The sequence below is a fragment of the Lissotriton helveticus genome, chromosome 10 (genome assembly GCF_964261635.1).
Source record: "Lissotriton helveticus chromosome 10, aLisHel1.1, whole genome shotgun sequence".
In the NCBI taxonomy this organism is placed as follows: domain Eukaryota; kingdom Metazoa; phylum Chordata; class Amphibia; order Caudata; family Salamandridae; genus Lissotriton; species Lissotriton helveticus.
In genome coordinates this window covers 354,964,795-355,108,973 of record NC_136071.1, presented here as the reverse complement: position 1 = coordinate 355,108,973, position 144,179 = coordinate 354,964,795, and the positions used below count along the sequence as shown (strand labels likewise).

At 46.8% G+C, this 144,179-nt stretch overlaps 1 protein-coding gene across 1 annotated transcript; it reads right to left on the bottom strand.

The window, feature by feature from the left end:
- Positions 1–36,612: 36,612 nt before the first annotated feature.
- On the bottom strand, positions 36,613–123,947 carry LOC144783822 (uncharacterized). The gene is made up of 4 exons (XM_078662567.1): positions 122,620–123,947; positions 93,620–93,746; positions 69,153–69,263; positions 36,613–38,131 (listed from the first exon to the last, which is right to left on the bottom strand). Exons 1-4 carry the CDS (start codon positions 122,641–122,643, stop codon positions 37,032–37,034), a joined length of 1,362 nt encoding a protein of 453 aa, XP_078518693.1. The 5' UTR covers positions 122,644–123,947; the 3' UTR covers positions 36,613–37,031.
- Positions 123,948–144,179: the final 20,232 nt, after the last annotated feature.

Below are 144,179 nucleotides of genomic sequence, written 5' to 3'. Positions count from 1 at the left end.
GATTTCGGCCGTTACCGACCGGTATTTAAGAATTGGCATGTAGGGGCATAATTTTACAGAATCGGTAAATTTACCGATTCGGTAAATTTACTGATTCTGTAAAATACCGAATCGGTATTTTTACCGATTCTGTAAATCCCAGATGTAGGTGGGACTCTTCTGAGTCCCAAAGGCCCTACAAATTCGGTATTTTACCACCCAATCCAATTGGGTGTTAAAATACCGAATCCAGGTGTGCATGCATATGTGTGCATGCACACCTAGCCATGTGACAGACAGACATGCCCTTAGGGCATGTCTCTGTGCCACATGGCGCACATGCCTTTTTTTGGGGTGCCAGAGGGTGTCAAAGTGACACTCCCTGCACCCTTGCTGGAATCGGTATTTACCGATTCGGTAATTACCGAATCGGTATTTCCCATTGATTCCTATGGGCTTCACAGCCCATAGGAATCAATAGGAAATACCGATTCGGTATTTACCGAATCGGTAAATACCGAATATTAACTATTCGGTATTTCAACATCTGGAAATACCTACATCTCCCCCCTTCATATTTACCGATTCATAAATACCGAATCGGTAAAATTCGGTATTTATGAATCGGTAAATAACATTTACCTACATCTAGCCCCAAATGCTGTAATTCTTTGAAATAGCTCCATCATTTTGCACAGGTTTGGTCTGGCTGTGACGGGCAGTAGGCTTGATTTTTATTGATTATGCAGTGATAAAATTGAGATGCCTCATGGCCTCCTGTTTAGCATAGCCTCATCCACAATGTGAGTTTTCTTGGCAGGAAATGAGAAAAGTAATACAGAAGGAGGGGAGAAACCCTGACGACTCCTTTAAAGCGGAGGCTTCCCTAACATTAAATCAGTCAAAAACTGAACTAAATCTGTAACAGGTGAGAAGAAGTGAAAACCCAAGATCTTAGCTGAGGCTTGCTATTTGTAAAGATAGCCTCCTTGCATCCACAGATCTAGAAACCAAATGCCAGTGCATGCGCTGTCCCACCACTGGGGCCCTTGTGCATGCAACAGTGAGCATCTGAGGTCAGAAGATGCATCTCTCCCATAGTCATGAAAGAACACAACACCATATCCTTCTCCAGGCACAGACTGGGTCGCGCATATTAGGAATCCGCTACTAGTGCTGGTACAAATGTATGTCAGTAGGCAGCCCTGATGATCATGTACTCTCTCTCCTCTTCATGCTGAAGTCACTTGTAGCTCTCATAAATTGCAGACGAACACCGCAGAGTGGTTGGAGCAGCAATATTTAGAGAGTCAGAAGGTGCTAGCAGTGGGTGGGCCAGCTATGGAGACTCTCACCAACCCCTGGCTGTGCAAACATCCTAGAACCGGCCCTGATCACACCGTGGCAGCACATGGTTCTCTTCGCAGAGCTTAATTACTGTCACTTAATTGTAAAAAAACTTCGGTTCTTCAAACATGCAGTCTATAATGTTATAAAATAAAGAAATGGCACAATCGCACCAACACTGATTAACTAAGTATGGAGGACAATCAGTTCTCTTGGAGTATCTCCTTTAAGTACTGTACATCACAGTGGGGGATGGCAAAACTAACATTTTGGAAAGAGCCTGTCTTCTCGTTGTCTTGTCCAGGAGGGAGTGAGGAGCCCTACCCCACACTGGAAGAGACCAGCATGATACTAGAATACTGCATGCCCACCCCTGTGCCCACCCTGGTGGATCCTGTTCCCCCTCCAGTGATGGCTCCTGTCCCCCCATGTGGTGGCTCCTGTCCCCCTCCCCCCCCCCCCCGCCTGTGATGGCTCCTATTCCCCCTGTGCTGGATCCTGTCTCTGCCCTGGGTGGCTTCTGTCCCAGTCCAGGAATGGCTCACGCAGCGAGGGTGAAGTTCTTGATGGACCTCTTCTCAAAAAGGCTCAGCTCAAAATGAATATGAAAAGGTGGGCGAGTGAGTAAATGAAGTGATGGGTGGATGTCTGGATGAATTAGTGAAACGGTGAATGGATGAATGAAAGATTGAATTGAAAGATAATGAGAGAGGATGGATGGATTGATGAGTGAGTGGAAAGATGGAAGAGAGAAAAGGTAAATAGCTGGATGTATGGGTGGAAGGGTAGCTGGGTGGGTAAAAGGGAGGATGGATGAGTGAAAAGGTGGATGATGAGTGGGTGGATGGATGAGTGAAATGATGGATGGATTGATGAATTGATAAGTGCAAGGGTGAATGGATGGACAGATGAGTGAAAGGGTGGATGTAAGGATGGATGAGTGAGTGAAAGGGAGGGTAGATGGACAAAAGGATGAATAGATGAGTGAAGGAATGAAAGAAATGGATGAGAGAAAGGATGGATGAGTGATAGGGTCAATGGATGGATTCATGAGTGGATGAGTAGATGGATGGGTGGATGGATGGAAGGAAGGAATGCTAAGTGTAAGGGTCGATGGAGAGAGAAAGGGAGGATGGATGGATGACTGAAAGGGTGGAAGGATGAGTGACTGGGTGGATGGATGAGTAAGTGAAATGATGGCTGGATGGATGAGTGAATGGATGGATGGGTAGAAGAGTGGATAGATGAGTGTACAGATGTATAGGGTGAAAGGGTGGATGGATAATGGATGGATGAAAGGATGGATGAGTGAAATGATAGATGGTAGGACAGGGAGAGAAGGGGAAACCCAGAAAGATAGAACAATAACAAGTACACCAACATTATAGAAATGATCCCATAGCTGAAAACAAATATCTGAAAGAGACACGTTAGTGATAGATTCCTTACCTTAGAATATCCCCAGGCGTCAGACTGGATCCAGAAATTTTTGCGTAGCAATACCCCTGCGCGTCGGTAGGCGTCGTCCGTGGCTCCGCGTCCGTCGTCGTTAGTGCCGGAATGACGTTGTCGTAGTACTTAGACGCCGCCCATGCGCGCTGACGTCAGTTCTTCTTTTTTCAGCGCAAGCTAGCGCAGATCCGGAGAAGCTCTACCCCTAGTCATTTTTTGACTGAACTTTTTGATCTTTTGATCATTTCTTTCTTGAGTCTACGACTCTATCGGTGCCGGTAGGGATGCCCGGGTTCAAGCCCTGTTCGAAGTGCGACCGACTGATGTCGGTCACGGACCCCCATCGCCGGTGCCTGAAGTGCTTAGGCCTCGACCACGACGAACGCACCTACTCCGACTGCCTGGCCCTGACGTCGAAGGCTAGGCGGGAGCGGTCCTGCAAGCGGCTCGAGCCCTGGCAGTCGGCCCCGCGCCATTCCAGGTCCCGGTCCCCCGGGAGGTCGAGGGACCGGTCGCGGGGTCGGAGTCCCCGCAGCTCCGGGAGTGGACATCGGTCGTCGGGATCCAAGTCCTCAGGTAAGAGGCATGAGAGGTCGGAGCGGCATCATCGCTCCTCCGACCCACCCCGACGCTCGCACGATGCGGCCGGGGGTTCAGGCAACACCGCCCATGCGGCTCCAAGAGAGTCGCAAGCGTCGCCGCCTGCCCCACACCTTCGAGTCCCTGGGCACGGCGGGACACCGGAGGAGGTCGAGCGGTACCTCATGGCCATGAGGTCCCTCCCTCCTCAGCCGGGTCCCGCGGCGCCTCCGGGCCCAGCGGTCCCGGCTGGAGGCCCTAGCGGGTCGGGCGCTTCGGCCCCGACGCCGCCGGGTGCTTCGGCCCCGGCGCCGCCGGCGACTTCGGTCCCGGGGCCGCAGGAGCTCACCGGATCCGCTTCCGGATCCGGGGCGTCGCCGGTCGACCTCACGACTTCACCGGCACCGGCCCGAGGATGTCACCCCCGGCGCCCATTGTGGACGCCGTCCCCAATCTTCCCTTCGGTCCGACTCTGGCGCCGGAACGGCGCCGTTGGGCGCCGCTTCAGACGGCCTTTGGAGATTTTTATTTCCATGAGGAGGTCCAGTCTGTTGACCCTGAGTTACAGGAGACTGGTGACGGAGGTGATTGGGAGGGGTCTGAGGACCCTCTGGCACAGGAGTGTCAGTCTCAAGAGGACTGGACATATGAGCTTGGGGAGGCCAGTGGTATTGACACCTCGCCAGAAACTGGATTTGTCTCCCCTCCCACCGTGGCTACGGAGGAGGGGGCTGCTTATAGCGTAGTGTTGACGAGGGCAGCCAAGGCCTTGGGCCTTGAGCTCCCCGTTGCGGCCGTGAGGACTAACCTCCTCACTGAGGTTCTTAAACCGCAGGCAAGCTCCAGTGAGCCTCTGCTGCCGTTTAATGAAGCCTTATGTGACGTTCTTGTGGGCACTTGGTCCAAGCCCGCCACAGGTCCGCCTGTGGATAGGAACGTGGCCAGATGCTACCGCCCGGCTCCGGGCGACCCTTGCTATTTGTCCTCCCACCCCCGAGAGCCTGGTTATCCAGGCCTCCACTTCCCAGACCGCATTCCCGACGGCCCCGCCCGATCGGGAATCCAAGAGATATGAACAGTTCGGAAAGAAGGTGTTCTCGTCCCTGAGTTTGGGACTGCGGTCTGTCAATACCGCGTGTCTCTTGGGCCGCTACACCCACACCCTGTGGGACACGGTTGCGGACGTGCTGCCACAATGCCTGGAGGAGGTCCGGGCTAAACTCGCCCAAGCCCTTGTGGAAGGTCGAGATGCGGCACGATACTCTATCCGGTGTGGGCTGGATACCACGGACTCACTGGGCAGGGCGATGGCAACGACGGTGGCGGTTAGACGCCACACCTGGTTGAGGTCCGCCAATTTTTCGGCCGATGTCCAGGCCACTCTTCTGGACATGCCGTTCGATGGCCGTCGCCTTTATGGCGATAAGGCAGACCATGCGCTGGAGCGCTTTAAGGACTCCAGGGCTACGGCCAAGTCCTTAGGTCTTTCGGCCACGCGCCAGCAATCGGGTGCCTTTCGCTCCTTTCGTGGCCACGGAAGGGGCGTTCCCACACGTGCTGCCAGCCACGCACCGCAGAATGCCCGGCAGCACGGTGGCACCCGTGGAAACCGCCGTGGCGGCGGTCGGGGTCAGCGGCGAGGCCAGCCCACACCTCCCTCCGCAGCACCTGCTTCAAAACCTTCCTAGTCCGAGTTTTCAGGCCCATGTGTCGCCTGTGGGAGGCAGGGTTCCCCATCACCACTCCCACTGGCGCACTGTCACGTCAGACAGGTGGGTGCTGCAAATCGTCCGAAGGGGCTACTCCCTCCCCTTCGAGGCGACCCCTCCAGCCATCCACCGCAATTCCACCGCGTGTCGGGGGATCACTTGCAACTTCTGCAAGAGGAAGTCACGGCCCTCTTGGCCAAGGGGGCCATCAAGCACGTTCCTGGGCCAGAAGTAGGGTGTGGATGTTACTCCCACTACTTTCTGGTGCCCAAGAAGGGCAAGGGGGGCCTGCGCCCTATCTTGGACCTACGGAACGTCAACGGCTTCCTCCGACAAGAAAAGTTCAAGATGCTGACTTTGGCTCAGGTCTTAGCTGCCCTGGACCCCGGAGACTGGATGGTAGCGTTGGACTTGCAGGACGCTTATTTTCACATCCCCGTCCTGCCGGCCCACCGGCGTTACCTGCGGTTCACGGTAGGCCACGAGCACTTTCAGTTTACCGTGCTCCCCTTCGGCCTTACCAGCGCCCCACGGGTGTTCACGAAGGTGATGGCGGTGATCGCAGCTCATCTGCGCAGGTTAGGGGTGTCAGTCATCCCCTACCTCGACGACTGGTTGTTGAAGGCGGGCTCGCCCCAGACAGTCGTCAGCCACCTCCAGACTACGGCCGACCTCCTGCACTTGCTGGGGTTCTCCATCAATGTGCCAAAGTCGCACCTGTGTCCCTCTCAGAAGCTCCTCTTCATCGGAGCGGTTCTGGACTCGGCACAGTTTCGGGTTTACCCTCCCGAACAGCGGGTTCGGCATATTCAGGCTCTGGTTTCACTCTTCCAACCTTTATCCCGAGTCTCGGTCAGGTTGACGCTGCGGCTTCTGGGACTGATGGCCTCCTGCATCCTTCTGGTGCGTCACGCCCGGTGGCGGATGCGGGCTCTGCAGTGGGACCTGAAATTTCAGTGGGCCCAGCATCAGGGCAACTTGTCCGACCATGTCTTGATCTCGGAGGGCACTGCAAGACAGTTGCAGTGGTGGCTCACGGACCGCGATTGGGTCAGTGGCAGATCCCTCTCCCTACCCCACCCGGAGCACGTAGTTGTGACGGACGTGTCCCTCCAGGGCTGGGGTGGCCACATGGGAGAGGCAGAGATCAGAGGACTCTGGTCTCCGGCGGAGGCCCGGCTCCACATCAACCTGTTGGAGTTACGGGCGATTCGTCTAGCACTGAAGGCATTCCTCCCCTCTGTCCGGGGGAGTGTAGTGCAGGTGTTCACGGACAACCCCACCGCCATGTGGTACTGCAACAAACAGGGCGGGGTGGGGTCGTGGACCCTATGCCAGGAGGCTCTGCGCCTCTGGCAGTGGCTGGAACGTCAGGGCGTGACCCTGGTGGTTCAACACCTGGCAGGTTCTCTGAATGCCAGGGCGGACGAACTCAGCCGTCGGTGCATGATGGATCACGAATGGCGTCTGAGCTCGGACGTGGCGCAATGCCTCTTTCAGCAATGAGGAGAGCCTTGGTTAGATCTATTCGCCACCGAAGAGAACGCGCATTGTCATCAGTTCTGCGCGTTGGAATTTCCAAGGCGGCACTCGCTCGGAGACGCTTTTCGTCGCGAGTGGAGTTGCGGTCTATTGTACGCCTTTCCGCCTATACCACTTCTGCCCAGAGTGCTGAAGAAGATCAGGCGCGACCGGGCCCAGGTTATCCTTGTGGCTCCGGACTGGGCACGAAGATACTGGTATCCCGAGCTACTCAGCATGTCAGTCGATCCCCCGATTCGTCTGCCTCTTCGGGAGGACCTTCTGTCGCAGCAGCAGGGGACGGTCCTCCACCCGAACCTGTCCAGCCTCCACCTACAAGATTGGAGATTGAGCGGCGACAGTTGAGGCCATTTGACTTGCCTCCCGAAGTCTGTAATGTCATTCTGGCAGCCAGGCGTCCCTCCACAAAGTCGGTATACGCCTGCAGGTGGAACAGATTTGTGGCATGGTGCACAGCAAAGGCTGTGGACCCACTCTCTGCCCCCCTTTCTGAGGTTCTCCTCTTTGTTCTTTCTCTTGCCCAGCAGGGATCTGCTCTGGGCACTATCAAGGGGTACCTTTCTGCCCTTTCCGCCTTCTTAAGGCTACATGATCAGCCTTCTCTGTTCAAGTCCCCTATTGTAAATAGATTTCTTAAGGGCATCACACACATGTTCCCTCCTGTTCCCTTCGTGATGCCCCAGTGGGACTTGAACCTTGTTCTTACTTTCCTGATGTGCGCTCCCTTTGAGCCACTTCACAACTGTCCTCTTCGCCTTCTAACTCTGAAGACTGCTTTCCTGGTTGCCATCACCTCTGCCAGGAGAGTGAGTGAGCTCCAGGCACTTTCTTGTACTCCACCTTTCCTTTCTGTCCATCCGGACAAGGTTGTGTTGCGTACCAAGCCATCTTTCCTGCCCAAGGTTGTCTCGGCCTTCCACATCGGGCAGTCCATCACCCTGCCAACCTTCTTTCCGCCTCCGCATCCCTCTAAAGAGGAAGAGCGGCTCCACCGTCTGGACCCAAAACGTGCGCTTTCATTTTACTTGGATCGCACACGCCAGTTCCGGGTGGATGACCAACTCTTTGTTGGTTACGTGGGCGCTAAGAAGGGGAAGGCGGTACACAAGCGGACCATTTCCCGGTGGATCATCTTGTGTATCCAGGCATGTTACTCCATGGCTAAGAAGGAGCCCCCTGTTGGATTGAGGGCTCGTTCCACTCGGGCCACGGCGACTACTACTGCCCTGGGCCGGGGGGTGCCCTTGCAGGACATTTGCCAGGCAGCTACATGGGCCCCGTTGCACATGTTCGCACGACACTACTGCCTGGACAGTCAAGTCCGGAGGGATGGCTTCTTTGGCCGTTCCGTCCTCCAGGACTTTCTAGTGTGATTATTGGTTCGCAGACCCACCACCGGGGTTGGTATTGCTGGGGTATCTATTCTAAGGTAAGGAATCTATCACTAACGTGTCTCTTTCAGATGCACAAGTTACTACTTGTGTAACAATATATCTGTAAGAGACATTAGTTAGTGATAGATTCCTTACCGACCCACCCATCCTCCCCGTTCTGCGAACCGATATCTAGGGTTAAGGTCATCCCCTTTTAGGGCCCTAGTTTCTTGGCACCAGTGTTGGTTCTATCATGGCTCTGCGTATCTGGCGCGGAAAATCTGTGTATCAGAACTGACGTCAGCGCGCATGGGCGGCGTCTAAGTACTCCGACGACATCATTCCGGCGCTAACGACGCAGACGACGGACGCGGAGCCGCGGACGACGCCTACCGACGCGCAGGGGTATTGCTACGCAAAAATTCCCGGATCCAGTTTGATGCCTGGGGATATTCTAAGGTAAGGAATCTATCACTAACTAATGTCTCTTACATATATATCGTTACACAAGTAGTAACTTGTGCGATACCAAGTAAGGTGGGTCAGTCAGCCTGGCTTCCAGCATCTCCATGTCTCAGGCACTAGGTAAGAGCAGGGGCATCGCCAGGCAAGGCCACTGCAGACAGAGACTCCCAGCTTCCTCTCCCGGTGAAGTGGAGTGAAAATCACCAGTCAAGCCCTAGCAAGGGCCTATGCGCCCACAGCCTCTGACACTTCCTCACTTTGCTGAAGCTGGTGCAGAAGCGCCTTCATCTCTTTGCGGCTTTCGAAAACCGATGGCTTAATTAGTTCCTTCCCTGTTTGTCGTCAACGTCACGATCTGCTCTCTGCACCCGCCCCTAGTCTCTGCTGCATGCCATCAGTCTAGCCATGGGAGGCCCTGTGGAACCCAGCACGGACCGGCGCCTCCTCCAGCGTGCCGACCACATGTGTTTCTTGGTTCTATATTTAGGTCAACCAAAAGGGGTGGCCCTACTTATAGCAAACACTCTTCTCCCTCAGAAAGGTTGTGGCTGGCTGCAAGGCCCTTTATTTTTGGAGGGTAAGCGGAGAAAGGTCCTGGTAGATTCCAACCTGCATCTCTTCAAAGGATATAACCGACATGTCTTGTGTCGTTGCCATAATCATCATCTTTTTGTGTGAGTGGAGACAGGTGAGAATGTCCTGTGGCCATCCCGATCCAGTGGCTGAGCATCCAGACCTGTGAGTGTGATCTAGAGGAATATCTTTATCCCGTGACGCTGGTGCCACCTGCTTGAAGGTCTGTACCACTAAGTCCTCCAGTCTCCCCGCATCCGCCTGAAGTGGAACCCCCTTGATATGAATGTTTGAGTGTCTGGACCCGTTTTCCAGATCCTCCAGACGGTAGCAAAGCTCCTCGTTTCTGTCCCTCAGCTCCAGCAGCTCATGTGCATGGTTGTGGAGATCCTGCTCTCTACTGTCCCCCATTCTCTTCAGGGCATCTACGCAGTCCCCTTGGTAAGCTCTAAACAGCCAATAGGGCGGGGTGCATTGTATTTTAAAGCTTGGACATGTATTTTTACGTTTTAAGTGTCCTGGTAGTGAAAAAGTTCACAAATTCATTTTCACTATGGCAAGGCCTATCTCTCTCATAGGATAACATTGGGTTATCCTATTACATTTAGTAAGCGATAACTTATTTTTGTTTGGGAGTAGGTAGGAATGTCATTATTTGGTGTCTGAGGAATTGTAATTTAAATTGCTCTTTAGTGGTAAAGATGGATTCTAAGTCACTGTTCTGAAAATACAATTTTTTAAAAGTTGGCATTATCTTTTACTAACCATTTGGTTTGTGCAGCCTGTATCCTGAGTCACATGACAATCTAGTTGACCTGTGTGTATTCCTCTTAGGAATGATCTCACTAGAAGGTCTGGGTGTTGGAAGTAGGGGCCATCCTGGCTTGATGAGAGGGGCGGAGCCATCACTTGTCACACTTGCACTTCAAAGGCACCTCACACAAAGGCTTTTACACATTAGCCTATTGTGACGGCAGACAGACTGGGACCAAAGCAGGGAGTAAGGACATTTCAGACACCTCTGTGGGAGGAAAACTCCAGAAGCTTTTCCCACGTCTAAGCTGGCATTAGGTATTCCAAGCACTGGCATAGACAATAGGTCCCGCCCTTGGGACATTACACTTGTTGAGCCAAGCAGCACATTCTCCTGTCATCAAAGTTTGTGGTAAATTATTCATGATATACTGGTGCTATTACTACCAGGCATTAATGAATGTATTTTGACAATGTTGGCATGTGTAGTCTATGGCACTGGTGCTTTCCATTCATTAAAGTTATTAAAGACCGTAAACTGACTAGACTACCCAGTTTAAGGTAAAATATACTTTTTCTATCAGTCATTAATGCCCTTTAACAATTTTCTCATTTGCAATGAATGGCATGGGTGGCCTTCCATATGGCTATAGCCACATAGCCTCTATGGCACAGATGTGCTAATACTGCAAGTTATTTGATGCCCTCAAACTAACCAGTGCATGGCTGCTAATTTTCAGGGTGCCCATTAATTACTACTGACAATGATGCCCTTGTAACATCTGGAGATGCAGTTTACGCCTAGCACAGAACTAGAGTTACTAGTCCAGCTCTGTTGGTGATGGCGCGGGGGCTGGAAATGCTACAACCATCACTCCCACTCGATGCCTCAGCCAAGCACAGACCAGTTTTCAAAGAGTGTATGTGAACGTCAGGCAGAGAAGGCAAGAAGAGCAGGGTGTGCAGGCATATTCCATGAGTCCTGCACTATTGAGGACCACATTGTTGCAAATCGATAGTTAAAACGATAGGGGTAAAAAGATGAATAGGGGTAGACAGAGACAGACATAGGTACTACAGATGTTGAGTGGTAAAGGTGGGGTTACATAAACACACATAGTAGGACTGAAAGGAAACAACAGCCATACGTATATATTTATATTATGAGTCGGTGGCTGGATATTGTGTGGACAGAGAGATGCTGAAACAGATGGAATTCAGGTACAGTCATAAACACAACTAGGAAGAGAAGGGAGGTTTACAAATGTGTGGCAAGCACGTATGTGAGAGGTAGAGGGAGTGGTAGTAGACAGTGAGCTAGACATAGATAACTAGAGACCCAGTTACACACAAATAAATTGGAAGTCAGAGCGCGACTAGGGACTTTTTTTTTACTACATGGTGCCCCTTCCCCTCCTCAGCCGTGCACCACGACCAGTGCCCATTTACAACCAAATAGCTTCCTTTACTGCCACCCTAATCAACTTTTACCATCTTGCCCTGTGCCGTTCATCACTGAGGATAGAGTTGTTTTGCTCCCAGATCATTCCCTTCTGGCCTCTTCTCTCGTGCACGTTTTATTGTGGTTTCTGCCTTTGGAAGCCTTTCATTAACAACATGTGCTGAGAGTGGAAATCGAGGTCTCAGTGTCATGGGAAGTCCGTCACAGAGGGCAAATAGGTCTAGCATGCACGTGTGTCTCGTGTAAACCACAACATTTTGTTAAATGGCCAGTGCATATTATGTTAACCACGGCGTGCTGTTTAAAGAATGAACATGTGTCAGATACAGGCAGCCCCACTCAAAAATGAAATGGAATTGGGCATATGTTTTAGTGGTTAAAGTAAGAGTATCAAGGCGCTTTCAACACACGTGAAGCAGAATCACAGGCACAAAAAGAATAAGCATTTGCAATGCAATAGGTCTTGCATTCACGCACGTTTGAGCTATTGGCATTGTAGATCACAATGCCTTTTATTTATGTTTTGGGTTTTAAAACATAAATAAAAGGCATTGTCATTTACAATACTAATAGCTTAAACTTTTGCAAATGCAAGACCTATTGCATTGCATTAAAGGGCCTTTCTCGACTGCTTGTTAGATTGTAAATATCAGAGGAAGAGACCGGCCTGCGACGTCTTCAAAGTAGTGATGAACAGTGCAGTGAAGAAGATGTGTAAGTGTTGTAAGTTACACAGACACAAAGTGTGAAGTGAGAGTTACATATGATCCAGACTATAAACACTAACAAACCGCTCCAACACCTTTCCGTCTGTGATTACACTGTCACGGCTCAGGAGGAAGAGCGGGAGAGGGGGTCTATTTCCTGCCCTCTCCGTGATTTGATTGTGCAGTGTGGCATTGCGTAATGCCATTGCTGTCTTTGGCCTAATAAAAAAAACTCCAGCTCTAGTAGGGCCTTGCCTTCACCTCCTGGTGCTGGGCAGGATGTGCTTTATCGCAGGCTTGGAGGGAGGGAGGGATGGTCTTGGCTGCAGCTCCAGCCTCATACAGTGCCCCTGCTATTGCTAGTGAGCGAGAGGCACGGTGGTGGTGGTGGTATTGGTGGTGATGGTGGTGGTATTGGTAGTATTGGTGGTGCTGGTATTGGTGCTGGTGGCGCTGGTGGTATTGGTGCTGGTGGGATTGGTGGATGTATTGGTGGTATTGGTGGTGATATTGGTGGTGGTGGTGATGGTATCGGTGGTGGTATTAGTAGTGGTGGTATTAGAGGTCTTGGTATTGATGGTGGTGGTATTGGTGGTGTGCTGGTGGCATTGGTGGTGGTATTGGTGGTGGTATTGATGGTGCTATTGGTGGTGATATTGATGGTGCCATTGGTGGTGATGATATTGGTGGTGGTGTTATTGGTGGAGGTGGTGGTGGTATTGGCAATGGTATTGGTAGCAGTGGTATTGAATTGGTGGTATTGGTGGTGGGGGTGGTATTTGTGGTGGTATTGGTGGAGGTATTCATGGTGGGGGTGATGGTGGTATTGGTAGAGGTGTTAATAAAACAGACTTTTGAAAACAACCCATCAGGTGGCTTAGTGCAGATGACATGTAACACAGATGTGCTGTTGGCACCTTCAGCCCAGTAGCACACGATTATGTGCAACCTGGAATTCACATGACTAAATTCGCTAATCATTTCTAAATCCATTTTACTTGGGGGGAGGGGTTGAAACAGACACGAGATAATGCTGGGTTAAAGTGATTGAAAGCGGGCGCCTGTGTTATGGGCGGCTGTGATGCTTAAAAAAACACAAGCAGTTTCAGCGGAAGCAGCGCAAGTCCGGCCTGCCGTAAGAGAAATGCAATAAAGTAAATAGTGCTTACAGACTAAATAACAGGTCCCATGTAACAACCGAAGTAAGGGGCCAGTAGCCATGGGAGGTTACAGATGAAGATAAGGCCATACTAAGACACAATCTAATGAAAAATATGGGAGGAGTGGGCGTGGCTTCTCTACCATACTCTACTACAGCAGTCTCACAGAGTGAGCAGTGCATGTGCACTGCCGCTAGGCTCAATCTAAAATGGAATGTTTCCTCTACTTGTGAGCATTACGCATTTGGGTCTTTATTTTATGTAATTTTTTCCCTTTTGGTTTAAGCCACCATAAAGCCATTTGAAGGCATGGTAGATGGTTCCTGCAGCAATGTGTTCACAAGTTGGCTGCACATTCAGACGTAGGAAAATGCATTTTGACAGTTAGGCACAGTGTTCCCCCACTGATATCCCAAAGCACCTTTAAAACATGGCAAAACTTTCAGTTGCACATTCATCATCTCAAATCAGAATAAAAAATGCTCTATGTAGTCTGGTTCGAACTTCCACACTGTGACCTTGGGCAACCCTTTGCTGCTCTGAAAGGAACATTGGCCTCACAGATTGGATGTGTTAAGGAGGCACGAGGATTTCCTGAAAATACGTTAATTCAAGTTAAAATCTTTCCAAAAACTAAAACCTTACATTTTGTTGCAGAAAAAGTACAATATGAAGAGAATTTAGTCTGCGTGTAAGGGGGGGATGGGACACTCATTTTAAACAGGACTGGAGGAATAAAAAATAGTCTAGAAAATGTGGGAGGAATGTGCTAAAATAAAGTTTTATTCAACCCAACTGTACTGATCTCACGCCATCGATCTCAGAAGGATGAAACCCGAGACCATCTTTAGAATGTAAAGCTTGTGGCCTGCAAGGTAAAGAGTTCTCTGTAACAGGCACACAACCCACTGAACTCTTTTCGGCAACAGGGGCAAGCATAGAGAACAAAGGACAGCACTGTTTCACATTACACAAGATCAAAGCAATGGGAGTTCCGAGGATAAAACCGGAGACCAGGCAGGTCTCCGGTTGAAGAGCAGGCAAAGAACGGGCAGATAGGCGGGGCTTGCCTGCACCTTGTTGTATTCCTGCCAAATTAGGGGGCATATTAGCAAGAACCTCGTTCAAATTATCCTCGTTTTAGCGGCAGGAAACAAATTGAAGCTTCGGGTGAAAGCACACAAGCACACCCTTTACAGGAAGTTGTATGCATTGTGTATTGGTGAATCACTTCAGCGGCAGTGGCTTTGTGCCGCGAAGTTCGCTTGCTCAGTCTGCCTCCATAGGGGAGGGGTGGAGGCTTTGTGTCAGCGTCACTTCGGTGCACTTTCATGTCAGCCTGCAAAGCTTAATGTTCAGTACCACAAAGCATTTCAGCACTCAGGGGACAGAAACGCCGCTTCCAGGGAAATGAGGATCGGGGGCACATTTACAAGCCACTTGCGCCACTTTTGCATCATTTTTAGCATGGGAAAAGTGCCGCAAAAGTAGCGCAAGGGGCTTGTAAATCTGCCCCCAGTGCGCACCGAGCCGCTCTCTGAAAATGTATACTATGACAGCAAAGCAGTGCCGTGCCCCAGCGAGTGGCGAGGAGAGGGGGAAAGAAAAAGGAGTGCATCGAAACAAAACATCTGACCCAACAGCAAAAGGATCCAAGTAGCAGAGGCGGTCGCCAGGCCTGGAAGAAAAGTCACAAGGCGGGACAAATGTCCAGTATACACCCATGAAAACAATGGAATTTTTAAAGGCAGAACAAGCAACCAATAGAGAATCAGTGAGCGTGTCAAAGTCTACAGAGGGATTACATCATGCCTTGCAGAGCAGCATATGCACAGTGGCTCTAGGCTCGACCTAAAAACTGGACCCTCCGCCCACCTATACAGTATACTCCTGGACCTGTGGATACTGCAAAAGAAGGACTGCCCTGCTGTCTGAGAAGGTAGACTAGACCTGCACGCTTCATCCTAGGCTACCTGAGTGACTCCAAGTGCTAGTTAGCGGGCCTCCTGTTCTGAGCTACAGGGACAAAACTAGCTCCAGAGGCCTTCCTGCTACTGCCCAACTGACCTCTGCTGTAGTTAGTGCCTGATACCAAGAGGTGCTTCCCAGGTCCTGAAACCTTGGTGTGACATCAGCTAAGCTCCTCCTAGAAAAAATAGAGGAATCCTGAAGTTTTGGGCTCTTTGCAACCACAAACTAACCCGTTCGCACCAAGATATTGCAGACCACCAACACAAAGCTTGGGTGAACCTGAAACTGTACTACAGCAGCTGCCAGCAACGACCAAGATGGCAAGATCTGCACATTGTGTTACAGCATCGACATCCCAGTGACAACCAACGCGAAGCCCCAGCACTGACCATCTGTGATTCACCACAAGCTCTTGGCGCTACAGCAATGACCACCCCCAATGCCTGGCCTTATCTTCTCGCTACAGCGAACAACCATCTTCGATGCTGTTCCTGCTACTTGCTGCCTCCTCCACTGCAAACAGGGAGTCTTCAAACTGGACTTTGAGAAGGTAATTTTTTCAGCTATTCAAACCTGGTTCCTGTATCCGACTCATGCTCCAGCATGGTCGGCCTGAACTTTTGACTTCTACCTAGTCTCACATGACCAGATAACGCGAATGGTGCTTTTAGGCACTATACTTACCTTAAATGTTTGAAATTGCATATCTCCGGTCTACTTATTGTTTTTGTTTTGTGTCAAATAGTTCATTACATTTTACTCTATTTTTCTAAATTGATGTGGGATTTTTCTTGTGTTGTGTATGCTGTTTGAGTGTTGTACAAATGCTTAACGTATTGCCTCGAAGTAAAGCCTGACTGCTTTTGCACCAAGCTACTAGAAGGTTAAACACAGGTTACTTTACTGACTTTTTGTGGTTCACCCTGACAAGGATTGGGGCTGTTTCCTGAGAGAGGCTCACAACCCTCCTCAACCAGGAACCCAATTTCTCACTGAGAGCACAACACTCCTCACCCAGCAACCCAATTTCTCACAGAGAGCATTTTGAATCTCTCCTTGCGTAGGAAGACATTGAGAGGACATAGGTCTACAATAGGGCATAGGCCGCCATCCTTATTTGGCACCAGACAGTACCGGGAATATTAACCACGGTCTACTTCTGATGCAGGTATCCTATAAATGGCTCTGTTGGCCAAATGAGTCTGCACCTCCTAATGGAGCAAGAAGAGGTGCTCCTCCATCAGCTGATCTTAAACTGGTGGCAGGGTTCCCAGAAATGGAAGGGCGTAACCCGTTATGACAATTTGAAGCACCCACTTGCCTGATGTTATTGCTTGCCATTGGGGCAAGTGATGCCTGATACCTGATGACAGAATAACTGTGCTGTGTCGAAGGAGGACAAAGGGGCTTGGAACCTGCATCAGCCGCAGAGTCAGGGGATTGAACAGGATGCTGTCTTTGAGTCCCACGTCCTGTATGGAAGCTGTGTCCACAGCCATGAAAAGGCTGGGAAGCCTGATGACCTTGGGGGTATGACTGGTATTGTGGATGTAGCTGAGTGCCCCAGTAGCAATGGAAGAGACAAAAGGAGGAGTGGGATTGGCGCAGTGCCAGGGAGGATCCAAACAAACTTTAGGTGACTAAACTTTAGTTAAAGCGCTTGAGCACTGTATTAGCCTTATCTCAAAACAGGAGCGAGCCATCGAAGGGCCATCAGAAACGACTAGAAGACCCCCGCTAACCCAGTTCATCTCAGCCAGATGTGGCAGCAAAGTGCCACCATAGAGGCGATGGCCCTACCAGCAAATCAGTGGTGTCTAATACATACCAAATGATAAACTTTACAGCATTCCTGCCATCAAGACTGGCTTGGCTGAGTATGACTCTGGTCTCCTCCAAGACCATGGGCAGCAGCACTTGTGCTACTGTCTCCTAAAGGATGTGGGTGTACTGGCCCAAGAGGCATGGAGCGTTCACTGACCGCAATGCTATACTGGTGGAGGAGAAAATTCTCATCCTAAAGGTGGCCAGCCTCTTGGAGTCTCTGTCCAGAGGAATGTTAGGGAATGCCCTGGATTGAGTTTGGCAGCTGAGGCCAGCACCACCAAGCTCTCTTGAGTCAAGTGCTGGGTGAGGAAACCTTGGTATCCAAAAATGGGGTGGTGGCAATGGACAGTCATCCTGTGCCCTAGAATCCCTGTGCAGGGCTTGCCATTCATTGAAGGGAAGCCGGAACTCAGCAGAGGACAGCACCAGTATCAGGACTTAGGTCTTGACCTGGATGGAAGAGAGTTGCAGGTAGAGGGCCTCTGCTGCCCTCCTCACTACCAATGCGAAGGATGCGCTTTCCTACATAGCAGAAGGCCAAACCAGAATCTGGAGATGTGCCCAGTCAACTCACATCTCCCAGTTCCTTATACCAGTTGTCCTCATGCTAGGAGTGGGTCTGTTTATCAAGTGGGTCATGGAACTGGTACCCGTCATCATTGCCACCCCCAACACCCAAGTCTGCACTGGGTCTGTCAAGGAACAAGAGAAGAGTCTCCAAACTGGGTGGTTGATGTGGTTCAGTTGGCACCGGGGACGTCGTACGGTACTCGGGCAGGACACTGGACTCCAAGTCATCAGGTGGTTCTGACGATGTTGTGAGGACATGCTCCCACGTAGTTCTCCGCCTTGATCCTGGAGTCAGTGCAGATCCAGAGGGCCCAGCTGGCTTTGGGAATGGACGTACCAACGCTATCCCAGCTGGTGCACCTCTTGGGTCCAGGGGGCCAGAAGGCCCACCAGAATGTGTCGGTGGCCCAAAGAAGGAGTTCATAGCCAGATAGAACTCCCTAAGTTAAGCCAGAATCAATGCAGCTTCAGGTAATTCAAGGATGCGGGGCCAGCCCTGGCCTCTGTCTCTGCAGGAGGAGTGCAGGAACAAGGCATAGAACCGCGAGGTCGAGAGGGGGACGTTGCAAAAGACTTCAGTGTTTTTGTGCTTCTTGGACTTACCCAACTTAAATAACGACAACGTTGATTTGGATGACGACCACATGCTAGACGGTTTCAGTGACAGAGCCCATGATCTCCTTTTGGATCGGGAAAGGCATGGTGCAGCGCCACTAGGAGCTTCATGGCTCACTCCCAGATCGCCTTTAGGTACATTACCCGACAGTTGGTGCAGGCCCTGAAGTCGTGGTCCAACTCCAGGCACCAAAGGTAGACCAAGTAGGGATCATAAACAGACAAGTCTGTGACATTCCCATCATGGTTTGAAACCTGCAGGTTTATTGGGGGACATCTCCCTTGCAGACTGGGAGCAATAGCTCAAAACAAGCATTGGCAAATGTGAGAGCTATTGGCTTCGGCAATGTGTTTTAGCCATTATGTACACCAGTCTGGCTGCTATTCAGCAAGGCGAAAAGTGAGTGGCGTGGAGAGGGTTGGGGTAGGGTGGGGTGGGGCGGGGTAGAGTGGGGTAGACTTGCGTAGAGTGGAGTGGGGTAGATTGGATTGAGTTAGACTGGAGTGGAGCAGGTTGGATTGGGGTAGCTAGGAATAGGTTAGATCGGGGTAGAGTGCAGTATATTGTGGTGGAGTGGGGTAGACTGGAGTGGAATCATGTAGACTGGAGTGGGTTACATTGGAATTGGTTAGGTGGATTATAGTGGGTGGAATGGAGTGGGGTAGTTTGGAGTGAGGAAGATTGAGTGGAGTGGGGTACATTGGAATGTAGTGGGGTAGGTTTGATTGGGGTAGATTGAAGTGGATTGGGGTTGATTGGAGTGGGTGAGTAGGGTACATTGAAATGGAGTAGATTGGAGTGGAGTGGGGTAGGTTGGGTTAGAGTGGAGTGGAGTGTAGTGGATTGGGCTAGAGTGGACGAGTGGGTTAGATTGGTGTGGGTTAGATAAGAGTGGGGTAGATAGGAAAGAAGTGAAGTAGAGTGGAGTGGGGTAGACTGGAGTACATTGGAGTGAAGTTGGATAGAGTGGTGTGGGTGGATTGGAGTGGGGTTGACTGGAGTGGGGTAGATTGGAGTAGGGCTGATGGGATGGGGTAGATTGGAGTAGCGTAGTTTGGGGTGATGTGGGGTAAGGTAGATTGAAGCGGGTGTGCTGGATTGTGGTGTAGTGGGCTAGTCTGGACTGCAGTGGGATAGATTTGGGTGGCATGTAGTAGACTGGACTGGAGTGAAGTGGAGTGGAATGGAGTGTGGTTGATTAGATTGGTTAGAATGGAGTGGGTAGAGTAGAGTGGAGTTGGATAGATTACAGTGGAGTAAAATAGAGTAGGGTAGATTGGGTGGGTTAGAGTAAGGTAGTGTTCAATGGAGTGGGATAGATTTAAGAGGGATAAGTGGGGTAGATTTGAGTAGAATGGGGTAGATTTTGGAGTGGGTTGGATTTGAGTGGAGTGTGGTAGATTTGAGTGGAGCGTGGTAGATTTGAGTGAAGCGTGGTAGACTTGAGTGAAGCGTGGTAGACTTGGGTGGTGTCGGGTAGCTTAGAGTGAGTTACAGTGGAGTAGATTAGGTGAATTGGAGTGGGGTAGAGAGGGGTATATTGTGACAGATTGTAGTGGGGTAGATTGTGGTGGAGTTGGATAGATTGAAGTGGAGTAAATTGGATTGGAATGGAGTGGGGTAGATTGTAGTGGGGTAGATTGGAGCAGAGTGGGGTAGATTTGTGTGGAGTGGGGTTGATTGGGCTAGGTGAAGAGGAGTGGATTAAAGTTGAGTGAGGTTTGTTGGATCATGGTTGAGTAGTGTAGATTGGATTGAAGTGGGGTAGAAAGGAGTGATGTAGATTTGGTGGGATAGATTGTAGCGGCATGGGGTAGACTGGAGTAGCCTAGCCTCCTGCTTATCGTTCAAATTGGTGACAACATCGATCAAGGTCACGCTGTCAGTGAAAAGCACTCAATCCTGTGGCATAAAAGAAACAGATGAAATTGATGCCCAAGTTTTCAGCCTGACCTAAGAATTATGACAAATGTTTAATGACATCGGCTTTTTTGAGAGTGTCTACGCAGATTGAAAGCGCAGCACTATTGGAAGAATAGACCTTTAACTATTTGTCTCCCCTGGCTCCAAAATTGCGCGACCCATGAGAAGTGGTTGCACAAAATGTAAACAATCGTACTACATTCGAAGATAGTGAGGTCCTGATTATCAACAACAGGAATCACTTGCCAACTAATGAAAAAGAAGAACACACTGGGTTTTTTTAATCGTCTGTCCTGAAGAAGGTGCCACCATACCTTAAGCACCGAAACGCGTCGACAAAGGACTGATCTTATTGTTTGTATATATTGAATATGTTGATTGAGTAATTTGTGAATTGCTTGCCTGACTTAATATTTAAACTTGAATCGTGATTAACAGTGACTCTGAGTTAGAATACCGTAACCCGGAATTGTTAGAGAAAGGTGTTAATATTGTACCAGAGCACTGTACGTTTATACCTCAGAAATATCTCACAAATGTTTTAATGACTAATGATTTGTTTTAATAAAATTAATCTTGAGAGATTTTTAATCCAAAACTTAGTGTGGTGTTATGACAACATTTAGTGTCACAGTCTAAAAACAAAAATTATGTAATTGATATGTAGACCTATTGGTCACGATTATGAAAGCCTAATAACACAGAAAGGAAACATTTTTTGCTAGACTGGAGTAGAGACAGGTGGAATAGAGTGGAGTGAAGGGGCTAGCAGGTAGATTCATCAACGAAAAATCGGCTCGCAAAGGGCCAGATTCTCAGAATCTGGCCCTTTGCGAGCGCAATTTTTGCATTTGGGATTCATCATCCCAAATGCAATAATCGCTGTTAAAGAATTCGCATTTTTGCGAGGAATAGCATTTAAGGAATCTCTATTTGAGATTCCTTAAATGCAATTCAAGAAACATTTAAAAAATTGCGATTTCGCAATTTTGGGCCGCTATTTACCGCGAAGTCAAACCTCGTGGTAAATAGCGGAAACTTAGAAAAATGCACTTAAGTGCTTTTTTCTAAGTTGTTTGTTACACACACACATGTCCTTGGGACATGTGTGTGTGTAACACCAGCGTCCAATATCATTTCAGGGGTGCAACAGGGTGTCCTTTGGACACCCCTGCACCCTTGAAATCGCAAAATCAAAATGCAAATCACTAAAAGCGATTCGCACATTGATATGTCTTCCCATTCATTCCTATGGGCCTTTAGGCCCATAGGGATGAATGGGGAGTTATTCCTTATTTGCGAATAGCAATTAGCTAATCCCAAATAAGGAAGCTGTAGGACTCGCAAAAAAAATGATATTTGTACATGAATCCCCTTTTGCGAGTCTGTAATAGCGATTCCTTAATAATCGCTATTACAGACTCGCAAAAGGGGACTTTGATGAATCTAGGGGTTAGAGTGGAAGGGCGTGTTTTTTCGAGGAGTGAATGGTGTGGGGTCGACTGGTGTGGCATATCATAGAGGGAAGTGAAATGGCATGTTGTAGAGTGACGTGGCATAGAGTGGAGTGGTGTAGTGTGGAGTATGCATGATGTGGTTGAGCACTGCTAATACAAGCGACACATCTTCGATTGAAATGACCATTACATTTGCACTGAAATACGGTTTTACTGCACACAAATGATAATGTGTGCAAATGTCATCACCTAATGTATTGATCTGTTTTGATCGTATTTAAATATTTGTTTCCACCACACTTCAGAATTACAACAAAAAATGTGCTTCATTGGTACAAATTCTGATAGATTCTGCAACATAAGCACAGTTCCTTTTTGTGCTACAAAAAGAAAAATCATACACCTTTCTCCTCTTACTCAGTAGGATTGTCATATACATTCTCTCACTTTAAAGTCAGAAAGAAAAATGAACACCAAGCTTCCTCAGTATGAAAAAGCTTGACATTTGACCTCTGCCTTTGAATGCCCATCAAATTTGGCAAGAGAAGTTTAAGATTTAAAGGCCTGGTTGCAGAAGGCGAGTTCATGGAAGAATATAGTAAACAAGGTTTGGGCAACAGGAGTGATGAATTTCAAGCTGGACAACCTAAAGCAAATAAAGCCAGCAAATAGAAATGTCTGGTAGGATGCGACCTAAAGAGTTGACGACAAGGAGGTAAAAAAAATGTCTACGGTCGTTCTCCGCATTCACACTGTTGCTGCAGAAAGAAGGGAACTGACCACAGCACACCGGAGTGGCACTTACATAGGCACTGCACATGCCACTTATGACTTTGCGACGTTGACCCATCAACGCCACCTACCGCCAAGCAGAGGTATTGGTCAAGATTTTCCAGATTCATTCTGATACCTGGGGATTAATCTAAGGAGAGGAATCTGCGGTTAGAAGTCTACAAGAAACACATTTCAGTAAGTAAAGCCACCAATACACGGTTCTATCTGGAATAAGGTAAAACGATGGGCTGTAACTCTGTACATAAAATACACTCAGACGAGGACTAGACACACTGCAATATGAGCATAAGTGGCAAGAAAAACTGTAACTGGACTAAACGGAACAAATACATCTAAGAATTTTTTTTCAAAGCCTGTCACACAATCAATCACCTGGATTTCTTCACAGTCATAATCAGTGCAATCGTAAAAAACTTTGTGACGCCCGCCCCAATTTCAACAAATGTCTATTGTAATTCCCTCAAATCCAACACATACTTACATTCTCACTTTCCTCCTTTCAAATACTGAGTCTTAATTGAGTTCAAAATATAGGTATCAGAATCAAAGCTTTTAAAGTGCCTTTTTAAAACCATGTATCACAATAAACATGACTTTGACACATGCTGTTACCCTTCCTTAAACAACTCTTTGAAACTTTTAATAGCCATAGATATCACAAACCCACTTCAAAGTTTATTTAATGGTGAGCGAGTTAACAGCTTGAGCTCTCGGAAACTACTTATCAATCACCAGTGTGACTTTACAAGTGCAGGATGAAGTGAAAAAACACTTTAGAGGAGCACCCCCCCCCCCACCCACCACATCTTTAATCCTCCTTGATCTGACAGCAAGTTGTGACATCTTTAATCGCCAGATCAGTGGTTCCTAAACTTTTTAGAACCACAACCCACTATTTAAAGCAACAAGCTTTCGCAACCCACCTACCTTTAATGGACATGAAGCATTGTGTGGTAAACCATTTCCATTTTCAGACTGCATTTTTTCTACTGAAATGGCCACTAAATTTGCATAGACATACAGTTTTACTGATACTATATAGAACACAAATGATAAAGATTGGAAATCAGATTTCTGTAAGATTGTATCGTGTGCACCACCAAGTAAGTGTCTAATTTGTTTTGATCCTATTAACCCCTTCCGTGCTCCCGTCGGCCAACGTCCGTCACAAGCACTACCTTGCTAGTGCTGCGCACGTCCGTTGGCTGACGCGGCCCCGCCCACTCGTGAAAACTGCCGCACCGCGGCGGAATTCGCACCGCGGTTAAGCGGTTAAAATCTCTGTTTCCAGTAAACTTCACAATTACAAAAAAAGTGCTTCATTTTTGCTTTCCTAACTGTTGGATGCATACGGTTTATTTACAGGTATTTACACTCTGTAGTGTATTGCAAAAAACAACATCCGACATTATCCACTTTAAAAACTGCTCTCACTTGGGAAAAAGAGAAACAAAAATAAACACCAGTCCCTATGTTAAAAGAAGAAAGCAGCCTGACATTTGACCTCTGTCATTGAATCAGGGTACATGTGAGAAGTGAAATACAGAATTGAAAGGCATCTTTATTTCATTGCTCAGACTTTCAAGCCCCACCAAATCATCAGCTTGCGATCCACAGTTTGGGAAACACTGCACCAGGCCATGCTTGAGTGGCTTGAAATAGTCTTGCATAGATACAGTTATACTTGGCCAACCATGATCACCAAATCCTAACAAGCACTTGCCATTTCTCCATGAAAAGCTAACTTTGAGTTGCCGAAGGTGATTGTTGTAACCAATACTGTTTAACATAAATGTGCACCCTTCATCCCAGCATGCTGACCAACATTACTTTTAATTCCAAAAGTACATGGATGATACCAAGATCCACATTCTACTAGGAAGCAAGTCAGGGAACCAGATCATATCATGTAATGTTTGTTGTATGAAGAAATCTTACTTTACCTGAACGGGGGTCTGTTTCTTGTCAGCACAAACAAAACAGAAACAAGACCATGTGTTTGGGAAAAGCCTCAACTACAGACCAAAAAGTAGAAAACTTAGGGACATATATACAAGGGGATATCGCCACCAGATCATCACTTTTAGTGACGTTCTGGTGGAAATATTCCCAACTCATTATTGAAAAAGCGGTGTAATGCCAAGTAGCCTGGCCTAACGCCGCCTTGTAAAGAAGGCCCCTTTTGATGCTTCACTTAGCGTGAAAGGGGCGTGCAAAGGGTGTTGCAGTGGGCGTTCCACTGCAACACCCATTGCTTTTTGATGCTGCTCATATTTACAAGGATGGGGCAGCGCCAAAAACTAAGGCCAGGTAAAACCTGATCTTAGGATGGCGATACGAGGAGAAAGTATTAATTTCTCCTCATATTTTGCTCTTTCTATGTGTGCAGCATTCGGCAGCACACATAGAAACAGCAAATCGCCTTTCAAGATTGTTTATGTGCAGAAAGGTATTACTTTCTGCACATAATCCCTCCTGCAGTACAGGCAGCCTTGCAACATGGTGCATGGGTGCCGGCTCTGGCGCAAGGCAGCTTTTTTAGCACCAACACTAGGGGAAATGCAGAGGTGTATGGTATTTTTGTAAATACGGCACATCCCTGCGTTTAAAAAAAGTCTGAGCACGCCGTTACCAATTTTGGAGTAACACTGCACTCTGACATTTTATTGTAAATATCCCCCTTAGTGCAGGGTGACCAGAATTTTAAAAACTAAAAACTGGGACATTTTCACAAAAATAGAAGAAGGACTACAATTTTACTTCAAGCGATGAGAATGCTCCTCAGCAGAGAATTACAGAACAGGCAGTAAGAACATACATAAAATGCAATTTTTAAGCCCAGTAGCTTGCCTGTTAATTAAATTGCTTTCTTGAAACAACTGCTCAGTATCCCTGCTTTGTAAAACATAAAAGACACCTCCCACCATTTTCAGTCGATCCTCTTCAAAAACGGGGACATGAGCTACATTTTCTGAAGTTGGCTGGGACAGATGGTTAAAAACAGGGATTGTCCTGGCCAAACGGGGATGCCTGGTCACCCTACCTTAGTGTTCTGTTTTTCCAGGATATCAGTAATTCTCTCTTTCCTAAGTAAACACAGTGGTAAAAGGAAGGAACCTACAATCGAGCATGACCCTGAACATTCTCCCCCTGCTTCAGTCCACAAGTAGGTTGCAACCAATTACATAACGTCAAGTAGGGCTTGTGTCACTGCAACATAAATGAAGAGAGAAGCCAATAAAATAAAAAAAGAGAAGCAAAACTAAGTAGCCAGGATGTTTTTCAACATTAAGAAACAGAATCAAATAACTCCAAGCTTGATATAAGTGACTGTGGCTTTTTGGAGCAAAGAAAACAGTAAACAATAGTGTGCATCACCACAAAGCTTTCTTAGTGAAGTGCCTAAGGTAGCAACTGAAAAAAACACATACCCTGCATTACATCCCTGTCAGAAGTCTCCTGTCCAAACATTAATGCAATTATACGGGCCAAGGCCAAATGAAGAAAAAAGATATAAGAAAGGATACAGCACCTATTGTTGCTAAACACGCTTAACAAAGCATGAGCAACGAAACTAACTAATTTGCTGGAAAAACTTGAAAACACCTTTTTCAGACTATCCTGCCGTGACTAGTGGGTCACAATGCTTCACACCTAAAGGGAAATGAATTGACTCTTAACATGCTTGTCTGCTACAGGTAAAACTCCAGTCACACGTGAGACAATGTACAAGGTAATAGTCCCTACCTCTGTATCTTGAAACCCTTCAGTTGAGCTTTAAAATGTGTTAAAATCCCAATACTGCCACTTTTCAAAACACTCAAATAAGTAAGCTTTAGCTGCACCATGTGTCTGTTGTAGGTACATACCTGTGCTGAGCATACTAGAGACTTACAGACATTACTCCTGATTGCGATGAGGATTGATTTGAATGTTGGGCTTCCTTAAGTAGCATGCATACTACATCACTTATTGAGAGTTTTCACTGTAATCGTGGGTTGTATTAGAAATTGCAGATTTATGCCCTCTGTGCAGCTTTATCGTGCCAGTGCAATAATACAGCCATGTTATTTTAATACTTTATATTTGCCTCTGAAAAATGTACCATGTGGTGGTCTAGAAAGGAGCTAGGACACAAAAACATATGGAGAAATTAGGTGTGGGGCTGTGAAGCAATTTGTGAGTTGATCACAAATGCTATTCTCTATGAGTACAACTGATGCTCGAAGAACGTAAAGAGTGATGGTGTTTGCACAATTCAGGACTGGAGGCGAGGATTACGCTGTATTCTCTCTTCACTTTATTAACAGCAGCCATTAGGTGAACAGCAAAAGAGACTTCATTTCCCAAACATCTTAGGGAAAAGTGAACGTTCCAACAAACAAACCATGTCCAATCAAATGATCCACGACCCCTTGATAGTCCTCTGTTGCTGCCTCCTCTTCCTTCGCTGCTCCGCAGCTTAGTTTAGTGCCTCCATCCTTTGGCCTCATTATTTTTTGATTTATTACACGTTTATTGTGAATTTTGTTCGGTTTTCACTAATTTACTAACTGCTTATATTTGCCAATATTGAGCGGTAGAAGGAAGGCTAGTCGCTCCTCCATGGCCGCTGTTTGTTTTCTGTAAGCGTTGCGGCACCTGGGGCCTTGCGGTGTGGCCTACCGGCCACCAGAGGGAACCGCAATCTTAATATCCCACTGAGCACGTGTTGCTACCCCGCACCGGCACACGTCTTAATTGCCTCGAAAATAACAGCGCAGCCAGCCAGGTGCGCAGCTTCTGCTTGTAGTGCTGTGCCCCATAAGCCTGGAGCTCCTACACCCTCAGGAGGAGTATGTAGTGTCAGCGCTTAGCACGATTGTTGCCAGTGAGCATTGGGACACTAGTCCAGGTGTGTCCGTTACCCCATTGAATATAGGGGGTGTGTGGTGTCCTGCACGGCCTAACAAATCTGTTACTATCCCCTGGAATGCCATACAGTGATGGGAGACCCCCCCACCTGATAATCCCTCATTGACTGGCCGGAGACCCCAGCTCTGATATGACAGACTGCACTATAGCCTTAGGCCTGGATTACCGTCCCCCTCAATAATGGGTGATGTGGAGGAGGCTTACCAGGAAGAGGATAGTGTCACCTAACTCCCCACGTATCTTTTGTGAGGTCGTGGACGCCTCTATTTCGAAAGTGGTTCTGCAGGTGGTGCCCGCTCCCCCCGGAGAGGAAGTTGCTGCAATATGCAGAGCATTGTTTCAAACCCTTCCCTGGGAGGGAAGGCCCCCTAAGGCTTACCTCCAGGAAAGCCCACCCCACCAGTACCGCTCCACAAACATAAAAGAGATCCCGTGCCCTGCGTTGACCTCAACACTTTTGATAGATTGAAGCGGGCCTTTATGGACCACATTCGACCTCTGCCCTTGGCTTCCAATGAACCTGGACTTTCAGGTTGCAACTGACACGGTCCTCATTTTCCTCCTGTCCACCCATGCCCCCACAAGGGTTTGATTCTCCCTTAGGCGTAGATGCTGAGAACGAGCCAGGGTTATGGCCGTGATGCCCCTCCTCCCAATGACACCCAAGACATGTAGACGGACAAGACTCCCATGCCCAACTCCGACAGCCGGAGAGTTTGGTGTACCTGCACTCCTCATAATAGAACCCGACAGGGAAAGTTGCAGCTTTTGCCGAGGGTCAGCTTTGTAAAACGCTGGATAAAGAAGTGTGCAACTGCCTGCGTGCAGAGTGCTCCTCCCCGCCCTACGGAACAAGGTGGTGGTCACACTCAACACTGATGAGCGTATGGCTACCTTTCTGGGTAAATTCATGCACGATCCCAAGAAGGGGATCGATCGACCCTGGTGAGCTTGCCAGGACAAGCTTCTGGGCATCTCAGGTTGGCTGACTCGCATTCTAGATATGGCGAAAGCGACACGGCATCGGGGATCTGATTTACCCTGAGATCTCATCAGGCTGGGCCCAAAGGGCCAATATCTTATTAGGGAAGGCAAACTGCGCCATCTCCACAAGCGGCACCATTCACTCCACATCAAGTTTGACACCATAATTGAAGGACCTCGCCACATCGAAGGCTGTCCCTTCTGCCCAAGGGGGTTGTTTGGTGACCCATTTGTCCGGGAGTTAGGAAAGTTCATCCAAACCTTCAACTCACTGGACAAGGCACAGGTGTCAGTAAAACAAATTTTTACTCTGTAGGATTTCTCCAGGACTGGCAGAAGCACGGGGCGTTTGGCTGCTGCGACCATCACATAGCCTCTAGCAAAGGATACAGCGCCAAGAGGGGGCAATACCAAGACACCTCAGTTTGGCAACTTTAATCCCACCAGAGGAAACCCCTCACATCGAGGCATGAGAGGTGAACACCGCGGCATTGGCAACCGTGGAGCCAATCAAGGTGAGTGTTCAGCCTTTCCCTCATCAGGCTTTGGGGGCAGACTTCAGAAATGTGTCCACAACTGGGAGGCCCTTACCGCAGACTCTTGGGTCCTTCAAACAGTACAGGGATTCCACATAGAGTTTTACGTCTCCCCTGTCCAGGGATGGTCCCCCATTCCTCTGGTTGTCTATCTCACTCATGGCAAGCTAGTGGACGTGGAGGTATTGGAATTACAACGCAAAAAGGCCATAATACGATCCTCTCCTCAACCAAGAGGCTTTTTGAGTAATCTCTTAATATTGGACAAGAGAGGGGGCGCCCAACACCCGCTGATCAATCTGAAGGAGTTCAACAAGTGGTTGGTTTACCGCCACTTCCAGATGGAGAGCATCCATCTATAGTGGGATTTCCTTCTCCCCAACAATTGGATGTTATGTTTGGACCTCAAGGGCACCTACTTAACCATCCCAATTTTTCTTCCTCACTGCCATGTCCTCCACTTTCATTGGCGAGGGGATACGTTTGAGATCGCCACTGTTCCCTTCGTTCTGTCGTCTGCCCGGTTGTGCTTTACCAAGGTAATGCGCACAGTGGTAGAGGCTCTCAGGGCCCAGGAGTTTGCCTCATCATATTCCTAGGTGACATAGTCCTTATGGATCAGTGTCCTATGACCCTCTTGCAGCATCTTCAGATGACAGTCTCTCTCCTGGAGTCCTTCAGCTTCATTATAAACCAACAGAAGTCAATTCTGGCCCCATTTCAGTCACTGGTGTTACAGGGGTTTGTAGTGGACTCGTGCCGAGCCACCCTCAGTCTTCCCTCCAGGAAGATGATCAAGATCAAACACGAGCTGCACCGTCTGGCAGCCAGATATTTCACCTCCCTACCCAAGATAGAGAGGGTGGTAAGACTTCTGTCATACTCCATCCGAGCTATTTTTCCGAGGCTTCTAAACTATTGTGTCCTCCAGCAGTTGAAAGCCTTTTCGTCTCAGTAGAGGCCTCACTTACTCCCAAATGGTCCTTCCGTCGGAAGCAGCTCTAGAGAAAATCCAGTGGTGGCTGGCTCATATGGAAACCTGGAACGGCCCAGATATGGTCATGGAGTCCCACACCAGTGGCACAGGTTGGGGAGCAAGACGTGGGGATTTCTCCACTGGCGGTCCATGGTCTTCTCATGTACAGCCCATGCACATCAATTGCCTAGAACTCTTGGCCGGATCGTTCACTGTCCGGTGCAGGAACAGGGGTTGTGCTCGGTGCTGTGCCCTCCCCGAGATGGACAACGTAGCAGCAGTCCACTACATAAACCACCTTAGGGCCCCTTGATCCAAGAACTAGTTGGATTTGGCCCAGATGTTTGGGGACTATTGCCTAGCGCATCAGATCTCAGTGTCAGCGGAACATCTCCCAGGAGCGGTCAATCAGGTAGCCGACTGGCACTCCCTACACCTCCAGGATGTGAGCCTTTGCTGCTTACACCTATCGTTGTTACAGGCCCTTCGTGGCAGATGTGGTCCTTTCACAACTGATCTTTTTACGCCCTGCCTGGACCAGCAGCTCCTAAAATACTTACCCTAGCGGCAATGGACACTTTCCTCCAGTGGCGCCTGCAGGAAAAGGGCTATGTCTTCCCTGCGTTTGCGATGATCATGCGCCTCTTAGCCCAGGTCCGATGACAAGTTGTGGACCTAACCTTGAGGGTACAATAGTGAGTGTCAGAAGGGTGTGTTGGTTGGGTTCCCTCCCAAAAGACATTGATGGTGACTTAGAACTGGTTAGATTTAGGCAGAGAAACATCGTCCCATATCTGCGTACCTGTGCACCCCAAGTGGGTAATGGCCCAATCTCCGTCTGGGATCTGCATGATTTTTACCCTAGAATGTCATCCATCCCCACATCTAGCCTAAAGGTAGGCTGCAACATGATAATGCGCAGATGACTCCATGTACAGAGTGGCCGTAGCTTTCCGTCCTATACCAGACAGGAATCACCGTTTTATAGTCCCAAGTATTTGAACCCCTATTAATTACTGTTTGATCTAAGCTCAACCTGTGAAAAGATCGCTATAATTAAGTTATTTATCCCCACGGGTTGGGGATTTTTTTTTTTTTTTTTTACTTCAAATATTATGTCATTGTATGTATGTTTTTATCTGTAACTGATTTTATCTGTACGCTTTTATGATTTTAAACCAAAATCGAATAAAGCTATACTGACTGACTGACTGACAAGTTGTGGACATTGTCCTGTTGACTCCCGACTTGGAAATTGCAAGCCTGGTATCTGGTTCATAAGGAACTTTATTGGGATTCTCCAACCTTTCTTCCCATGTTTCCATATCTCCTCAGGGACCCGGAGGGGAATCCCCATTATCTAGTGTTGGAGGTCTCTCGGTCTCTTATAGCATGGAGAATTACAGGAAATGATGGAAAATCCCAAGCCTTTCGGGAAAGGCTGTGTCACTCCTTTCCAAGGCGTGGGCTGACAGCACTGTCAAGCTTTATCGTTCGCCATGGGCTAGATGGCTGTGCTGGTGCCATCAGAGACATCTGGATCCCATGGGGGAAGACATTGTCCACATTTTGATCTTCCTGGCTTATCTGCCATCAGATGGGTTGGCATATAGATCCATCAACACATTCAGATTGGCCATCTCAGCGGGTCACTCGCCAATAGGGGGTCATCCGGTGGGGGAACATCCTTAGGCTACCCCCGGTCTGGGCAGGAGATCTAAAGGTGGTCTATATATTCTAACTTCACTCAGACTCCCAGGTTCATTTACTGATCTAGGACTGCTTTCGAACAACCTACAAGGTCTAGAATGGTGTCATCCTAAACACCCAAAGATTCTACTTTTGAATTTTTATAATGCGCCAGAGAAGGACACACATCACATACACCTGAATACACTGGCCTCTTTTTTAGATCATTATAAAACAACACAAAATGCTTTATTCGACGTAATCCTAATGGGAGATTTTAATATACACCCCTGTGCCTGGGACTGCTTGGCTAAACTAAATACAGGTCCACCTGGTTCAATCTCTACCCACTTCGAACACTCGCCCCAGGGTGAGTTGTTGGAAGAACTCCTTGCTAATACCAATTTATACGAAGTTGAAGGTTGCGGTGGGGAGGAAAGGGCCCCGACCTTCGTAGGAGGAGAGGTGGAGACTGTAATCGATTATATTTTCGTTTCCCCTGGCATAGTTTGTGAGTGTTCCTCTATTGAGATTGCAGCCTCAGTTTTTAGTGATCATAATCCTCTGATTATGTCTCTAAATAAGGGGTGGGAGTCTGATAATCAAAGGGACATTGAGGAAAGTAACTCTGATAAACTTATTCCTAAAGACCAGGGGAGGAGATTAAATTGGGCCAAGGTGGTCCCAGACACTTTTATGCTGGAACTAGAGAACAAAGTAAAGGAAGATATGGCAATTTGCTTAGATAATCAGGCGGATGGTAAGGTGGTTTTAAATTCTTTTTCCAATATTTGTGCTCAAGTTAAACTCCAATTGAAATGTAAAAAGAAGGGGGATGGCCTTGTCCAGCCAAGGTGGTTTGATGAGATGTGCTCAAAAGCCCATAAAGAACTTATCTATGCATTAAAGGAAAATCCAAGAAATAAAGAGCTGGTGGCTGCACTTAGGAAAAACTATAAATTAGCCACGGAGAACCGTAAAAAATGCATTAAAAAGGAGGCTTGGGAAGACCTTATCTCAATTGATGTACTTAGAGACAGCTCCAAATTTTGGGCTGTGATTAACCACCCTTACTTTAGCGATACAAACAACAAGGTGCTGGACTCCGTGATACCTGACGAGGCATGGGTTGCACACTTCAGCAAAATATATGACCGTGCTGAAGAGTATATTTCTATAGTTAATCCCATAGAAATTGGAGCTGCCCCCTCTTTAAGCTTCAATGAATTGGAAGTACATAGGGCTATTACAGAGATGACTAAAAACAAGGCCCCGGGCCCAGACGGTGTGCCCGCAGACCTTTATAGGTCCCCTGTGGAGTTTTGGACCAAAACACTCACAAACGTATTTAACTCCACAGTCACCTCGGGGTTACCCTCATCATGGGCAAATTCATCTATAATACCCGTATTTAAAAAGGGTTCAAGAAACGACCCTGCCTGCTACAGGCCGATCTCTCTGATTGACTCTGCCGTTAAAATCTTGGGCAGAGTCATTCTGCAGAGACTCAGAGACCAACTGGAAGAGAGGAGGGTCCTTTCTGATTTACAATATGGGTTTAGGGCTGGAAGGGGCACCCTAGATCAATGCCTAAACCTTCATATGTTAATAAGCAAATATACCCTGGCTAAGGAGGGTCATTTATATATGGCATTCATGGATCTTTCGTCGGCTTTCGACTTGGTCAATCGATCTAAACTTTGGGCGATTTTAGCTAACATAGGGATAGACCCATCTTTGGTAAATTACCTAGCGACCCTGCACCAAGATCTCCGTGCCTCTATCAGAACTAATAGAGAGGGAGACACTACTAGCTTTTTTAGATCAAAACGGGGAGTAAGGCAGGGGTGCATCTTGGCACCCCTCCTATTTACTTTATATATAAATTCCTTTGAATCTGCCCTGAAGGGGTCCACATCTGATGTCCCCCGCGTGGGGGAGTACACAGTTCCGGTGCTCCTCTACGCGGACGACGCAGTATTGTTAGCCCGTACTGGGATGGGGCTACAGAGACTCCTGGATGATTTTGGGGTGTTCATGTCTTCCCTTGATTTACAGATTAACAACAAAAAATCGCATGTAATGATCGCAGGGAAACGTCTAAAAAGTGTTAAGGTAAAAAAGTTCCTATGTAAAGATGAAGAAATCACCAAAGTTCCAGTCTTTACCTATTTGGGGGTCTTGTTCGACGAAAAGGGTACCTGGAGGCCACAACTAAACGCTAAAGGCTTACCTGTCACTAGATCCACTTCTGCTCTACTGGGCTTTGCGAAACGGTTAGGCTCACGTCCAATAGAAGCACTACTGATAGTTTACAAGTCAAAAAGCCTTTCTATCGCCAGGTATGGTGCTTCATTATGGGGCTACCTACCACAAGACAAACTACAGGTGGTAGAAAATAAGTTTCTCAGATCCCTCTTAGTGGTCCCCCAATCAACTCCAGTGCTTTCAGTTCATACAGAGTTGGGTCTAGGCTTCATCAGTGACCAATTACAGCTAGCTCCTTTGATCTGTTGGGCCAAGACCTGGCTGAACCCAGAAATCAGTCTAAATCACTCCATTCTAACAGACTGCCTAGCACTGGATAAAGTGAATAAAATTCCATGGTTGGTCTATATTAAAAATATGTTTTATAAATTCGGTAGGCCTGAATTATATTCTGCCCCGAATACCATCAAGAGAGGTGATGTGCAATGGATTAAGAATAATTTTCTGGAACGTAGATTGATGGAACGGGAGGAAGTAGAGCTCCAAAAACAGGGAGTAAGAGCCAATTATATACTGCAGACTACCCCGAAATTGGAACCCTACTTGTCCATTGTGTCTCGGCCCTTCCATCGTAATCTCCTTGTAAGATTTAGACTGAATATTATTCAATATTCCTTGGGGAATTACCCAGTATGGGGTAAATTAGATCCTTCTATCCCCTGTAGCTGCGATAATTTTTCTGAACAAACCCTGATGCACTTTATTATGTTTTGCAGCCACTACGAGGAATGTAGGAAACAGTTTTTACTACCTATTCTGAGAGAAGCAGGGTTTATACAAGTTCGACCCGCTCTCCGCTACCTACAGCTCCTAAGTAGCACTAAAGTAATATTCGGGGTTGCAAGTTTTTTAGTCGCAGCTACACGTATTAAGTCTAAACAATTGAAGTCAATCGTTCCATGATATGCATTTAAATCTACTGACCATTAGCCATTCTGATGATTTGCATTAGTGCACTATCCCATGTAATTATATGAAATTGTTCTCTTTTATGCTCCTCCTTTTTAACTAAATTATTTACATGAAATGTTTTTATCATATGGAATTGTTATTTGTATATTTGTGTAGGAAATGCTTTTATGATTTTAATTAATCGAACAAAGCTTGTATTGACTTGACTCCTTTGGTGTGTAAGGTTCTGCAAGGCATTTGCCTTGATCTCCCCACGGAGCCCAGGTCCACTGTTTTATGGGAAGTCAACAAGGTCGTCAACCTGTTCTTATCTTGGCAGTCCAATAAGAACCTTTCTCTGAAAGAGTTGTCGGCTAAGCTAGCCACTCTTCTCTGTTTTGTTTCCTGCAGACGGGGGTCGAACGTCAGAGCACTGGACATTACACGTAGCGTATTCACCCCAGAAGGCGTTACTTTCCATATTTCAAGACATAAAAAATGCAATTCTCGCTTGGTTAATTACCCCTCTTTCCAGAGTCTTCAAAGACATGTGTTCAGGAATGTATAAATTGTTATGAAGCTGTCACGGTGGAAATCCGCCCCCATGAGGAACTACAATTGTTGATTGCACTAAGGAAACCATACAAGGAGTCTCCTCTCCTACCAACAACAGATGGGTTAGATTGGCCATGCAGGAAGCTGGTATTGATACCACCGTATTAGGGGCCCTCTCAGCCAGAGGGGCTATGGCATCGAAAGTGTTTGCCCTAAAAGCCAGCCTGGAGGATATCCTCAATGCAGCGGACTGGCCTTTAAATTCGACCTTTAATAGATTTCACTTCAAACCAGTCCCATGTATTGCTTTGCTGGTTGTGGATAAGCTTTAAACTAGCATAATCCTAGCCTGCGGTCCTGACATAAAATGAAAAATGTCCTCGCTTTTATAATGGAAAGTTTAAATTCCATTAAGGACACAGAGGTGAGGATTAACCCACCCGTAATCGGACTTCTCCCTTCTCTACAATCAGATGGGTTCACGTTAAGGTGAGTATGTATGAATTTTATTTTGGAATATATTCAGTGTAATGCTAAGTGTAGAACATGGACTACGTGGTCCAGAACTGGTTTGTTATGTAGTCTGTTTGAATTTCCAGTTACATACACATTTCTCCTCCAGGATCTGATGGGGCGAAACTGGAATAGCACGTCACTATTCGTCTGCAGTCGCAGGGAGAAAGAGAATGCAGCAACATAGGACTATCAAGTGTTCCAGGAATCATTTGATTGGACATTGTTTCTTTGTTGGTATGTTGAGGTTTACTAAAGTTTTTGGGAAATTAAGGGCCCGATGTAGGTGGCCATTTACCGGCCATGGGTTTTCAGATGTAGGGGGCCTATGTTTTACCGATTCTGTAAATTTACCGAATCGGTAAATTTACAGAATCGGTAAAATACCGAATCGGTATATTTACAGATTCGGTGAATCCACATGTAGGTGGCACTCCTAAGAGTGCCACTGGCCCTTCAGAATCGGTATTTTACCACCCAATCCTATTGGGTGGTAAAATACCGAATTCAGGTGTGCATGCACATCTGTGCATGCACACCTGTGCAATGTGACACACAGACATGCCCTTAGGGCATGTCTGTGTGCCACATGGTACACAAGTCCGGAATTGGGGTGCCAGAGGGTGTCAAAGTGACACCCCCTGCACCCTTGCTGAAATCGGTATTTACCGAATCGGTAAATACCGATTCGGTAATGCCCATTGATTCCTATGGGCTTCAATGCCCATTGGAATCAATGGGCATTACCGATTCTGTATTTACAGAATCTGTAAATACCGAATCTTAACGATTCGGTATTTACCGAGTCTAAATTACCTACATCCCCCCCCCTCTATTTTACCACTTCTTAAATACCGATTCGGTATCATTCGGTATTTAAGAAGTGGTAAAAAAATATTACCTACATCGGGCCCCAAGTCTTTTCTGCTGTTCGCCTACTGGCTGCAGTTAATAAATTGAAGAGAGAATACAGTGTAATCCTTGCCTCCGTTTCTTTAATAGAATTGGAACTTTCCGTTACGAAAGCTAGGAAATATTTAATTCCTGACTTCAGTATTTAGCTGTGGACCATTGACTTGAAATCACTGTTTTGATATGTAAAACAAGCGTGCAATAGCTCAGAGCTAAGAAATACACATAACAATATTCAAACTCTTTATATATTGATGTAATACTTAAGACATCTAAAGACATCTTAAGACAGCTAAGTTTAAAAGTTGACACACCATCATTGTAAAATTTCCTTAAGCAACAATAAATATGGTTTGAATTATAAAAATGGTATAGGATTCAATGCAATCTGAACTTGAACATTCTCCTCCATGACCTCTGCCGCATGCTGCACTAAGCCAACACTCAAATTGGCATTACAGTTGATGGTCCAGGCCCTTCTCCAAAGTGAATATGAAAGTTTCTGAAAAGGAAAGTACAATCAAAAAAAGTTTCTAACATTCAGTGTAATCAAATGGTGGAACAGCAGCGTGGGAACGCCGGTGAACTTTTAAGGTCTCCATATGACGAAAGTATTTGCCGCAGTCTACGCATCTGAATGGCCTCTCCCCAGTGTGGGAACGCTGATGTTTGATTAGGGCAGAGCTACGTGTGAAAGCCTTGGGGCAGTTGGTGCACTTATAGGGTCTCTCACCTGTGTGTGTCCTCCGGTGCTTGGTAAAGGCTGAGCTCTGGCTAAAGCTACGGTCGCATTCAGTGCACTGATACGGTCGCTCCCCTGTGTGTAGACGCTGATGTTTTGTGAGGTCCGATTTTTGGCAGTAGCTCTTGTCACATTCCTTGCACTTGTGGGGTCTCTCCGCGGCATGTGTCCTCAGGTGCTGAACAAGCGTAGATCTCTGGGTGAAACATTTATTGCATTCTGCACATTTGTGGGGCCTCTCACCAGTATGAATTCTCAAGTGCCTATTCACTTTTGAGCTGTTTCTAAAGGTTTTCCCACAGACTGGGCAGGCATAAGGCCTCTCTCCAGTATGACTTCTCTGGTGCAATTTAAGGGTGGAACAGACAGCAAATGATTTACTGCACTGAGTGCATGTATATGGCCTCTCTCCTGTGTGGGTTCTGTAGTGCTTGGTGAGGGCAGAGCTGTGGCTGAAGCCTTTCTCACAGACAGGACATAGAAAGGGCCTTTCTCCAGTGTGGACTCTCTGATGCTGCATAAGAGACGACCTCTGACTGAAGTGCTTCTCGCATCTGTTGCATGAATAAGGCTTCTCCCCAGTGTGGGTCCTCTGGTGCTGGGCCAGCTTTGACTTCTTACAAAAGCTTTTACCACAGTCCACACACCAATGGCGCCCAATGCCTTTGCTTTTCTTGTGCTCAATGGTAACTTTCCCAGCTTCAGCTTTGCGATCAGAAAGCCAGACGTTTACCAATGACTTTCTCTTCAGCAATGCAGGTGAGCGTGGACCTTCTTTCTTGAAGTGATGCTTTAAGAGATTCCTGCTTGATGGCCGGGGAAATGTCTTTGGTCGTTCTATGAATTCCTCCTGACGCTCTTGCTTCACAGGGATCTCCAGAGGGCTTTCGCCTGTTGGATTTTAAGAGAAACATGAACGTTATTGTAATGTATTTGCCATTATTAATGTCACATTAAAACAAGTACCAGGGTGCCCCTGGAAATCATAGACGTTTCACAGCTTCTTAACAGTGGTGTATGTCGGACTACAAACTAAGGTTTGTATTATGTTTTCGCTGTATATTTGTGTATGAAATCCATTTTATTTGCATCAAGCAGAAAAATATCAAACATTAGATAAGGAAAAGATGTGGAAATGGAAGTGTTCTAATGACATGAAAGCAGGATTAGTAATTGTTATATAGCAAAGGTTCAGAGAAGGACAAATCATCCCTTGTACCTATCAACAGCAGCAGCAAGAACTGCACCAGTCTTATAAGAAAGATGCAGCTCCATGTAGGTAAAGAAGTCTAACTTCAGTGCTCTGTTTACACAACATTACCTTTATTTCTGGGACTAACCCTAGATGAACCTATAAAGACAACTACTATGGACCATAACACCGCATTTTGAACATCCTTGCTAGTTTACAGTAATCCAATACACTACTTAAATTACGGTCCCATCTCGCTCAATTTTCCCACCCCAAGCAATTATTTTCTCTTTCTGATGGATACTTATAACCACAGATTCCTCATCTTGTGAATATCCCCAGGTATCAGACTGGATATGGAAACTCAAAAACCATTGCCTCTGAGTACTGGTAGGTAGAGTAGTGTAACTCCACACCGACCTCCGTCTGCTCGGGAAGTGGCAAGTGTAGCCACATATAAGCCACCCAAGCATGGCTGACGTCAGTTCCTTTCTTTCCATGACCTCAAATGTGGATCCGGGGCTCCTCTCCTCTTTTCTTCATTTTTTTTAAAGAGATTTCTTTAAAATTTTCCAGTGTGCTAGGAAACATGTCCCCCTCCCCTCCAGGACTACAGGTTTTAATCGTTGTAGGGACTATCGCAAATAGATGTCTGTGACATGGTGTGCCTCAGTTGTGTGGGTTTGGGGCAGAACTCTTGTGCCTGCGATGACTGAGCAAAGATAAACCTAGAAGCCATCCAAGAACGTGAAGCAAAGCTCCACATCGCAAAACACCTCAAGATTGCCTTCATGTGCCAAATTCGAGAATGCAGACCTGTTCGCATGACCAAATTTGTTACAGCATCAGATCAAAGAAACACAGGAAGCCCAAGTGGGACAAAAAGCCCAAATGGGTCCTCCAAAGAAAGAATGAGGGTGTCAACCTTCCTACAAGTCTTGCTCCTGTTCTCAGGAGGAGTCGATTCCAACCCTGATCTGGATGCACCTGGTATCTGCGGAAAAAATTACAGTAGGTCGAAGTCTTTATAGAGGCCATGCTGCACATCTTCAGCATGTTTCTGGCTTCCTCTGGCACCCCTTCTGGCTCCAGGGTCTTCAGGGTCCTCCAGTTGGGTTACAGGCAGCAGATCTGTCCTCAGTGCCATCTGTGTCACTTGAACTGGCTTCGGGTTCCACACCAGCATCTGTTTAGATTTCTGATCTGGTACTTGGACATCGACATGATTAACACATCGACACGAAAGCCACTGGCACAGTATGCACATCAGGCGGGCAACTAGAGCCGAATTTCGGGGGGCTGAAAAAGATTTGGGGGGGCTAATTCTTCCAGCCGTAACCAGAGTGGCTGTAAGAAGCGGTGAAAACATAACAAAAGCCTCATTTACATTTAAATGGTCTTTTACAGACCTGTAAAGTACTCGGGTGCGGCTCCAATTAGACGTTGCCAGTCGCGAAGCTGTGTCAGCCCAGGCTGACACACACAACGGGGGGGGGGGGGCTGAAGCCCGGTGAGCCCAATGGGTGTTGCGCGCCTGATGCACATGCTAGTGTAAAGTCCGACCCCAAGCCAAATTCATCTTAACCTCGAACATGGAAGCTTGCGGATCCTAATACGGAACAGCCAATGCTTAATCCCTCTGATTTTGACACCATACCATTGGTAAGACAATTGCCCACTGCAACAACTTCAAACTCTGATCAATTGACAGGTCGCCCATCGCCATAATCAAGACCTAGCGTCCACTCCGGAGTGATCGGTGGTGAAGGCGTCCACCTGCAGAGTCAACCCTGGGACTTAAATTGGTTCTCACTCTTTTGATGTGCACGCCTTTCGAGCCGATGTACATTTGTCCAAGTTCAAGTCAAGACATTAAAAGTGTTTTTTTCCACTTGCGATACCATCCACCCGTTGCCTGAGTGAGCTTCAGGCCCTCTTGGTCCAGCCACCTTATACCACCGTAAACTTTTTTCCAGACAAACTGGTGTTAAGAACTCATGCGGTGTTCCTGCTGAAGGTAGTCAAGCCTTTTCATGTCGGACAAGCTATCACTCTTCTGACATCCTTTGCTCCCTTGAAAAAGGAAGAGAGACTCCATGGCTAGGGCTCCAAGAGACTGTTGAGCATTTACATCAATTGTACAAAAGGACAATGAGCTCTTTGTGGGGTTCTCTGGAGCAAAGAAAGGCAAGGCGGTGCAGAAGCAGGCCATATCACAATGAATAGTTCTTTGTATTAAGATCCGCTATGCACCGTCTAAGAAGCTGGCTTCAGAAGGCCAATAGCAGAAATAAAGGGATCCCCTCAGGATTAAAGTAGGTCAGGGAAGGAGGGGAATGAATAGGCACAAAAATATAAGTTTTTCCTCATTGACCAAAATACTTCAATAATCACATGCTTCCAATTCTTTATAATCCGTTTACATTGGGGACAAACACGAATAGTTATTTTTTAATTTTTTATTTGCACGAAATATTTCTTTTTTTATATCAATCTTTTTTTATAAGAGATTCATTTTATCTTTTGTATGTATCAAAAAAGTATTTCTTTTCATTTCTTTTTTCACATTATTTCATAGTTTCTATATGTGAATACATCATAGAAAAATCACCATCAAAAAAGCATGATTACTCCAATACAATATATACATAATAAAAAACACAATATTAGAAACAATGACAATCCACAAAAGATACACCCCTGGATGCACAACAATCTCGCAACAATCATACCATTACAACCTCACTCTCACTAAATCCACTCAAACAATATCTGTACGTGGACGAGATCTAAATGACAAAGAAAATCTCTGCCAAAAGATAAATCTCAAATGACAAGCATGAGATTCTGCACTAGGTCGACGCGTGTTTCGGTGGTTAAATACCACCTTCCTCAGGACCTTTCCAGATATGGCCTTTCACTTCCCAGGGGACCTATAAATATATAAAATATATGTCACCAAAGATGTACTAACACAAAACAAAGAGCACTAAGTACACCCAAATTTAGCTACCCAACATAGACCTTCATATGTGACTGATGAACATATACACATTAATCCCTTGCTGCTTTTATATCAACGTATTAAAGCCAGGAGGACTAAGGTATCACATTTATTACCACAGCCCTCCTTGCAGATATAAAAGCTCATTCTTCATGTTCTAATTCATAAGACAAAGTAGAAATCTCCTACATCATTTTGTCACATCCCTGTTACTTTACTTACATGCTACAAGGAGAAGGACATTCTTTAAACTTAATTCTTTGTTTTCAAACTGCAACAAATCATTATGCCTGTTTTTCAATCATATCTATTATTTCTGACAGGCTGGGATCCTGATCACTAAGGCGTACATTATGCCATATTCAAGAGAAATATATGAATTAATCAGATGTAGACTATCGCACTCACTCGTTCTAACAAAAAAGGTTAGTATAATTTCTTGAGTGAATAAAATCCCTATGATCAAGGTGGGTTTAAACTGTGGTAATCAGGGGCTCCTTGCTTGTTCTCCATAGCTCTACTGGAAGCACATTTCAGCCCATAATACTCAAGGATATTACCTCTCAGAAAGAAGAGGATACCTTCCTAAAATTAGCTGGCAAGATGCCCCCCCCCCCGATAGGTGGTCTTGGCTACGTTTATCTGATGAGATCTAGCGCTGTAGCTAATTATTGAATGTCTGATTTCAGATACCTTATAAAGGGTTCTCTTGGCAATCTGACTTTATCCTGCATAATGTTTTGTTGCAGTTTGAAAACAAAGAATTAAGTTTAAAGAAAGTCCTTCTCCTTGTAGCATGTAAGTAAAGTAACAGGGATGTGACAAAATGATGTAGGAGACGCTTAGTGTTTATACACAGTGGGGTCCATAGGTTTCTTGTAGGTGCTTTGGCGATGGTGCTTCGCATTCTTGACTTTTTAATTTGAATTATACATTGCTTTCCCCTCTTATTTGACTTTTCCTTTTTCTACTTTGTCTTATGAATTAGAACATGAAGAATAAGCTTTTATACATGCAAGGAGGGCTGTGGTAATAAATGTGATACCTTAATCCTCCTGGCTTTAATACGTTAATATAAAAGCAGCACGTGATTAATGTGTATATGTTCCTCAGTCACATATGAAGGTCTATATTGGGTAGCTAAATTTGGGTGTACTTAGTGCTCTTTGTTTTGTGTTAGTACATCTTTGGTGACATATATTTTATATATTTATAGGTCCCCTGGGAAGTGAAAGGCCATATCTGGAAAGGTCCTGAGGAAGGTGGTATTTAACCACCAAAACGCGCGTCGACCTAGTGCGAATCTCATGCTCGTCATTCGAGATTTATCTTTTGGCAGAGATTTTCTTTGTCATTTAGATCTCGTCCGTGTACAGATATTGTTTGAGTGGATTTAGTGAGTGTGAGGTTGTAATGGTATGATTGTTGCGAGATTGTTGTGCATCCAGGGGTGTATCTTTTGTGGATTGTTATTGTTCTTAATATTGTGTTTTTTATTATGTATATATTGTATTGGAGTAATCATGCTTTTTGATGGTGATTTTTCTATGATGTATTCACATATAGAAACTATGAAATAATGTGAAAAAAGAAATTAAAAGAAATACTTTTTTGATACATACAAAAGATAAAATGAATCTCTTATAAAAAAAGATTGATATAAAAAAAAATATTTTGTGCAAATAAAAAGTAAAAAAAGAACTATTCGTGTTTGTTACCAATGTACTTTAAAAATGGAATATAAAGAATTGGAAGCATGTCATTATTGAAGTATTTTGGTCAATGAGGGAAAACTTATATTTTTGTGCTGGCTCCAGAAGGCCTCAGGGCTCATGGCACTAGAGCCAAGGGCTGTTACTACTGTGTTGGCATGCGGAGTGCCTGTCCTGGATGTCTGTCAGGCTACAACTTGGACATCAGTGCGCATGTTCGCGAAGAACAATTGCCTCAACAGTCATGTATGTCTAGGTGGGCATTTTGCCCTTTCAGTTCGGCAAGATTTTTTGATCTGAGCTATTTCACAGACCCCCTACTTTGAGAGGTACTGCTTTGGTATCTATTTACATGGTGAGGAATCTGCAGTTAGAAGTATCCATCAGAAGATAAGTTACTTAGCTTCAGTAATGCTCTTTCAAGTGGATACTTTAACCATAGTTTCTCACCACCCTTCCTCCTTCCAGTTTTCATCTAAAAAGGTCCCAATTTAGGATCAATGATCCCTTCCATTTTGCTACTAGGCTCCACGTCTGAGGGCGTGGTCAAATTTCCAAAGAAACGAATGTCAGCGTACATGGGTGACACTACTTTTTGAGTTTCCAGATCCAGTCTGGCTCCTGGGGATATCACAAGGTGAGAAATCTCTGGTTAGATAGGGTATAAACCAGAAAGGCAAGTAGCTTATTTGTTTCCTGAAGACCTAGATACATCCTCAAGGTTGATGCTTTAATTACTCAGGAACCATCTACTGATTTCGCAAACTACACCGCCTAGACTCCTAGAAAGTACAACGCGTTCTTTAAACAAACCAAACCTCCAGCAACCTGGGAATTTCCCATGCTTTTGTTTTGATTTGTCCTAGAACTCCTGCGAGCACTGAAAGAACGGCCAGTTCTTAGTGACATCTTTTATTGACGTCTTATGTCCAACCTTATGTCAAACCCGGCACCTTTCAGGTATAAATATACCAACGTTGCCTTAAGCAAACACACGGTGGTTTGGAGCAGAGCGGCTATCTACTTGCCCGAAAGCTCAGCTGATGCGAGAGCCCACGGACGTCACCCCTCCCTTTTGACGCACTCAGAAAGACGCTGTCTTTTTCTCTAGCCGAAAAAATTCAGCTCCGGTGTTTCCAGCCGCCCTTGCGGGTTGCTGGGATATCGAGTCCTGAAAGAGAGATACCAGACCTCCTACATTCTATTACCAAGGTACGGAGCGGACTAAACCCTTAAGAGAATTCTTGATTCAGATTCTTGGACAAAAACCAACTTAACTTAAACTGCTACTTACTTACTCCTTCCCACGTATTAGGCTTAGGTCAGGTACACCGGGGTAGGCGTATTTAGAAGCACCAGTTGAGTACGTTAGTCAATGTTTTTATGTAAGTATATATTTTATCCATTTTAAAGTATCATATGGCTAAGAAACCATATCAATGCTTTTACAGTATTATTTCATAATACTCCTTTTACTGTACGCACTTTACTTCATGTTAAGTATTGCAATTGTGGCGGGGCGCTAGGTGGCGCACTGGTGAATGGAAGCCTCCTTGTAAGGCTCCCACATCCTGACGACCGATATCCTGCCATTGATCCTTAAATCGGCATCCAATTGGGCTGAAACTGCCCTCGCCTGTTCAGGGACATCTGCGGCGGCTCCGGTGCAAGTTTGAGGCGGATCGGACGTTGCACGCCGCCAGTGGAGCCGTTTTGCTGAGCAGCGGGGATTACCGCCGGAGACACCAGCGCACTGGGACGGCCTGCCTGGCGACGCAAGACCGGGGCTCTGTGGGCGCCAACTAGGCCCTGAAGAGCGCGAAAACGCCGGAGAGCTGTGGAGAAGTGCGGCGGACCGGGCTTTCTCGTTTGCGGAGGCGCGCTACCGGCAGAGCAGGTACTGTCCTGTGTCCCTATTGCTCCCGGGTGGCGGCTGAAGACCCTCTGCCTGTCCCTGCGGGCCCCGGTGCGGCGCGTCTCTGCGGGGCACGAGTCTCGCCTCTGCCATCTCCCCCCCGGGGCTGCCGGCTGCGTCTGGGTGACCTTCCTGGAACCGCCGGGCCCTCTGGAGCCCCAGCTTCTTGATTCTTGCTGCGCGGCCACCCCCACTGGACATCTGCACTGCCTGTGCCTGGTGACTCCCGGACCCATCACCGCCGACTGCCATCACCGCCGCTCCGGCCACTGCGCCACTTCTTTATCCTGCGACGGGACAGTGGGATGTGAGGACTGCTGGCTGGGGTCTGTGGCTAGAACGTCCTACTGCACCATACCCCCCTGCCCTGGCATTGTAAAGACCTTATGCACGCCTCACGGACTACTTTGGGAGTGCTGCTCTATTACCCTCTACAACGTGTTTGCTTGGGCACATCCTTGATCGCGGCACACGGTGGCGGTGCCACTCCCACGCTCCCTGATACTCTGGGCCTGCACCTTCATACATCTGCTTCTTCCTCCTGCCGGGCACATACTCCTGCACGAATTCCACCTGTCCAGTGACGGCGCACTTCTTTTGCTGTTGTGTCTGGCCCCTGAGGGTCGCCTGGAGGGCCGGCTGCACCGTTGTGCTTCCGGCAGACTGCTGCCTTTTGCGACTGGGGAGCGTGTTGTGTCCTAAGACAACGACCATTGCCAATACATATTTGCTGCCTGGGATTCCCCCCTCCTTACCACGTGCGGAGGTGTTGATACGTATCGGGAGGCGGCTGGAGAGTGGGGGCTTCACGACCTGATCTGCCGGCCCACGGGACTGTCGAGACGGTGAGACCTCTGCTGCCGTCCGACTCGCGGCTTCCATCGCCGTTCCTGCACAGCTAGGATGGGACGACCTGATACGAGGCAACCGAAGCTTACTTTCGATGCAGCCAAAAAACTGAATCACAACAGCCCGGACTCTCAGAAACGAATGGAGACCAGCAATCCCTCTGCTAGTCAGGCGTCCACCTCTACAGATACCCAAGAACTTCTTCGTGAAATGCGCCAGGGCTTCGCGACCATCGCGGACAAGGTGGACAGGATGTCGTCTCGTATGGATGCAGTAGTCCACAAATTGGAGGTCCATGAGGGGAGGCTGACGGAGGTGGAACAGCGAGTGTCAGACGTCGAGGACACCTTTGGGCAACATACGACACGTCTAGCTAGAATGGATAACTTATTGCGCACCATAGCGGCTAAGAATGAGGACTTAGAAGCGAGAAGCCGACGTAATAATATACGCGTCGTTGGAATTCCGGAATCCACCAATGTGGGTAGAATGGAGGTATACGTGGAACACCTGTTAAGGTCAGCGGTGGGACCGGAAGCATTCTCTCCCCAGTTCATAGTGGAGAGGGCACATAGATCCCTGGGGCCGGTGCCCAAGCCGGGCATGAAACCTAGACCCATTATAGCTCGGCTACTCAACTACAGGGACAGAGATGCAGCTCTCCGAGCGGCTCGCTCTTCCAAAAAACTGGTGTGTGATGGTAACGAATTCACGCTTTATCCTGACTTCACACCCGTGGTCCAGGAGGAGCGACGCAAGTTTCTGGACGTTAAGGCGAAGCTTCGGGCCCTACAAATTGATTACGCGTTACTCTACCCGGCTAGACTGCGGGTCACCTACCAGGCGCGCCAAAAGTTCTTCACTAATCCGCAGCAGGTTGAAGACTTTATTAAACAGGTAAAACGTTCGGCTCGCCAACGCCAAGGGGAGGCGGAGGATTCTGCCCGCGAAGATGACCAGCTTGAAGATGATGAACACTGACCCCGCTGCATCTACATCATTGGATGTTGTGGGGTATCCTATTTGTGAGTACTGTCATAGAATACTCAGTGGGATGGGGTCTGTGACTGGGACATGTCCGTCTCCCCTACATGACGACTTGGGCGAGGGCTGAGGCCTAGGTCTTGCTGAATATGTACTGTGTCGTCAGGAACCCCCCTCTCTTCTGGCGGCTGGGATTAGTCTGCCATGGGCAGCGGCTAGAGAGACGGGGTTGTTGTGTTGCCACCTAGAATGGCCCCTAGCGGGTATTACCCATGCTGTTGCTGTTGTTGTAACAGGGATTGTTCTTATCCCTGGTTGCTGAGGGGAATGGGGAGGGAAGGGGAGGGAACTAGCACTGGCGGGTTGGGGTTGCCTCTGTGGGAGGAGGGGGGGAGGGCTTGGGGGAATGTTTGGTTGATACATGTTTTGTATGAAGTTCTGATACACGAGCAAAATGCCACAGTCCACTTTCAGAGGGCAACGAATTGGATTATGCCTCTTGCAGATTTGCGATTGGGGGGCTCACACTACACATTATTGCAGCATAGCTTGCTACACCAGTATGGGCGCAAGACCAGATACTCGTTGTAATTTCCTATCCTGGAATGTGCGGGGGCTGAAGGATGCGCGTAAATGTCGACAATTGTTGGCCTATTGGGACAGGCACGATGTACAGGTGATTATGTTGCAGGAGACTCATATTCCCCCAACTACGACCCCCACATTTGGTGCGAAATGGGCGGGGGTGAGGGCTTTCTCAAATTTCTCCTCATATGCTAGAGGTACTGCCATTCTTATTCACCGAAATCTCCCATTCACGTTGCAGGGGCAACAAATTGATAAAGACGGTCGATTTGTCATTGTCTGGGGGAGGTTGGGTGGGGAGACGGTCACTATTGCCAACTGCTATGCACCCAATGTTGACGACCCTCATTTTTTCCACCGCCTCTGGGGGGGTATACTGGATATAGGCTCCAGATACATGGTGTGGGGCGGGGACTTCAACGTGGCCTTACACCCGAGAGTGGACAGAGCGGATGGCTGTTCCACATACCATACTAAAGCGAGGGAGGCCCTTGAAGGGATAGTTGATGAGGGGGGGCTGATCGATAGTTGGAGGCACTTACACCCTGATTTGCTGGAGGGCACACACTTTACTTCCTACACGGGCACGTGGGCAAGGCTAGATTACATCTTTGTGTCCCAGGGTCTGGCCCCGAACATTCTCGCCACTCGACATTTACCTAGAACACACTCTGATCACTGCCCTGTTTTCATGTCTTTGGACCTGCCTGGCTTTCACAGACCCCGTCCACCCTGGCGACTCCATCCCAGCATCCTGATTGACACTGTCTTCTGCGAAGAACTTAGGACTGACATAGCAGATTTCTTCCCCCGGAACAAAGACACGGTGGACAGTGTGGAAACGGTGTGGGAAGCTTTTAAAGTCACGGTGCGAGGGTGGTGTATAGCTAAGAGCTCAGGGGTGCTCAAGGATATACAACGAACGCTGCGCAGATTGGAAGAAGAGCTTCGAACTTTAGAAACTCGTATGGAGCAAGGGTTAGATGGGGAGACGCACAGTGCGTTCAGAGCGAAACTATCAGAGTACGAAGCGGAGGCACAGAGGGAAGTACACTTTAAGGGAAAACACTGGCGAGCCCGTGCTTATAATGAGGGAGGGAGACCGGGTAAGGCATTGGCCATGGCAGTGAGACTGGCGCGAGGTTCGAACACCATCTTGGAGCTAACTGCAGCGGATGGGAAGGTACACAGAGACAACGATGGCATACTCAACACACTCCAGGCACACTACGAACAGTTGTACACCTCGCAGGCAGCTGGGGAATTTGACCTGGACGGATATCTGGGGGATATAGCACTTTGCTGGATTAGCGATGTCCACAGACGGTTTCTAGGGGCGCCACTCGAATTGGAAGAGATACGAGATGCCATCATGTCCCTGAGCAACGGGAAGGCGCCGGGTCATGATGGTCTCCCCACGGAGTTTTATAAATGCTACGTGGAGATTATGGCTCCGGTGCTACGTGAAGTATTTAATGATGCCATGGAAGTAGGGATACTCCCGAGATCGATGCGAGAGGTCATTATTACATCTTTGCTTAAACCTGGGAAGATTGCCACCCAATGTGACTCATATCGCCCTCTATCTTTATTGAACTGCGACGCCAAAATTCTTGCGAAGGTCCTTGCGACCAGGCTTTCCTTACTTATGACCACGCTCATTTTGCCAGATCAGTCCGGCTTTGTCCCCACGAGATCCACGTCACATAACCTCCGCACGGTATTCTCCCTCATTCAAACTGTCCATCCGGAGATTCCCCTTGCTGGGGTTTTTTTGGATGCCTCAAAGGCATTCGACTCTGTGGAATGGGGATTTCTATTCGCAATCCTGCGGAAAATGGGATTCCCCCCTGTTTTTGTGGCCTGGGTACAGCTGCTCTATACCTCTCCAATGGCGAGAGTATTTGCGAATGGACAACTTACTGCCGCTTTCGCGATCACGAGAGGGACTCGACAGGGGTGCCCTCTCTCCCCGTTACTTTTCGCGATGGCTATTGAACCACTGGCCTGTCGCATCCGACAGCTCCACAAGCCCAGCGCCTTCAATTGTTTTCAGCGCCAACTCTCAATATCATTGTATGCCGATGATGTCACACTTTACGTTAAGGACCCCCAGGCTAATCTTAACTCGCTGTTGCGGGAGTTTGTTACCTTCGGATGCCTTTCAGGTGTCTCTATCAACTGGAGCAAATCCCAGCTCTTCCCGCTGACGCCGGCGGTTACCGAATTTCCACTAGATTACCCGCTCGAGTGGTGCACTTCGGAACTCCGCTACCTGGGGATCCAGATCTCCAGAGACAAAGAGGAGACACTGCGAATGAATTACGGAGTGGCCATCTCCAAATTGACGGACTCGGTGACACGGTGGATTAAGCTACCCTTGTCTATGGCGGCGAGAATCTCCCTAGTCAAGATGGTGGTACTACCGCGATTCTTGTATATGTTCCTCAATATTCCCTATCACCCTGGCGCATTTTTTTTTAAAACCTTACGCTCGGAGCTTATCCGACTGGTGTGGGGGGGGAGGCAGGCTAGGATCCGCTGGGCAATCTTGACACAACCCTATGGAGCGGGTGGCTTCGATGTCCCAGACTTCGAAACATACTACTTAAGTGCACAGGCTCACTACCTCTATCATTGGCTACGCCCAACTGCTTTCATGCCCCAGGTGGCAGCGGAAGACTGGATTGCGCACCCGCTGCCACTGGAGGGAGTGGTGCATGCCCCCACAGCCACGCTGGAAATGCATTCCAACACTGTGTCCTGTACAATAGAGGCGTGGCGCAAGATAGGGGCGAGGTTGCAAACCCCGTTGCTGTATTCGCCTCGTATGCCACTATCCTACCACCCACAGGTGACTCTCTTACGGGAGGTAGGATTCCGCCGAATGTGCAAGAGGTTGGGGGTTGGGGTGTGGGGGGACCTATTCCGGGATGGGCAGTTCCGATCTCGAGATGACTTCTTTGGAAATGGCGAACATACCCCACTGGAACTCTTTTACTACCTGCGACTCAGAGAAGGCCTGAAAGCCTTATTACCTGATTATCCTCATGAACCCCCCAGCTTAGCCCCGCTCACTGTGGTGTTGAGCAGCCCTGATGGCGCACACCTGGTCTCTAAATTGTACAAATGCATTCGAGAGGAATCACCAGTAGTGCCTAGTGCGGCTAGAGGGCACTGGGCAGATGATTTCGGGAGGGATATCACTGATGCCCAATGGCAGTACTGCTGCGAATTGTCAGGAGAGGTGATGTCTAGCTGCCGCTTTAAGATCATCCATTACAAATTCCTCCATAGGATGTACTATACACCGGCTCGGAAATTCCGGTTCGGGCTTGCCGATTCAGACAGATGTGAGAGATGTGGTCGGGAAGGAGCGGACTTCTTCCATTTATCATGGACCTGCCCGCAAATACTGGACTACTGGGCACGGGTCTGTGAGGGCCTGTCACACATGATAGGTACTGCTTTGACCCCAGACCCGATGTTATTCCTTCTGGGCCATACAGCGCGGATAGCACGGACGGTTAGGAAGTTCACTAATGTAGCGCTACTGTTGGCTCGGAGACACTTAGCATGTAGATGGGGCCGAGGTCGTGCTCCTAAGTTTAAGGCTTGGCTGCATGATATGATATACTGTCAGGAACAGTATAGTGTGTTTTCAGAACTGGTACCTTTGCGCTCGAGACCAGCGGACATTTGGGGTCCCCTGCAGGCCTACCTTATCGCTGACACATCACAGGGGGAGGAGGGCGCTGAAACAAATATTGACACAACACATGCACAGTCTATTTGAATTACCTGTTCTCGTTTCACGCCATTTGGCCTGGGCAGGGAAAGAGCTATTGGAGGCCTGTTACAGCGTTTGGGACGTACCCGATATAGAACCCCCTCTCCGACAAAAGCTATATATTTCTTGTTTGCTGCATTGCCTTTGAAATGTTGGTTGCATGTCTTGCGTCAGTGTTCTCCCTCCACAGGTATTGTCTAACGCCACTGCATGGACTTGGCCTCCCTGACTACTCTAATATTCTACCTACCTGCATACCAGCCTCTGATGGAACTGCATTGTTCTTTCACTAATATGTAATGCCTGTATCCCCCTGCATTCCAGGCTACAGCTGTACTCACCCGATTCTGTTCTATCCTATTACGCATGCTTGATTGTATATTATCCTCATTTGCCCCCCTAGGGTACTGGTTTGAGATTAATGTCTTTTATCTTATGTGTATTAACTATTGATTGAACTTCACTACACTCCCTGGATATGGAAATTCGCTGCCTCAAATTGCCCTACTACAGGTGTATCGCTGCCGGCCTTGTATGGTTGTAGGCGCACTGCTGTGTATGAATGCCTGGATGTTAATAAAAGTTTATAATCCAAAAAAAAAAAAAAGTATTGCAATTGTGGCAATTCATTTCTCTTGCATGAGAAAGAAGACTGCTCAATAAATAACACCTTTTATTGAAAACGCCAGTCTCTCTATTTCTCTGCAGTCTGGTGAAACTAAGTATGCACCATTGGCTGAGTGAAATAACCGTCTATTGTTTTCACACGACTCTAGAGATACACTCTTTATTCTGAGGGAGCAAAGTTGTCATGTTTATGGTTGTCAGAAGCTAATCCCTTCTTGTCTATCCAGGGAAGTTAAACTCCTCTTTGTTTATTCGAGAAAGTTTCTAGTGACCTCTGAGCTAGCTGGCAAAACTAATTAAGTCTAATATAGTCAGTAGAGACCTAGTCGACTTCAGTCCTACGTCTACACTGCTCTACACTGCTGTTTATATTATTCCAATGCGCAGAGCCTATTGGGAATATAGGAACTACACTACATGGCGCCCAACGTTTGGTAAGGCGATAATCTAACGCAAGACACTAGAGTAACTCAGTCGTGCTTTTTCACACAGACCCCTTTTCCCGTAAAAACTCCAAAAGACCTCTGGAGTGGGTAAAAGGTTAATATCCGCCGGAACTTAGTAAGAAGAGATTCCTATGTATAGTTTTTGGTTTAGTCAACGTTGAAGGATACAGTGTTCCAAAATATTGTGCACCTAATCTTTGTTTCCCTTGAAACTTGATCTGCAACAAAAAACTTTCTGTCAGTAAAATGCGGACGGTGACGAAGAAAGAGATGCTACAGCGTCTCAACTGTTGTTAGATGACACAAATCTCCAAAAGAATGACCCGGATGCAATTATCATCCCGGCAAATATAAGAAGATCTATAACTATTAAAGTTATAGAAAATGGACTATCATCACGAGGTGGTACAGTCATATTCGTGGTAGAGGCACATGAATATCGGCAGACAGAGGTATTCTATTCATGGATACACTTTCCAGCAGCAAACGCTGTAACAAAAGAATTCCACTATTACAAAATAGAGGAACCTCCGGATGAATACACTCCTTTCGAGGAGGTTGAAATCCCACTAAATTACCAAGAGCACCTGCTCTGGTTTAAAGGCGCCCTAAAACATCAAAATCACATCACCAGGCTCGGTCCATTAGGTAGACCAGGAGCCACGTGGCCGGTTCTAGCCAGCTACACACCACATCCAGACATTGATAAAATGTCAGACAGGAAACTTTTAGCTCAGCTAAAACTATTAATTAAAATACATAGACAATTGGTCCAATATGTAATGCGGACTTCAACAGTCCAACCAGCAATACAAATTCCACAGACCCCCCCTCATCAGGGGAACACAAACAAAATTACACCACAGAACATACAATCATGTCTTGGTAAAATACCCTCAAAACGGGAACAAATTCCATTCTGGTTAGCACAAAAATCACTCAAATAGAGGCAGTATTTCCTGATACTACGCCTACTGAGAAACACAGAATTCTGACTATCTGTCTTCCAATGGGGATCGCACCACATGTGGAGGACTGTGACACTTGGGGCACAGTCTTTGCTTCAATCTACACAAAAACACATGGTGTTCCGTCCATGGCGGTTATACCAGACGTACTAAGACAGATTCAAAACGAATACGGTCCAGAACCTGCTTTAACTCTGGGTATGAAATTACTGAAAGACTTCAAGCAGGTCTTATTAGCCAACATAAAAGGAGAAGCAGCATCTGTGGCAATCCGCCAGAAATTGAAAGAAACAGATATAGCAGAACAACCATTTGAACTTGCCAGAATCATAGAAAAATCCTATAAAGAACTAGGTAGAGATAGTTTGGGAGGGAAACCAGTAAAACCCCAACTAACTGAAAATCCTGAAAAGACTTTTATTAAAAATAATCTGAACACTCCAAAAAAGAGTTGGGATGGTAATAAACAACCCACTCCCAGAGAAAAACGATTCCAGTCCAGAGGAAGGTCTCCTCAACGGAGAGAAAGATCTCCAGACCGAGGACACAAGTCTCCCCAGAGGGAGCCCTCTGAGAAAAGATACAACCTTAGAGATAGGGATAAATTGAGAAAACCTGATAGATATCAAGATATTGATACACGTCCCTCTCGATCTTTTCAGACTTCCTCGCAGAAATCGGAAAGAAGAGGACGGTCAGAACACAAGGAAGAGCACGTCACGTCTAAAGACAAGGAACCTGCTCATCAAAGTAAAAAATTACAATTTCCAAGAAAGAAGGTAGCCATTATTAAAATAATTAAACATGCCGAGGATACTGAGGACACAACTGAAAAACGGAGAGTGGGCCCAGACAATGCTAGACAGCGCAGCAGAAGTGACCATAGCTCGCAAGATCTTGATGAATCTTCTGGAGACAGTGGACACGAATGAATACATTCAAGTGGAAACTGCAGACACCAGAGTTAGCAAACCCCATAAATTATACGAAATAACATTACGTATTGAGGGGGACAAGACTAGGAAAGTAAGGGGTCTCTTTTGGGATAACCTTTCGAAAGGCTATGACATCCTGTTAGCTGAGAAAGACTGGCCACCAGAGTTTGTCAGGGAGTGCCCTCATGGCGAAGAAATGATTATGCCTGCCTTCTCAAATCATGTTTCAACTCATAAAAAATCCATATATGCAAGAAAATGGGAAGTGGCCCAAGCTCCTGCATTATATAAAAATCATGTAGGATGGGATGAGGATTCTCCTCATCATAAAAACCAGTTAAAAAATCAACCCACTGCACAAAGGCAGTACCCAGTTAAGCAAGAAGCTAAAAAGCAAGTCAGGGAGATCTTAGATCAACTTGAATATCAGTGTGTGATTGAAACATGCACCTCACAAATGAACAATCCTTTGTTTCCTGTCTCCAAGCCAGACGATTCATATCGTCTAGTTTTGAACTACAGACACCTAAACTCCTGCTGCAAAACATTTGCAGTAGAAAACTCACACAGTGCAGCACTAATGAATAACATCGTGCGCAAAAAATATAAAACGACATTAGACATCTCTAATGGATTCTTTTGTCAAAACATTGCACCTGAAAGCAGGTATTTGACCACTTTCTCAATAATGGGGTCGCAAAACACTTCTGTCGACTCCCACAGGGATTCAAGAATAGCCCAGGATTATTCTCAGCAAGAGTAACAGAGTTACTACAAATATATGATGATGAGGCATTATCTTATGTCGATGACATCTATCTCACAGATGATGACCTGGAGACACACTTGAAAAGAGTGAACCCCATAATACTTGGGTTCGCAGCTGAGGGTTACAAATTCAACTTTAAAAAGTCAAGAATTGCCCATCTAACTGTCCTGTTTTTAGGATATGAATTATCAAGTGAAGGCAAAAGCCTAGCAGACAACTTCTTAGAGAAGTGTGCTGTACTCCAAACACCTAAAACGCTGAAGAACTTACAATCAATACTAGGTTTCCTGAATTTCGGAAGAACATACATTCTAAATTATGCATAGAGGGTTAAACCTCTCTATGAATTAATAAAACCTGATTTCAAACCAATAAATTGGACTCAGAAACACACAGAAATTTTAAGATCATTGCAAAAAGACATGTTAGCTAAAACTAAATTGCAAACTCGCGAAAACGTACGCACCCTTGTAATTCGAGTCATCCCAGGAAGATGCGGATTCACGTACCTAACCTCTAATGAGGGAGAAACGGTACCAATAGCCTACAAATCACACTTGTACACACAAGCTGAAATGAAATTCAGTTCTACTAGAAAAAATTCTAATAGCGGTTCAAACTGCTGTAGCAAAAGAAAGAGCCCAAGCCCAAGGCAGGAAGATAACTGTTTTAACAGCAGAATCAGCCCTTGAGGCATTAACAAGCCCACACAATTTGAATGCTGTGGCATTAGATCCAAAATGGATTCAATGGGAAAATTCTCTTGCTGCAGAAGACGTGAAATACTATTTTGACCCGAAAATGAAAAAACTAGAAGATCTGGAATATGCAGAAGAATATCCTCTGCCAATCGAAATTCTGCCTCTCGGACAGTACACATGTGTAATCTACATGGACAGATTTGCACAACACTATGATGTAGAGGAAAAATCCTACAACGCAGCCTGCGCGATTGTTAAAGGTCGCTGGCGCTTTGGTAAATTCAGACCATTAATTACCAAAACTGAATGACTCAGAAACTGCTCAACTCAGCGAGCTGAAATAAGATCTTTAAAGATGGCGCTTGGAAATGCCGATCGCGAATTCCCCACACTAATAGTGTGCGATTCGCATTACTGCGTCAAGTCTTACAATAATGACATACAGATCTGGATTCAAAACAGTTACAAGGATGACACAGGTGCCACAATAAAGCATAAAAAGCTTTGGGAACAAGTAGTTCTTTTGCAGAAAGAACTACGAAAGACTCACGTGATACATACACTGAGTCATCAACGTGATGGCGTTCACGTTGCAGGGAATACATTGGCTCTCAGAGCCACAGCGGAAGCAGCTCAACCGGCTTCCGTAGCCAAAAAAAAGCGTTCTAAAAAATACATAGACGGAGAAACCATGCTAGCGGTAAAAGCCTCATTAAAAGGCGACTATACAGCATTACCTCTGAACTATCCACTCAGTTATACATACATAATTGATGCAAACTCCGTTCCTTTTGCTCAAATCCCTGGAGTGGGGGATAGAGTAATTCCTAACACGAACAGGAGAGTCTTCTTGATTGAAGCGGCACATATGGGATTGGGTCTAAGGCACCAAGAGACCGTGAAATCTCTAAAAGAATACTGGTGGCCGGGGATGAACTTGCAACATTACAAATTTGAAAAGGATTGTCCAAACTGCAACAGAGATCGCAGTCGCGAACCGGACCAGACTATTGCCAGGATACCTCTATTAGAAAGCATAAGGCTATATATACGCAAAAATCCAGCAGGAGAAACGCGGTCCCATAATATTTAAGACCAGATTCACTTAAAATGTAGACACCAGCGCTCGGCTGACACCAGAACTGTTATAAAAGATTTGCAAGTCTTTATCGGTATATACGCAATTGACATGCTACATTCTGACCAGGGTCCTGCGTTTAGCTCTCGAGCTTACAAAGAGGCCATGACCAGCATGGGCATTGCATTGCGGTACTCTTCTCCATTCCATCCTGAGGGAAATGCGGTAGTGGAAAGAGAAAAACGTGACATAAAGCAATCTATAACGGCGAGGGTATTCGGTTCGGGTGATGGGTGGGTCAAACATTTAACAAGTGTCCAACGTAGTCTTAATAATCTGCCAAGAAATTCTCTAAAAGGTCTCACTCCATACGAACTATTGTTCGGTACTAGAATGTACATTCAGGATCTTGATAGTCACACTTCAGTGGTAGAAGAAAAATGCTTTGATATCAAAGACCGATTGGCTGTTTTACAGGACTTAAATGAAACAAGAAGAAACCTGAGTAACATAAAGTTAAAACAACAGCCAACAGCCACTGAAGAAAAACCACCTGTCCCAGCAAGACCTGTCTGGATTCCAAAGATTGGGGACCTGGTCAGAGAGAAGATCGCGGAGAAGAAGGAATTTGGGCCTTCTTACAGAAAAGCAGTACCTGTCTTAGCTGTCAGCGGAACAAGATCAGTTGTACTACCGCCCCTTGCTGGTAAAAAGGAGAACCGAGTTGTATCCATCGACCTGGTAAAACCACAATCATGTGGCCAATAATAAGTAGTAGGCCCAGTGGACTCCCAAGAAATAGCAGAATACCAAAATTTGCTACAATCCAAGAGGTTCAAACTGAGAGACTAATCACATTTGATAAACCTGCAGTGAATAAAAAAGGACTATGCAACAAAGCCATGGAACTTGTGCCTCTTGAAACCCAAATTGCAACAGTTCGTCAAGAATCACCTGTCTACAATGATGTAGCATCGGATTATACTAATGTCTCCAAGAAAGATCCAAAGACTAAAGAAAATCCGGAAGCAATTCCAACAATTGACAGAACTGCATCTGGCTACTTCATCAATTTCGATGACTTTTCTGATGATCCAAGTGAACATGAAGAAACACCAGCAACAAAAACTTTTCAAAGACAAAGTAACTGAGCTCTTTCATCAACTCAAAGAAACCTATCTGATTTCTCCATGGATTGAATTTTGGATTGTGTTAGGTGTACTTTTCCTCCTGCTTTGGCTCATCATGGTTCTTTGTTTGGGTAAATTCATTGAAGGAAAATACAGTACAATGGACACAGCAAGTCAGAACATCAACTTGGTCCTACAGCCTCACAAGTCATCTCACATCGAGAAAAGAGAACTATCATCAGTGAACATCACAGCCAATCCAATACCCGGTGGGGTAGCTTGGGACAAAACGGATTATGAAATATATGGCCCGATTGAGCTCTTGAAATATCCACACCAGTTTAAAGTTTCATTAAGTGACTTTGTAAAACCAAGTACTTTTTCTGATGATTGGGACTTTGATAATATTAATAATATGATGTCAGATTTAGTAATGCCAGCAAAATTTACAGAACATGATTATTTACAAGGTTCATCAAATTATGAAGAAATGTACTGCTATAATCACTTTGGTCATCACTATTTGCATAAATCTGCACAGCCTAGAAATGTTTTTAATTATAACCAATGGGAACATTGTGCAACACCGCCTAAAGGCAGCTCGAAAACATTTTATGAGAAATTCCCATACTTCTCAGGGTTTAACACAAGTGATGCAGAAACGTTTTATTTTAAAATGTTAAATAAGACAGGAATGAAAACAATGTTGACAAATACTAAATTGATTTCTTCTGAAACATTTTATGGAAAAATGACTACATTTGGTTTTGAATTTTGGAAAAACAACATTGAAACAAAAACCATCTGGGGTACAAAAGAATGGCAGGTACAAGGCCTAGAAGCATTATTTAGAGCCTGCATGATCCCAGAACAAATAATATTCTTGAATGACACCATTCAGCAAACAACCTGTCTTGGTCTAGCCAAGATAAAAGACTTAAATAAACCGTCTATTCCGAAGCCCATACCTGATAGTAATAGCACTACAGATGTGGAGATAGACGTATCCCATATTTTACACCAAAACAGAACACATCCTGATTGAAAAAAATGGTTGATCTGGCCCACAGACACAAATAACTGTCAAGATAGATTCCTGAACAAAATACAGGTGTTAAAACTGAACAGGCCAGATCCAAGATACTCCCAGAGACAACATCCAGGGATAGTTACAACATACAGTGTAGGGAAACTATGCCTCGAATGGCTACAGAAATCCACACTGGCTGAAATTAAGCAACACTTGACTTTTCTGGTCGCATTAATAAAGCAAACAACAATAGTAGAGAAGTTTTTGCGATTGTAAAAAGTTTTATATCTCCTTGTGCGTCACAACCTCTGCTGCGTGCATCAGAGGAATGGTGCGAAGAACTATCTGAATTTTTTGTTGATAAAATTGTTAGAATTCAGGTGGATTTGCAAAATGTTTGCAACGGCCTTTCACCTTCCCTAATAACTCCACTTCCTTCAATGCCCCCTCGCACCGAGAAATTGGCCACCTTCTCCCCTCAATCTAATTCTGACATCATTTCTATTGTTGCTGCCTTAAAATCCGGATCTCCTTCTGATCCAGGCCCGGCTAGAGTTCTTGCGGGCTTAGCGGAAACAGTGGGAAATGAGGTTACCCAGATTATTAACCTCTCGCTTCTCACGGCTACTGTTCCCGCTTGCTGGAAACAAGCTAAACTGCTCCCATTATTAAAAAAAAATTGATTAGATCCAGCCACTCCGTCTAATTTCCGCCCAATATCTTTGCTTCCTGCGCTAGCAAAAATATGCGAAAAGACTGTCTTCAATCAGCTGGATAAATTTGTTGAATCCTCGGAAGCACTACATCCAGCTCAGTCCGGTTTTAGGGCCGCCTACAGTACCGAGACGGCCTTAGTCGAAATATCGGAGGCTATTCGGGAGTGTTTGGACGAAGGCGGCAGAGCGGCTCTGATTTTACTTGACCTCTCTGCTGCCTTCGATACGGTGCCTCACTCCCTTCTACTCTCCAGACTGGCCGACATAGGTATTGTGGGACCTGCTTTTGACTGGCTGACCTCATTTTTGAGTCATCGCACTCAACAAGTCTGGTTGCCTCCTTTTGCCTCTACCCCCAAATTACTTTCCACTGGTGTTCCGCAGGGGTCTACTTTAAGCCCTCTGCTTTTTAACATTTATCTCACCCCTTTGATTTATCTCGCAGAACAGTTGGGGGCTAAAATTATGGCGTACGCCGACGATACACAACTTTTGTTTACCTGGTCCAAAGATAATTTAGATACGTCGGCGGCCCAACTCTGTCTTTCCTCTATTTTTCAATGGCTTGCAAGTGCCCAGCTAAAATGTAACGAAAGTAAATCCGAGATTTTGTTGTATGGCTCTTTTCCCGAGGATTTCAGTGAACGTCTCTGGCCTGCGGACCTTCCCCCACCAAAAGCCTCATCTGGCCCGGTGAAAAACTTAGGGGTTTGGTTCGGTCAGAACCTTAAGTTTGAGGACCATCTAAAGAAACTCACTGGCGTTTGTTTTTCTACTTTAAAAACTTTACGCAGGTTCTTTCCCCTCCTTCCAAAAGAAGCTAAACAGACTGTTATCCGTGCCTTAGTACTCTCTAGGCTCGACTACGCGAATGGACTATTCTGCGGATTGCCGGCATATCTGATCCATCGCCTTCAGGTTATCCAGAATGCCGCCGCTAGACTTCTGTTTAATGTCCCCAGGCGTTCTAGTGCTCGCCCTCTTCTCCACGCTCTTCACTGGCTCCCAGTTGCTCATAGGATTCTATTTAAAATTTTAGTGCTTGCCTACCGAGCTATTCATCAAACTGGCCCTGTTTACTTGAGAAAAAGATTTTCCTTGTATGTCCCTAACCGCCCACTGCGATCGGCTAATCTGTGCCAAATGTCCATCCCCAATTTTAAATACTGTAGACTTGGCGGCCAATCTATTTCAGTAAGAGCAGCCAAATCTTGGAATACTCTACCCCTCCATTTGAAAACTGCATCCACTCTTAGTGCATTTAAGAAAGGGCTAAAAACTCATCTCTTTAATACTATAGTTTAAACCTCCCCCACGCAGTGTCTGCAGGTATCTGCTCTCTCTCAATCTGCTCCGCCCTCAACGCGCCAGGATACTATTTTTTTAGTAATAGAGCGCGCTATAAAAGCCTTTAATAATAATAATAATAATACTTAAAGACGGTGCTGACGTGCGTGATTTCATACTGGGACCACGCAAACAGCGTCAAAAACGTTTCATAGCGGCCGGTATATACGCTGCATACAACGAGGCTTGGAAAGAAACACAAATTTAAACAGCAGAAAAAATACGAGAAATTGATCGTATTATTTTGGAAAAATCACTTTCTGTTGTGGACAATGGGTTAACGACTCTGTCCTCCAGAATATATTCACTGGGCAGTATTGTATCATCTGCTATTGATATAATAGAGCAGGACTTACTAATGTTACAACATGGTCAGTCCCAATTACGTTCTATTGTCCAGCTTGGCTGGACGTTGCAAAATCTGCGTTCAGGCTACGTGCCATGGCGTTTAATCAACACAACGTCATTATTCTCTATCTTTAACCTTACTGATAAACAAATCAGTTTGGCACAAAAAGGAGCAGACTATACGATTCTGAGCATTGAAAAACTTGAGAGATTACCATTGACAATGTCAGAAAGACCTGTCATTGAATGGATAATACACAGAATTATTACAATTCCGATAACAACTTTCCAGTTTAAATATTGCCAAGAGAATATACCAGCGGGCCAGTATGAAAGGTTGGGTAAAGGATACATCAAGTCAACATGGAAATTACCTTATACACACAAATGTTTTAGTGAAAAGAAAAAGGAGGTATTTCTTAGTGGTAACAATTGTAAAAAATCACTAAGTGGTACACTTCTGTGTCAAGGTATTAACTTACATGGAGCCTGCAAAGGGTCTTCGAATAACCTTTGATGTCACCTGCACGGCACTCCTACAACTCAGATAGAGCCAATCTTTAGACAACTTTCCAACGGCAGTTATGTTCTAATAAGTGACCACAGCTGTTGTGGCATGGTGCCAGGAAAAGCCTATCTCGTGAGCGTTAGTTCCATGGTCACTTGCTGTATGCAAGTATTGTATCCAAACAGCAATCCAGACATGGAGGCGGCAATATGGCCTTATTTGAATATCTCTTCTATTCGAATTGATACTTTAAGCAGAATGAAATCCATTCTTTTACAGACAACTGTGCCTTTGACCTCGTCCAAGGAAACGTATGTGTGCAAGTTGCAAGGACAGCGGCAGAGATACATTCCCTATTATCAACAAATTGCCCCGTGCATTTTGCAGAAATGTTAAGTCAAATCTTAAACATGTCCGTACCAGTGGCATCGCACATGTATTTAAGACAATTTTTTCGGGACTGTTAGCACCCTTTGAAACAGTTCTGGGCATTATCCCGAATTTTGTGCATTCATTTTTTGGCGGTCTGCCTCTTCTTTTGGGACTCGTAGCAGGAATTTTATTTTTGATTCTTCTGCTCCGATATTGCAAGCCAAACCACAGACAAGACTCCAGCAACGATGGGAGAAACGATCCTAGCTATACGCTACCGGGACCGCATCACTAAAGTGCTTGGATTTGCCCGGCTACGAGATCTAAGCACAATTTGCTTTCTTTCATTCAGACCAATCTGGCAAGATTGCATCTTACCTGTGCTTCGATGTATGCTATGCAGAGAAGAATGCGTGTTGGACGTCTGTCTTACACTACCATCAGCAGTACCAATGGATACAGATACCTTGCTAGGTCCGGTAACGACTCATGCATCGTGTTGTCCCCAGCGGCTACCTATTCTGTTGACGGCATTTGTTGAGACTTCACCACTACGAGTATGTGGCGGTGGCGTACGAGATGAAAGCAGCACCACACAGGTACAACCTTCTGTGAGCATTGCTGATCCTGACATCGATGATAGCAATCATTCTCACACATGCACTGTTACAGCATTTTCAAACTTGGTCGAACTTTCACCTGATGTCGTAGACCAATTTTTTGCAAGTCTGTCTGATATGATGTTCTCCCCTGAACAACGAGAATAACTTTTAAAACAACAAGCACACAGCGTTCCCTGAACTCTGAATTGGCCTTCAGTTTTTGATAAACACAGTTACTGAAAACAATTGGAACTATTTTTCCCCCTGAAAGCGAAATTATTTTTTTTTCACTATCAAAATATTTACCCTTTTTTCTGGCACAAAGTACTCTGCTTAAAGTAGAACTATTCTTAGAGAACAGAGCTTCTATTTTAGGAACTCTAGAGACAATATTTTACCTCAGCCTCTAGCACATGTAGAGCATTTGTATAAATATGTGATGGAATGGTCTCGACCTTCTTTTCTGTATTCAGAGCCATTTCATGTGTAATTTTCGCAATTCATTCAGCTGATATATATATGCATTTAACTGAATGATGACACTGCTTAATAGGCGTACAGTACCAATACTCATTTTTCGTGTATTTACTATATACCATTTCAAATGCGATTTATGTATTTTGGGGTGGGTTGGAAAACACACATACATCGATATGTTTAATATTGCTTAGTTTTTAGTAATGATGGACATTAACTCGTGGAGTGGGTGTTGTGTTTCTATCTAGGACCCTAATTCGATATTCCCGATTTATGCCCTTATGTGGTTATAATAAATAATATTCTTATAAAGGCATAAGAATCATATCCATATTTAGTAATAGCCCATGCAGTCCAAATACGGCAAGGCTACTCCCCTAGACTCCTAGAAAGTACAACGCGTTCTTTAAACAAACCAAACCTCCAGCAACCTGGGAATTCCCCATGCTTTTGTTTTGATTTGTCCTAGAACTCCTGCGAGCACTGAAAGAACAGCCAGTTCTTAGTGACATCTTTTATTGACGTCTTATGTCCAACCTTACGTCAAACCCGGCACCTTTCAGGTATAAATATACCAACGTTGCCTTAAGCAAGCACACGGTTGTTTGGAGCAGAGCGGCTATCTACTTGCCCGAGAGCCCACGGACACCGCCCCTCCCTTTTGACGCACTGAGAAAGACGCTGTCTTTTTCTCCAGCTGAGAAAATCCAGCTCCGGTGTTTCCAGCTGCCCTTGCGGGTTGCTGGGATATCGAGTCCTGAGAGAGAGATACCAGACCTCCTACATTCTATTACCATGGTACAGAGCTGACTAAACCCTTAAGAGAATTCTTGATTCAGATTCTTGGCAAAAACCAACTTAACTTAAACTGCTACTTACTTACTCCTTCCCATTCAGATGTTTATCTGAATGAGCACTGACTAATTTTATCTTAGCCACCAGGGAAGTAGCTAACCCTAGCAAATCTTCTGCTGCTCCATTTTATTAGTGGTAAGTTTCAGATAGGTATAGGCCATCATAGAGTGTACTGCAGGAAGGCATGATATTATATTATTTGCAGGTGTAAGTGCATTGTGATACAGACTCACAATCAGTTGTGTAATGTCCGCATGGGACACTACTGTGTGGCCACACAATTTAATGAGAGCCAGGAGCAGTTGAATATATATATATTAAATATAGCATGTGATACTGGTTACACCCTGAGGCTTTCTGCACACAACTTTCTGCTGCTCGAGCAGTAGAGGGTTAACATCACTGTGTATGATTGATTCTCTAAGAATAAGAAAAAGCAACTTAGTAAGTTCTCATTCAGTGCTAGGCTCCTGAGACGTTCAATCATTAAGTTATGATCCACAGTGTCAAATGCTGCAGACAGATCCAACAGAATCAGTGCAACACCATCGCCCTCATCAACAGTAAGGTGCAACTCATCAAATGTCAGAACTATAGCTGATTCCGATCCTCTGACAGTCCTGAAGCCTATCTGCCATTCATTTAGGCAACCGCATCCTCCTAGCCGCTTTGTCAACTGTCTGCATACTTCTCTTTCTGTGTCTTTGCTCACAGCTGGTAACAAGGTGTTGGGTCTATAGTTCTCCCTCTTTTAACTATCTACGGTACATTTTTTTTAAAAGAGGCCTTACTGCCTCCCACCCCTTTTCTTCCAGTTCAACGGAAGCGTACCTGCACTTTCAAACATAGTCACATAAGGAGCAAAAACAGTGAAGACTGACCCACATTAATGTAAAAGAGAAATAGGAATTGAGTCATCTGGAGACCTTTACTTGGTGTGCAGCATGATTTCCTTTCTCTCCTCTTCTCCTGCCTATTGGAAAAGAGACCGAGTTGAAGATCATCTCTGCTATCTGATCTAGGCAGACAGAAGTGCTTATATCCTCCCTAGCTGATTTGATTTTTCATCCTAAATCTTCTAAATCTTTACAGAGAATTATGTTGCCTGTTAATTACAGAACTCCTGGGAAGGTCTTAATGTACCCGAGATGCAATCGAATTGCATGAAAGACTTTACTCTTCTAAACAATTCCCTAGCTGTATTCTCAGAATTTAAATTTAGAGAAGACAAATAATTCAATTTTGTTAACATCATATTATTTTTTTAACACATTTTCAATTTAGTTTCAAGAGAGCTGGATCCTTTGCATGACAGCTAGCTCTCCATTTCCGCTCTGTTTTCCTTACAAGGAGTTTCTCATCTCAAAGCGGGTGCTGGTGCATTTGTATGACCATCTACGTATATATAACGTGCCCAACTCATCTTCGGTGTATTTCCCTAACCTAGTCATGAATCCATATTCCACCTCGCTCTTCACAGACAGATAAAGAATGACCCGTTAGTGGATAGTTTAAAACAACCTAAAACTCAATCGAGAAAATATTGGTGCTCTCCTGATCTCCCATCAAATTAATGTGTGGGATACACATTGATTCAAACCATGATCTCGGGATCCAAATGGCCAACCTTTTGAAATAGTGTAGCTACCAATTGAAAATGTTGTGGTAGATATTTCTAATTCTTGGGCCTCATAATGCTATTATTCAATGAAGAATAGACAATGGTAACTCCATCCTCCTGGCAGTTCCTAAGAAAGATCTAGTTTGATTACAAAGGGTTCAGAACTCAATGTATGTCTTATCTGAGGTCTGAAAAAAAATCTGATTCAGTATCACGAGCCAGGAAAGCCCTGCCCTGGCTATCAGTTCATGCAATAAGTATTTTCAAGGATAAGACAATCTATTCAGAATCACCTGATGCTATGTCTAAAAGATTTGGTTGGCACCAGTCCTCGAAGAGTGTGAGATCCAACCAGCAATATCGTTGACATGTCCCCAAACTTCGTAAAACCGGTTATGGATCCAGGGCTTTCCCTGTAGCTGCAGCACAAACATGAAAATAAATACCTTGTCCACAGCCCTTCACAGTCAACCCTCCAACACTCATGAATCCTCATTTTAAAAAAGATTTAAAAACTTTGATTGCTACACATTATAAATATACTTGACTAGCCGACCCCTCATGGACCCTTTCTAAATGCTGCATCTGGTTTCCCTGGAAAAATATCACAGGGTACACCACATAAATACAAGAAGGAGCTTGGAGAATAGGACAGCCCAAAGAAACACAGCGGCCCCCAAGGTATCACTTATTGAGAACATTATAAATCTGTTAGTAGGCACCCCACATAGATATGGATAAACCTTAAACTCATACAAAAAAAATCCCAATCTTTTGTTTTACAACATCAAAGTATTCTTTTGACATATGCTTTATTTTGGGTCCAAAGCAGTGCACATGGTGCAGCGAAAAGATGACAATACAATCCAATGGTAACAGCAATTCCACCAGGAACAGCTTAACAGTCTTTAAAAAATGTACTTTAGTTGGGAAAAGTAGTCATCATTCCAACCCTAAGTGGAATTAATCCTAGGGTCTCAGCGGGACAAAAGAAATCTGTCAGTAGCAACAAAAATGGGTACCTCCTCCACAATGTTAAATGTATGGAGAACGTCCCAACAGGTCACCTACTTAGTGTGATTCTAATCATGAAATCCATATCTTCAATGGATATACTGCGGCATGAAATAATCTGAAGCCTGCAGAGCAGTAAAACAGGCCAGGAGACTTAAGCATACACAGATTCATACGTTTATATAATGAGTACACATACTTCTACTGGGGTCCCAAATTATTAATTGATGCTACTTCCAATAAGTTATTTCTATGGAGCATCTTGTTTTCCCAGCACTGCTTGACACTCTCAGATGCAGGTTAGGTCTTGGCAGAGGTGAGTGCTGTCCACCCCACTTCACAAAATAGACTGTAAGATTTCTCCAATCTCCAGCACATTGTGTCCCTGTCCTGAACAACAGAATGGAATCACTCGTTTCCTCATCCCTCTAGCATGCATCTCTCACTCTTTCTACCTTTCTTTTGAACTTGTTTCTCGGAAAAGTTGGCTGATAGGAAGACATTTATGTAAGTCTATTTATTAATGTACAGCTGGAGTTCATTACAAGCAATCAAGAATCTACCTGAATGTTACCAGGCATTTTAATCGACAGGCGGTTTTGAGAATAGCCAACAGTAAACTTAACAATTTGTATTTGCAACAAACTATAAACTGTGTGTTGCCGTGTTTATTGTCTCAGGATGATTGTGTGACCATGTCTAATGAGTACTACCCTCGTCATACAAAAAGAGTGTAGTGCAAGTCTGATCTGGGTTTCCTGGCCTTATATAGGGCTTGTCTGTCAGCGTTGTTTCTCTATATGATCACACTTTTCAGTGGTTTGCAACATCGTTATAACATGAGGTCGGGTTCCTTTATTCGATTTAGTACTGTTCGTATTACGCCAACAATTAACATGGATATTGAAGGTGAGCTCCTGCTACTTATGTTTTGTCTTTAGACGGTCACCCAGGCCCTCGTCACCAGCCGACTGGACTACGGGAACACCCTATATGCAGGAACCACAGCCAAACTTCAGAAACACCTTCAGCGCATACAGAACGCCTCCGCACGACTCATCCTCAACATCCCCCGCCACAGCCACATATCCGCCCACCTGAGAAACTTGCACTGGCTCCCAGTCAGCAAGAGGATCATGTTCAGGCTGCTCACCCACGCACACAAAGCGCTCCACAACACGGGCCCCGAATACATCAACAACCGCATCTCGTTCCACACCCCCACCCGCCAGCTCCGCTCCTCCAGCCTCGCCCTCGCCACCGTCCCACGGATTCGCAGAACCACCACTGGAGGAAGATCGTTCTCCTACCTAGCAGCGAAGGCATGGAACTCCCTCCCCGCACACCTACGACTGACTCAGGACCATCTCACCTTCAGGAAACACCTCAAGACCTGGCTATTCAAGCAGTAGCAGCACCCCCTCCCTTCTCCTTCAGCGCCCTGAGACCCTCGCGGGTGAGTAGCGCGCTCTACAAATGTACTGATTGATTGATTGATTGATTGATTGATTGAGATGCAACTCCTCTTATGAAAACCTCCAGAACCTTTTGTTATTTGGTGGAGGCAGCAAGGGACATTCCATATTTGAAAAAGCCTGGCCATGTAGCTACAGAGGAACATGTGCATCAACACTAGATCTACTGTAGGATCCTACTGTGCCACAATGCTTTCAAAGAACCAGCTAACGAGGGCCCTCGTACATATTTGGTCCCAAAAGGAGTATATGGGAGAAGATGTGAAAATATGGAGTGGAGATTCCCCTTTAATAATATGCATAAAATAAAATGCAAGGGCTCCAATAACTGAAAAGATAATCCTAGTCAACATTTTTTTGTGTATAAACTCTGTGGTTGAGCAGCTTTTCTGGGTCCCATTCTATTGTTTTAGGCTCTTGTGGGATGAAACCTTTCAAAATCCTGTGCACCACATTGAGATATCTACTATGTAAATTAGACCATCTGATTTTGAAAGGTCAAAACATGTTTACAGACTAACAGCCCAGTTCCTGACAATAAATGCAATTCAGGAAGGTAGACCTTTTCTCCATAGTACTGTTCTGCTGTTCCCAAGCCAGATGGTCCACCTTAAAAGACAGCTTCACTTAGGAGGATAACTGAAGTGTTACAGACAGTGGGTAGTAGGGGAACTGGAGCGTCTCAGAAGAGAACACTTAAAAAAAAAAACAGTTCAAATCCCAGAGATGAAAAAAGTAAAAAAAAAAAAAATGATGAGTGGATAACCAAGAAATATCCTTAAAAGAGGCTAAATGTGTTGCACTTTTGAAAGAGCCAACATGTATCTAAGTAGACAACACTAGGAAAAGTCATGCTGCTCACCTGTACGAAACATCTGCACACATGTCAATGCTGTATGCTGGTCTCTTCCGACACACGGCTCTGCCCCCTTTTCAATCTTCAATAAAATGTCTGGTTTATGAACTTGGCATCCTGTTCAATGCAAAATCAAAGTGAGGCAATTAGATCCATCTTTAAATGGAGACAAAATACCAGTGTGACATAAAATCGGCCCAAAGACAGCCGTAGAGTCCAAGAACTGATCAGGAAATGATTCAATGGGAAATCAATGGACTCCCTGGTGACCTTTCAGGGGATGTTTCACTCGGATGTCATTGGACTATGAGGCACTATCAGGAAAAGATACACTGGGACGACAATGACCTCTTTGCAATTTATCGGGTGAAGATTCACGGGATGCCTGTGGGCACACTAAACCACCTTACATAATAAGGCCCACTAAGTAGTCTGAGGACTCTTGGCTCACCTCTAAGGAGGAGATTGACTGTGAAGTATGTGGACTTCTTACACACAACACAGATAATTTATAGTTTCCACTTCTCTCCACCCCTCTCTCTAGAACTCAGCTACTCCCTGTACTCTCCTGTCAGCATTACACTATCTCTTTCTCCTACGCTTGGTCTCTCAGACTCGTCTTCTCAGCTGCCCTCTTTATGTATTTCCCATTTCTAACATTACTTCACAGACTTCCATCTCCTCCCGTCTCTTTCCTTCTTACTCCCTCTATCTCTCTTCCTTTCTCATCTCCCTTCTCACTTCCTTCTTTCTCATGTCATTCTCTCCCTTTCCATCTCTCTATCGACCCCAACTCTCAGCCCTTCTCTTCTTCTATTTCTTTTGTTGACTGTTGCCTTCCCTCTCCTAACTCTGTCTTCACTCTGTTCTCCTATTGTGTGCCTCTTCCACTTACCTTCTTTTTCCTCCACATTCCTTCTCCTCTACTCTTTTCTTCCTCATCTCTCGCTTTTCTTTGTCTCTGTATGCTCTTTTGCCTGATCATTCAAATAAGGGAATCACTGGGAAATGTGAAGTTTACCTCCATGAAAGGCAAGAAGACCAAGGGCTTCGATGAGGGTGCCACAATAATGAGATGAATGTGCAATAAGCATATTAAGAGTAATGTGGTACTCTTGGAATGCTACAATATGGTACTGTCGCTACATAGCATGGAAAAAAATGAAGGGTTTCATCAATTTCGTGCCTAACAGAGGTAAACTAACTTTAAACATTTCTACCACTAATTATCTGCCATTTTTGGATTAAAAACCTAAATCAAAGGTATTCCAGCCCCGCCACAACTGCAAATTACCCCAGGTGTACTAAAGGCTTGTAAATGAGTGCCAAAGACGACAGAGGAACACGGAATGGATTAACTATGGAGGAGAAAACTCTCTATTTCAATATTACGTCTCTTAATCAAAACTACAACTGGTAAACAAGTCTACAGCTAACTTGAGACAAGGAATATGTTAAAATAAAAGAAAGGCTACAAATCCTTGTAACTCAGGGATTGGAAGTGCTATTCCGATTGTTCAGAAGGATTCACTCACATTCTCCTTGGCCATCAGAGTTACAGGTTTAATAATTTGTGTGCATTTTCTTAAAGAGCTGCTCAACCAGAAAAGGTGTCAGCGCGTTGTACATAGTAACAACAGATATGGAGCATACCTTAAAGAGAATCATCAAATAAGCAAAAGAAGCAAAAGAAGATATACATATTCGTCTTCAAATAAACCAGAATTAGGCATTAGAGCATATGTCGAGGATCACAGGGAGTGAATCTGATCAAGCAGATGTGGCATAGCGAAGACTAAAATTGAGGGATAAAAGATAGGCTCACAGTATTTAGAGGACAGGGCAGTCAGGGACAAGCATAAGGATGGAAGTGAAATGGGATAGAATGCAAGGTAGTCGCAAAAAATGCACTAGAGTAGGAAACAGCTGTCGGAAGAGGAGTTAGAGTAAAAATATGAAAGAGAAGCAGAGGAAGGTAACCTAGAAGGAGGAGAATTGTGTGAAAACTAAAATAAGTAGAGATGAGGACTGAGACAGAGGAGGGCCCTACAATAAAGGCAGAATAAGACACTGAGAAATGTATAGTTCCGATCAAAAGATAGGGCAATGAAACAAGCTGATGTCAATTTTAAAGCGGCATGTGTTTAGCTTTTTGCTGAACTTGAGAAAATTCTGCAAACGTTGCGCATGAAGCAGGAGAGGTTTCCAACGGAAGGGCGCTACTCAAGAGAATGGCTGAGCAGAGTGGTGAATTTTTTGGTTGCAAGTCATAAATTATTCAGGTTTTTGAGATTTGGGTATCGTGGGCATCCTTCATTTAGAACTAGAGAAATTTGATACAATGTTCCAGTTGTGGAACTCAGCCCGGCTGCCGAATGTAGAGCAGCTTAAACTGGAGCGAGAGGCAATCTCAGGTTGCCTGTTAGGATGCCATTCCCATAGTATTATCAATAACTTGCACTCCACAATGAAAGGCTTTTGGTTGTTGAAAGGTTTTAAGTTTTCTCAAGGAGCGAACAGTGTCCCTCCTGTTTTTTGGTCGAGCCTGAGTCAGCTTTCATGCGCTGCTCTGGCGAGCTGTTGTAGTGGAGCATGGAAGAGAAGCCCCGCCCACTCTCCACCCATATTTGCCATTGGCTTGTGTCTTTGTCCTTCGTAAATGCTTGTGAGAAAGTGCCATCTTTTTTGCATTGGTATGCCCCCACTTTTTGCTGAACTGCTGATGTGCTTTGACTGAGTGTGCCCTGGGCTCCTGCCAACCAGGTGCCCAAGGCCTGTGTTCCTTACCTAAAACTGTGTTGAAACCAAAACCCAATTGGCATCTCTGGCCACCTGTCAGCCCCTAGTAAATGGTACCCTAGGTACCCAGGGCATGGTGACCAGAGAAGACCCCTAAGGGCTGCAGCACTTATTGTGCCACCCTTAGGGGCCCTGTACCCTGACACCCACACACTGCCTTTGCAGGCTGAGTGTCTAAGTGCAGAACTCAACAGAGAGTCGACATGGCACAAATCCCTGTGTTCCGTGTCCACAAAACCCACTGCCCTGGCATACCTCAGTCTCCCCTCTAGCTGGGTACCCTATGCCAGCGGTGTGCGCACAGTTGCATGAGCCCTGTGCCCCTACAGTACCCAGGGCCATTCCTGGGCACTGTAAGTGCAGTGATACCATTAAGAGTATATGGTACAGGGAGGAAGTCATTACAAACTTCACAGCACCATAATGGTTACACTGAAGACTGACAAGTTTGATATTAAACTTCTCAGCACATTAAACCCGCACTGATGACAGTGTGAGATTTAATGTAAAATACACCAGAGGGCATCTTAGAGATGCCCCCCTGAAAACCTAACCTACAATCCACGTCTGGACTGAGAGGCTGCCTAGGCTGCCACACAGCAGACATATTGCTGGACCCCTGGGTGGAGAGCCCCCCGCTATCCTGGGCCTGCAACAATGCACATCCTGGGCGAGGTGCTAGGTCTCCTCCCCCAGGATGGGCAGGGGGAAGCTTTAAAGGCCTGACGCCTTTGTGAGCTTCTCCAGACCACTTGCTGTACTCGGCAACTGGCCCCCACCAGTTCCGACCCCCACTCTGCTAGGAAGACTGGCGGGAAACCCTACGTCAGGAAGGCCGGGGTGCAGCCTGTGCCAACCCCACCCCTCAGGTGGGAGAGGCGAGGTGAAGCACAACCCGGACACCGGTCATCTTGAAAATGGGGAGCCCTGCCCAATCACAGCTAGGCTCCTGCCCCCCGCCCAGAGGAGAGAAGCAGACATGGGGGTGTACCCTTCCAAGGACAGGCACCTATTGGTCCCTGCCCTTGCCCTACCTGTAACGCCCTTAAATTCAGTATTTAGGGGCACCCTGAACCTTTCTTCCTCAGATCCCGATGAGAAAACCAGAAAGAAGATCAAGAAGAAGAAGACCCGCTGTGCAGCTGCTAACAACAGGATGACACCAACTGACTCGTCTCATCATACCAACTCCCCTCTAACCAGCTTGCTCAGGCTCCACCCCTTAACTCTACTCCCTTCTCCTCGATCCAAGTCATTACTGGAGTGGGTAGGGACCGGCCCCCCCGACAAGCCACAAGACCCCCAACGTATCTATCCTCCATACCCAGAGACAAGCCTGACAATCTGAAATCAAAAAAAGACCCTCCCATTAACTGTATGCTTATCAACAGCAGGTCCGCCGTCAAACATGCAACGGAAATAGCTGAAGCCATCCTCTCACATGATCTGGATGTAGCTTTCATTACGGAAATGTGGCTAAACACCCTGTCCCACCCCATTCTGGACATGCTGGTGCCGCTCGTTTTCTCAATTATCCACAAAGACAGGCCCGAACATAAAGGTGGCAGCATAGCAATTATTCACAAAAGTGGCCTCTCCATCTCAGAAACTCCTGCCTGCCTGTATAACTTCTTCGAATGCCTATCAGTCAACTTCAAATCGCCCACTCATACTTCACTTCAATGCCATCTCCTATACCATCCACCAGGCAACTCCAACGAATTTGGAGCTCAGTTGTCGGATCTGTTCACCCAATCTGCACTCAACAGCGACTACATAATAATTCTGGGCGACCTCAACCTAAGATGGAACGAAACAAAAACCCGCTCATTCAATCTCTCAACACCCTCCTGCAAGACAACGATATGATCCAACACTGTTTAGAGTAAACGCACCATAGAGGAGCGATCCTGGATGCAATCATTGCGGACAAAAATGCAATCACGATTGACTACATCATCCCAGTGGACTGGTCTGACCATCACATCATTCTTTTTCATATCAACCATCCGGCCGTATCCCTCCCACCCACTCAAGCCTCTCCTAAATGGGTCAGGAATACATCCAGAGTCCCCCAAGACAAGCTAGCAGAAGGACTTAGCACACTCCTCCCCAACATGACGGAGCTCCTCTCAACCATGGAACTCACCTCGCTCTACCATTCCAACTTGGAGCTCACCCTGGATCAGCTGGCACCTCTGAAACTTAAAAAAACAAGAAGCAGCCCCTCTAGGTCTTGGTTCTCCATTGACATTAATGAGGAAAGAAGACACCTCAGAACCCTGGAAAGATCCTGGAGGAACAACCCCACCCCCCTCCACCGGGATCAACTCAAGGCAGCACGCAAAAACTACTCTAACCATATCAAGAGCAAAAAGTCATCCTTCTTTTGTTCTGCTTTAGACAATGCTAAAAACCGTCCCAAAGAACTCTTCAACATCACCAGGAGTCAAACCTCCAATCCAGTGACAGCCAACATTGTGGCGTCCAAAACCCACTGTGACAACTTTGCAAGCTTTTTCAATGAAAAAATCGCCAAAATTGATCGATCATTCAGCTCTAAGCCCTCCTCCCGCACAGAGTCCCTGACTCCAGCAACCAACCACAACACCCCTGTAACCTCGTCTATCCGCTGGTCATCCTTCCAGCCCGTCCAATATGCAGTGATAAGCAATCTAATCGCCTCCGCTAAACCCTCGCCACACTCCCTCAATCAGCTACCCTCGAGACTGACTAAAGACCTGAAGCTTACCCTAGCCCCAATCTAGCCCTAGCTTACCCCTAGCCCCAATCATGAATAACTTTAGACAGGTATCGAATCTCCCTCTCTTATCCAAAATTCTTGAAAGATGTGTGCTGTCACAGTTAACCCAACACCTAGAGAACACGAACCTACTTGACCCACACCAATCAGGGTTCAGAAAGGGCTGCAGCACTGAAACCACAATCCTAAATGTCCTAGATGATCTGCACATGTCACTCGACTCCAACCAATGTAGCCTTCTCATCTTCTTAGACCTCTCGGCTGCGTTCGACACAGTTGATCATACCCTGCTACTCAATGTCCTCCAGGGGAGAGCGGGCATTGAAAAGACGGTTCTAAAATGGTTCTCCACCTTTCTCAACAACCGCACACAAAGAATAAAAATCAACAGCTTTGAATTGGACCCCCTCCCCATTAGTAGAGGAGTTCCACAAGGGTCAGTACTCTCCCCGCAACTTTTCAACATTTACATGGAACCCCTCACCTCACTTCTAAGGAACTTCAACATCCCCTTCCACCTCTACGCGGGCGACACACAACTCTATCTGGAAACCACATCGATCACATACACTCAGGGAGGTCCAACATTGGCTCTCTTCCAACCACCTCAAACTCAATGAAGAGAAAACAGAAGTGCTCCTCATTTCGAATAGAGATGAAAACCCCCAAATAGTAGAATAGCTCAAAGCCTTAAACGCCCTCGATGATACTCTTGCGCCAACGGACTCTGTAAAATCCCTAGGGATTACTCTCGACCCCAAACTGGACATGAAAAAACACATCTCAAAAACCGCCCAAAGTGCGTTCCTTAACCTGAAACTTCTCTACAAAATCAAACCCTTCATCCCCCCGAAAGATCTGAAACAGGCCACTCAGGCACTGGTGCTCTCCAGAATTGACTATGGCATCGCAGCTCTGACTGGAACAGCCAAATCTCACCTGGGACCTCTTACCACTACCCTCAACGCCGCTGCGAGAATGGTCACAGGAACTAAGAAATTTGAGCACATCTCACCGGCACTCAAGGACTGAAGTGGCTCCCTATAGACCAACAAGCCAGCTTCTGTACAGCCTACCTCGCACGCAAATCTCTAAACAGGCAAACCAGAATATCTGGCCGCCAAACTCAAAAGAGCCGGTCAGTCTAGGAAACTGAGAAGTTCCAACACGCTCCTACTTATCCCGCTGAAATCACAGAAACACAAAACCTAAAATAAATCCTTTGCGGGAAATGCTCCCAGGATCTGGAACTCCATCCCCCCCCATATCAGAATGACTGCCTCCTTCCCGAAATTCAAGATTCTACTCAAAGCCCTCTTCCTCGAGCGCTCTGGATCGTAACGAGAAACCCACATTTGTTTTTTTTCTCGGTTTTTTTCCCCTTTTTTTATTGACAGCAGATAGTTATACAAGGCTAAATATATGGAGAAAGAAAAGGGTACAGAAAAACAAAACAAAAAAACCATTCCAGCATATCATCATTTCCAAGGTAGTGCAAAGGTATAGCAATGAATACATGGAAAATAATTTACAACATTAATTTCCAAATTAGATAAGTTAAATCCAGTTAGAAATAGGAGCCCAGAGTTTTTGACCGAAAATCTTTCTTCTCCGTCCCTTTAGTTTATAAATCGCTTTTTCAAGTTGATAAATATTTAATAATTTAGACTGCCAATGATGAAAAGTTGGTGGATCAGCATCTAGCCAGCGTGAAGTTATACAATAACGAAATACAGACATACATATAAACATCAGGCCTTCTTCTTCCATTGTTTTTCTACCAATTTGATCCGATTGCATTCCCAATATTACTAATTCTGCGGATAGTTGAGTTGATGTCCCCAAAATGTTATTTAAAAAATATTGTACATCAGTAATAAATTGAGTTAATTTGGGACAACTAAAAAACATATGAATAGAATCCGCCGCAAAATGATTGCATCGGCTACATTTATCTCCACTTTTAGCTTTCCATTTAGCCAGCTTGGCTGGGGTGTAATATAAATCAAAAACGGACATAAAATGTTGGCTTTTGAGCGAACCGTTAAATAGTACCCTACTAGCCAATTCAATTGACCTAGATAGATCAACAAACCCAATTCCAAAATTTCTTTGCCATTTCTCTGTATATACATTCAAATTATCCTGGGTTCTATTTATCATCATCTGGTATATTACACCAATTTTACTTCTTTTCCTACAGCTTTCTAATACATCTATTTTCCCATCATAATAGTGTTTAATACATTTTTTGACTCCCAAAAACTCCGTATTTGTAGATATTTAAAAAAATCTGTTTTTGTTAGATAAAATTTTTGCTGTAAGTCGGAATACGGAGCAAATTGCCCCGTTAAATATAAATCTCCTAATAAACACAACTCACGACAGTGCCATCTCTGAATAATAGGGCCTCTAAAGATTTCAGGTAAGACCGGATTATGCAAAAGAGGTGTATGGTAATTTAGATCTAAGCAGCAGTTAAATCTCTTTTTAGGTTTAAATCATTTTTATTGAAGCAGCACAAAGAAACAGAACATACATTGCATATGAGATGCGGATCTGCAAAGGCCAGAAGCGCGCGTGAGGCTCGGAAGCCCTCCTGATGACAGTCCAAAAGAAATCCAGCCAACAGAGTTATACCGGTATAGGCAGTGCTGTAAAAAAGGAAGAAACTCCCTCTAGAACCCCCCCCCCCGAACCCCCAACTCCCCAGCCCCTCCCACCCCCCTTCCCTCCGTCCAGTGCTCAGGCCTATCCTACCCCGTTTCTCCCCGCTCCCTTCTTGGAGGGACATCCCATTCGGTGCCCGTTTAGGAATCCTCCCCTTCAGGTGTAGTGAGCCGTAATAGGCGAAGATATCTCGGGCAGGAGATTTCTCTAAATTCAGTGGCCAACAGGGAGTGGAATGGCTGCCAAAGTTCATCAAACTGATCTATATCTCCAGCCAAGGTAAGTGACAACTTCACCATTCCCAGCACATGCCACAGCCTATGTAACCACCCCGTAAGGGAAGGGACCGTAGTGGTGCACCAATGTGTAAGGATATTCTGCACCGCAGAGCCCAGGGCAATAGCTATTTGACGTCCCCTATGGGAGCGCAAGGGGTATGTCATTCGGTTAGGGGGCCCCAGTAGGATGTAAGCGGGGAAGCGAGGCTGCTCGGTCTTAAAATGAGTGTCAATGTCATCTATCACCTGCTTCCAGTAAGAGTGTAAAAGCGGGCAGTCCCACAAGATGTGTGGTAATGTGGCTACGTGCCCACATTCCCGCCAACAGGTGTTAGTCTTGCTGCGGTCCATCTCATGTATCCGTTCCGGGGTATAATACCTGTAAGTAGATACCTTGGTTAGTGTTTCCGTAAGCCCCGTGTGGTATGCTGAGTGTCGGGCTCTGTAAGAGATCTGATCCCATTCTTTATGGCTCAACGGCCTACCCAGTTCCCTTTCCCAGCGTTCCCTACCTGGGTTATATCTAGGTGTGTGGATGGTGGTTGTAAGAATTTATAAAGATCGGATATCAGTTTGGCGTCCGAAGTGCGGGATATAAGCCACTGTTCGTAGGGTAGGAGTTTCCTATCAGCCGTCTCTCTCACTTGTGGGTGCAGTGCCCAGTGGCGGACCTGCATGTAGCGAAGCCGTACCGTCTCTGGCAATGTGTATTCCTCTTTAAAGAGTGGGAAGGGAATGACGCCATCCAGACTATATATGGTAGAGGAAACGACACTCCGCGGGCCGCCAGTGTGTAAAAGCTCCTTTGTCTAGCCCCGGGGTGAAATCTGGGCTATCGACCAGTGGTGTAAGTGGTGAAGGGACGGTGGTGAGCTCGTGTATGGTGTTAGTGGCATCCCACACCTTCAGGGGAACCCTCGTGACAAAGGAAGCATACAAGTTAGCGGGACGATGGGCTTTGGGTAGGAAGTGTATTTCCTGGAGTGGGCGCCCAGCCATCGCCTGGTCTTGGAAGAGCCAGTGTTTGTCCGATTCCCACTTGCTCCATTCCACTAAATAGCGTAGCTGTGCTGCCTGAAAGTATTTGCGCAGGTCCGGTATCCCCAGCCTCCCGGCTTCCGGAGCTAGCGTGGACAGTGTCCTCTTTAGTCTGGGCTTCCGGCCTTGCTAGATGAAGCGCGAGAGGTCTGCCTGCGTTTACTGAATCCAGCCCACAGGCGGCTGTAGTGGTAGCGCTCGGAATAGGTAGAGAATTTGGGGGAGGACGGTCATCTTGACTGCGGCAATTCTACCCAGCCAAGAAAGGGTGCCACGCCTCCAACGTCTCAACTCCTCTTGTATCTTCCCGTGGAGTGTGGCATAGTTGGCCCTCACCATGGCCGGCAAAGTAGGGGCCAGCTGGATCCCCAGGTATGGCACGAGGTCTGACGACCATTGTAGGGGGAAGAGGTCCTGTAAGTAAGTTTTGGTAGCAGGAGCGAGGGACAGATCCAGAGCTACGGATTTATCTAAGTTCATTTTGAATCCCGCAACCCTTGCAAAGGTGTCTATCTCTGCGATGCAGGCCGGGAGGGCCGTTCGCGGATTCTCTAGTGACAGTATGACATCGTCCGCGTAGAGACTAATGGTGTGGATGAAGCCGCCAAACTTCACCCCCGTTGCCGCAGGGGTCTGGCGGATCCTCTGGGCAAATGGCTCCATATATAAGGCGAAGAGTAGGGGCGACACCGGGCACCCCTGTCTTGTGCCTCTCTCGATGGTGAAGCTCTGCGAGCTGCAACCGTTCACGCGCACCACTGCTGTGGGGAATTTGTAACAGTTAAATATGAGTGAGCGAAATTTTTCCCCAATACCGACTTTCGTCAGGACCCGTTCTAAGTATGGCCAGTGTACTCGGTCAAACGCCTTTTCAGCGTCGACCGCTAGCACCAACCGCTCCCCAGGGACTCGGGAGGCTTTTTCTATGAGGTGGACGATCCTTTAGGTGTTATCCACCGTCTGGGAATAAACCCCGCCTGTCCGGATCTACGACTCCCGGCAGGTGGGGGGCCAATCGAGCCGCTAGGATCCCAGTATATAACTTAAGATCCACATTCAGGAGTGATATCGGCCTGTAGGAGCCGCACTTGGTCCTATCTTTTCCCGGCTTGGGGATGACAGTAAGGGACGCCCGCAGAAGGTCAGGTGGAATGGCGCCTGGTGCAGAAAAGGAATTGAAAAGGTGAGTGAGAATCGGTGCCAGCGTCGTGCAAAATGTTTTGTAAAAGAGGGACGTGTAGCCGTCCGGCCCTGGGGCCTTCCCATGTTTGAGTTTGGCAATAGCAGAGATCACTTCCTCAATGCGGATATCCCTGTCTAGGTGTTCCGCCTGTGAGGGAGTCAGGGAGGGGACAGCGACCGAGTCTAGGTATTCCGCTGCTGCTAGGTCGTCCAAAGGGCTACCCGTGTAAAGAGCTGCATAAAAGCTGCGGAAGGTGTCCGCGATTTGGGTATCCTCTGTGATAATGGCCCCGTCAGGCCCAGAGAGCTCTTTCACCAATTGCCGTTGGTGCGCAACCCGAAGCCCATTCGCCAGGAGACGGCCACACTTGTCCCCTCCGGTATAGTAGGCGTGCCGCAGTCGCAGTGCCGCATACTCCGCCCGGTCCATGTCTAGGGCCGCCAGGAGTTTCCTCGCCACTTTAAGCTGCTTCCAGATTCTGGGAGCTCCCGTGCGCTGATGCATTTGTTCGAGTTCGCGCACCCGCTGGGTGAGTTCGTCTCGTTTGCATTGCCGATCCCTATTTTCCGCAGAGGAAAGGGCCAGAAATTCTCCCCTGATTACAGTCTTCATGGCCGCCTATTGAGTCGCCAAGGAGGTGTCGGCGTTGGCGTTGTGAGATAGGTAGTCGCGGATAGTGTCCTGAATGCGCGTCACCACTGCTTATTTATGCAATAAAGTGTCTCGGAGACGCCAGACCCTGGGGGGGTATGATATCGGTGGCAACTGGATTGTGGTAGAGACTGGCGCATGGTCCGACAGGGAGATAACTCCTATCTCCGTCGCGGTAGCTAAAGCGCACACAGGCCCCGTGACCAGGAGATGGTCCAGCCTGGCGTATATTTTATGCGTATTGGAGTAGTACGAATATTCCCTATCTCGGGGGTGTGTACGGCGCCAGAGATCGTGAAGATCCAGTTCCGTCATCCGATCCCTACACCCGGACGAAAACGCTCCCGTTTGGGGGGTGCGCTGGGCAGACCTGTCCAGGACTGTGTCAAAGACCATGTTGAAGTCCCCCCAAGTACGATATATCTATCTGGTGTGTCTGTGACGTCAGTCAGGGCCGAGTGTAAAAAGTGCTCCTGGTTCTCGTTAGGACTATATAGGGACCCAACCGTAAACGTGAGGCCCCCTATCCTAAATCGATATGCCAGCAGCCTCCCCTTCTGTTCTGCGCATTTGTGTAGAACCTCCCCCTTAAAATGCCGTGCCACCAGAATCACTACCCCTGCGGTCTTGTTGTTGCCAGAGGAAAAGAATTGAGTCGGAAATTTGTGTGAGCGGAGTCGGTGGCAGTCGCGGGATAGCAGATGAGTTTCTTGTAATAATCAAATGTCTGCCTGGGTGCTTTCCAAGTGGAACAGTATTGCGTGCCGTTTTACTGGGTTATTTAAGCCCCGGACAATAAGGGTCAAAATCTTAAAGGTATTAGGTGGCATGTGTGACAGTGGAGTCTAAAACGCTGTTCCCCCGCCCGGGCGGCGCTCGGTGCGGAGTTGTATCCCAGGGATCTGAGACCTGTAGAGAGCACTGGACGATCCACCCCCGTTCCCCCCCTCGGCCCCTCCCCCCACCCCAACCCCATCCCGACCCAACCAACCCTCCCAGTCCATCCTTCCCCAACCCCTCACCCAAACATCAACCAACCCCCCCCCAACTCCCTCGCCCTCCCTCCAATCCCACCCAAAACAACCCCTCAAAACACTACTCATAGTCTCGGGCCTATCGGAACAAAGTTCAGGTCCGTAGAGTGTCAATGTGGAGGAGAACGAGGCAGCGGCTGACCCAGTGGCTCCCCCGCCCCTCCCCCCAAACAAAGCGATAGCATGAAGGCAAACCCCTTGAAAATAACACCTTACAGTTTGGCCGCTGTGTTGTCAACCACCTCCTGGACCACCGCCTCTCGCTCCTGAGCGGCCGTGATGGGGTCAGGTTTAGGAAGAGATCTAGGGGACCGCCGTCGTCGCACTGTCTGCCATCCGTCGTTGGAACGTTGTGTGGGCCCGTCTTGCGACCGATGCGGGGAGGCCTCTCTAGATCCAGCTTCCTCCGGTAAGTCAATGTCTAGCAACGCACATGTGTCTCGGAGTGATCTGAGTTGGTGCAATGTCCCCCTCCACTTGAAAATGAGGCGAAACGGGTGACCCAGGAGTATGGCACTCCATTGTCTCTTAGGAAGTTCGTAGCAACTTTGAAGGCCTTCCGTTTTTGCAAGGTAATAGCGGAGAGATCCTGGAAGAGAGCCACGGGGTCTCCCCGGAAGTGGATGGGTTGTTTCAGTCTGGCCTCTCTCAAAATGCGTTCCTTCAGTGGAAAATCGGGGTGGTAAGCCAGTATGTCCGGAGGGGGGGCCGGTGCACGCCGCGCTAAGCCGACCCAATGCGCGCGGTCAATACGGATGTCAAACTCATCGGTTTCCCCAAGGATCTCCCTAAACAGCTCCTGCAGGTAGCCGACAATGCTGTTCCCTTCCGATTTCAGCGGAACCCCCCGGACCCGTATGTTGTTCCTCCGGGAGCGGTTCTCGAGATCCTCCGAGTGCGCTTGAAGGTCAACCTGTTGCTCCCGGAGGCGGAGGATATCCTGTTGCAGCCGTTCCACCTCCATGCTGCGAGTCTGGTCCGCTCCCTCCACCGCAGCTACGCGCTCTCCCAGTCCATCAACGTCTCGGCGGAGCTCACGCTGTTCCCCCGCCAGTTCCTGTTTCAGGGCCTGAAAGTCATCCCTCAGGGTGTTGAAGAGGGAGGCAAGAAAGGCTTTCGTGAGGGGAGCAGCCTCGTCATCCTGGCCTGAGGCGCTGGCAGGCGTCTTAGGGGAGGGAGGCATCTGAGTCTTCTCTCCTTTTGGAGCGCTTTTGTGGAGCAAATCGACAATGTTGCGAGATCCTTCGCGCCCCGTGTTAGCCATGCCGCCGGTGTTCTGCAACCGCTTGATGTCTGGGGGGGTTCTCCGGGAGGCCGCAGGTACCACGACGGCGGTATCGGGGTCAGGACTCAGTGGGCCTGTGAGGTTGCGCAGTTATCCGGGAGCGTGCTGTGGCTTAGCCACTGGGATGTCTTCGGGTCAACCCGTTGGGGAGGGCCGAGATTCGGCCAGCGCATATCCAGGGCAGCCGCGCCCTCGTGATGTCTGTGAGCGGGTGTCCCCGTATCCGAGTCTGGGGTGTGAGTCCGTGGGGGGCCACCAGCTCGGGTTACCCGTACTCCGCGTGTGTAGATCAGCAACTCCTGCAGCCGGAAAGCCGGGTTGGGTGCAGGGTCTGGGGGGCAGTTGACGTAAGGTTGGGCCCTCAGGGGTGCCTCGGTCTCCTCATGGGAGTAGGATTCAGTCCAGGTGCCGGGCACATGCGGCCGCCGTTATGCCGTCCCTCACCGGCAAGATCACCCGCTGCATACTTCCGCGCAGCAAATATCAGCAAGTGGAAAGAACCGTGTCAGAGCACCACTCCTTTGGCCGTGAAACTCCCGGTTTAAGGGGTAGTGCACTCTTTTAGAAGGGCGATATGGGGTTCAGGGCCGGGGAGCCTCGCAGGACACGTCTGGTCAGGCCGCCATCTTAGCCACGCCCCCTTAAATCTCTTTTTAAACTGTTTCCAGATTTGAAACACTGAAATCATAATTTTAAATTTTGTTTTTTTATAGTAACTGGGTTCTATTAATCTCAACAAGCATTGTCGAGCTTCAGTCCCCAGAACCATTTCGTAGATTGATGGTCTAACTGAATCATCCATAACATAGTCTTGAAAAATTAAAATTCCCATATATCTTAAAGAGACTGCCCAATAGTATAGCTGAAAATTTGGCACCCCCAGCATCCCCTAATCCTAGGTAAAGTACACCATTTAAGAGACCTTCTAGCTCTCCGGTAGCCCCAGAAAAATCTGGAGGCAATTCTGTCTAGTTTGCTAAAAAAAAAAACAGAAGGGAACAATAGAGGTATAGTGCGAAACAAGTAAAGAAATTTAGGGAATATCATCATTTTCAGTACGTTAGTGCGACCATACAGGGATAAATGAAACCCACATTTGACTGTGAAAGACCGCTTTTGCTCTGATCTCAGAGCCGGATGATTCGCTCTTGATCTTTGTCCCGTATTGCGCTCAAGTTGATGTTGCGCAGACTTTTGCTTCCCGCTTGTGTTCCTTGTTCTTGTTTATCGTCCACATTTTCTTTTTGGTGCATATATGTATTTGCTGTGAAGCGCTCCGATACCCTCGGGTCCAGCTACCGCTATACAAAGCTTCAATAAATAAATAAATAAAAAATACTTGGCCCCAGCCCTACCGGCCTGTTGACCCTGGAACCTGCACCTGCTAAATCTCGGCGACTCCTGCAGACAGCAACCTTGGAAACCCGGAGGACCTGCCTGCCTTGACCCTCTCAAAGATTGGGACTCTCCTGAGAAGAGGCTCTGCTCCAACAACCATACCCCTGGCGCCAGCTAGGAACTGCGAATCCAGCCCACTCTGCACCCGCCGAGCCGGGCCCATGCCCGAGTGATCCAAGGCCACGAGGACGTCCCCCCGGCGACTGGGACCCGAAGTCCAGTGCCCAAAGACCCTCCTCGCCGACCCAGACGACGCCTGCAGCCTCAGAACCAGGGACCCCTCCAACTGTGACCAGCCGAGGGTAAGATTTCCCGACGCCCAAAGACACCCCTGCACCCGGCGCACCACGGCCCCTTGCGCCCTCCTTTGGGGTACTTACCTCTTCTCCAAGAACCCAACTTATCTCTCAAAGTGGTAGTCGCACCTGAAGAATCTCCGTCCCCGAGCCACCCGTATTAGGTAGAGGTCCCAGTGCTGGATCTAGGAGTCCAGTACTGGATTACAAAAGTAACGACAACCTACTTTACCTGTGACTTGAATTTCCTTCCATAGGATAACATTGCTAGTTTTTCTCTGAAAAGTTTCTGTCAACTTTGAAAATACATTTATTTCCTTTAAAAAGTACAACTGTAACCAAAACGCTTTTACTTAACGGTTTACAGCTTAGGTACCGGGACTGAATCCAGGATCCAGTCCTGAGGTTAGCAAAGTAATCCTGAAAGTAATCTATTGCATTTTTTTATGGAAAAACCTATTGAGCTCAATGTTAAATTGTGTTTAGAATTGTGTTGCCTATTGCAACCCCAGTAACTATTGTACTTACTAAGTCTATTGCCTGTCTGCAAAGTAATTACCCAAAGTCACTCATATTGAGAAAAGTATATTTTGATACCTGTTGGTTCTAAAATAAAACAACTATATCTTTTGATATAAAAACAATTGGCCTAGAGTTCAGTTCTTGAGTGTGTGAAACCTTTTGCTGACTGAGTGTGTACAACACATGCTTTACACTGTCCTCTGATACTGCCTTGCTTCTCGACCAAGCTACCACATTAGAGAGTAAGGTCAGATCTGACTTTAACCTCTGTTATACCATTGGGGATTGGGGACTCTATACACACTGTACCTTACTTTGGTCAAGTATATATATAGAGCCACTTTCTTACAATGCTGCCTTCTGATTTCTTAATAGACTTGTTAGTCTACTTTGTTTATTATTTACACAATAAATGGTACTTGTTGGGATGACCCCTTGTTACTGCACAATTTGCTCTTCAAGTATAGGGCTAAGCAACTCCCCATTTTTTGTAATTTGTTGTTGTTGTTGGAGAAATGGCAAATGTATATTGTACTCCAGAGTTGCTATTACTAATGTAAAGTATAGTGGTAGAATGATGAAAGTCAAGAAAAGTATGTCATTTTGTAAGGAAGACTTTCGGTCTCTTTGATGTTTAGAAGTACCTCATGTTAACCACAGACCATAAATTACGACAGTAGCAGTTCTGCTTGGAAATATCTCATTGCAACAATTCCACTGTAGGTTCATAAAGTTATGTTACTGAATGATACACCTTTAAGTAGTATTCAACTGAAATCCAGAGACCCCATAAGAATAACAAGGGAACTGGAGATAGCTATTGTCATGGGGTACAACAGATGCAGATGCTTGATTCCGGTCTGGGAAAGACATGGCTTGGTAGTTCGGACTGGACTGTTCCCATGAGGCAAAGGGTCAGAGCTGATTTGCATATAGCCAGTGTCTAACCCAGGGTGGTGTGGAGTGCAAAAAAACGATGGATTTAGGCCCAGATCCTTGTACTGGGATGAATGTATGACATTGTTCTACATTCTGTCCATCAACTGTGTTTTTTGCAATTTTCACCCCGAGTGGGCTGGGTATGCTCAGATGTGAGTCCCAGGCTCTCCACACCACTGGAGTCAAGCTATCCAGGCTTATGAAGGCTGATAGCCAGAAACCGGTCCTTGGATGCTTGATTCCGGTCTGGGAAAGACATGGCTTGGTAGTTCGGACTGGACTGTTCCCATGAAGCACAGGGTCAGAGCTGATTTGCATATAGCCAGTGTCTAACCCAGGGTGGAGTGGAGTGAAAAAAAACGATGGATTTAGGCCCAGATCCTTGTACTGTGATGAATGTATGACATTGTTCTACATTCTGTCCATCAACTGTGTTTTTTGCAATTTTCACCCCGAGTGGGCTGGCTATGCTCAGACGTGAGTCCCAGGCTCTCCACACCACTGGAGTCAAGCTATCCAGGCTGATGAAGGCTGATAGCCAGAAACCGGTCCTTGGATGCTTGATTCCGGTCTGGGAAAGACATGGCTTGGTAGTTCGGACTGGACTGTTCCCATGAGGCACAGGGTCAGAGCTGATTTGCATATAGCCAGTGTCTAACCCAGGGTGGTGTGGAGTGAAAAAAAACGATGGATTTAGGCCCAGATCCTTGTACTGGGATGAATGTATGACATTGTTCTACATTCTGTTCATCAACTGTGTTTTTTGCAATTTTCACCCCGAGTGGGCTGGCTATGCTCAGATGTGAGCCCCAGGCTCTCCACACCACTGGAGTCAAGCTATCCAGGCTGATGAAGGCTGATAGCCAGAAACCGGTCCTTGGATGCTTGATTCCGGTCTGGGAAAGACATGGCTTGGTAGTTCGGACTGGACTGTTCCCATGAGGCGCAGGGTCAGAGCTGATTTGCATATAGCCAGTGTCTAACCCAGGGTGGTGTGGAGTGCAAAAAACGATGGATTTAGGCCCAGATCCTTGTACTGGGATGAATGTATGACATTGTTCTACATTCTGTCCATCAACTGTGTTTTTTGCAATTTACACCCCGAGTGGGCTGGGTATGCTCAGACGTGAGTCCCAGGCTCTCCACACCACTGGAGTCAAGCTATCCAGGCTGATGAATGCTGATAGCCAGAAACAGGTCCTTGGATGCTTGATTCCGGTCTGGGAAAGACATGGCTTGGTAGTTCGGACTGGACTGTTCCCATGAGGCACAGGGTCAGAGCTGATTTGCATATAGCCAGTGTCTAACCCAGGGTGGTGTGGAGTGCAAAAAAACGATGGATTTAGGCCCAGATCCTTGTACTGGGATGAATGTATGACATTGTTCTACATTCTGTCCATCAACTGTGTTTTTTGCAATTTTCACCCCGAGTGGGCTGGGTATGCTCAGACGTGAGTCCCAGGCTCTCCACACCACTGGAGTCAAGCTATCCAGGCTGATGAAGGCTGATAGCCAGAAACCGGTCCTTGGCTGCTTGATTCCGGTCTGGGAAAGACATGGCTTGGTAGTTCGGACTGGACTGTTCCCATGAGGCACAGGGTCAGAGCTGATTTGCATATAGCCAGTGTCTAACCCAGGGTGGTGTGGAGTGCAAAAAAACGATGGATTTAGGCCCAGATCCTTGTACTGGGATGAATGTATGACATTGTTCTACATTCTGTCCATCAACTGTGTTTTTTGCAATTTTCACCCCGAGTGGGCTGGGTATGCTCAGACGTGAGTCCCAGGCTCTCCACACCACTGGAGTCAAGCTATCCAGGCTGATGAAGGCTGATAGCCAGAAACCGGACCTTGGATGCTTGATTCCGGTCTGGGAAAGACATGGCTTGGTACTTCGGACTGGACTGTTTCCATGAGGCACAGGGTCAGAGCTGATTTGCATATAGCCAGTGTCTAACCCAGGGTGGTGTGGAGTGCAAAAAAAAATGCATTTAGGCCCAGATCCTTGTACTGGGATGAATGTATGACATTGTTCTACATTCTGTCCATCAACTGTGTTTTTTGCAATTTTCACCCCGAGTGGGCTGGGTAAGCTCAGACGTGAGTCCCAGGCTCTCCACCCCACTGGAGTCAAGCTATCCAGGCTGATGAAGGCTGATAGCCAGAAACCGGTCCTTCGATGCTTGATTCCGGTCTGGGAAAGACATGGCTTGGTAGTTCGGACTGGACTGTTCCCATGAGGCACAGGGTCAGAGCTGATTTGCATATAGCCAGTGTCTAACCCAGGGTGGTGTGGAGTGCAAAAAAACGATGGATTTAGGCCCAGATCCTTGTACTGGGATGAATGTATGACATTGTTCTACATTCTGTCCATCAACTGTGTTTTTTGCAATTTTCACCCCGAGTGGGCTGGGTGTGCTCAGACGTGAGTCCCAGGCTCTCCACACCACTGGAGTCAAGCTATCCAGGCTGATAGCCAGAAACCGGTCCTTGGATGCTTGATTCCGGTCTGGGAAAGACATGGCTTGGCAGTTCGGACTGGACTGTTCCCATGAGGCACAGGGTCAGAGCTGATTTGCATATAGCCAGTGTCTAACCCAGGGTGGTGTGGAGTGCAAAAAAACGATGGATTTAGGCCCAGATCCTTGTACTGGGATGAATGTATGACATTGTTCTACATTCTGTCCATCAACTGTGTTTTTTGCAATTTGCACCCCGAGTGGGCTGGGTATGCTCAGACGTGAGTCCCAGGCTCTCCACACCACTGGAGTCAAGCTATCCAGGCTGATGAAGGCTGATAGCCAGAAACCGGTCCTTGGATGCTTGATTCCGGTCTGGGAAAGACATGGCTTGGTAGTTCGGACTGGACTGTTCCCATGAGGCACAGGGTCAGAGCTGATTTGCATATAGCCAGTGTCTAACCCAGGGTGGTGTGGAGTGCAAAAAAACAATAGATTTAGGCCCAGATCCTTGTACTGGTATGAATGTATGACATTGTTCTACATTCTGTCCATCAACTGTGTTTTTTGCAATTTTCACCCCGAGTGGGCTGGGTATGCTCAGACGTGAGTCCTAGGCTCTCCACACCACTGGAGTCAAGCTATCCAGGCTGATGAAGGCTGATAGCCAGAAACCGGTCCTTGGATGCTTGATTCCGGTCTGGGAAAGACATGACTTGGTAGTTCGGACTGGACTGTGCCCATGAGGCACAGGGTCAGAGCTGATTTGCATATAGCCAGTGTCTAACCCAGGGTGGTGTGGAGTGCAAAAAAAGATGGATTTAGGCCCAGATCGTTGTACTGGGATGAATGTATGACATTGTTCTACATTCTGTCCATCAACTGTGTTTTTTGCTATTGTCATGGGGTACAACAGATGCAGTTATTTGACGGCTTACACTTTATTACTCTGCCCAGAATACTAGGAAAATTAATGAAGAAAAAAATAATATGCTGGAGGCAAATTGGATTTTGCCCATGTCAAGGCTAACCTGAATAAAATTCAGATTGGTAATATAATTATTCATTAAGTAAATTATAATTTACTTTGCGGCTGCAATTCCCTTGACAAGGAACTGGCTGAAAGGCAGCTTTTCTTCAGGTTTTGCAAACTCACTGGTTGGACATGTTTACTTTAGACTTTGCCACCCATCATTTTTTATCTGTTATTTTCAATTTTGATCTGTAGATGAAATTTTGCTGGATTAAAAACGGACCTGGCCTCTTGCATTCCCTGATTTTATTGAAATCTCACGGGGTTCTAAAGTAATTGGCATTATGGAGTTGTCTGCTGTCAGGGGATTCAGATTCATTACCCTTCGATGTTTTTTGTGACAATCCCACGATCCGGATTCCCTCTATGAAGGCAAACCAGGGTGAAATACCAGTAAGAGGTAATTTTTGTCACAGTTTCTATGCTGAATGTGTTGCACGCTGTGTGTCTCGCTCGATAGAAAATGTCTCGCCATTCCTGAAGCGACCGCTCCTGCCCCAGTTCCTGCTTCATTCGCAATTGAGCTGGGGATCTAGTGTCAGAGGCCTTATTTATTAACAACTTATATAAGGCAGGTACTAAATGCTTGTCTGATTCTTTGCTTAGAATCCATTTCTCAAATTTAGTCAGGGGACGCTGAGCTGCATCTCTAATCTTTGGCTGCATCAACCAATGCCTGATCTGTGCGTACCGGAAGATCTCCCTCTCAGGGATAGTATTATCTGCCCTCAGAGTGTCAAACTATATGGAGCCTTCTTCATCGAAAAAATGGCCTATCTATCTGCATCCCGGCTTCAGCCACCCCTGGAAGGCCACTGTATTCATTCCCAGGGTGAAGTCTGGATTCTCCACCATCAGAAAAAGCGGGGAGGGGAACGACGAGAGGCCCTCCTCTACTGGCAAATGCATCCCAGAGTCAAAGGGTAGGCGCCATGATCGCGGACATGAAATGATTGGGAGGGCGATGTGGTCTGCCCAGAAAGGGGATCTTCACACAAGGACGTTCCGGCTAGTGCCCTATCCATGTAGAGCCAACTCTTCACTGATTCCGGGTGCAGCCACTCCACCAGAAACCTGATCTGCACAGCTTGGAAGTATTGCAGAATACATGGGATACCCAGACCAAATTCCGCAGGCAGGTGAACTCAGCTCGCATTCAGGAACGCTGGCCTGCCCATACATAATTTTGAAGGGCTTTTTGTATGGTCTGGAGTGTCCCCGGTGTGGGTCACAGTGGAAGTGTCAAAAAGGTGTATAAGATTCTGGGAAAGACTGACATCTTTAGTGCAGCTATTCTTAGGAGCCATGACAGAGGGACGGTTCGCCATCTAGCTGGATCAGTTTGTACGCTTTCAACCAAATTTCCGTAGTTTACCTCGACCACTTCCTGGATGGTCGATGTGAGGTAGATCCCTAGATACAATATGTTCCGCTCCCACCGAATGGAGAGAGCCTGAGTGAGGAATTCCTTTAAGTCTTGCGACACCGTTAGACTTACCGCCTGTGTTTTGGCTAAATTAATCTGGAATTCTGAGACCGCCCTGTACCTCCAAAAGTCCACTACAAACTCAGGTAGAGCCTCCCGGGGGGTTTCTAGGGAAACAATAACATTGTCCGCATATAAAGTGATTAGGTGTTCCTCTCCCCCAAAGTGTATGCCTGTGATCTTTGGATCATCCCGGACCTGCTGCGCAAACGGCTCCATGTAGAGCGTGAATAAAAGTGGGGAGAGGGGGCATCCCTGCTGTGTTGGGCATTTTATGGGGAAGCTCTCTGATCCCCTGCCATTCACCCTGACAGTAGCCATTGGCCCCCCCATACCCGCTCAGCACCCATGAGCAGAACCTGTCCCCCAATCTGAAGCATTTCAATAACGCTTCTAAGTAAGACCAATGCACTCGGGCGAAGGCCTTCTCTAAGTCTATTGAGAAAAGCATCGACTTGCGCAGGGAGCGGGTCGACTTGTCTATAAGATGAAGGATCCGCTTAGTGTTATCTGAGCTGTCCACCAGGAATAACCCCAGATCAATCAAATTAAGATTGTAAAAAGCAGGAAGACGCAGCCAGCATTGACCACATCATACCACTTTATTTTTCTTTACTTTAGGTCATGTTGCACAGCAGCTGCACTGCTGTGTAATATCTAAAAACACTGACAAAGCCAAACAGCATTTCACTTTGTTAATATTTTTTTAGAGATGTTGCAGAGCAGCGGGTGCTGCTGGGCAACATGTCTATAAAACATTAACAAAGCCAAATAGCCTTTGAGAGCCTGAATGACATCCTCTAGGGTTAGAGGAAAGGCCCAACTAAATACTTCAGAGTGCATCTGACCTTGGAAGACCAAGAAGAAGGCACACTGTCTGCAAGTACTACATGTCAATGGAAGAAGATGATGAACCCAAGTCAGCTTCAGTCTGTCACTTATTTTATTTGATTTGCCGGATTAATGCATTGGATGTAGAAGGTCTTGCACAATTAGCAGGTCACAGGTGAAATTGCTTTTCCTTTCATCCTTCTACATTGAAAACATGAGTACTGTTGAGTTAGACAGTAGTAAAAGACTTTGTCGACTTTTGTGCTTGACTAGAGTGGGGCGGGGGCTGCAACATAATGAACGGCAGAAGGGACAAGTAACACGAGGGAGGGAGGTCAGGGCAAGTGGATGTGGGATCACGGACAGAGCTGCAAACAACTGGGGAACCAGCTTTGAGTCTCAACGTTGGCTCAACATCCTGTGATTCTGGTCAAATCACTAGGGCCCGATGTAGGTAAATCTCATTTACTGACTCTAGAATACCGAATTTTACCGATTCGGTATTCTAGATTTGGTAAATGAGATGTAGGAAATAATTCGGTAATGTTTACCGAATCGGTATGATTCGGTAATTACCGAATCGGTATTTACCGATTCGGTAATTGCCATTGATTCCTATGGGCCTTGAGGCCCATAGGAATCAATGTCAATTACCGAATTGGTAAATACCGATTCGGTAAAATTACCGAATTGTCAAGGGGGACAGGGTGTCACTTTGACACCCTGTTGCACCCCTGATTCTGGCTTGTGTGCCATGTGACACACATACATGCCCTTAGGGCATGTATGTGTGCCACATGGCACAGATGTACATGCACAGATGTGCATGTACACAGGAATTCGTTATTTACCACCAAATATATTTCGTGGTAAATAACAAATTCTTAAGGGCCTGTGGCACTGTTTTCAGTGCCACCTACATCTAGATTTACCGATTCAGTAACTTTACCGATTCGGTATTTTACAGAATCTGTAAATTTACAGATTCTGTAAATTTTAGGCCCCCTACATATCAAACACCAAATACCGGTGGGTAACAGCCGAAATCGGCCGATACCGACCGGTATTTGGTGTCCTACATCTGGCCCTTAATCTCCCCAAGCCTAAAAGAATTAATGTATCTGACCTAGTGTAATGTAACTGGTGCTCCTGTAAAAGCGCTCTAATACCTTTGAGTCGAATTGGCACTATATGAAACTGCAAAAATAAAACAAAAAATGGTGGTAGGAGTGAGAGGGATGGTGAAAGGAGGGGGGCAAGCAACATGATGGAGAGGCAGGGAAGGAAACGATGGAGAGTAAGCAAAAACATGGGCAGTGGTGAGAGCGAGGACAGGCTGCAGACACATGCACTCTCATAAAAGTGCATGAAGGAAATGAAAAAAAGTACCAGCAAAAGTCAACGGCCAGTGGAAGGACACTGTAGCAGCCAGCAGTCAGAGGGAGGACACTGGCTGCAGCCAGGAAGCTGTGCTTGGTCCATGCTCCACAGCTGGAAAAACACCAAAAGCCACAGGAGGAGAGCAGGAGATGATGATCAATAAGAAACATGGAAACAACCGTGATGTTGAAACCAACAAATGGTAAGTAATGGGCAGGCTTAGAGCCCGCCCATTATGCTTTTGTTTTGTTTACAAGAGATTTTGCAAGCACAGTGCAAGCGCTGTGCAGGCGAAGCATACAAACAGCGATAAAGAATGACACAGAGGAGTGTTCATAGTCTGAGTAAAGCAAACGGGAATTAAACATGAGCTTCAGCATTTTAGCAAGATTGTCCTGTGTTGCTTCTAACATGATAGAACTTTTACCCATGGAGATCAGTGCTTCGTAGTTGTCCCTCATCACACTTTTGTACAGCTCCTTCTGCCAGTCATCAAGGCCCCTCCACTCCTCCCAGGAAAAATACACGGCAACATCGTCAAACGTGAAGGGCACCTGCAAATACAGACACAAGCAATGGTTGTTCTTGTCTAGGCAAGGGTGCAGCATTTCAGCAGAGAAGATGGAGTAAGTAGTCTGTCAGAACGGATCCAGTGGATTACTACTAGCCATGCTTTAGCTCAGGAAAGGAAAAGCTTTCAGAATAGACAATAGTGTATTGTTGGTCCTCTTCTGGCATGCCCTGGTCTTGTAGCAAGCTGTGTGTGATACGAAGTTGGATGTAGTCTTGTAGCTTATGATGTCATGTGTCCTGGCACCAAGAGGAATGGCTTATAGGATGGAATTAGGATCACTACACCAAGGGGCATATTAGCAAGGGCAATATCGCCGCTTTAGCGGGACTTTTCACCACTAACAGCAGTTAGCGACAGCTTATAGGCGATAGCTACAGGTTTGGGGTCCGCTTTGCATGTCAGCGATATTTATCGCTAATGACATACAAAGTGGGCGTACCCAAACTGTTAGCGACTGAAAACAGTCGCTAACACAGCTATCGCCTATTAGCAAGGCAGGAGAAGAGCGATTATTGCCAGAACCTAACGCCTGCTAATAGGGTGACTTAACCTGTTTATCCAATGGGAGGTGGCTATTCAGGTTAAGTCCCCATTAGCGTTAATGCCTGAATATCGCTGGATTTCCAGCGATATTCGCGCATTGAGCCGCTATCGCCGGATATTTTATCGCATTGGAGATAAACGTTGCTAATAGCATGTTATCTCTGCGATAATATCCAGCGATAAAAAAAATGCGCTAAGCGTATTTAGCGATAAATATTTGTTGCTAATATGCCCCCAAGTTACTTGCTTTGGAGGACAGAATGGGTTTTAGTATATGAAAGCCAAAAGTTTACCATGGCACAATGGGCCTACTTTTAGCAAAGATGGGCATAGCGAAATACTGGTGAGCCACCAAGGCACCCATATTAGATGGAGGGACCAGGGGAACTGACAATTGCACCACAGCAGAAGAATTCATCCACAATGCCCAATGGTGCTTTCAGAAGCATATGAAGGTATGGGGCCAGTGGTTAGAACATTTTCCATGAGCCTCACGTGGACTCAAGACTCATGATATGCTACACACAGAAGGCCAGATTTTCTTTTTAAAAACACGCTGCGCAGTGCAGCACCCAAAGAGGCTGCACTGCGTTCCGTGGCAGGGAGGGAGCAGGAGAGCTCCATATCTACAGAGATATGGCTCTCTCCTCCCCTTCTCCCCTTTCTCTAGCACCGGTGCTGATTTCAGCTGCCAAGCACCACGCACACACCTTAGTGACATAGTGCTAGGGTGTGTGCGTGAGTCTAGTATAGGTTTGGTACCCTTCCTGTACAAAATACCATGCCTAGATAAGTTTAAAAGCTTTTCCCACTTTGTATGTGTGCTGCACAGTGCAGCACACATGCAAAGCCAGAAAAGAAAGGAGAAATAAAAACATTTCTCCTGTTAACGCCTCCTTTGAAGTGGCTTTAATGTTTGGCACCAAACCCTGTCTATAATTCTTTGTAAATAGCGTTTTGCGTCAAAAAGCATGAGTGGTTGCAGGGGAACGCCCATGTACCACCCATGTAATGCCCCCATTGCGCTAAGTAACGCAAAGCAGTGCTTTGCGCTAATTTTAGGGTACTTTGCAAAGCTAAACACGTTTTGCACTGGAAAGTAAATTCCCCAAAATACATTTTGTGTTTGTTAGCGTCACTTTTGTAATGCTAAGCCAGTGCAAAATGTTTGAAAATCTACCCACAAGTGTGTTATTGACCTTGGGGAGGTCTGGGCATCCTTAAGTATTTGCAGTGCATTTGTAATGTGCAGGTGTGCATTCTCTGTCTGTATTTCTATGAAACACAAGATGCCCTGGTGTCCATGCAACTATATACAGTACAGGAAAAACAGCTCACATTCACTACAAACACACAAACCTAATATACTAGATACATATTCCTTTCACTATTGGATATCTCCCTTTTCTTTTGATTTTCTTTTGTTTTCGTTAGTTGTAGTTAAAATGTTTAAAATGTGGATATCTTGCAGCAGGTAATGGCACTCACTTTTTACCGCCCAAGCAATATTGGGTTTTGTGCGCCTACAGTTGAACCGCGTATGGGCTGTGCACCTCTGTTACGATTGATATACCAGAGGTGACGGTATGCGTGGGCTGTTAATGCACATGCTAACTTGCAAACACACGTCAACTACTGCAATGCCGATGTAAACCACGATATAATTGTAAGATGTATATACCTTGAACTGTGTAAATAAGTACGACATGTACCAATGTTTGGTTTAAATGTAACAAGAAGATAAAATGCAATAAAGATATTAAAAAACAAGCATTGGAAATGCAATAGGTCTCGCATTAGAAAAGTTGGAGCTATTGGTCTTGTAAATGACAAATATTTTATTTATTTGTTGGTTTTTAAAATAGCTAAATTGATAGCTTTGTCATTTACAATGCCAATAGTTATAACTTTCGCGAATGTGACACCTATAGCATTTGGAATGCAACATGTTTTGTATTTACGTGACTTAGATGGCAGCTCTGGTCGTTAGGCCACAGCTCTAGAGAGCAGGAGAGTGCAGCAGGGGAGAGAAGCACAGCAATGCAATAGGTCTCGCATTAGGAAAGTTTGAGCTATTGGTATTGTAAAGGACACATTTTTTATTTATGTGCTTGTTTTGAAAATAGCGAAATTAATAGCTTTGTTATTTACAATGCCAATAGTTTTATCTTTCGCAAATGTGACACCTATTGTAACACAATATGTGTTGTAGCACTGAGTGGTGTGAGGGTGAGGGGTGTGAGGGTGAGGGGGTGTGAGGGTGAGGGTGAGTGGGGGTGTGAGGGTGAGGAGGGGGTGTGAGGGTGTGGGTTAGGGGGTGTGAGGGTGACTGAGGGTGTGTGAGGGTGAGGGGATGAGGGTAAAGGTGTGTGAGGGTGAGGGGGGGTGATGGTGAGAGGGTGCGAGGGTGAGGGGGGGTGAGGATGTGTGAGGGTGAGGGTGTGTGAGGGTGAGGGTGTGAGGCTGAGTGAGGGTGAGAGGGTTGTGAGGGGGGGTGAGGAGGGTGAGTGAGGGTGTGTGAGGATGAGGGGGTGAGGATGAGTGAGGGTGTGAGGGTGAGGGTGGGTGAGGGTGTGTGAGGGTGTGGGTGTGTGAGGGTGAGGGTGTGAGGCTGCGTGAGGGTGAGAGGGTTGTGAGGGTTTCCTTTCATTTGCCTCTTTTGTGAAGGCCTATAATTTGCCACCGCAGCAATGCGGGCGGAACTGCCCTCCCTCCCGCTCGAGGTAACTGAAGACAAGCCATCCATCTCCCAGCCCCCTTTATTCTCCTTTCAACTGTATATACAGACGGGGTCAGGCAGTTCACGCACAGGAAATAAGCCATCTTGCCATGGAACGACGTTATGCAATTTCTGAACTGTTTTTTTTAAATGCCTACGACTTTATTATTTAAAGAGGAAATGACAGACACCTTAAAAAAACTGAAGGAAGTAGGCAGAGTACTGCTCACCAATAGTCATAGTCAAAATAAATTGAGAGTGCAGAAAATAACCGCAGAAGCAAATAGGCGCTGAAGAAAGTAGACAGCAACTGAGATAAAAACACGCACGCTCACGTCGTAAGCGCACACGTAAGAGTACCAAAATAGAGATCAGGCATTCAAAATGGGGAACGAGATGAACGAGGTAGAAGCCCACTTGGAGGTAATACAAAGGGGACATCTAGAGACCGGGGGAAGTAGTGAAAAGGCCAGGGCGATGGGGCAGAGAAATAGAAGGAGGGAAAGTCGAGGTGCGTGATAAATTAAGAATTAAGGCAGAGAGAGGAGAACGAGGGTGAGAGCGAGTAAAAAATCATTTGTCGGACAGATGGGCGAATGGATTGAGAGGAAAGGTGGGTGGATGAATAGATTGATGAGCGGATAGGTGAGTGGGTGGGCGGATGGGTGAGCAGGCTGATGGGGGGAAGCCGACAGAAAGACGCGAGAGTAGGAAGACAGACTGCTACTCAGCAGTAATAAGTGTTTGAGAAGTAGGCAGAGTACTGCTCACCAATAGTCATAGTCGAGTGGCGCATAAGGAGTGTGGAGACACTGAGCGACATATACAAACACCAGAGAACAGAGACAGACCGAGTGGGATGATTAATCATATTAGATGCTGGCAGATGTTTCATATTAAAACAATTTCGCTACTATTAAGTTCCTGCAGCCGCCCATTATTAAAAGTCTGGGCTGTGCTGAGCTCACTGTTCAGAGGGAAGGGAAAACAAGACGGAGGGCATTGCTGTGGGGAGGGGGGAGGAGAAATGCGACACGGCCGCAGCAGGGGGCGGAGCAGGGAGAGCGGCGATGGGGGAGAGACACGGCCTTACGGCCGTGAATAGTGTGAAGCAGCAGGGTCCTTTGAAGTGAAGCTAAGCTTCACTTCAAAGGTGTGGGAGGAGTGCTGCTAAGGCAGAGCGCACGCTGGGGGAAGCTTGTGGGGCGGAGCGGGAAGAGCTGCTGGGGAACAGAAGGCTGGCGATTTGATGATGTGCATGCGCATTTTAGGTCAATGCGCTTGCGCATTGACCTAAAAGCGCACGGGCACAGCATCAAATCGCCAGTCTAGGTAAGTCTTGTTTAAGCCCCTATAGTCTCGCTCCGCTCAATGCGCATGCTCGCTCCGCTCAATGCGCATGGCATGCGCATTGAGAGGCGAGACCTAAAAAATGCCTGTATTTCTATGAAACAAAAAAAAATGATTTGTAAAGAAAGAAAATAATATAGGACAAAGATTTTTTTTAATTAAGTGGGACATCATGCAACTGTTTTGGTGCAGGCACCGTTTTAAGAATATAGATTCTATAGAGATTCAGATCACCAATTCATGTCTCCTGGCAAAATAAGGAATACAATACTGAATAATAAGGAATACAATACTGAATAATAAGGAATCAAGTTGATCACCATGACATGTATGTTGTGGAGTTTGAACTAATTAAGCACCATTTCAAATGTTTAGGAGGAGGAAGGAGTTGCATATCAGCTACCGTGTGAGAAGAGATCCGGCAGATCTCCATATAACATGTTACTAGGCATGGCTGAATGGAGGTTAGCAAAAGGGATTCAGTGAGCCATCAAGGCATATGCCTCAGCCCAAACATATTGCAGCAAAGCATACAGACACAAAAATGATCTAGTAGATGACTGCATTCCATATGCCAGCATAGAAAGGAAGGAATTGATGGATAGAGTCAGCAGGGATACAGTGAAATGCCAGGCCCTTGATCCTCATGCAGGAAAGAATGGACTGTAAGATGGAGGCAGTACTGAGCCAGTGAATCCCCATTGCACTTGTCCTGCTACATAGAAGAATGGCTCCAGTCGATCACAATGTCACATTTACTATAGCAAAAAGGACATACGTATAGGACAGAAACAGAGAAAAGATCCTCATTGTATGTCCCTGGTTAAAAAGGCGTGGCTTATAGGACAGCGTCATGGGGGTCCAGTGGATCACAGTGGCACATGTCCTGGAGAAGGTGGATCATATGGTAATGGTGAGAAGGGATACAGTGTTTCACCATACTATGTCCATAGAGAAAAGCATCATATAATAGAAGAGACTTGATGTGAACTCATTCTGGATAGACTGGAACGGGAAAAGTGTAGTAAAGAAAAAAGTTAGTAGAGTTACAGTAAACATCGATATCAGTCGCCCTGGTGTGGAAAGGGGTGGATTATAGGTTGAGTCAGAAGGGATCCTGTAGATCACTAAGTTATGTGTTCCAAGGAAGGTTGGAGTGGCATGTAACATACAAAAACAGGAATGATCACCACATCACATTTCTAGATTAAGCACAAGTGAACTACAAAACACAGGCAGATGTATTCCAATGGATCAACAGCTCACATGACCTGGAGTCAGAAAGTTAGCAGGGTCCAGTGAATGGAGATGCTGTCTACTTAAAAAGGGAGAAATAAATCATATGGTAGAAGAGATTCCATTAATAACTATACCACATATTGAAGCAAAAACAGTGGATTATGGTCAGAAAGGATCCATTGAATCACTGTGTCGCATTTTCCAGCAGAGGGAGAAATGGATGTGAGGACACTGAGTCAGGACGGATCCAATGAATCAAGAACTAAAGAAGGAATTAGGCCTTATAGGGTCAAGAATCACAACATTTAGTGAACTGGCAGGTTACATGCCTCAAAGAAGGGAGGGTGGATTATAGAACAGAGTCAAAACATATCTAGTGGGTCACAGTGCCAAATAGTGAGGAGAAGGAATGAAAGGCATAAAACATACTTATATAAAAGTGATCCGGTGTGTCATCAAGACCATTGAACTGGAACGAGACGGAGTGCCTTATAGGATGTAGAGTAAATCTGGAACCAGTGAAGCACTATTTCACAAGTACTGGAACTAGAAGGGATTACAGGATTTAAAGTCAACTTGAATCCTACAAATCATCATTTCAAAGGCCTACTTGCAGCGAGGAAAGGACTACTGAGTAGAAATTAGTTGAAGCTGGTTGATCACATACTTGTGGTGGAAAGAAAATATTACACCATACAGAGACCTCATCTCACATATCCTGGCCTAGAAAGAAAGAGATTATGAGGAAGAGTCAGAAGGGATCTTGTGGCTGGCCATGTCAACTGATATGATATATATATAGGAAAAACTTATAGCACAAGTTTTAACAGGAACCTACAGATCACCATATAATATCATCCAGCGAATGGTGTATACAATAGAGAAAAAGAATCACACGGTGAAAATATTTTGTCAGGAAGGAACGGAGTGAAAGATATCATAGAAGCAAGGCCAGTGCATTACACATGTTGAGGTCACATGTTAAGGTGAGGAGAAAGGAATCGTTTTTACCTTATACCAACAGAGAAGGAGCTTGATGGATCACCATACTCTGATGCAGGAAGGATTGGATTACAGAAACATGTAGCCAGAAATGGTCACATCTGTCATGTTACATCCTTGAGACTGAAGTGATCCAGGAGTGATTTGGCAGATTATCATGCCCTGGCACACGAAGGAAGGGGATTTGGGAAACAATGAAACATAAAAAGTCCAACTCTAATAGGGAATAGATTACAGGGTAATTTCAGAAAAATTTCAGCAGATCGCCAGAGGAAAGGAACATATGTTATCTAGGTGGGGGGGAGGGGTTGGGAATAAACTATGCAATCAGAAAGGATGCATTGGTTTTCCATTTCAATTAACCAGGCACAGAAGTAATCCAATACATAGTGGAAGAAAGCATTGGACTGGTTTGCACTCTAGACTTTCCGCTCTCCAAAGCAATCCCAGTGTGCCACAGACACAGTATGACATACAGCCTTGATCAGTTAGTTCAATAGAAAATCATGGGCTGAACAGAAGGTTGCACATCGAGCTCGCAGTCATTCACTAAAAGGAATGTGTCTTAATTTAAATCTGAAGAGTGGAAACTGTCCCTGTAAACAACATAAGGCATAATGCTACCATGAGGCAGGTACACTGCAAGTAGGCCAGTTTGATGCAGTTATGATTTATATTTTGCATGAATCATGGGCCTCTAACAATCTTTAAATGATCGGAGTGGCAATTTTTTGCCAATACGACCTTCTAGTCGACACTGATTGCAGCCAATAGGGTCCACAGAGGAAAGCATGTGCGTGTATTATTGAACATACCAAGGGAAAAAAAGTTATGCTTCTAAAATAATTTTTAGACACCAAATATAAAGCAGGACCATTTTCATCACACTACACTCACAAATTTAGCGAATGAGATTGTTAGGGAGATTGTTTTAGATGGAGACCTAAATCTAGAGTGGGAACCGACTCTAGACTACTCGAGCTTCCCCAATTTAAATCTGAAAGCTATGAGCAACAGTGAAAGCACTAAATGGTGACATGTGGTTGGTTGGTGGGTGGAGCCACCATCACCCTGTTAAAAGGATTTATCCTTCTATTGGCATGTCTCTGCACCAGTGACGGAGCGGGCCTACCGGAAATTAAGATCTCCTTTATTTCTATTTCAGATCATGACAAATTTGCGATGAAGTAGCACACGGGCAGGGGCGGATGTGAGAAGTTGGCCTGATGTATGATGTTCACTATTCTAGTGAGCACCTTGTATCAGTCCAAACAATCTTTTATGGTGGTGGTTGTAAGTCAACCTTATAGACAAGCTATCCTAGGGGTAGCATGGACTAAGCAGTTTTAGGCTTAACTCAATGAGGGCATGTGAAGCCAGCTGTTTTACCATATGCAATCCTGTAATATTAAATGAAAGGACACCACACAAGTTATATATTATAAAAATATATGTATTTATTACTAGAATAATCCTCTGTACTCTTTATGAGTCCAGAGGCACAAGCGTTTAAACAAAAGCACAGTTAAACATACACAAGTTGCACAATTATGGATAGGGTCGGTGGCCACTCAAACCATATACTAAATAAGTGATATAAGTATCACTTTACGAACAATGGTAAGGCCTAGGGCCTTGGGAATCGCTTGGACTACACTGGACTAACAGCAGTTAGGACGGGATTAGCCCGCGGGAATCGGGTGCAGCGCTAAAAGCACACGCATGCACCAATGCAAAGTCAGGGGTGCGTAAAGTTACAAAGTTACTGTTTTGGAAGTCTTCCGACTGGAATAGAATTAAGCCACTTTAAACTAGGACACTAGAGGTGTAAACCACTACAGGAGCACCGGTCTTAGATCGTTACCTCACCCACAGGAAGCGGGTGCATAGGTGCCAAAGTGTGTCGGGTTTCGGCGTGGAGTTCTATGGAGCCTGGAGATGAAGATGCTGCAGGCGGCCAGGAGAGAAGAGTCCGGTTGGATCCAAGGGTGGATCGAAGATGTAGAGTACCTGAAAACAGAGGGGACAGAGTCTGGGTCACTAGCCAGTGACCAGGATGGAACCAGGAAGGAACCAGGCGATGTCGGGCGCAATCAGGTGGTTGACGGGAAGCTTGACTCCGCTGCCACGTGGACTCGGGGGCATCGACGATGACCAGGAGTTGAACACGGACTGTCCCACAAAGGCTCTCACTGTCGGCGGTGTCGGCTTCCGGATTGCAGTCAACAGGCCTTGGCAAATGCAACCCACGCAGGAATAGAAGATGACTTGTGGATCAGATCAGCAAGACCTGATGGGCTGCTCCTTTTCAGGGGAGCAAGGGCCAGTCTGGAGCAACCAGACCAGCGGTGTAAATTCGAAAGTTCGTCGTCGCAGAGGCCACTAGCCAACGGGCAAGTGACCGGACAGACGTGTCGAGCAGGAAAATGCAAAAGGGCCCCACGCAGCACTCGGTGAGTGTGGAGAGGTGATCTTCGGTGCAAGAGCTGCTCGGGGCTGTGGCTAGCCAGTGACCAGGATGGAACCAGGAAGGAACCAGGCGATGTCGGGCGCAAGCAGGTGGTTGACGGGAAGCTTGACTCCACTGCCACGTGGACTCTGGGGCATCGAGGATGACCAGGAGTGGATCACGAGCTGTCCCACGAAGGCTCTCGCTGTCGGCGGTGTCGGTTTCCGGATCGGAGTCAACTGGCCTTGGCAAAGGCAAACCACGCAGGGTTGGAAGATCGCTTCTTACTCGGACCAGCAAGGTCAGAGAGGTTGCTCCTTTTCAGGGGAGCGAGGGCCAGTCTGGAGCAACCAGACTAGCAGAGTAAATTTAAAGGTTCGTCGGTACTGGGGCCACTAGCCAACGGGCAAGCGACCGGACCAACGCGTCGAGTAGAAAAATGCAAAAGGGCCCCACGCAGCACTCGGTGAGTGTGGAGGGGTGATCTTCGGTGCACGAGCTGCTTGGGGCTGGGGCTTCTCAAACCCCAATGCACAGCTTTGAGGGTGCCTCGGAAGCTGCACGGTCAGCACTTCGCAGTCTTTTCAAGATGGCTGGCCCCACGCTTCACGTCGCCTCCACGGGTCTCAGATTCGCTGGGACTGTGGATCGGGCTGTTAGAAGTCAGGGAAGCTGGATCTTGTCGATCTCTGTCACTCGAGTTCTGGCAGGAACTGCAACAAAGCAAACCGTTGGGCGCTGGATGGTACCTGTTTGCACAGGGTGGTCACTCCTTGACCACAAGGGAGATTCTTCAGTCTTCCACGTCGAGTGGGATGTCGAAGGGTCCAGAGTTCTGTATCAAAGTTTCAGTCAGGATAAATCTACTGCTCATGGGCACAGCTCCTACCTTTATTCCAAATCGAGGGGCTGGATTACCTGCTAGGTCCTTCCTATGGGTGGGACCCAGGAAGGGGGTGGTTACACCCCTTTCCTTTTGTCCAGTTTCACGCCAGAGCTGGGGCTGGAGTGCCCCAGAACCGGTTTGACTGGATTTTGCATGGGACACCTTGTGTGCCCCAGGCAGTGTCTCGTTTCATTCAGCCCTCCCTGCTCCAATCCACTATCTCAAGTCTGGGTTGGTGTGACACCTCCCTGTGACAGGAAACCCTTTGTCCAAGCCTCCCCTGCCAGGTTTCAGTAAGCAGCAGGAGGCCAGACTTGTGTCGGTGGCAGCAGCATCCATTTTGTGATGCTGGGGCTCTGGTTAGTTTTAACCGCGTTTACTGTTACCCACATGTCTTCTCCCTCTAGAAGGGTAGAATGCTACCCCCGTCGCCAGAACTGGCGAGGGGGTAGTATTCCAAAGTGTATGACACCTTACACGACATGTTTTGATAAAGCCAAACCAAAGTTAGCAATAACCGCGAGGATTATAATGCACTTAAGAGTATATGGTATGGCAGTATCCCAGAACAGCTATAAGGAAATGGTTCCGAAAGCTGCAGACAGGCTCAGCTCATGCTAGAGCACCATCTCACATAAAACCAAGCACTCTGCCTCCAGAATTGTTACGGCCTGCCATAGGAGTGACTTATAGGTATATATGTGTCCAGATATAGGTTTAGATATAGGTATACTATATCTAAGCAAGGGGTGATTACACGACCTTGCCCCAGCTGAGTGATCAGCCAGTTGTGTCAGTTTGGATGGCCAGCCAGGGGTGGCAAAAGATATGCTGCAGCCCCTGGTAGGCCTTGGATGCACCTATGCCCTGGGTACCTATAGTACACTGTACAGGGGCTGATAAGGTGATCCAATATCCAATTAGTTATGCACCTAGGGTACATGGAGTCCATTTTAAAGGGAGAGCAGATAGCCTGGGACCCTGATTAGCAGGATCCCAGGCCAACTAAGTCGAAAATCAGCTAAACACAAGGCAAAAAATCTGGGGTAACCATAGTCAGGTATCCACCCTCCTACAGCGGACTAAAGTACTACATTCCTGAACAATACTAAATGACTACCTGAAAACCCTAGAGAACAAGGAGGATGTTTCCTGGGGAATTAAAGAGATGTTTTCACAGAATAATAGCAGAGATATTTTCTTGGCAATGAGATGAGTGTCCTGAAACCACTACAAGGGCTTTAATGATACCTATGTAGGCAACAACACATAGAGAGAACAACTGCTACAATCCCAACTAGCTAAAGGAGCTGAGTGAGCCTGAGAAAGGGAATAAAAAGAAGCACTCACTAGTGGGATGCAAATTGGTCAAAAAGGAGTCAAAATAATGTATTGTGTATTAACAGTGAGAGCTACCACTGCTTAAACTAAAGCAGGATTTCCACGAGAAAGATACCAAAGCACGTGAAGCTGAGAACACAGCCTGCTGCATCATTTATAGCTCAGGTGAAGGGACTGGAGGCTGAGAAAAGGAAAGTGTGCATGATTTTTGCACAAGACTTGTATAGAACAGAACTCAAAAATAAGGAAGGTGTTGCCACATACCTCGCCCGCGTTAAAGTGCAGGGATAACTATGTTTACAAACAGGAGACCACTCACAACTGTACTTTCTTCTTTTTATGAAGCCAAGGAATAACGCTCATTCTGCAGGAAGCATAGGTTTCCTTGGTTTACAAGCCAGAAACTGAGAAATGCTCAGCCAGTAAGCCTATACCACTACTTAACAGTAATGCAAAGAGCCTTACTAAAGTCCTCGCAGTCTTGACAGAGTGATGCTCCGTATCGCGGACTCAGTTCAGGTGCGCTTCATAGAAGAGAGAAAGTGACCCACCTGACTGAGAAAGCACGCTAAGATTGCCCCGGCTCTCTTGCTGGCACTAGATGCTGACAAAAGGCTTTCAAGAGGCAAGCCGCAGTAAAGTAAAAATAAGAACATTTACATAGGTGTGTGGATCATGGCTAGGTACCACGGACCTGAGATGAAGCCCAGGGCCAAGGACCTCTTAGTAAGAGCAATGATACAAAGACACACCAGACAGGGTTTTGCAGCTCCTATCCTGTTCGCCCTATCCATCCAGCCTCTGGCAATACAATCAGGCCCTGACATACACTCTCTTCACAATCAAGTCATTCAGAGAAAACGGGGCGCTTTGGCCCAATGGTCTACCGGGCTCTGTGTTCAAAGCTGACCTGACTTTTGGGCAGATTCTGTACAATGAAAGCTTTTGCCGACGTACAGGTCCCTATGTTTAGGAGAGGGTCTATTCTACACCCCATTTACAAAAAGGGAAATAGAGGAGACCCTGCAAACTATCGCCTAATTGCCTTATTAGGCTTTGAGGGAAAAGGAGACAAGAAAATTCTATTACATGAAACTGTAGAGTGGACATTTAGAGAGAACCGGGTTCCGTTCTATGGAACAGGTTTCCTGCAAAATTCGTCAACTGCTGACAACATTGTTGCACTGACTTACCTTGTTCACTTCAACAATTTCAGACTTCCATTGTTTGCATGCTCCGTCGACTACTCTGCTGCTTTTGATATGGTGGATCGGAATAAGCTCTGAGCAAAGCTTGGAAACTGGGGCAGGCCCAGTTCCTTACTTAAAGCTATTATCTCTCTTTACTCGGAGACTTGGGTTTGTATCAAGTTAGGGGCAGAAAACTCGGCCACAAGCCAAATTCCAACAAGCCGAGGCCTCAATCAAGGGTGTGTACTGGCCACTGTTATTTAACTTGTATTTAGCCGATAGGCTAACACAATTTTATGTAGGATAGGACCTTACAGACTGCCTATTATGCAGTATGCTGATGATTTCATTATCTTGCACCACACCAAAAACGACATGGTATGTGCATTGAAAAAACGAAATAACTACATCTTAGACAATAAATTAGTGGTAAATGCCGCAAAGACAAAAGGTGATGGTCTTCAGGAAACACAGGGTCAAATTAACACTAAAAGCTGGAGGCTTGGCAATCCTTAAATCGCATCGACCTCAAATTATAATTATTTAAGTGTCTGGTTCTCTGTGAACGGTAAACCAAGTCTACACTTGAACATCTCACACATAAAGTCTCAGCCTTAACATTTACATCTTCATCAGGGTTCTCCAACCTTTTGTGTATCAAGAGCTACTTTTGTTCAATAAAAAAACTTCCAGAGCTACTAATATTATTAGTGTTCTAATAGTGACCATATCAGACAAGATTACCATAGTGGCCACCCCAAGCAAAAGTTTCAGAAGTGATCACCTTATTGCATCAGGGAGGGTTGCCAGCAGTAATGTGAACAAGGATTTATCGATTTGGATTGCCTCTATGTGGGTAATACATTACAGCCATAGCTGCTATGCCTCCAGTACCAAGGTCATAACATGAGAAAAAAGTTTTCCCCCGTGTTCTATGATGTATCACTCAAATATCAGCTTTAAATATATTTTGCAAATTCAACCACTTTTCCCCAAACTTCAGCTTATGAAAAAACATCTGAAAATACAAACATTTTCATCTTGAATAAATGGTTTTCAGTCTTGGTATACAGAAATTAATGAAACCAAGCAAAAGCTTCTAATTCAGTAGGCTGAGCTGCACACAGGAGAGCTAATCACTGTCAGCTGGAGAGCTGCCAGTAGCTCACGAGCTACTCGTTGTCATTAAACCATGCTGGAAAGAAATGGTCAAAAAATAAAATGATGCCAGAGATTCTGGTAAAGGACAACCCAGGGATCACTCCTGTGGGACTGAGCGACAGAAGGTCAGAACAGGTAGCTAAAGTGAAAACAAGGATTTCTCTCACACGTTAGCAACCACGTCAAGGAAATATAAAGAGGCTCAGAGTGCGATACCGTGGTCTGCCTGAGGACTTGACCTAATTCAGCAGGACAGGTACTTTACAGCCAGACCCCCCCAGGATACAGCGGCACAAATATGGAAATTTAGCGGCACAAATATGGAAATTTAGCGGCACTAATATGGAAATTTAGCGGCATTTTTGCTGCCCTTTATTTTTCTCATACTCATTCATTTTCAGCCTTAAATCAATGGAAACTGTTTTAGCAGAGTATTCCACTTTGAATAGGCAACCTGGGACATGGAACAGAGGAAGCAGTCTACAGGTGAAGGCTCCTTAACCACCGCCTCCTCTTCCACACACCCACCAGGCATTTCCGCTCTGCCCAACTGGCCCCCACCCAACGGGTCCACAAGACGGCATTTTTACAAAAGTGCCGATTTCACGGGCACTTATGTAAAAATCGCAGCATTTTAACAAAAGTGCAGATTTCGCGGCAAACCGCGAAATCGCGAAATCCTGGAGGGTCTGTACAGGGTGGGGAGCCCACTGGATACCTATTTGAGAGAACGATGTAGGATACCACCTTCCACATCTTAATGAAGTACAACGCTGATTAGTCATGAGAAGGAGCAACTGAGACCTTGTTAGTTTCTTCCTTTATGTGGGGGAATTGGACCCCACTTCACAGGACCATGCACCAAGCTACAGCTGGATTGTGAGTGGAAGGGTAAGGTATAGGGGTCTCAGAAGGGGAATGACGATGTTTTACTCTGGCCATGTGCCTATGTATCATGTTGTGGAAGACTGTTGGTCTGCGCTGTATTCGTCTTTATATGCTAGTAATGGCACACAGGCAACGATAACTGAGGAACAGCACCAATGTTACACACATCAAAGTTGCTTGCAGTGCGCATCCAGGAAGAAATTATTCAGGGGATTCTAAAACAAAAAGGTAGTAAGCCCCCTTGTTTGGATAAGATATATGTGGGTCTATATGAATTGGAATTATACACCTGGGGCAGTCGTTTCCTATTACCACCCAGTGCATTCGGACAAGGGAACACCATTCCACTCCTGGACATGGATGTTAATATTGTTCACATTTTTAAGTAAAGGAAAACCTCGGTGAACCCGTTAATTATCTCCTAATTATAATTTAATCGATAATAGCCAAAAAATATTTGGGAAACTGCACCTGACAAGATTAGAGACATGGGCTGTGACCAACAAAGCCCTTTCACGTTGGCTGCAGGGTTTTAGAAAAAAGATCAGCATCTAACAGCCCTCATATGGAAAGCACTGGAAGGAAAGGAAGACCCCCGGCCTGGTTAATGTTTTAGGTTTAACTCCGTTTTATTACGTTTAAAGAAGCACGTGTACCATTACCTACAACCAAACGGGTGTGGAGGGGAGTAGGGCCACTTATCAGGTTAAAAAAAGACATATATGAAACCACAGAGCAAATGGAGCAAATCAGTTTCTGTATGGTCAGTCAATTCCACTCTGAAGGATGAGATTCAAATTACTCCACCTGGTTAACAGGCACAAACACACCCCCACCTTTCGCCCTCACCTACTGGATTCCTCTCTACGTTTCATGTGCTGCCCAATTCATTCTTGTTCTGCTCCAAAAATGTGGAACTCTCTCCCACCGGAAATCCGGAGAATCTCCTCCAAGGCTGCATTCAAATGGGAAGCAAAACGATTCCTCATGGATAAGTTCTTACCTTCATAAGAGGAGCGAAGATCAACTATTAGCGCATGCATCACACTTCAAGAAAGGACATCATTCTGGTTCTTTACTATTGTACTGGCTCTCCTTGGTAATTCTGTTTCAATGCATAGCACATTATACTCCCAGCCAAGGGCTATCTTGAGTCTTCTATGTGCACCATTGTATTGCTTTTGTATATTCCCTATTTGACTTTCGTACTGTTATGTTACCTCACTCCCTCAAGTGTAAAGCGCTCTGATATCCTTCGGGATTAAGTTCGCACCAAATAAAACCTTATAAATAAATACAAACCGCACCCCACCCCTTCAACGCCTTGCATTCACTTCCCTTACTACTGTGGCCTCTTTGCTGCTCAACACTGGTCTATTTGACCTCCCTCCTCTTATAAAGCACCTTTCAGCTTTCTGTCTGGGTGTGTGCTCTTTTACTTTAACCTAAGTGGAGTAAACAATGTGTCACCCCACTGGAGGTGCTCCACATTTCCTTAGATGTGCGTCAGCAGAGTTAGGCTCTGCTGAAAGAAGGTGCACCCAGAGGGGACCCCGCCATTAGTCAAGGGTGTCCCCTGCCCTCTACTCAAAAGCTTGGAGGACACTTTGGTGGTAACTAGTTTTGGTTCAGGATGACAGCCCTTTTAACCTGACGCCATGGTAGGGTGCCTGCCTTCTAGCCCAACTCTGTAACCAACAACCAGGGGCTTGGACTATCCTTTTGCAGGTAGAGCATGTGGGTGTGAGTCTGTAACCTGAAGGTGGTCAAGGAATTGTGCTTTCTACAGCTGAGTCCATAATGTGCACATATGTACGTGTTTAACACAATGCTTTTTTCCTTGGGAGTCTCTGTAAGTACTCGGTTCAAACTCATGCAATATAACAATGTGCAACTCGCCTTTTTATCCCCAAGAAGACTTCATGTTATCTACCCTGATAGGTCCTTTGCATGCACTAGGTGCTGTCACATTAAAGCTGACTTTATACACGTAGTTTGGCACTGGTCAGCCATTACAATGTACTGGGAAGAGGAAGTGTCCCACACAGGGCTTTAAGTGGGATGAAAAAACTGGGGGGCGAGGGGGTCTCTCAAAGGGGCGTGGCTAATGTAATTGAGAGTGTGACTTAAAACACGTAAGCTAAACATCTGTGCTTAGCATAGTTTGCTGCCCAACTTGTATTTTAATGTTTCTGTCATTGCATCCAGATATATGGTACAACAAGTAACATCATATCTATAACAAGTGAGGACTATTGGGTTTGTCAATGGTTGTTAGTTGCATAAGATAAATAAGCAGCAACTATGGCTTGTATGTAATTTTGAAAAAACTTCCACTTACAGCCCTGGTGACACCACGTCAATGTTGCTTCTTCTGGGTTTCAAAGACAGAAAATGACTCTCTTTAAAGGATTTCCCTTCCCCTACAAGGCTCACCTGTCATGACGTCATGCTGTAACTTCTCCACTAGTAAGAAGTGAGCACTGTGAGCATGCCCACATTAACGTGCCTGCTGTCACTGCAGTCAAGAAAAAACGGACCGCCTGTGCCAAAACAGAGCCCGATAGAGACCTGTTTCGAGGCCCCCTTTAAAAAACTGGTGAGACTCGGCCTACTTAAAGCCCTGGGCCCATATTAAATTGGGCGATCTCCAGTACTATTAAACAATGCCGACTAGGCCTGATCAGCATCAGATTGGTAACGCGGGCTCTCAGGCAACGCCCGAGGGGGTCGGTATCCGGATTCGAGCTGTGGGCTGCTTTTTTGAGCAGCCTGGAGAGCCGATTTGGACGGTTTCTGTGTTGTTCCATGCCGCCAGCAGCCCGGTGGGTGCCTGAGTGGCCTTTCTGAAGGTAGATGGGCATCCATTACCTCTCTTTTATCAACGGGCAGAGGTGTCACTCCCTTTCTCTCTCTCTGGGCCGGCCCATTAATAGATGCATATTGAGCGGGGCAGGGGGCCTGAGCAAAAGTGGCCTTACTTGTTTTCAGGTATGTTTCACCAGTGCAAACTAATCTGTGCATTTTTTTTAAACCCCTTCCCCCCCCCTTTTATAAAATTTCGCAGAAACAGTGTTTTGCGGAAAGGCAATATGCAAATGTGGGCCACTATTTTTAGCATGCCCGGGACGATCTTTAATCCCAATCCAACCCTTGGGCTGATCCCTGAGAACTCCAAAAAGAAACGGAGCAGACTGTTTGCGATTCTGGGCCTTGTAGTGGCCAAGAGTCATACTGCAATACGATGGCTTCGCCCACGATCCCCTATGTTACAAATCTGGAGGAGGGACATGATGAAGTGGGCAGGTGCAGAGGAGGCTCACATGCGACGAATGAGACAAGATGACAAGCTGACAGGCAAATTACTCTCTTGGGGGATGATGACACCAACACTGGCCACCCTGGGGGTGGAAGACACTACAGACTGAAAGTCTACTTCTTGTACTTGCTGGGACGGTCATTGCAGTAGGAAGTTATAGCCATAGCCCAAACCCTGACCTCACTGTTTCCCATCATACCATGCAATAGAGTGTGTATCCCTCCAAGAAACAAGACCTCGCTGATGGTCTATACAGCTTATATTTCTTATTGTAACCACAGTGATCGATATCCGCATGGAAGCCCAAGGGGGTTGGATTGGGTGGGGGGGGAGTTCTTATGGAAGTTTCAGTTGCCAATATGGAACGGTTTTTAGGTTTCGCCTAGGCAGCGCATGCGCTGTATCGGCGAGAGATGCTGTATACAGTATAGTGGGGGATCTCCGCCCACTTTCCGCCTATCTTTGTGATTCGCTGAAATCCTAAATGCTGCAATCTGATTGGTTTTTAGCAACTTAATCCCGCCTCCTGGCGGCCATGTTGTCGTCATTTTTCTCCTGCCATAGCTATCAGCCCTATAATTACTTTAAAAACATTTTTATTCCCCTGCCTCCCCCAGATCCCTCCTGCAGTCTGTGGCTTCTCTGCCCACCACCACCCCCCCCCCACTCCCATTCGTACCTTTTTCGAGGCATGTACTTTTATGTACAATACAATAGGTCTCCCGTAAACACGAAACCTATTGCATTTATAAATGCTTGTTTTGTGCTGTGATTGGCTGGGGGAGTTCGCACTCTATTATTCCTGACCTGTCCACAACACATGCGCGCGCATACAATGTTTTTTATGCTGAAGGAGTTACCTTCATGTTTGCAACACGAGCCAGTTCACAGGGAAGGCAGAGACAGCACAAGCAGGAAACAAAACAGGACAAAGAGAAGCCCACCGTGTTGAGCATGCTGTCCTTGTTTTTTTTTTTTTTTGCTTTTCATCATCTCCAGACTAATGGTGTCCTGGCTGCATGTGTGCAGAGAGCCATGGGAAGTGGTGAGCTTGTCAGCCAGTTGGATGGGAGGGGGTGCCATGTGCCTTCGCACATAAGTCATGACTTACCTGTAATAATCACGCATGCACCACTTTTAAAACAACCCATTCTTAAGTAGGCATCAATTATGAACAGACAACTACCGAATGCAACATGTATGTGGTTGGCAGTCTTGGCTGTGCAGAGCAGTGCAGAAATAGAGGGGACATGGCTTTGCTTTTGAATGTCTTGACATTACAACAAAGCCGTAGTTGGTGCATTTCCACTACCTTACTAATTTTGGTCTCCAGGGCATGGCGGGAAGACTCAATCGCCTGGATGATTGCATGTGTGCTGGAGTGGGGCTTCTCGTCTTCTTCCTGCATGGGGGTTGCGGTATCAGCCTGGTGAACATGTCCAGTCTCCCCTGCTTTGGCAGGGCTTTATCCCGCACCACCTTGATGTGAAACCAACTTTTCCTATATTTTATCGTCTACTTTATTTCGTTGCAATAAACGCGTGTAACATGTAATAGTTTTTTTTTCCAGGGCCTTCTGCAGTTTTTTGTTTTCTGTTAATGGCATATTGATCCTTATGCACTTCAAAGCTGTGGTGAAAGTGTGCTTTCCAACTACGTAATAACTCGTTCACCCTTTAATTTGTTTTAGTCTCCATAGGATTCCATTAAGTCCGCTTGCGGCAGCATCTCATGAAGGGTCGTGAAGTGTGAAGTAATCACTTCAAGTCAATGGGTACATCTGTAGAATAACCCTCCCACTGTGCATTTTTTTGTCTTTATTCATAAGTTGCTAAGGAGACGCCATCATTTTTCCTGTTTAAATTGAGTATCACTCTTTCAAATCATTAAATTATTGCTGTGATCCCTTCCAAAAGTCCTAAAAAATGAAAGGCCAATAAAACCTGATAGATGTGGTCTGAGCTTTAAGTGGGATGAAAAACCTGGGTGTCTCTCAAAGGGGCGTGGCATATGTAATTAAGGACGTGGCATATAACAGCCTAAGCTAAAAATCTGTGCTTAGCATAGTGTGCTGCTGGACTGGTATTTTGCTGTCTCTGTCATTGCATCCAGATATAAAATACAAGTAACATTACACTTACAGCCAGTGAAGGCTATTGGCTTTGTCAATTGTTGTTTGTTGCATAAGATAAAAAAATGCACCAACTACGGCTTTGTTGTATATAAGATTGAAAATGCTTCAGTTCTGAAATGGTGAGACTGAAAGAACTATAGAGTATCTTTGAAGTTACCTCAAAGGCAGTGAAGGGTGGCACTACTGCTGAGTTAAGATTTTTTTTCTCACCTAGGGTGAGGGCAAAAATGGAGAGCCTGATTTTGACTGGTCTCAGCACCTGCTTTTAGGAACTGCTGGTGCTGAGTACCGGTACGACCCGGCCCACTTAGAGACCTGGATGTTGTATGTAGGTAGCTTGGGGGCCACCTCCACGACAACCACATTTTAGGCTTTATAATGGTACTGCTGCTGATTTTCTGGAAAAAAACATTGATCATTGCTGCAGATGATGCAGTCCATAAGCGAATGGCGTGCTTCCTCTATCAGTCTCCTATGTCGTGTGGTGCATCATGGCCATCGTTCCTGAAAAGTGATGTGAACTCGCTTACTCATTTACCTTACTGCTCAACTCTGTTGACCTCACTTCTCTGGCTGTATATGACACTCTTGGGTTGAAAACAGCATAACTGTTAGTCGGGGCTTTGATCAGAAAGATGCATAATCCTGGTGGTTAGTGGTCCAGCGAGATACACAGAGAAGGCATGGTCTGCAGGAGCAATGAAAGTGAAACCAGAAAACCTGTATAAATTGCATCTTACCTGCTTAAATTGTGTGATTTTAGGCAAACATTTTATTTAACCATTATGAAAGCACTTTAAAAATTGTGAGTTCAGGGGGAGGAGCTTCGCGCGCACCCAAGATGGTCGCGTGAGCACAGGGCTCCCGGACCCTCGCCACCTCCATTGACTATCCTGTACTTTATCCTGGTTCAGACGACGGGTGTTTATTGGCACAGTTCTACTGCTCATCTATTTGTTTCAACGAACTTTTTTGGACTTCGGGGTCCAGAGCTACAGACTGTCGCAGTTTTCTGGCCTGCTCCATGGTGACGCCCCGCGCTATCTTGTCTCGCTTGCCGTTCAGTAAGTGAACAACAACGGACTGCCAGACTTGCGTGGGATGGTGATAGCTTTCGGTTTCGATTTCTGTCCGGAGCTCAACCTGACTTTGTCGGCTCCGTGGGCGGCTGGACACTACTACACCCTTGGTCTCTCTGTTCCTACTGCCGACCTGTAGCGGTTTCCAGATCTGAGACTGGCGCCACCTTCACCCTTTTGGTCCTACATTCGCCACCGCAGTCACCATTTTTACCCGTCAACAGGCGACCCGTACGGGTCCAGGATCCAAGATGGCCACCAAGCCTGAGGGTGGGAAGCGCGGGCCTAAACCGGGCGTTCGAGGGAGTGCTCTGCAAACGAACATTATGGACCGGTACACTCAAGCTAAGGGTTCACCGGGAGCAACAGCTAAAACCTCGACGACAATGCCGGAGGACTCATCGATTGAGGACGAGCCCTCGCTGCGAGATCTCATGGGCGCCATCACTGGTATGAAGGCCTCATTGGGGCAACAATATGAGGCCTTGACTCTTAAACTGGTTACGGTGGCGATTGATGTTAATCTGATCAGGGCGGACTTGGCGAAGACAAACGAAAAGGTCAAATCCTTGGATCTTAAGACCTCTAGCCTGGTCACCGACGTCTCTGACTTGCAGGCGGAAGTCGGGAATCTGAGGAAAGCCAATGATTATTACTCTGGGCGCCTCGAGGACTATGAAAGCCGTGCCAGGCGCAATAACATCCGTCTGATTGGGGTCCCGGAATCATCGACTGCTGCCTCGACGGACTTATTGGTGGAAGACCTGGTGCTGAATCACCTGGCGCCCAAGGGTCTCAGCAAGTTTTTCGCTGTCGAACGTGCACACAGGATCCCCGGCGGCACACCTAAATCGGGTGCTAACCCTCGACCTATCATTGCGAGGATTTTTCATTTCCGGGACAGAGACGCTATCCTGCAGGCTTCGCGGCAGTCTGGTCCCATTGCCTTTGAGAACTCTACTGTAAGCTTCTATCCGGACTTTACACAACAGGTCCAGAAACAGAGGCTGGGGTTTCAGGGGGTCAAGAAGAGACTCCGGGAAAGGTCTATGAAGTATGCCATGCTCTTTCCGGCCCGTCTGCGGGTGGTGCATAAAGATCGTACTTTTTTCTTCGACCATCCTGGGGTTGTGAGTGACTGGCTTGACACGCTGCCTACGGATCATGAACCTTTTGAGGACTCTGGCAAGTCGGATCGGGCGGAAGGTGGCCCGACGGAGCAAGAGTAACTATTGACTTTGACCCCGTACCTTTCCCGTTGGCTTTGAACTGTGCTATGTTGTGTTTTTTATGTTTGCAAGTAATAGTCTTTTTGGGGGTGGGTGGGGGGTGAACGGGTCCTTTCTCCTCCTGGGTTTTCTTTTCGTAGATTAGTTGGGTGGTTGGGCGACAGGCACAATGCGAGTTTATGGGGCTCTTTGGTCTTCAGCAGGGGTGCGGGGTGGGGGGTATAGTTGTTTTGACATTGTTGGGGGGGCTGGGTTGTTTGTTTGAATTTTCTTGTTACTTGCAAGGCGAAGGAAAGGCGCACTCCTGTTTTCTGCAGTTGCTCTGGGTGTGGGGCTGGGGAGGGGCTGGACACGGGGATGGGGGGTAGGGGACTTCGGTTATTGTGTTGGAACGTGAACGGGTTGGGGGATGGGATTAAGAGGAGGGTGGTGTTGCAATTGCTGAAACGTTTAACTCCAGATGTTGTCTTACTGCAGGAGACTCATTTGCTCGGCAACAAGTGCTACGCTTTGAATAGGCGTGGTTATCGCCTTGTGGCGCACTCAGGTTTCACCTCGGGCTCTAGGGGGGCGGGCATTCTGGTTCAGGCCTCCCTCCCCTTGGCCATTGATGATGTCATTTTGGATGATAAGGGACGATACGCCGCCATTGTGGGGCGCTGGGAGGGGAAGGTTCTTATTCTGCTTTCTGTGTACGTGCCCCCGGGCCTCCAGGCCACCACCTTTGCTGATCTGAGTGGCCTTATCCTGGGCCTCCCCAAGGGTCTGCTTTTGGTTGGGGGGGACTTTAATGCGGTGGTCTCGGGAATGCATGATCGTTACCCTCCCAGGGAACTGCCGAGGGCCCAGACTTGGTTGAGCGACTTCCTGGAGACGTTGGGGCTCACTGATTGCTGGCGGCTGCTTCACCCGGGACAGTTGCAATATACCTATCATTCTGGTGCTCATGGTAGTCTCTCGAGGTTAGATCACGTTTTACTGCCCTCGGCCCATGCATCCCTCATACGGGAAGTTAAACATCTGGCACGGGGTATTTCGGATCATTCTCTGCTTTGGCTGGTGGTTGATGCACGGCAGGGTTCGGCGGGCCGCGTGGCCCCGATCAACCCCTGGTATTTGAAGGACCCCAGGGTCAGGGATGAGCTGGTTAAAGCACACGATTGTTATTTTGAGGAAAATGTGGGCTCTGTTTCCTCCCCTGGTGTACTTTGGGAAGCTTACAAGACTGTCATTCGTGGCCAGGCCCTCTCATTGATTGGTAGCGTGAAGTTGGCCAACCGTGCTGAGACGGTTCGACTTGAGGGGGAGGTCACGGCCCTGGAGGAGGGCTTGGAATCTGGGGTTACCACTGAGGGGTTACATCTACTGGAATTGAAACAACATGAATACAGAGCTCTGGTCACTGAAGCTGCTAAGGAAATGGGGAGGGAACAGCAGGGGCGCCTGTATGATGTGGGTGATAAGGCTGGGAAACTGCTTGCTTGGTTGGATAAGAGAGAAAGTGCGAGTCGTGTCGTCCCTGTGATTGTTGCGGAGAATGGAGAGTGTTATACGGACCCTGTTGATATTGTTGTATGTTTTGCCGATTATTTCCGTGAGGTGTACTCCCAGGTGTCTGATCGATCGGAGCAGGACTCCCACCTGTTATTGCGTGATATTGCACTTCCCCGATTGTCTGATATTGATAGAGATGCTCTGGATGCTCCGCCTACTGTGGACGAGATTGCCGCCGCTGTCCGTTCGGTCCGATCCGGCAGGGCCTCGGGCCCTAATGGGCTCCCCATTGAGCTATATAAACTGCGCCCGGATTCGCTAGCTCCTCATTTGCGCTCTATGTTTCTTGAGTCTTTGGAGGTGGGGTTTCTCCCGCCAGACCAGAGACTGGCCACTATTGTTGTCATCCACAAGGATGGTAAACCTCGGGATCACTGCGCCTCTTTTCGACCCATTTCGTTGATTAATGCGGAACCTAAAATCTTGGCCAAGCTGCTGGCGACACGTTTGGCGACCGTTGTTGGGGACCTGGTTCACCCTGATCAATCCGGCTTTATACCACATCGTAACACGGCGCTTAACCTCCGAAGGTTGCATGGAGTTCTGGCACGGGCCGAGACGCTGCGTGAGCCCGCCATCTTGGCGTCCTTGGACGCTACGATGGCGTTTGATACAATAGAATGGCCGTATTTGTGGGCGGTTCTTGCTAAGTTTGGTTTCGGTTCGGACTTCGTTCGGTGGGTCAAATTGCTTTACGCCGGTCCCATGGCCCAGGTGGTGGTCAATGGTCGGGTCTCTGCGCCCTTTGCACTGAGCAGAGGGACGCGACAGGGCTGTCCCCTGTCCCCCTTGTTGTTTGCTCTTGCCTTGGAACCGCTGGCGGCCTGGTTGCGGTGGGAACCGTCCCTGAAGGGCATTAGATGGAACTCGGAGTTTGAGGACCGTGTATCTCTCTACGCTGATGATATTCTGCTTTATCTTACGTCACCCCGTAAATCCCTCATTGTACTGTTTGATGTCCTAACATCCTTCCGCAAAAACTCAGGTCTTGTCATCAACTGGTCTAAATCCTGTGTATACGTCCTGTCGGGTACCGCCCCCCTTCTGCCAAGCGGCTGTCCTATCGCGATTGTAGAGGATGGCTTTAAATATCTAGGCATTTTTATCTCGCTGAGCCCTGCACTCCGGTTCGACCGTAATTTACTGCCCCCTCTTCAGCGCCTTCGAGCGGATGTGGTCGCCTGGGGGAAACTTCCTCTCTCTCCCCTGGGTAGAGCGGCATTGTTTAAGATGATGTCTCTGCCCCGCTTCCTCTACGCATTGCAAAACACACTTGACGTTGTCCCGGCTACTTATTTCCGTGAGGTCGAGAGTTTACAGAGACGACTGGTTTGGGGGGGTAGGCCCCGGATTGCCATTGCTAAATTGTCGCTCCCGTGGTACGACGGTGGAATTGCTTTGCCTGATATCCGTCGCTATTATTGGGCGTCTCAACTGGGGGCAATAAATCATTGCATGTATGGCCCTTTGCCGAATCCGGCCTTCGCGATGGACAAATGGTTGTTGCCGGGGGCGACTACAATAGAGCCCTTTACTCGAAACTCACCCCTCGCAACGTGACGGGCCCCACTAGGACGGCCGTCCAGGTATGGCGACATGCTTCCATGGCGCTTGGGTGGACTGATAACTTGACTCGTGCCACCCCCCTGTACGCATCTGATAGACTTGGCTCACTTTGGCAGTCCCGGGGGTTTGATAGGTGGGACTTGATTGGTATCAGCAGGATTGATGATGTTTGGACTAAGGGGAGAATGAAGACGTTTGAGGTATTGAAAACCGAGTACGCTTTGAGCGATCGCGAATTCTTTCGCTATGCTCAGATTCGCCACGCGGTGCTCTCGGTCTTCCCCTCGGGTGTGGAGATTCCGGAGTCGTCCCCGCTTGAGGACAGGGTACTGGATGGACATGTTCCTGATAGTACGATTTCGCTTATTTATAAAAAATTAATCAACTCCAGGTCTGATCTCCTGTTTCGACTTCGTGAGGTCTGGACTGGTGATGGGCTGGAGCTGGACGATGAGGACTGGCAGGCGGCGATCTCCTCCCCTAAAGAGGTGGCCATCCAGGCGCGCCTTAGATTTGTGCAACTTAAAATCCTGCATAGAGTGTATGTCACTGGTCCCCGTTTGGTGCATATGGGCTTCTCTGTGGATGGTCTGTGTCGGCGTGGCTGTGGTCTCCTGGGCACCTTTTTACATATCATCTGGGAGTGCCCTGAGATAGTGCGATTCTGGACCCGTGTACACGAAGTGATGAGTGAGGTTACCGGGGTGCGATCGATGCCGGAAGCTAGGAGATGCCTGCTGAACGTATGGGAACCGAATGATTACTCCGTGTCGCAGCTTCGGTGGGTGACCTTGGGCAACATGATTGCCAAAAGAGACATTGCGCAATTGTGGGGCGCTCAGGGCCCGCCCCGACTTCTGAAATGGAAACAAAACATGGACTGGTGCATGTTCAGAGAAAAAACTGTGTATATTTCTCGTGGTACCCCCCGGAAATGGGGAAAGATATGGACTCAGTGGAACACTTATCGTGGTGATATATGTGCCCCTCCTCTTCCCGACCCTGATGTTGCATCTATGTCCCCGTAACCCGAGGGTTCCTTCACACACTATTGTATACTGTTTGCAATTTGTTTCTTCTGCCCCCCCCCCGTGCAACTCTTTCTCGATAGAACAAACGCCCATTGGATTGTCCTTCCCGCTCCAACACCATGTAATGCAACGTTGTGTATATTGCTGTCTCTTTTTCTTCCCTCCTTGCAAGTTGTTTGTGTTTGTGTTATAAAATCAATAAAAAGTTTTACCAAAAAAAATAAAAATTGTGAGTTCAGAGCACCTGTTGTACAAAGTCCTATCGTGTTTGATTGACAACTACAAGTGGGCAAGGGTTCCCCTCCCGCCCTGTGTGATTGGAATGCTTTTCCAACTCTGCACTGCACCGAGGACATATTTTCATAATACACTAATATGGCGAAACCAATTGGCATGGCCATTGCTTGTTTATGACTATGTGAATCTGATGACAGAAGAAAAGCCAGTAAACTTGATAGACTGCTAGTATTTGCTCAATATGCAACTAGAACATTGATTAACAGTATGTAGTCCATCTGGACATGTGATGACTCAACTGTATGTTGGGTTTTTGCTACTACAAAGATTTGTATAGTCATATTTGTTGAAATGCAAATAAAGAAATTAAGAAAAATATGGTGTTTTCCTACCAGGATGCCCTCTTTCATGCATGTGACATCAATTCTCTCTTTTGGTCCAAGGACCTAGACCCCAGATACCTGTATTGCCTGGTAGAATGGGGAGCGAGAGATTCGACCACTCTCCTCTGCAGAAGTAGCTTCCCTAGATTTCTGCTAAAAAGATCACCCTGAAGTATACAAACTGTATGGATAAGACCACAAAGATCTGCTCTTCTTTCCAATTGGAGGAAGATGTCAAACTTGATGCTAGCAAGCACTTTGGTAGGCTCTGGTTTTCTACTAGTAACTGACTGACCCAGTACAAAGTACTAGCTCGAGGGGGCGAGTACATCGTCAGACTCAAAGTAGACTCTGCACCCCCAACTTTAGCCAGAGAGAGGAACATGCCAGACTTTTTTAAAGTGCTCATGACAAGCCTTAGGTTCTGGAATAACCTTACTCTTGTGACCAGATCAGAAGGTAGGGAAGATGAACCATCCAGGGAGTAGAGAAGCAAACCCTCGAATGAGAGCAAAACTTTCACAAAGCCCAGCTGACTGAAGTTCTGCAGGTAGGATGTCTCAAATGAAGAAGTCAATCCAGAACCACGGGATATTAGCAGCCAGTCGGTCAAAACTGAATGACACAGCTAGAGACCGCTGCCAGAAGTCAAGAAGCTGCAGAAATACCCTACGCCCAATATCTGTGAAAAGTCTTCACCAGCCCCAATCCTATCTGTAATTCAGAGGGCCAGTATCTGCCTCTTCAGTCCAGCTGACTGACTCCTAGAGAGTCTAGCGCCCAAAGGAATTAAATTGATTAGTCACTGGACAGCATTAATACTGTTGGTCATGGGACACCAGTTCTATTGCGTAATCTCTGACTGCCCCAGAACTACAGGAAAATACCTACTGTGTTGTGTTAATCAAAACATGCCATACTTAAATAACCCACACAGTTTCAAATATCGATATTGGAAATACGTCTATTTTCTGACCTATAATCGAAATGCACAGTGCTCTGTTTGGAACTGGGACCAACTGTGGAACAACATATTTGCCAAGTCCTTAGGAACAGCCGGATGTAAGCCGTTGCCAGTCTATGTCGGCTTCTGCATGACGTACCATGAGGGAGAAGCTTGCCTAGGGATCCACCCTAAGCAGTACTGCAAGATTGTTGAATAGAAAATACAATTAAGTGAAGTACAGTGGATTGTCACATCAGGTACATTGGTACAGGAAGGAATCAATGACAGGATAGAGCAATACCTGATTAAGTTGATCAACAAGTAAGACAATTGGAGGCAACAAGTCATGAATTTCAGAATAGAAAATCAGAAGGGATCTAGTGGATCACTGGATCAGGCATTGTGGAGTAAACAAAATTGCACGTTAAATGGCTGCAGTATGCCTTCGCGTCCCCTGTCTGATGGAGAGCCCCACAGGATCTAAAGACTCTTGGTTGAGTTTTTCCTTAAAGTGCACTGGCCTGGCCAGGGGGTTTAAAGGGCTCCAGCAGCAATAAGTCAGTTTGTCAATGTGGCTAAAATGGGCACCTAAAATAAGGGTCCTTACCTGCCGCAGGGCTTGTTCGGCCATCGCCGGTGCTCCCACGGTGAAGTGCAAGACAGGATATTCTCCTTAGGGCCATGCCCGCGAGGTCTTCTGGCAGTCCATGGGTCTCCGGACGGACTGAGCGGGGTGTCCCAGCTCTTGACACTGTGTGCCCCTCGGGTCTCAAAGTCTCCCCTGCTGCTCCAACGGAGTCTCCTAAAGTTCATTCAGTGGCCCGACCACACCCCATGAGGGGCTTCCAGCTGGCCTCCAATGGTCTTGGGGGGCTCACACAGGATCTGTCAGTAGTGTTACCAGCAGCCAGGAGGTTCACTCGCAGCTTTTGGGGGATACCTTTTCAATTTATCGTGTCCTCTCTAATACATTTTTGGCATGTCGCACACTGTTTGACAGCATTCGGATTGTCCATCAACATTTTCACATTAATAGCAAAATGTCTCATAAAAGAATTTTGAAACGTGGAAAACAAAGCACCTTCTCATCTGCTGGCAGCTTGCAACTGGACCCCAGGCAGATCACTCATGGACTCCATGCAGCTCACTAAGCACTGCATGGAACTCACCGAAGGTCTCCGCGCCTCTCACTGAAAGACTCCAGGCAGATCACTAAAGGTCTACGCACACAGCAGTGACCCAGTTCGTGCTGCTTATTTGATAACTCTGTGCAACTCACTGAAAGACACACAGGTGTTCAGCAAGGATTTCTGTGCAGGGCAACAAACGGCTACGTTCAGCTAACCTGGGGTCTCGGTACAGCGCATTGACGGACTCCCTGTAGCTCACTGAAGAACACCATGTAACTCATCGGAGGACTCTGTGCAGCTCACCGAAGAACATCATGTAACTCATCGGAGGACTCCGTGCAGCTCACTTAAGAACACCATGTAACTCATCGGAGGACTCCGTGCAGCTCACCGAAGAACACCATGTAACTCATCAGAGGACTCTGTGCAGCTCACCAAAGAACACCATGTAACTCATCGGAGGACTCCGTGCAGCTCACCGAAGAACACCATGTAACTCATCAGAGGACTCTGTGCAGCTCACCGAAGAACATGATGTAACTCATCGGAGGACTCGGTGCGGCTCACTTAAGAACACCATGTAACTCATCGGAGGACTCCGTGCAGCTAACCGAAGAACACCATGTAACTCATCAGAGGACTCTGTGCAGCTCACCAAAGAACACCATGTAACTCATAGGAGGACTCCGTGCAGCTCACTTAAGAACACCATGTAACTCAGTGGAGGACTCCATGCAGCTCACTGAAGAACACCATGCAACTCAGTGGAGGACTTTGTGCAGCTCACTGAAGAACACCACGTAACTCAGTGGAGGACTCTGTGCAGCTCACTGAAGAACACCATGTAACTCAGTGGAGGACTTTGTGCAGCTCACTGAAGAACACCATGTAACTCAGTGGAGGACTCCATGCAGCTCACTGAAGAACACCATGCAACTCAGTGGAGGACTTTGTGCAGCTCACTGAAGAACACCATGTAACTCAGTGGAGGACTCCGTGCAGCTCACTGAAGACCACCATGCAACTCAGTGGAGGACTCCGTGCAGCTCACTGAAGAACACCATGTAACTCAGTGGAGGACTCCGTGCAGCTCACTGAAGAACACCATGTAACTCAGTGGAGGACTCCGTGCAGCTCACTGAAGAACACCATGTAACTCAGTGGAGGACTCCGTGCAGCTCACTGAAAAACACCATGTAACTCAGTGGAAGACTCCGTGCAGCTCACTTAAGAACACCATGTAACTAAGTGGAGGACTCCGTGCAGCTCACTGAAGAACACCATGTAACTCAGTGGAGGACTCCGTGCAGCTCACTGAAGAACACCATGTAACTCAGTTGAGGACTCCGTGCAGCTCACTTAAGAACACCATGTAACTCATCGGAGGACTCTGTGCAGCTCACCGAAGAACATCATGTAACTCATCGGAGGACTCTGTGCAGCTCACTGAAGAACACCATGTAACTCAGTGGAGGACTCCGTGCAGCTCACTGAAAAACACCATGTAACTCAGTGGAAGACTCCGTGCAGCTCACTTAAGAACACCATGTAACTAAGTGGAGGACTCCGTGCAGCTCACTGAAGAACACCATGTAACTCAGTGGAGGACTCCGTGCAGCTCACTGAAGAACACCATGTAACTCATCAGAGGACTCCGTGCAGCTCACTGAAAAACACCATGTAACTCAGTGGAAGACTCCGTGCAGCTCACTTAAGAACACCATGTAACTAAGTGGAGGACTCCGTGCAGCTCACTGAAGAACACCATGTAACTCAGTGGAGGACTCCGTGCAGCTCACTGAAGAACACCATGTAACTCATCAGAGGACTCCGTGCAGCTCACTGAAGAACACCATGTTACACAGTGGAGGTCTCTGTGCAGCTGACTGAAGAACACCATGTAACACAGTGGAGGACTCTGTTCAGCTCACCGAAGAACACCATGTAACTCATCGGAGGACTCTGTGCAGCTCACCGAAGAACACCATGTAACTCATCGGAGGACTCCGTGCAGCTCACTGAAGAACACCATGTAACTCAGTGGAGGACTCCGTGCAGCTCACTGAAAAACACCATGTAACTCAGTGGAAGACTCCGTGCAGCTCACTTAAGAACACCATGTAACTAAGTGGAGGACTCCGTGCAGCTCACTGAAGAACACCATGTAACTCAGTGGAGGACTCCGTGCAGCTCACTGAAGAACACCATGTAACTCATCAGAGGACTCCGTGCAGCTCACTGAAAAACACCATGTAACTCAGTGGAAGACTCCGTGCAGCTCACTTAAGAACACCATGTAACTAAGTGGAGGACTCCGTGCAGCTCACTGAAGAACACCATGTAACTCAGTGGAGGACTCCGTGCAGCTCACTGAAGAACACCATGTAACTCATCAGAGGACTCCGTGCAGCTCACTGAAGAACACCATGTTACACAGTGGAGGTCTCTGTGCAGCTGACTGAAGAACACCATGTAACACAGTGGAGGACTCTGTTCAGCTCACCGAAGAACACCATGTAACTCATCGGAGGACTCTGTGCAGCTCACCGAAGAACACCATGTAACTCATCGGAGGACTCCGTGCAGCTCACTGAAGAACACCATGTAACTCAGTGGAGGACTCCGTGCAGCTCACTGAAAAACACCATGTAACTCAGTGGAAGACTCCGTGCAGCTCACTTAAGAACACCATGTAACTAAGTGGAGGACTCCGTGCAGCTCACTGAAGAACACCATGTAACTCAGTGGAGGACTCCGTGCAGCTCACTGAAGAACACCATGTAACTCATCAGAGGACTCCGTGCAGCTCACTGAAAAACACCATGTAACTCAGTGGAAGACTCCGTGCAGCTCACTTAAGAACACCATGTAACTAAGTGGAGGACTCCGTGCAGCTCACTGAAGAACACCATGTAACTCAGTGGAGGACTCCGTGCAGCTCACTGAAGAACACCATGTAACTCATCAGAGGACTCCGTGCAGCTCACTGAAGAACACCATGTTACACAGTGGAGGTCTCTGTGCAGCTGACTGAAGAACACCATGTAACACAGTGGAGGACTCCGTGCAGCTCACTGAAGAACACCATGTAACTCATCGGAGGACTCTGTGCAGCTCACCGAAGAACACCATGTAACTCATCAGAGGACTCCGTGCAGCTCACTGAAGAACACCATGTTACACAGTGGAGGTCTCTGTGCAGCTGACTGAAGAACACCATGTAACACAGTGGAGGACTCTGTTCAGCTCACCGAAGAACACCATGTAACTCATCGGAGGACTCTGTGCAGCTCACCGAAGAACACCATGTAACTCATCGGAGGACTCCGTGCAGCTCACTGAAGAACACCATGTAACTCAGTGGAGGACTCCGTGCAGCTCACTGAAAAACACCATGTAACTCAGTGGAAGACTCCGTGCAGCTCACTTAAGAACACCATGTAACTAAGTGGAGGACTCCGTGCAGCTCACTGAAGAACACCATGTAACTCAGTGGAGGACTCCGTGCAGCTCACTGAAGAACACCATGTAACTCATCAGAGGACTCCGTGCAGCTCACTGAAAAACACCATGTAACTCAGTGGAAGACTCCGTGCAGCTCACTTAAGAACACCATGTAACTAAGTGGAGGACTCCGTGCAGCTCACTGAAGAACACCATGTAACTCAGTGGAGGACTCCGTGCAGCTCACTGAAGAACACCATGTAACTCATCAGAGGACTCCGTGCAGCTCACTGAAGAACACCATGTTACACAGTGGAGGTCTCTGTGCAGCTGACTGAAGAACACCATGTAACACAGTGGAGGACTCTGTTCAGCTCACCGAAGAACACCATGTAACTCATCGGAGGACTCTGTGCAGCTCACCGAAGAACACCATGTAACTCATCGGAGGACTCCGTGCAGCTCACTGAAGAACACCATGTAACTCAGTGGAGGACTCCGTGCAGCTCACTGAAAAACACCATGTAACTCAGTGGAAGACTCCGTGCAGCTCACTTAAGAACACCATGTAACTAAGTGGAGGACTCCGTGCAGCTCACTGAAGAACACCATGTAACTCAGTGGAGGACTCCGTGCAGCTCACTGAAGAACACCATGTAACTCATCAGAGGACTCCGTGCAGCTCACTGAAAAACACCATGTAACTCAGTGGAAGACTCCGTGCAGCTCACTTAAGAACACCATGTAACTAAGTGGAGGACTCCGTGCAGCTCACTGAAGAACACCATGTAACTCAGTGGAGGACTCCGTGCAGCTCACTGAAGAACACCATGTAACTCATCAGAGGACTCCGTGCAGCTCACTGAAGAACACCATGTTACACAGTGGAGGTCTCTGTGCAGCTGACTGAAGAACACCATGTAACACAGTGGAGGACTCTGTTCAGCTCACCGAAGAACACCATGTAACTCATCGGAGGACTCTGTGCAGCTCACCGAAGAACACCATGTAACTCATCGGAGGACTCTGTGCAGCTCACCGAAGAACACCATGTAACACAGTGGAGGACTCCGTGCAGCTCACCGAAGAACACCATGTAACTCATCGGAGGACTCTGTGCAGCTCACCGAAGAACACCATGTAACTCATCGGAGGACTCCGTGCAGCTCACTTAAGAACACCATGTAACACAGTGGAGGACTCCGTGCAGCTCACCGAAGAACACCATGTAATTCATCGGAGGACTCCGTGCAGCTCACTGAAGAACACCATGTAACTCATCGGAGGACTCTGTGCAGCTCACTGAGGAACACCATGTAACTTATTGAAGAGTTCTCTGTGCAGCTAGCTCACTGAAAGACTCCACACGGGTCACAATGATTCCTGTGCAGCTCACTGAATGCCTCTGTGCTGCCAAATGCAGGTCTCCGCGCACGTTATCAATGACCTCACTGAAGGCTTCCCTGCAGCTCACTTAATTTACAGACGCAGGTCCCGGGGTCCGGGAGGGGGTTCCTTGCAGCTCAGAGCCCACCTCGTGTCAGCCACCGAGGGATCTCCCCGCTGCTTACACAGGGTCTTCCATCGGCTCTCACAGGCTCCTCTGTCAAAGCGAGAGGTTTTCCACCTGTTACGGCGTTTCCCCGTTACCCAGCGTCTCCCGGCGTGTTTGTGCGCTTGTCGGTGAAGTCTCACAGTTGTCCGGTGGCTCCTGTGTGATGTGCGTGCTTGGAGGGCACTTATTGTCCGGTGTCTGTCTCTTTACTGTCTGGGCTGCCCGCTGTCCCAGACCTCGCGAGAGGAAGAACCGCACCGTCCGTTTCCCAGTCATCCCAGGCGCACAGAGCTGCACAGGATGGAGGACGAGGGGGCAGATTTACTGATGCACACAAAGGAAGTGTGATGTGATTGGCTGGAGAAAAGGAGCGGGGAATGGAGGGAGTAATGAGAATGGCAGCGCTATTCAACGCAAACTATTTTACTGTCACAAGTCGACAACTCATAGAAGCTTTATCAGACTTGGTACGTGGACCTAAAAGGTTCCAAAAGTACCAGTATAGGAGGCTGTGTTCCCAATCCGTTTTTAACATTTCTGCGGTATGGAGCAAGGTAGCCAGTCCCATTTCTTTTAAAGAAGCATACCGGCCATTTGTGTTGGGGCTTTTTTGGTTTGTGAAAGGGCCAGGTGATGGAATGTGAATAACAGTTTATGTAAAATCCGGTTTTTTAAACACTGCAATTCTGCTTTTATCTGCTTTATTAATCATATAGGAGTGGCGTAGACAGCATTGCAATTCTTCTTACCCACTTTCATTTTGATTTTTTTGTTTTTTTTAAGTTAGATGGTGGCTATTCAGCCTGCCACTGGGTAAATAGTGAATTTTCTCTTCTCTTTATGTGGCCACTGGCTAACTAGTAGAGATTCTGCAGTTTTTGGCCAGAAGTCATGTAAATACCAAGGCATCTCAACTATTTACCTGCGTACTGGCTAAACAGCAGCTTTTATGTACTGTCTGGCCAGCAGTGAGGCAAATAGTAAAGACCCTTTAATCTTTACCCGACTGCTGGCAAAACTACAGACACTATGTACAATTTGGCTAGCAGCCATGCAAATAGCAAATAAACTTCATTAATTTCCTGGCTGCTGTCTAAATAGCAAAAACAGAATAGCAGAAACTATGTACTATTTGGCAAGTGGCCATGCAACTAGTAAAGAAATGTCACTATTTACCAGGCTGAAATAGCAAACATTTATGAACCATTTGGAGAGGGGATTTTCAAAAAGAAAGGAAACATCAGCATAATTATTGACAATTTAGCATAAATAATGTACCTGTTTTGTCAACAACCATGCAAATAGAAAAGAAACTTCAATATTCACCTTGTGGCTAGCCAAATAGTAGACAGTGTGCACAACTTTACCCGTAGCCATGCAGATAGCAGAGAAACATCACTATTCATCTGCCAGCTGACTAAATAGCTTAAACGTTGTATCATTATGCTTCATGCAAATTTCAAAAGGCCCTTATCACCAGACAATTGGCATCCATCTCCTCCTTCAAGTCAGGTTCCTGGTGTCTTATCATTCCATGCGGAAAAAGTGGTCATAATGTGTGCACACATTTTTTGTGAATGGAATAGTATTTTTCAAACCTACTTATGTACTTTACGGTCAGTTCAAGGGGTGAGGACAAAGCAATCAAGATGGCAGATGCAAGATAGAGTTCCTCCCGGCCCTTACCCGATCATCTGTCACTTTCCCCTGTTGCATCTGCCACCATTTGAGCCAGGATTCATCTAACAGGCTCAGGGCCCGGGCACCGTCTAAAGCAGGTCCCCTGGCTAGATTTGCTACTTCTTCCAGCTGCCTAGGTGGAGCTGCACCCATGACAATAGCGCACAGCTCCATCGATCTGCCTCGGTGAACAGGCAGGGTCCTGAGCCAATTGAGGAGCCCTGCTCCATGTGCCCGAAAGAAGCACGGGCCTTCCTGCCGGGCCCCGCGACCGGGCGCTTTGATTACTTGGACCATCCAGAAGATGGGCCCGTCGACTGAGGCAGTGGAGGACACTGAAGGTTGTTAAATCAGTAACCTCATCTGCCTGCCTTGGGGACATCCTACTGCGGCAGTACCAGTGAGGGTGAGGCCTAGAGTGACTGCTTCAGTGATCCAGTTAACCAACCCCAAGGAATACCAGCGGGGACTGACGCTGAAAGAGAAACTCTCGAAATTAAGCCTATAGGGAGTGCAGGTTATTTACTCCAACCCTGGATCCTTTAATCGTTGCAGCTCTGCGGGGAGGTGAGCAAAGCGCCTAGGGCAACTGGGGCATTACTGAGACACATGTTGACAGTCTTGTCAATCCACCCTGAGGATGATCTGCTGTGTCTGGAGAGGGAGGAGGGAGCCATTGAGCTGGAGTTGCTAGCATGAGCAGGCACTTGGCTCCGGCACCGCGACCAGACTACCTCGCTGTAGCTGTTTGGCTGGCACTGGAAGTTCCAATTAGGGTGGCATCCTAGACAACGATTTGAGGAAATGGGGGTCCCTACCCGTGGACTTGAGTGCTTCTGCCCCGCGATGTGAGGAAAGACAAATTCCTACTTCTCCCTTTGGTGACTGTGTCTATGATGGTGACTGAAAGGGGCCCATTTTTCAGCAATCGCGACCCTACCTTTCACAACCCTCACACACTACACATAGCGATTACATCAGTGCTTCCGCGTATTCGCTGGTCAGTAGCACGCCGCATTCCGTAGAGGGATGCGAAGACCCCTATGATGAATCATGACACCAAGGGCCCCTTTGGTGTATGAGGGGTATTTAAAGAACACTGTGTGCATCCCACCATTGTAGGAGACACACCCCCTTTTTCCATATCTTGTTAAACAGTCTTTCACCTATCTTACATGGGTGGATTCTCTTTGTTTATTAACTATAGCTGGGAAGATTGAATCCGCCCCTGTGTCTGTACAGACACGTTCCCTCTCCACTCCCTCTTTTGATATATATGATGAATCAATAACCCCACAAAGAGATCCCCAATGTCATGAGGTTGGAATTGTGCCTCTATGCCAAGTTTCCTCGAGCAAAAAGGCCGCATGGACCAGGGAAACCAAGGTTAGGGATAGCTGTAGCACAGGAGAGCTCCCTGTTGGTGAGGTGTATGGTTCGGGAGTAAGACCACAGAGCCAACTGACGTAGATGGAGGTGGATGCTCTGGTGCCAGAAGCCTGTAATTAAGAGCGCCTCTTCACCTTGTCAGGACCAGTTTGTACCCTTTCACACGTCTCCTCAAGAGAGAGTCCAGCTAGCCACCATCTTAACCAATGGAGTTGGGCAGAAAGGAAGTAGAGGTGGTAGTATGAAGCCTCCACTCCTCCCAGTTCCACCAAGAGGTGCAGCTTTGCGAGAGCTACTCTGTGATGCCCCGTGTGCCAGAAGAACTGCTCTAACAGCATGTCCAAACCCTAGAAAAGGTTGTATTGGAGGGTAATGGGTAAATTGGCGAAATAATATAGTTGGCGCAGTAAAATCACTATCTTGGCGAGGGCATGGCGCCCCATAGGAGCCAATGGTAGGGTCTTTCAGAATGTCAGTTGGGAGGTGAAAGGCTGACTCTCCCTCACCACATTGCCACCTAACAAGCCATGATCGGTTTGATAATATCCAGATCCCAAGATAGCGGAAAATGAAATCCTCCCATTGAACAAGATTTTCTCCAAGCTGTACCTTCCTCGCTGGGATAGTAAAAACAAATGGGAAGATGCTGCATTTTGCCCAGATGACTCGTAGGCTGGAGACACCATCAAAATCTTTGAGGATCTACGTTGTCAGTGGGGTGTCCCCCTGGGGATCCCTAAGATAGATAAGAAGGTCATCAGCATACAATGACACTGAGTGGCTCTCGCCTGAGAGTAGAATTCCCCATGTCACACCCGCAGCACTAAGTTGTGCTACAAGCAACTCAAAGGCCAAAGAAAATAACAGGGGGGACGGGGACAAGGAGCAACCCTATCTAGCCATGCTGATGGAGAAAGAGGAGGAGCGGATCTTTCCTATATGGACTCACGCCCTAGTGTGAGTGCACAGCACTTTGAGGAGTCAGACTGTGTGGGGACCAAAACCGAATCTCAAGAGATCCTCCGAAAGGTAGTCCTACCGAAGGATGTTGAATTCTTCCAAACTGAGGGACACGTTGCCCAAGGCCAATTTTGAGGAGTGCCTCCAGGAGTCTCTAAAGGCATCTGAGCTTTGAGGGGAGTCACCTCCTTACATTTGATGAATTATCAGACCCGTACGCCCACCAGAGGGGTAAGTTCCTAATGCACTGTTGTATCCAGCACACTTTTTGGCAGATATAGTCCATAGCAGACACCTAACTGTAATCACACTCACTTGTTCCGGCCATTTACACCATGGGATTGGGGCATAGGAATGTCATCTAGTAATGCAAAGCTCTCCTTACTGTCACCGCTATGTCACTAGCTCTAGTTCATGGCAAACTGGAGACTGACTCAGGTAGGGCCTTCCACAAATTGGAACAGTCATAGGCCTTTGCCTATCCCCACATTGTATCTTGCAGCGCCAAGTTTAAACTTCTCCAAATTTTCATTTTGCCTAGGACCAACCACTCCCCAGCAGAGATGTAAATGTAGTAAATGTAGTATACTTGTAAAGCGCACAGCTGCCCCAGCAACGGGGCGTCCCGGCGCTGTATAACTCTGGGGAACCCGTCCTGGCTTTCCCTGTGGGATGGTCCCTTGCTGGGAGTCCCCAAGGTGGAGCCAGGCATCCCTGGAATTGGTGGGGCCGTTGTGGAGATTAGGCAAGCTAATGCCCAGAGTTGCCGAGTGGAACCCCTGATTAGAGTAAGCACCGAAGCGAGAATTATCGAGTCCGCTGACCAAGATCCACGACCCTGCCGCGTCGGGAATTGAACCCTGGTCCCAGGCTGACTTCTGCTCTCGGGCCTGCCGCCTCTAACCAGTGAGCCACACTACTCCACTAGATCAATAAGTATTTCCCACAGGGCAACATCATCTAATCCTGCTGTTCCATGGAACAGGTGGATCTACACCATCTACTTTAGAAATGCCCCTTGTAAGGGCGTTACTGGCACAAATGTGCTACAACTCACTTCCTGCATCGTAACAAATCATGTCCCCCATGATTGGGCCTCAGAAGCCTTGGGTGTCTATAAACTGTCCAAAAAAGAAAAGGTGGAATCACATCTCAATGCTAGCCCTTCTTCTCACAAAGCAGGTCATCAAGACGGGGACACCACCTTACCTGTCAGCTTGGAGTAATGCCCCCATTAAATGATCAGAAGCTGAGGGCAAGGCACTGAGTGGAGATGAAGCCAGGGGCCTCCGCAAATGCCCCATACCTAGGTATTGGGATGTTATCCTGGAGGACTTCAAGGCATCAATCGCAGATATATACGCCGGCCTACCAATCCCCCCTATGCAATGGGGTTCCCTTTTGACGCTGCCCCCCCTGCTCCCCAAACCAGCATGGTTTTCAGACTAGCAGACGTCCCCATAATCATTATTACCCTCAGTGCCCAATGAGTTGCATACCACAAACGACAACGGGTGTAAAATCTTAATGCTCCAGCCGCATGCAGTCGAGTACGAGCTTAGCCTCCCCCTTCCTCCTTCCATTTCAACCCTCTTCTTGTTCTTCTTTCAAGTTCGGTACAATAATAAATGTGTTTGTTGGATTTGGAAACTCTTCCTAACCTAGATTTTGCATTTTTGTAATGTCATGTTGTGGAAACCGTTTTATAGTTATTCTCTAACATAATTGGGCTGCCTGCTTTTTGATATCAAATGGCTCCTAAGAAGGCCTATAGAACCTGCACAGAAAAGACTTAGATAAAACATTCTGCAGTTGCTGAAATTAAGTTGTCATTGCAAAGCAAGGCTTGTTCGAAGACACCATCAATATTGAGGCTAGTGTAGAAACAAGCTTTGGCACATACCTTTTCTGTAAGTAGCCCGCGTGTTTCTATTGGGAAAGGTTTTACAACAGCCAAAGCTGTTTCCAGAACATGGTACATTGCATTGGTCCAGAAAGTCCCAAAATGTCACAAGCAAAGGGCACATGGGTAGCAGCAGCCCCACCACCTCACGCCATGCAGGTATCACACAGTGTTGGTCTTTTCTTATTGGCCTAGTGTTCTGTACTTGTGTAACCTGCCAAGGCTACTGATGGGCAAGAGATGCCCCTTTGCTTAATTTCTGAGAAATATGTCTTTATCTTGTATTTTTACTGAACTTGTATTGTATAAATAATGACGCCTTTTCTTTGTAGTTTATAAGATTAAAAGGCTGTGGAAGGCTTCTTCTTATGGAACATTCAGCAGCCATGCTCTCTACTCCCGTGCTGCATGTATTGGCTTATATTCTTGGTCTTTAATACATTTTCTTTTTTATCATATGTGCTGACAGACTTGTATTTATTTGAAGGCTTCTACAATGTCACAAACCGTTGTTTCTATGGTAGCAAATATTGAAATGTGGAATACAATATAGAAAATCCAAATAATGTTTGTTGGAGAAAAGAAACCAGGTCAGTTCACAAAATGTTGAATCGCAAGGAGTTGTAGAAGAACCTTCCCAATCAATATTCATTAAGTAGCCAGCAATTTGCAACTCTGTGATGGCTGTAAACCAAGGGATAGTAGCTTGCCAAGAACAGAACACCACCATCGTATTTATTTATTTTAAAGGTTTTATATAGCGCTGGCTAGACCCGGAGGTATCAGAGCGCTTTACAGACCATAATTTCAGGTTTGGATTCCAAAACGTAAAACTATTTTTTTCTAACAGTCTATGCCCTTTGGAGGAACAGTGCTGGTTTGAAACATAAGTGGTCCACCCTCTGGACCACTTCCATCTCCCCCTGAAACTGCGAAAATGATTCCTGAAGGGAATGGGGTATTATGTGGGCACATTCTACTTCGAAAATCAGTCACTAACTCAGGGATTGGTAGCTCATGAATGGTTTGCGAAAGCAATTGCAATAGTAAACTGTTAAAAATGTGCTTTCCAAATCACAAACAGGAGAAGGGGGCACCCCTTTCATAACCCCTCCTGTTTGCAATATGGAAACTCCTTTTATGAATCAAAAGAATGTAGCAATTTCGTAAAAGGGCTTTTGCATGTAATGGTAGGCACCTGAGATTTTGCGACATGAGGCCCTTAATGCTAAAAATGGCTTCAATGCAATTTCCACCGTAAACACCAACTCGTAGGTCTAACGGTCCCAAATGTTTAAATGTTTCCAAGTTGGTGTGACAGACATGGTAGAGAATGCCTCGCCATTACACCGTGGGCCACACGACAACTAGGGAGTATAACAAGAGGCAAAACAAATCGGGACACCTTTTTTTTCTGCAGTAAGTCAGTGCATTCTGGAATTATTAATTTTGGTTCAGTTCAAATAACGTTCAGTTTATTTAAATAAAACAGACTAGACGAAATCACATGAAAACAATGGTTTGTAAAAGCAAAGGCTGAGAACTGGAAAAGTTGAACCCTAGAGATGTGGTGCCATTTGATAGTTAGAGTGTCCTAATCAATATTGAAACAATTGTATAGGGCCCCTTATGCAAGTCACTAAAACAGTAAAATGTAGGCCTTCCTTCCATTCTCATAACAATAATAAGAAAAAAAATTACATATTTAAAAAGGAGAATCTATGCATCTAGGGAAATGTCAGTCAGTGCTTATTTTTTTTATGTGTTTATTGGCATTTTCATCTTTGCAATACAGATACAATACTCATTATGATTTTGAAGACGTTTCAATAAGAATACTTCAGGATCAAGTTCTTTGTACAATGGTAAACAGTAAGACGGTTGTAGCATATCACGTCGACTCCTCCCAGGCCCGCCCCCAGTCCCTCTTCCCGCCCCATCTCAAGACCTCATTGGGAGTCAGTAAGCGTACATCCATAGTGTTTAAGCCAAGGCTTCCATATTCTCCAAACCATTTTGGGACAGCCCCTCGCCTGATAAGTCGTTTTCTCCCCCAGCATGTACATGTCCTCATTTTTCTTCCACTCATTCAGCGATGGGTCCGTCACTGCCCCCCATGTCTTGGCCAGGTCATGCTTCGCTTCACCACAACTAGTTCTAGCTGGAGTAGCAGTATTTTTGTCCTAGGGATATCAACCTCCGTGTAGACTCCCGGCAGAACTAACTGCGGGTTCAGAGGAATCATCCCCTCCAGAATGGCCCCTAGTTCTTTTAACAGATTCCCGCAGTATCTCTGAATCTGGGAACACTCCCATACCATGTGAAAGAAGTTGCCCTCGGCACGCAGGCAATTGGGCTCCTCCGCCCTCCCTATGCGGTGTAAAGGTGCCCTATCATAGTATTCCCTGTGTAGATACTTGAGTTGGATAAGTCGTAATCGTGACTTGATGGCCACCCCGTGAGGGGACATCAACGCCATTTCCCAGTCCAGATCTTCTATTGCCCCCACGTCTAGCTCCCATTTGGCCTTCAATTTCCGCAAGGAGTCTGGCTTTTTATTGATGATGATCCTGTATGTCCAAGAGACGGCCTTATCTCCTATCTCTCCCATCAGGAGGCGACCCTCTAGTGGTGTGTATTCCGGAACGTCTGTCGTGTCAATATGTTGTGTATGCCACGCATGCGTCAGCTGCCGATATTTGTGATGTTGGGATTTGGCCAAGGCATACTCTGTCTGGAGGTATGAAAATGTTACCAGTTTCCCTCGACACAGTATGTCCTTCAGCTGGGAGATGCCCAGCAGGTCCCATTTACTGAAACCCCTCAGTTTCGCAATTTCTTCAAGTCTGTTGCCTACCCACAGTGGGGTTTCCTTTGTCACTCGACCCGCCCATTTCATCTGCCTTTCCGCTTTTTTCCATGCTGCTATTACGATCTGTGTGGCTGTTAGGAGACGTGTGGAGCCCTTACCACCATAGATATAATGTGAATTCCCTGGACACCACCCCGTTGACTGTGGTTTTGGCCAATGGTCGTTCATAGAGAGCGGCAATCCACCTTCTGAATATTTGGCCAAACCCAAACTCTTCCAACGCTAGCATAAGAAATGGCCAATGGACAGTATCAAAAGCCTTTTCGGCGTCCAGAGACAGGATAAGATGTGGTTGTTCCTAAGTGGTTGTCACCTCTAACCAATTATGTAACCTCCGAAGGTTGAGCCGTGTCGACTGCCTAGGCATAAAGGCAGACTAGTCCCGATGTACGAGTCCCGATATAACCCCAGTCAGTCTGTTAGCTAATATCCTAGCCAGTATTTTGGTTTCCATGTTGATAAGAGCGATAGGTCTGTACGAGCTACACTTCTGCAGCGGTCTGCCCTTCTTGTGGATCACCGCGATTGTAGCTGTCCTCACATCTCTAGGTAGACTGCCTGTCTCATGCGCCTCCAGGTATAGTTGGAGGAGATGTGGGTAAAGAAGTGACACGTTCTGTGTAAAAAATTCTGGGGGGAGCCAATTGGGGCCCGAGACCTTGCCAGTCTTCAGCTGGCCGATGGCTGTCACAATTACCTCTTTGGTAATTTTCCCTTCTAATGTCTGCGAGTCACTATCTGTCAGCTTTGAAAATTGGGTTTGCTGGAGGTAGGGCTGTATCTGTTCAGGTCCTGCCAAGTCGCGATGTGTGTAAAAGTGTTCATAATAGTCTGCAAATGCATTGGCTATTGCTACAGGGGTATCATGCGTCTGGCCAGTGTCGGTTCGTATCTGCGTCACCCACCTGCTTTCTAACTCTTTCTTACTGATCCATGCAAGCAGACGGCCTGTTTTGTCTCCCGCATCATATAACCTTCGGTGCATGGCTTGTGTCGCGTGTTGCGTGTTTCTTATCGCCAGCGTAAAATATTCCCGTCTGAGAAGTTGCATTCTATGCAACAATGAGGGGTCATTACTTGTGCTGGCCTGTGTGTCCACTTGTAATAATTGGGATTCAAGCCTTGCAATCTGCTCTCCCTCCTTTCGTTTCTTGTGGGCTATGATGGTTTGGGCTCTGTCTCTCAATACTGGTTTGTAGGCCTCCCATAATGTAATAGCCGAATCTACTGATCCCACATTCTCACTGAAATAAAGTTCAGAGTCTACCCTAATTTCTTTGGCAACCTGCGGGTCTCTCAATTCCCATGGACTGTGTTTCCATTCCCCTGTTGGGCGGTGCGGGCGGGTTCCCACTGTCAGCCACAGTGGTGAGTGGGCTGTTCACGTTCCAGGAGAGGACAGAATATGTCTCTATGTTAGACGTGGCCATCCAGGTGATATAGTATGTCTGTCCTGCGTTTTAGGCCGTCTCCACCGCCCCATTTCAATTGTGTCTGTTTTCATGGTATCTGCTTGCCAACTATGTTGCCATTTAATGATGTAATAACCCCCTCCCTTACCCCCCAACCCAGCCCCCACCACACACTGCCCGACATCCAACCGACTATCCCTTGGGTCAACAGGACCAACTTTGCTGTGTATGGACTAGAGAGGTCTGTCGCCCTACCACCCAACCTCCTCCTCTCAAACTGTTCCCTGCCCTTCCAGGCCCAAAGGGAAAACACAAAAAGGAAAAAATAAGAAAGTCAAATTCGAAAAAGATAAACAGCACACTTGGAGCGGCGTGCAAGTTCCTCTGACCTCTTGTCATCCTCCCGGCTCTCCAGGCCAATTTCTGCACATCATTCTTCTGCGCCTTCTTGTTGAGTCCGATTATCTAGCTCGGTCACAGTTTCTGTCTCTGCCTGATTCTCCAGCAGGTTGATGTTCTGCAGCAGGGGATGCTCACCCTCCGAGTCTGTTGTAATATCTTGATCTGTACAATCCCCTGAACACTGTTGTGCCATATCCTCAGTCTGTGGTGGCCCTCTGGGGTTCTCCGTGCAGTGTAGACTCTCAGAGTCTGAGGCTCTAGGCGTGGCTCCTGTTATTCTCCTGCTACGATATGGCGTCGCTCTGTGTGATTCACTTTGCGCAGCCTCCATAGCCTTCCCTTTGAGCCGCCGTAGGTTGGGTCTATTGCTGTTCCTTGCAGGCATCCTCCCCGAAAGTGCCACTGCGCCACCGGATTGTCTCGGAATGGGGCACGCCTCCAACCAGTGCCATACATCTTCTGGCGTATTGTAGAATAATGTCCTACTGTGGTAAATCACTTTAAGTTTGGCGGGGAACAGAAGCATGTAGGTGATATGCATTTGGCGTAGCTTGTCTGACTTTCACTGAATCAAATGTTTTACGTTCTTTCCACGCAGCATACCCGGCGGGCAGGGGGGAGCTCCAGAAGGTTATGGGGCCGAGGGAAGAGAGGCAAAGACACTCGAGGTACCTCTCAGCAGCTCGCTCTCTTCCGCTCCCTCAGCCTGGACTCAGCATCTGGTCTGGAGTCGGACTATCGTCCTCAGCGTCCGCCGTTTTCACTGCTCCATACAAGCTGCCGCCATCTTGTCTGCAGCCCGGGCTCCGCTTCACATCGCGCCCCACGCTGCAACCGAAGGATTTCTGATAGCGCGACCTGGCCAGGACTCAGACCAAACGTTCCGGCATCTTTCCTGTAAGTTTCTGTACTTGATTGGCAGGTGTGCAGGCAAAAATTGTCAGGATCTCTTAGCGGCCCTCAGAGCACCGGTGGGACACGTCTAGTCCGCCATGCTGTTGGCCACGCCCCCCGTCAGTCAGTGTTTTTGTCAGATATCTTCTTTGCTATGTTTGGCAAGCATGGAAGTAGCCAGAACATTAAAATACCCACCACTTTGAACCAAAGCTCTGATGCTACCAAGCAAGCAAAGTAAGAGCCTGACCCACCCTCGAAGAGCTCCCTTGTCTCTTCCACCATTCATTCTTTCACCCTTCCATCCACCCACTGGTATCCACATTCTCTCTTCCATCATACAACGTATCATCATTTCATCCATACTTTGGCAATTCCATTCATTCATCCATCATCTATGCTTGCATCAATCCACACATCCATTTATCCCTACATCTGTCCTTTGACTTACCTTCAATAAAACCTTTCAACCATCAATAGATCCTTTCATCCATCCATCCCCTCAGATTTCTAGTTACTGTGCGATTCTTTCATCTGTCAATTCACCTATTCACTCACCCACTCTTTCACCCACTGATCAGTCCACCCATCCACTTACTCTTCCATCCATCCATCCACCCAGTCATTCATCCATCCTATCACCCTTCATACCCTTCTTTCACTCTTCCTTACTTTCAATTTTTCCTTTCAACCTTCCATCCTTCTTTCCTTTTTCTGTAATCCAATCATTTTTTCTTCCTTATAGCGTTAACTAAGAGCTTTTATCGGCTGAGTTACAGACAAAAGAGGCCCATAAAAAAACCACCACTGCTGTAGCTGTTAAAGCAGCGGTATCACTAGACCCGGTTGGCAAGTAAGTATTCAATATTTCTAAAGACGGCATGGTTGGTAATGACATTATCATTCAAATCTAATAATTTAATAAGAAGTGAAAGGAACAGTGAATCAAGGATATATTCTGCTAACTCAATTTCCAAATATCTTAATGTATCATGGTTATTGATTATCCTCTCACAATTTTTTTTTCCACCAAATAGTGTAGTGCTGATGTCATACAGCCATTAGAGGGTCAACACGTATATCCACATAGGTGCGCTGCTGTTGAGTCTCAGCACCACTTATATTTTCTGCATGCGAATAAGATGCATGGTGTCTTTCAAAGGGCCACTTTCTCGGTCCCACAAACTTTCAAAGAAATGAATTTTCATCTCCCATCTCTACACCCATGTTGTGGTATTAACAAAGAATGTACTGTGGAAATTATAGAAAAGTTCGAAATATCAGCATAATCATTATGAGAGGGAGTAAAGAAGTGTGATCAATTCATTGCAATCCCTACATCAGAAAAGTTCAACTAAATTAATGGGAGGAAATTCCTCTACATGGCGTGCTAATGCTATCCTATCCTAACGTCAGTTTTTCCGGCTTTACTATGTTTCCCCCTAGTGAACTGAACGCTCATGCATGCCCCCTGCAAGTGCTCTATACTTTTCCTTATCCGTTTGGTGTGGATCTGACCCAAATTGTACACATTCTGAGTGAAATTGGCTACAGGCCGAGCAACACTGGTTATATAGTGATAGGTCTTAGTAGCAGCAGATTAATATTACATGTGCACAAGACATTTAGCCTGTGAGGCTATGGGCTGTCCAGATCCCCAGTCTCTTCCCTTCATAACATATGGAAGCTCAGCATGTTTGGTTTATTGATACTGAGCAGACCCTCCAGGATAGTGCAGCATAAACAAGGACATTTTGCAGAACAATTTCGAGCTTTTAACTGCATTTGTACACCACTTTATTTAACTCCAGGGGAGCCTTTTCTCTGCATTTCTGCTGCCAATTTTGTTTACCTGCTCAACGGGACGTTACTCAAAGACCGGGAGGAAACCCTGGAGGGGTAAGTGTCCTATGTGGGAATTGTCACAGAAGCACATTAGGACGTACCCGTCTCCACGTAGACCCTGTGATCGGCCGTATACAAGCCCACTTTTTATCGTACAGCGGAGCTCTTTGTATCTCACTGGAATTTGAATCATTTCTCCAGTCAACGCAGACCCCACCCGGGTTGGAATTATCACCGGTTTTGGGATTTACCTTCTCATCTATTAGGATCTGGCCCTGACGAGTCAGAGCGGAATGTACTCTGATGAAACACGTGTCGGCTGGTGTCTATGCAAATAAGCATTAAATCGACAAGAAAAGACGTGGCAATTGTTTGTCTTTCTGTTCTGTTGATTGGCATATTATATGTTGTAATTATATGTGGGCACAGGTCCTTGGTTTCTATTGTAGATGTTTGGAGTTCCAAACATTAATTAAGGGGTTGTAAGGGTCACCCCTTGCCTGTCAGCACCATAAATGTAAATTTAAATTGATACTTGTATAGCGCACTACTCACCCGCAAGGGTCTCAAGGCGCTTGTACGAATACCGCTGTGGAACCCATCCTGGCTTTCCCTGTGAGGTGTCCACTCCTGGGCACCCCCAAGGTGGAGGCCAGGCATCCTTAGTGTTGTGGGGGCCGTTGTGGAGATTAAGCAAGCTATTGCCCAGAGTTGCAGAATGGGACTCCATGATTGGAATAGGCACCGAGGCGAGAATTATCTGGTCCGTGGAATTTTTGAGCCCAAGACCCGCCGAGGTGGGGAATTGAACCCTGGTCCCGGGCTAGACCTCTGCATCAGGGTCTTCCGCTCTAACCATTGAGCCACACTTCTCCACAGATCACTTGATTTTCTGCCAGTACACTTGCCAGTTATCCTGCAGAGCGCAATTACCCCCTTAACACCAAAGAACCCTTTGCTTTGGATAACTGCTAATTAAAAATGTTTTAGTGAAATGCAGGTCTGAGATAGAAACCCGTCTAAGCGAGGATGCTTTGGATGCGACGATGGTGAACTGCTCTGTAGATATTACCAGGGTGTCCAGAAATGTATTAACAGTACCATTTAGTAATAATCCGAAACCTCATGGTTGGTTTAATAAAAAATGCTCCAGGGCTTATTCCAATTAAAAAAAGGCACTGCACACAAAGCCAAGATCATTACCCAACGTCCGTCAAGCTAGACTAGACTACAGAAGGGCATTAAAAGAAAGAAAACAAACCCTTCGTAATGATGCTTGGGACTCTTTACACAATGACGCCGATCAGAAAGACAGTACCACTTTCTGGAAGGTCCTGAGAACCCCCTTTTTAGCCCAAAGCAAAGGTCCCTCAGTGGAGATAGCTATTACAGGAGAAGCATGGGTTACCCACTTCTCCAAACTATATAATGAACAAGGGAATTCAGGGAGGCATCCGGAGGATTTTAATATGAATAAGTGTGAACATATTGATTTAGAAGTCCCCCTGGAGGAGGTGACTAGGGCCCTGGCACTAAGTGCCGGCGGTAAAGCACCTGGGCCCGATGGGGCACCAGTTGACCTGTATAAACATAATGTCCCCTTGTGGGGGCCCATATTGACCCAGGTTTTTAATACCAGCATAAGGTCCACCCTCCCTCAGACATGGGCACAATCAATAATAATCCCAATTTTTAAAAAGGGCAACCGTGAAGATCCAGGATGCTACAGACCAATTTCTCTCCTAGATTCAATGGTTAAGGTGCTAGGGAGGGTCATACTGGAACGCTTAGCAGACTGGGCCTAGGAAAATCCGATTTTATCCGACCTGCAGTATGGGTTCCGCGACGGCCTTGGTACCAATGAACAGTCTTTAAATCTTACAATAATGATAGGCAAGTACACTAGAGCGAAAAAAGGCAGCCTCTATTTGGCCTTTGTTGACCTCACCGTGCCTTTGATTCAGTTAAGCACAATAGGCTGTGGGAGGTCCTTGAAGGGATGGGGGTTGACTTACAAAGGATCACGCTCCTACGCCGACTGCATAGTGACGCGTCAGCAAGCATCCGTTTTGGCCAGAAGGGAGAATGCACTGGCATCTTCCCAATCAGGAGAGGGTTCAGACAAGGTTGTGTGCTGGCCCCCTTCCTTTTTAACCTTTATATAAATGGACCTGAAGATGCACTGCTTCTCCAGGGCAAAGACTTTCCCCAAGCTGGTGGCCGATCCATTCCCGCACTTCTTTATGCGGATGATGCCGTGTTGATGGCCCGCACCCAAAATGGCCTTCGATAACATTTCTGCCCAATCCACCGTGCATCTAGTCCTGTTTTGCAAATTTTATCAAGAGCAAAGGAAAGCTAGGATTATTCCCTTTCTAAGAAAACTTGGGCTCAGGCAGTGCCGCCAAGCCATGATTTTACTCCAATTATTAGAGAATGAGCATATAGCATGGAGGGTAGCTCAGTTTTTAAATGTTGCCTTTTACATGAGGAAACATATCTCATTGGAATAGTAATGTATGTATCATGTTTCCCCTCTTTTTAATTGTAAAATTACTTGTACTATTTATTATATGTAAATAATATACTGTGGTTTTTTTTTAAATTGTGCTTTTATGACTGTTTTATATAACAGCCGAATAAAGCGTTCCTTGACTTGACTTGAACTTCAGTTTGTTAGT

Bases quoted from the DNA above. Each gene is read 5' to 3' on its own strand.
- LOC144783822 (XM_078662567.1), bottom strand. From the start codon at position 122,643: ATGGCCGAACAAGCCCTGCGGCAG. The intron at 69,264-93,619 runs GTAAAAGTTCTA...TGCATTGAACAG, and splicing joins CGAAGCACTGATCTCCATGG to GATGCCAAGTTCATAAACCA. The intron at 38,132-69,152 runs GTGAGCAGCATG...AAAATCCAACAG, and splicing joins TGTGCAGATGTTTCGTACAG to GCGAAAGCCCTCTGGAGATC.